This window comes from Elgaria multicarinata, chromosome 6 (genome assembly GCF_023053635.1).
Source record: "Elgaria multicarinata webbii isolate HBS135686 ecotype San Diego chromosome 6, rElgMul1.1.pri, whole genome shotgun sequence".
NCBI lineage: Eukaryota > Metazoa > Chordata > Lepidosauria > Squamata > Anguidae > Elgaria > Elgaria multicarinata.
Window position 1 is genome coordinate 20974465 of NC_086176.1, and position 144179 is coordinate 21118643.

The 144179-nt window shown below is 42.0% G+C and overlaps 3 protein-coding genes across 5 annotated transcripts; 1 reads left to right on the forward strand and 2 right to left on the reverse strand.

Annotated features, from left to right (window-relative positions):
• Positions 1-2351: 2351 nt before the first annotated feature.
• KCMF1 (potassium channel modulatory factor 1) lies at positions 2352-61499 on the reverse strand. Its single transcript, XM_063129128.1, has 7 exons — positions 61414-61499; positions 26671-26838; positions 18752-18891; positions 13774-13875; positions 11167-11341; positions 9789-10071; positions 2352-4454 (listed from the first exon to the last, which is right to left on the reverse strand). Exons 1-7 carry the CDS (start codon positions 61427-61429, stop codon positions 4193-4195), a joined length of 1146 nt encoding a protein of 381 aa, XP_062985198.1. The 5' UTR covers positions 61430-61499; the 3' UTR covers positions 2352-4192.
• Positions 61500-73895: 12396 nt separating this feature from the next.
• Positions 73896-94828, reverse strand: FNTA (farnesyltransferase, CAAX box, alpha). The gene is made up of 9 exons (XM_063129129.1): positions 94661-94828; positions 94059-94144; positions 91685-91799; positions 89621-89725; positions 88122-88248; positions 86926-87074; positions 86049-86111; positions 77592-77763; positions 73896-74623 (listed from the first exon to the last, which is right to left on the reverse strand). The coding sequence occupies exons 1-9, from the start codon at positions 94795-94797 to the stop codon at positions 74492-74494; spliced, it is 1086 nt and encodes a 361-aa protein (XP_062985199.1). The 5' UTR covers positions 94798-94828; the 3' UTR covers positions 73896-74491.
• Positions 94829-102830: 8002 nt separating this feature from the next.
• FUT10 (fucosyltransferase 10) lies at positions 102831-117080 on the forward strand. Of its 3 annotated transcripts, none has more exons than XM_063129131.1 (5): positions 102831-102893; positions 104156-104453; positions 105635-105929; positions 112245-113080; positions 115710-117080. In XM_063129131.1, exons 2-5 carry the CDS (start codon positions 104373-104375, stop codon positions 115932-115934), a joined length of 1437 nt encoding a protein of 478 aa, XP_062985201.1. In that variant the 5' UTR covers positions 102831-102893; positions 104156-104372; the 3' UTR covers positions 115935-117080. The 3 variants fall into 3 exon arrangements, with proteins under 3 accessions (XP_062985201.1, XP_062985200.1, XP_062985202.1); XM_063129130.1 differs by having other exon boundaries at positions 102831-102889; positions 104153-104453; XM_063129132.1 differs by having other exon boundaries at positions 102831-102889.
• Positions 117081-144179: the final 27099 nt, after the last annotated feature.

Below are 144179 nucleotides of genomic sequence, written 5' to 3' on the forward strand. Positions count from 1 at the left end.
AGGATTATCTGGTTGGGCACAGTCTGCCAGTGGCATATATAATTTAATTGGCCTAAGTCTGCCTTTGGAGTTCCTCCAGCCTCCAATTAATTTGAAATTAATAGATGAAAACTGGGAATCAACTTCAAACTTGCCATCAATAAAACTAAACAGGGCAATTCAGTATGGTTTACTAGGACACAAAGCAAGGATCAGGCTTGAACAAACTTCACAAAATAGTGTTGCACACTCCTATTTAAGGCATATGTAATGGTAGGTAGCAACACAATCCCAAGTTATCAACCCTGAAACATGATGGAAGAGAGAAAATCTGCACAGTAGGAAATGTACTCCAGAGGAAAGAGAATGAAATGCAAATTATATTCCTTCCTAATCATATGGCAAATCAAACTGCCTCTTCTGCAAAAAGAAACCTGTATCAGGGACGGGGGAGGATTCTTTCCCTAGTAAAATTGCAGTATCTCAGTTCACTTAGTTACATTTTTAATTCATCTTCATTGTTGAATTAGTTCTTCCTAGTTGGAAACTACCTTTTATGGTATTATCTGCAATATATTGGTCTGAATGGTTCTCAATCATCCAACTTGCTCTAAAATCTATTTTTTAAAAAACAAATCTGCCTCTAAAACAGTTCAGGGCCCAAAGTCTGCACTCAGTAGCTTCTCAATACAACCAGTCAGGTTTTGGGCTATAACTCTTTTTCCTTAGACTGACCTAAAGTAAGATTCATGGCCGAGATATTTTGATGTAACTGGCCTAGAGAAGAGTTGGGCTAGAAAATCCTCCAATTGCAGCCAGCTCCAAAAGAGTATTTGACATTTCACCACCTAGCTTCCTCCCAGGTACACCTAAAATGGTTAATAATATTTAATATCAAGTTAGTTAAGGTAATGCATGTTGTCATGATTGCATAAAATCTTTTAAATTCTAAAAATTGCATGCAAACATGTAGATTTTTGTTAAACTTTTAGTAATTTCTTTGAAGACCCTATTCTATGCAAGACTTTTAATTTTTATAGCTGTCATCAATACTTTTTTGTCGCATTGGCCAGAATTGCTAACACTGGTGAACCTATTATATTATACAGCATTCAAAATATCATGCTAGTAAGTAATCTTTAGCCACAAAACATGCAGGTAGCTCCCATGAGATGCCTTAAACTATAAAATTGCTTGTTAAACTATAAAATTGCTTGTAGCTCAAGTTGCCAACACCTAAATGATCCAAGAGCAGGCTGTTATCAACTATCCACCAGGCCAAAAGTGAGTTAAATGGCCCTTTTTCCTATCATTATTTTTATACAGGAGTTTGACGTGCCAAAATTCTGTTATTGTCAAGCTGCTGCCAAACAGCACACTAACATAGCCTCATCTGTAGCTTACAGCATTTCTAGCCTCTTATTACATGGAATGAATGGAGCTTGCCACCACAATTATGTTCTTGTGTTCAGGTGAAAATGGCACATGGCTTATTTGCAAAGAGGCACACTGGAAAAGTGGACTTGATAGCAGATGTACTCCCAGGAGTCAATTCAAATAGTCCAGAGGTACTATGGTGTTATTACTGTATTGTCTCAGCAGCTGAATCTGCACTAATGTAAGATGCATGTTTCAGGGGGGAGTGGAGTTAACACATTTAGCTGCAGATGTTTTTTGCCCCTGTTCATCAACACCAGAGGCCCTTCTCTACGTGCCCCCTTTCTGACTAGCTGAAAGCATTTCTGGCAATTGTACCACCTCTGTAGAACATTCCCCCAGGGAGATTTACTTAATGCCCACAACTTCTGGTCTTTGCTTAGCATCAAAATACAATTTTTCACAAACCATTAGGCTGAATACGATTTTATGGTGCTATGACAAGTCATCTACTTCTATTACCTCTTAATCATGTTATTGTGTTTATCGTTTGTTAGTGAAGAGCAGAATTATCTACTACTTTACAAAAATTGTAACGAAGGCGCTAAATACTGAAACCTAACCCTACCTTTGTACTCTAGCGATCTCATGACCATTCCAGCTTTTGAAGCTGGAAAACTGGTGGTAGGCAGCTGGTGTTCTCATAGTATCCTAGTTTCAGCAGTCCCAAGATGCATTGTTGCTCCATTTATTCAAGTATAACATCCTTTATCAGACAGGAAACCGGTCTCAAGAATTCCTCTAAAGCATGTGGATAGGACTGCAGTTTCTCTTTTTAAAACACATTTTACAAGCAGTAAGTAAACCTTTAAAGTAACATATATGGGTGCAAGGAATTGCCCAGTGTAAGCCTCATTATAAAACATCACTAAAGAGAATGCCTGGAATCTATTTGTCTGGAAAACACACCAACATCAAGAAAGAATCAACTGAACAACAGTCTTGAAAATGCTTTATTGAACTGTGTGTCTTACTGTAATGTGCAGGTGTGTTTGAAAAGACTACAGCTTGAAAACTGGTATTGAAAATCCTGAACAATTAAAAAAAAATCCCTATCAGGGTTAAACTTCCAAGATAACCAGAGGGCTGGCGCAGAATCCCCCCCCCTTAAAACATTTTGTTGCAGAGACTAAAAAAAACACAAATCTGTTACTGTATTTTATATAGAAATAATGAGCCAGAAACTAGAAGCTGTGGTGGGTTTTTTTTTTTTTTTTACCATTTTAGATTAGCATCCATATCAGATTTCTATTGAAAGCCCACCCTGCTGTTTGAGTCTGAAATTTTACTCTTAAGATGCTTGCAATGTGGCAGAAGTGGAAGGGTATAGAGAAAAGGGGTGAAGAAAGTGAGAGAACCAGAGAGAAACATGATTATGGTCTAAGCCTAGTTTAGATTTAATCAGAAGCTGTGTGCAATTTTGTCTTTATAGTCTAACTTTACATTCCCTTCCCCACCCCCTACCCCCAAAAACCAAAACCCCTCCTGTCCCTGCCTTGGGGCTATTATGAAAGTCTATGCACAAAAACACTGTACATTTTTATACATACAGGATTAATAGTATAGGCATGTAGGTGGCATGATTCAATTAAAAGGCTTTTTTACTTTTTATGCCAGAAAAAAATCAAGAAGAAATAATAAATAAAAAGGTGCTAGAGTTAGCATTAAGAATGCAGTTGTAATATTGACAAAAGTGGGAAGTCATCTCCTCAAGCTCTCCTGATACTGACAAGTCTCTGCAAACTAGGAAGCAAATACATAAATAACTCAAAAACATATGATTGAGACTGTGAAGCTTTTAAAACTAAGACAACATAATCCAGGTTAACTTTTGCTTTCTTTTAAGACAATGAATAAATGAATCATCTACACCTGAATAAAACATGTTTTAACAGTTTGAATTTTTTTTTTTTTTAACAACCACAAAAAAAAATCTTTAAACAAAGTTGAACAAGTATTTTGATTATAGGGCACACAAAAGCCCCCCTTTGCCAGAAAGTTTTGGCAGTAGCCTTACTTTTGTGTCTCCTAGAGATGCATAAAAAGCAGGCTGAAACTCCGTGTGGATGTGTGATGGTTAAAGAGAGCAACATAAGGGTCACACTGAACGAAACGCCACACCCTGGAAATGACAAGCTGTCCCACTGCAGAGCCTGCATGATGTGCCAACAGCACATACAAAAAGGTGGTTCAGACATAACATTATTCAAAAGCTACTTGGTGGCCGCACACTGCGAAGTGAGCACTGACGTCTTTTGTCTTGTAACCTTTGAATAATGGGAAAGCTTTTCTTTGGGGGTGGGGAGGGAGTTTTTTTTTTATAGTTTTACTCCTTGTATTTAAATTTTTTTAAATGACAAGGTCACTAAAACTCATGCACGCTGCAAAAAACCTCATGCAGTAAAGGTAAACCATCCAAGCAGTTTTTATTCATTAATATTCATAAATACACACAGCAGCTTCATTAGAGATTTCATTTTTTTTTCCTCTTCAGTTTGAATGTGGAGTATTAGGAGAGCCTTTTGCATGTCAAAAGTACAGGGCACAGAGGATTCTCCTCTGCACTGAAACCTACATTTACCTGCTAGAAGTAAAAATTATTTTTAAGTGGAAATGATTATCATATATATCTTTTTCTCTCTTCCTTTGAATGTACACAATGTAACAAGAGTGACAGACCTGAAATTACAATCACCAAAACAAACCCAAGATAGTTGTTGTCCACTTTCATTGGCAAATACAGCACAGAGGACACTGTCTGCGGAGTGGGATGTCATCAAAGAGGAGGTGGAGGAGGCTCATTTCCTTTATTACTCTCTTTTAAATTTAGGTTTTCTAAAGCAACATCTAAAGGCATAATATCTACACAGCCCATAGCACCAAAATCTGCAACCTCCCCACGCTCGTCCTCATCAGAGGAGGAGCTTTCTTCCCGCATCAAAGTGGACAGTAGGAGCTCTTGAACGAACAGGCTGCGGTCGGCCCGCTCACTCTCCATTGACTGACGCTCTACTTCAGACATCTTGGGATCGTTCAACCTGCACAAGAGGGAGAGATGGAGCAGGATACAGCTGAAAATTCAAGGGACTGATTGCACCCCAAAGGCATTCGTCTGCAGGACTAATCATTCTTTAGCCATATGTAAGGCCCTGTGGATGTCAGGATTTCATCATGAGACTTTTAAAATTGGGCTTCCGCTTGCTCACCGGCATCTGCTGGTAATGAGAAGACTGAGGAAGGTACCAGAATGCAACTATCGATCCCCAGGCCCAAGATGCACATGACTGCGACAATAGCTAACAAACATTCCCTCTTTATATCCCAACCCTCAAGAGTCCCCACTACTGATCCTGTAAGATCTCTATAGGCCGGTGCTTGTGCCCACTCCATCCCCTTCAAATAACTGCTAGAAAGTTAGCAGTCTACCACACAATAATACAATTTGAGCAAATGTGTGTATCAATAGGAGGGATCACGGCTCAGCAGATGAGGCTGAGAACATGCTATGCAAGTAGAAAATGACTGATTTAATCCCAGATCTCTCCCCATTGAAGGACCTCAGCAGAGAAGGCTAAGCTAAACCTCTCCCTGATCCATGGGGAAGCCACTGTCACTACTGAGCTAAATTAACACTACTGGCTTTAGGAAAGCGAGAATAAACAAAAATAGATGGTACTTAGCACAAAAGAAAGGAGGATTGGGACTCCCAAATATAAAATTATATTATGTAGCCAATAGGTTAAGACATGTAGCAGAAGGTATGATAGGAGTAGGAGATTTGAGTTGGATGGAGGATAAAACAAGAATGGGAAAAGATTGGAATTTGGAAAATATTTTTTTTAAAGAAGGTAATAAAAAATGGGGTGAAGAAATAGGAAACCCTCTTTTAAGGTTTCACTGGGAAGTATGGTGAATGTATAAAAAGGAGTTACTCTCGAGTATATCTCCATTAACACCTGTGATAATGTTAAGGAGTTTCCCAGGAAATTTAAAGGATAGTTTGAGTAAAATTCTAATAGAGGAAAATAGAATGAGATAAAAAAATTGGTTAAGCGAGATGAACACTCGTGAAAAATTAGAAGAGGTGTTAAAGGGGAAGAATTTAACCTGGTTAAATTATTGGCAATTGGAACAATGGACGAAGAAATGGTTAAGAGATAATGGTGAATGCAGAGAATTGACAAAATTTGAGGAGCTGATTGTAAAAAAAGAAAAGGAAAAGGGAGAAAATAAAGGGATAAAAGGTTTAACGAGTGGAATATATAGAATATTGGTTGGGAAGGGGGAGATGGAGAATATGGGAAAGATGGTTTGGGAAACAGATTTGATGGTACAGATAGGGCAAAAGAGTTGGGAGGGAATATGGAGACAAAGAGTGTTGAGAAACATGTTGGTGAGAATTAAAGAAAATTATTATAAAATTATATGGAGGTGGTATCTAACCCCATTGAGATTAAATAAAATAAATAAGCTGTATTCAGCAAATTGTTGGAGAGGTTGTGGGAAGAAAGGAACGTATTTACATATGTGGTGGGAATGCGAATATTTACAAAAATTGTGGAAAATGGTGTTTAATGAGATAAAAGAAATTGTTGGAATGGAGATTGAAGAGACACCTAGTGTGGCATTACTATCATTATATGGAGATTTAAAGTGTAATAAGGGAATTAAAGAATTGATAACAAATTTGCTGACAGCAGCGAGATTAATTATATCTAGGAACTGGAAGGTCCAAGGAGATTATCGTATTGAAGAATGGTAGAAGGAAATTTGGGATATTGCCATTAATGATAAATTGACATGTAATATTAAAGTAAGAAGAGGCATAACAAATACGAATTAATTTGAGGGAATTTGGAAACAGTTCCTGGTATATGTGTTCTCTCTAAGGGAAGTGGAAAACCACCACCACCAGGAGAAGTAATGAGATTTTGGAAGCAGGAATAGATCCCAAAGGGTGAAGGGGAGCAATTGTATTGTTTGATTATGAATATTGATAAATTACAAATGTTAACAGTCGAGCAAATTTATGTAATTTTTTTTCTTTTGATTGATTGTTTTAATGTGAAGTTGATGTATTTTAATTTGTGTTAATAAAAAACTTTTTTTTAAAAAAGAAATGTAATAAATAAATAAATCATCCATCATAAAAAAAAACTACTGGCTTGACTCAATATGAAATTGTTTATCTCTCATTCATTCAGGACATTCTGTGAAGAACTTTGGCATTATGGTCTTAAAACGTGTTTTTTGGGAAGTGTGTATACATAGGGATGTATATACAGAAGAGTCCTTTTCTTAGGGCAGTATCCAATGGGGCGCTTACATCCTCGCCTATTCTCTTGCCCTCCACAGCTTCATTTGTGCAAGCAGGACGCACCACTTACACAACAGAAATTTAATGCTTCCCAGAGGAAAAGCTGAAACAAGCAGAAACACTAGTTTATGGATCGGCCCAGTTAATTAACCCACCATTTGCTGGGCATGAGTAGGAGCAAGTGAGCTGCCTCTGCCGCACTCCTCATTGCTGCTTTTATTTTACAACCTACAATCACCCCGATAGTAGGTTTCTTTCATGACATCCTTATCTGGAAATGTTGGGTTGTTTAGAGATTAAACAACCCAGAGTTAACTCAAGAACAAATCGTATGTTAACTCTGGGTTGTTTAATCCCGCAAATAACCCAGAGTATTCAGATGCAGACACCACAAGAGCAAGCTATGCCTGGGGAAATCGTAAAATCAAGGCGGAAATGAGGAGTGCACTCATTCGCTTGCTCCTACGCTTGCCCAGCAAATTGTGCAAACCAGCCCACGGTCTAGAATCCATTTCAACACACACACAGAGGAATGGAAAGTAATACTTTACAGGGAAGAGAGGGAGATAATATTATCCTTTCTTAGTAGTTATGTTTGCAGTGGAGGGAAGGTGGCTGTTAAGAATAGCCTAAGTTTCTGAAATTCACAAAATCCAGAGGAGGGGGCGTAGCAGTAAAAATGGGGAAGAATCTTGTGGCATCTTAAAGAGCAACAAATTTGTAAGATTTTATAACAATTTCAACACACACTCTAAACAAGTGGGATCAAATGGCAATGAAAAGCAAAAAAGTATAGTCTGTGACAAAGCTGACCTGAACATTGTTATTCTTCAAGTAAAACATTTTAAAAGTAGCCATCAGCAGAAACTGCTGAATTGCAGCATGAATCCTCAGCTGCCAAGTATCATTTTGTCATCAATCATTCTAGGTCTGGTAAGTTAATTTACATCTGTAGGACAGGAAACCATTGTCTCTATTCAAACACAAAATAATAGAATGAAACTACTCAATAAGCTCTAATTCAGCAGTTTATACTGCTATCTTTATTTAAAACTTCTTTGTTGAAGAAAAGCAACTTTCAGGTCAACTTTTATTGTTATAAACTGTACTTTTTGCATTTCCTTGCAATTTTACCCCCACTGCTTGCAGTGTGTGTGTGTGTTGACATGGATTCTGATCCATGAAATCTTATGTGTTGCTCTTTAAGGTGCCAAAAGAGTCTTTCCTCCTCTTACTGAAACCCCTCCGCTTCATTAAAAGTAGCCTTCCCTCTGCTGAAATAACAAAGCATTAAAGAAGAGCAGAGCAAAGTAATTCTCTCTCTGCAGTATTACTTTCCGTGACTCTTGGGTTGTTCCCTTTGGATTTGTTTACATCCTGAATATAACCTATTGACCTTGCACTAAGTGACAAATCCTCTATTTCATTCTGAAATAAGCAGCACAATTTCATCTGTATTGTAAAAACTAAGGGTGATGGTGACAAAATAATTCAGTGTACATATATCATATTGCTCATATTAGGTATCTTTTAGGATTGGTTAGATCCAAAGCGTAAAGATACCCAGATGTCCTTTCTTGATTACAAGAGCATTTTTATGAAGGAATCACAATCAGCTGGATCCTTGGAACAATATCCCCTTTCTGGGGGATTTCAAATAAGACATTATCACCATCAACATGAAACTTATGGAAGGAAGCTTGAGGGAGAGGAATACTCGAGAGGAAGAGGTGTTTTTTTAAAAAAGAGATGAAGCTGAAGAATCTGACTTCAAAGATTTCTAAGAGTCATGATCAGTTTTATACATATAAGTGGGAAAATAACAAGAAGAATTATCTCTGAAAATATATGGCAAAATATCAAGGTCCTCTTATATATCGTGGGCGGCAAACTTGTTTTGACCTACAACACTCCCATAAGCCCTAGCCAGCATAGCCAGTGGTGAGGGACGATGACGGCCGGAGGCCAACAACATTGGGGGTGGGTGGGGTTGCCCACCTCTGATTGATATATCCTTGACCCAAGTTGTTATCCTAGTATTATAATGTACAAATGCACGCTGCTACAGAAATAGTGCAGATCGTCACCTACACTATATCATAGCCCTGCTCTACTGTTAAAGACATCCTGGCTTTTGATAACAGTTAAAGAAAAATAGATTTTGTGAGCTTCAGTTCCATATGATTCACTGGTTGTTGTATTTTCAGGCTGTCTGAAATATTTAAGAGAGTTAATAATATAAATTATGGCTGCAAAATTTATCATAGTCTGTCAATGACAAGGTTCACTGACTCTTTTACTAAATGAATGTATCAGAAACAGGAAAGTGTCAGAACTACCAACAATGTTCTAAAAATGATACATTAGACAAAACAAAGATGATCAATATACATGAAGGACTATTTTTAATTTAATTGGTCATCTTATAGGGGTTCTTTTAGACATTTTATATCCACTATAATACTCTTGTGAATATTTAGCAAATATACACGCTAAAATAGGTATGAATAATTTAATTTGGTGTAATACAAGCTGATCAACAAAACTCTCTGTGTATGTATGTATAGGATCTCTCTCTCTGTATAGGATCTTGGAATTCTTGGGTGAAACCCAAGATAAAGTGCAACCGTAGACAACTGACAGGCCTTAGAGCCAATTAGTGCTTTTGAAAACAGAATTATATGAAATCACCTACAGATTGCTCTATAATTTGGGGGATTTTCCTAAAATGTAACTGTAAATGCAATAGAACGTGTAATCTAGGTCTTGGATTACAGTTTGCGTCACTTTTAAACTCTGTTCCCTTTCCACCCTTTGGAACATAAGCCAACACACACACACACACACACACACACACACACTCTCTATCTAGTAGATACAAATATTAAGAGAAAAAGCAGTCTTGATATGCTGAGCTAGATTGCCACTACCGAAGTAGGTGGAAGAAAAGCAGATTGTGGGCAGAGAAAGGATGCCATCAGAAGACAGCTGTGTATGCCAAGAGCAAAGCAGAACCAAGAGCAGCAATTGTGACCAACCCTCTAGAATGAGTTACCTTGTAAGGAGGAACTGAGAGTTCTGGTTAGCCTGTTGACTGTTCTCTGTGTTAGATGTGTTGGTTGTTGCTGTTGATTGTGTAATAGTGGTGGTGACGCTGCTAGTGTTGGCGCGCCTTGTCGCGTTGCGTGCAGTCTCCAGTTGTTGCCGTGCCGCCTGTGCATGTTGTCGTTCTAACTGCAATTGCATCTGCAGCTGCTGTAACTGAGACGCCGAAGGGCCAGAGGAATTGAGCTGTCCTCCTGCAGAACGCCTCACACCAGACAATTGAGACAAAAGCTCTGCCAACATTAAGAAAAAAGAAAAAGAAATCAAGGGTTACAGTGAAATCTAAGATAGCAACACTGAGCCCGCTGCCAGCAGCACCTCTCATTATCACAATAAATTCCTTCTAGAATTCTGTTCCATTCACTTCTGGTTTTACTCCATCCATGTAAAATAAACATAGGTGCATTCCCCGTCCCTAAATCTCAGTCTCTCGTGAGAGTCAGTGCGGTGTAGTGGCTAGAGCAGCGGTTCTCAACCTGTGGGTCAGGACCCCTTTGGGGGTCGAATGACCCTTTCACAGGGGTCGCCTAAGACCATTGGAAAACACATATTTCCGATGGTCTTAGGAAACTGTATTGACTGAACTATCTCATGTATCATCTTCTGTATTATTAAAGCTATTGTTATGTATTATTTTCATTAGCAAACCATCCCATGACAATGGATCGTGTAGAGAAGAACGAAAATAATTTTATGGTTGGGGGTCACCACAACATGAGGAACTGTATTACAGGGTCGCGGCATTAGGAAGGTTGAGAACCACTGGGCTAGAGTGTCAGACTGGGAGTTGGGAGATCTGGGTTCTAGTCCCCACTCGGCCATGGAAACCCACTGGGTGACTTTGGGCCAGCCACAGACTCTCAGCCCAGCCCACCTCACAGGGTGGTTGTTGTGAGGGTAAAGTGGAGGAGACGAGGATTATGTATGCCGCCTTGGGATCCTTGCAGGAAAAAAGGTGGGATATAAATGCAATAATAAATAAATTAACCTAATACATTGCTGGTGCTATGAAAACTCAACATCGAATTAGCCCCCCCACCCCACCCAAAAGCATAGGACTTTCGAACAGTGTTATCTTTCAGGCTGTCAATTGCCTAAAACTTTATCAGCCCAAATTATTCAACACTGCTACAATTGACTAAAAATATAAACATACATGTATATATGCAAGCAGAAATCCATATAGCAGTGTGTTCTATAGGGAACCGAGATGCAAATAAAATTAAACTGCAAATACCCCTGCTTTTAGTAAAACAGTTTATCGTACTGGATTCATAACGTACAAGGACCCAGAAAAACAAAGGAATACAAAAGTTCTTAAATCTTACCAGCGATAGGATCCATGGCTTCCCTATTGCTTGGAGAATACGAACTCTGTGAAGATGAAAATCCACCAGTGGAACTGCTAGTAAAGTGCATGTTTGATCTACGTGCGCGAGGGCCACCCAAACCCCGGCCTGGGTGAAACATTCTACGAACATGCCGAACGCCGCTGGATTCATCATGATCAACGAGTTAAGGAAAAATGTCAGGATGCAAAGTTACCAGGTTACAAAAACAGGAAAAACTCAAATGATGGACTTGTAAGGTTCAGCAAGAAAAAGTGGTCCAAATTTATTTCCTGGGTTATACAAGCTGTACAACTAGAGCCAAGCCTGCATAACATACAACCAACAAGCAAAATACAGCCTCACTTGTAAGTGTGAGGGATTTCCTTCATCCTTCTTGTATACAAATGGCCCAATGACTTCACAGATAGCCACATGAAGTAGCCCACTGAACATTCAGACCCTATTTACAGCATTGCTGGCATCACATACAAGTTGAACTTTGTGTGCACTGTCCTGCTTTAGCTGGGGTTGTGTTCTCTGCAGTGTGATTCATGTACAGCTCCATTAACAACTAAGGGTCATTAAATGACCCTAGCATTTGTTAGAGCTGTGCATTTCTATGTCAAGATCGCTTTAGCCCCCCCCCCCCTCTCAAATTGCACTATATGAACTTAAATCATACTGTATTACAGTGGTGGCCAAAATTGTGGAGACTTTTTGAAATTTTCATGGTTTGCATCTTTGCAAGCTTATAGAAAAGGTTCTGTTTCACGAACTTCAAATGTTTATATATCAATTGAAAGAGAATGTAATGCTGAATTCAATACAAAAAACAGAATGCAAATATCTGCAGTACAAAAAAAGTTATGCTTACTTTAGTCTAAAACCAAACACAGGTGTGATTGAGTGAAGAAGCAGATTGGAATTGCAAACCCTATGGCCAATCACAGTCCTAGCTCTGGGGACCAATCACATGGCAGTAGCTGCAATACATCATGTTTCAAGTTGGGGAAAGTCAGTTTTGCTGTTTGTTCTGTAAGTGAAGCGCAAATTGAATATTTGAAGTGTTTCTCAAATTAAAAGTGTACATATGTACATCATAAATAGAGCAATAACGCCAAAGAAAAGTTGATTGGACACCCAGGAAAAGAAGCAGGATTGTTGTATTATGTGAAGCACGTCCTTCCATTGATATATAAACATTTGAATTTCGTGAAACAGAACATTTTCTATAAGCATGCAAAGATGCAAACCACTGTATAACTTAACAAGCATTGTTCAGATTATACTGTGCCCAATACAGAGAGGATATACATTTAATATAATACAAAATCTGGATAACTACAAGCAAACTGAACCAAAGCTATAGGAATTTATTTTTCTGAACGTTTCTCTATGAACAGTATTCCAGGTAGGAGAGGAGCTTAAACGTCCAAGCCTTTCTTTAAAAGAAAGGAAAATAAATTCCACCATTTTATGCTAGCCATTATTGGTATTATTATTATTATTATTATTATTTATTTATATAGCACCATCAATGTACATGGTGCTGTACAGAGTAAAACAGTAAATCGCAAGACCCTGCCGCATAGGCTTACAATCTAATAAAATCATAGTAAAGCAATGAGGAGGGGAAGAGAATGCAAACAAGCACTGGGTAGGGTAAACAGGCACAGGGTAGGGTAGAACTAACAGTATAAAGTCCAAGCAACATCAAGTTTTAAAGGCTTTAGGAAAAAGAAAAGTTTTTAGCTGAGCTTTAAAAGCTGCGATTGAACTTGTGGATCTCAGATGTTCTGGAAGAGCGTTCCAGGCGTAAGGGGCAGCAGAGGAAAATGGACGAAGCCGAACAAGGGAAGTAGAGACCCTTGGGCAGGCGAGAAACATGGCATCAGAGGAGCGAAGAGCACGAGCGGGGCAACAGTGTGAGATGAGAGAGGAGAGATAGGAAGGAGCTAGACCATGAAAAGCTTTGAAGGTCGACAGGAGAAGTTTATATTGGATTCTGAAGTGAATTGGAAGCCAATGAAGAGATTTCAGAAGTGGAGTAACATGGTCAGAGCGGCGAGCCAGGAAGATGATCTTAGCGGCAGAGTGGTGGACAGAAACCAATGGACTGATGTGAGAAGAAGGAAGGCCAGAGAGAAGAAGGTTGCAGGAGTCCAACCGAGAAATAACCAGTGCATGAACAAGCGTCTTGGCAGAAGAGACAGACAGAGATGGTCGAATCCTGGCAATATTATACAGGAAGAAACGACAGGATTTAGCTACTGCCTCAATATGAGGAATAAAGGAGAGCGATGAGTCAAATATGAAGCCAAGATTGCGAGCTTCCTTGACTGGAGTAAGCGTAACATCATTGACAGTGAGAGAGAATGAAAGATGAGGAGAAGGTTTAGGCGGAAAAGCAAGCAATTCAGTCTTTGCCATATTTAGTACAATTAATACGAAGTGTTCAAACAGAGCTTATTTGGCATATCTAGCTATTCAACCCAAACTCACTAGGACAGTGCTAAAACACTAACAGAACCACCTGTTTTGGAATCAACATAGGTAGCTATTAATATCTATCTAGTAGTTTCTTCTTGGCTTAGGAAAGGATATTAAATCTCTCGGAGCTCTATGTTCCAGTGTAAGATGAGCTGCAAAGTCATCTGTAACATGATTGGGATCTCCTCCAGGTAATGCTGCACATATTGGACAAATCTGAAATGACAGAAGTTCGAATCAAGGGTCTTCAACAATTGAGCAATGTAACAGCAAAAGGGACCAACAGCAGTCATCACATTAGAGAACACAAACTACTATCTGTAGAGTCAGGATGAGAAAATAATAGCCCTCCTTTAACTCTATCCTCCAGTTCATAAGGATGATCAAGGACAGCCTTGCAAATATTCAGGAAGTGGGCAATCTCCCATCCCTTTTCCTCCCCTCTACTTCTAAAACACAGCAAAGGAGCTGCTATAGCACACAATTCCCACTTTTATGCTCCTAAACAGGGCAAAGGAGGGGGAAACTATCATTGGCATTCCACTATTTCTTCACACCAGAGCTCTCTAGCAGCACCTGTTCTTTTTCTGACACCCAGACACAGAACTAAAAGTTTTATTCCTGGGAGGAGAAAAGATAAAAAGAGATAATTTTGAAGCCTGAGAGCATCACTCCCACCGATGGAAGGAGGAAAAGGAAAAAGATATGCTAGAATCCTGTGCAGGCTTACTCAGAAGTAACCTATTCTGAACATACAGGGACAAATCTATTCATTTGTATAAGTTAATGGCTTGTTGGCGGTTTTTTAGTGTTTTGTTCTTCAGATCATAATACGTAATCATTTTCTTTTTAATGATCAAAAAACCTGCTGGTTTAAGACCAGCGTTATGTTATCTTGTGTAGGCTCAAGCTCCAGAAAGCCAGGAAACTGGAAGTTTAGGCTGATGCCTTTCAGACATGCCCCGTGATGTTGTACAATGTAAAAAAAAATGTGCTTGCTTCCAAACAGCAGGCATGGGTCAACTCACAGGAGGATTTCTCTAGCAATACAGTAATATTCAGCTGCTTCACAAAGCAATACTGGGTCTGGACAATGTGGGACATCTTTGCTGGTCCCATGCACTCCATCCTTTGGGACTGAAAAACCCAGGAAAAGTATGGGGGCACGGATGGTAAGTTGTAAGCAAGCACAATTGTGACATTGCACAACATTGTTATTTAACACAGAGGCATGTCTGTTAAGGCATCAGCCTAAGCTTCAATTTCGTGGCTTTCTGGAGCTTGGAGCCAACATGGGATAATCTTAACTCTGGTCTTAAACCAGTTTTTTTTTAGTGTGTGTGTGTGTGTACACGTACACACATGCAGGTACATGCACACCCACACCCACTCTCTCTAGGTGTGACTTTAGTGTCCCTCATCTAACGCGCTCCTTGCACTTCAAAATTTACTACACCAATGTACATTATCCTCCTGTTCCAGGGCTAGGTAGGACAAAACCTAGCTCAGGCCTCTTAAGCCCGATGGTCATTGAGTAAGTTCTGTTTCATTATTAAACACATTTATATCCCACCTTTCTTCAATACAGCTTAAGGCAGAATACACAGGGTTCCCAAAAGATTTCCCATCCAGGCACTGACTTGACCCAGACCTGCGAAGCTTCAGCAAGGTACCTGCATTGTGTTCCTTCTGACAACAGCCCTGGTATGGCATGTAAAAAAATTGCAGGTAGGGAAACCCTAGCTAGATTTGACATTTTCCTGCTTTGCTCCAAGCAGCTGAGTTCCTTGTTCTGTGACCTCTCTGGAATTTGACTGGGTGGCATAAACTCTACAGGGGAATGAATGCCTGATGAAAGAAAGAAGCCTGACGACTAGTTTTAGTGTTGTCCTTGTTCTGATGAAGCCCAACACAGATAATGAGCAAATTTCTAGCAAGGGCTAATTATATTTCCAAAGTTGCAGGTGTCTTAACAGGTAATGTCCAAGGCAGGGGAGACTAGTTTAAGAAAACACACACATAACAAAAAAGATTTCAAATTGGGTTTTTAATTTTTTTTAATTAGGTGTCCTTTAAGAAAACAACTTGTTTTAAATTTGGAGAATTCACATATGCCACCAGGAGCACCATGGAGGAAGTAGTGGCATATACAAAAAAGCAGTAACAATAATACAAGTGTATTGTCTACACTCATAATCCCTAAAAACATAAACGTGACACCATCAAACACGCTGAGTTAAATATGATTCCTTTAGACTAGCCTTATAAATTAGCCCCCAAAAGTTATATAATATTTTCCTCCATTTTACTCATAAGAGGGGTTTGAGGAGGATGCACTCTATCCCTCCTTTGCCAGCCCCTCTTGTGAGTAAAAAGCAGACTAGTAAAATATTTTGCAAATGAGAACATAAGAAGTGCCCTGATGCTGGATCAGACCGAGGGTCCATCTAGTCCAGCACTCTGGTCACACAGTGGCCAACCAGCCATCGGCCAGGGCTGAACAAGCAAGACATGGTGCAACAACACTCACCAAACCATGTTCCCCAGCCACTGGTGTACACAGGCTTATTGCCTCAAATACTGGAGATAGCACACAACCATCAGGGCTAGTAGCCATTGACAGCCTTCCCCTCCAGGAATTTATGCAACCCCCTTTTAAAGCCATCCAAATTGGTGGCCATCACTACATCTTGCAGTAGTGACTTCCATAATTTAACTATGCGCTGTGTGAAGAAGTCCTTCCTCTTATTTGTCCTGGATCTCCCACCAATCAGCTTCATGGGCTGACCCCAGGTTCTAGTATTTTGAGAGAGGGTATTTCCCTCCCTCGTCCACCAGCCTGTTCAGTTCAGAGGCTTTGCTGCCTGTGCACCCAACACAGAAATGCAGCCAACTGGCATGGGAGGGGTGAAATGATCCAGGCCTCCTCTACTAGCCCACTCTCTATTCCTTCTCCACCAGCCACTGCGTTTGCTCCTTTCTCCACATCTAGCATAACAAACAAAGTTGGGTTGTGGTGAAGGCACAGATCACCAGGGTGCCATGTTTTTATGCTGGAGGTGCAGGAGGTTCACCTGCTGTAGGTCTATAACAGTAACATAGCAAGGGGGTGACCAAGGGAAGGAGTACTCGTATCCTTCACCATCAGCACTTGCACTGTAATATCTTGTCTTTCACGAATGGGAACAAACATGCACGCAGTTCCTATCGGACTGTGCAGAACACGCCCTGGTTCATAGAGAATTTTGCTTTCTAATAATTCAGATGTCCATTTATGCAAAGGCTGTCACGATTCCTAAACTCAAAAGATCTCTATAAAGGATGCCTTTGAGTGGGTGCTCAGGAAACAAGTGCACATAAGACCTCAGAGGTTTCACCCATCACACCACCAATTCCTTCATCAACTTCACATAAATACAACTTCTAATAACCTAGATACCAGTTCTGTTTTTGTTTTGCAGCAATCTAACCACCTTGTCCCTTCCCACTTTCTTCTTTGCCATTCTTTGAAGTGCCTTTGTCAAAACAGAGTGGATTTAGAGCAGATTTAGGAACAACACCTTGGATACAGAGAGAATAGTGCTCTTGCCTAGGTACTACACTACTATACTACCATCCTCACAACTACGTCTACTAATGCAATACCCTAGGTTTGTATAGTATTCCATCTATATGAAACACTACCGCCACCCAGTGGAGTCAATCAGAACTATGTCTGTAAACTTTAATTGGTAGATTAGTCTATTAAAGGTTTAGTTGACTAAATCAGGAGGAACGAATCTTACCTCGTGGGGCTCAAACCTAAAAGCACACATGTTATTTTTAAGGCTATTTCGGTTTTGATGCCTTTTTATTAGAATTACACACACACACAATACTTCCACACCAAATTTGTTTTTATAGAATAAGTTTTCAAAAAAAGTTATATTAAGAATAACATAAATTCCAGTGTGTAAAGAAAGACAACTTTGTCAAGGATTCATTAGAAAAGAGCTGCTCCCCAGCTCAAAGTAGTCTGGCTGTGCACTAGATATTTTGTTGATTCAAAACACAGCTGCTATTTAGAAATTATATTCTCTAGTCTGGCTAACATAGCTTCATCCTTACAGACAAGGTATGTTAGACTAAGAAGGTCCACAGCCAGCTGGCAAACTTCCTAAGCATGTTAATTGAGCCTAAATAAGATATAAAAATGCCTCAACTGTAAATACAAAGGTGTGCTTGGCAACTTTCCACCTTCATATAATTTGAATTTGATAGCAATGTAGTCGCCAATCAATTCAACAACACTTACAACCATACCCTAGGTTCTAAGTGCCAGTTAGGACTAAGTCCAGGTTCATGAGCTATTTGGTTGATTCCATGTCCAACTATTCTAGGATACATGTTTAGGATATCTAGGAATTGTATCTCTTTGCTCTGACCAGAACTTGCGTTTATCCAGTCTATGTGAGGGTAACTGAAGACACCCCATTACAGCAACCTTTTTTTCCCTTTAAATGCCTCCTTGATCTCATTCTCTATCTAAAAATCATCCTGAGCGTTTGGGTTGGGGAGATCCATGCCTCCCTCTGCACAGAGAAAGGGAGTCAGCCTTTCTGCAAGCCCTGACCATCCTTGGGAATCCCCAGCTTATTTCTGATCTCTGAACACAATAAAGCTCTCCATGGCTTAGGACCTGGAGACCTGGTGGGAGTACCTTCTCCCCTATGTGCCTGCCCTGATATTAAGAACTAGTGGGGATGCCCTCGTGAAGGTGCCACATCTGCATTGCTGCATCTTGTAAACTTACTTATCTGCATTTCTGTTCTTCCTTGTTCACTGTTTTATCGGCTGATGATGTATGATTTTGTATTTTATTGATTTTGTACCTGCTTTGGGATTATTTTATAATGAGAAGCAGGTAATACATTTGCAGGGGGAAACAAAGCAAAACTGGAAAATAGGACTGTCAAAGAAAACACAGTGGTTACTGATTTTAATATTAACTAGTAGTTAATTTCCTGAAAATTTTGGTGGACAGAATTTCAAGTCTTAAAGTTATTTCTAGTGTTATTTAGAAGCAAGAATAAGCAAGGGTGTTTACGCTTACCACTTCTGTTGATGTTTCTGCATGTTCTGAAGTAACGTGTTCTTGAAGAGATGTTTCCGTATAACCCATTTTTCCACAATAAGGACAAGTAAAAGACTGTGGCTGCTCTACTGAGAAAGCTTCACCACCATAGTACAAATCTGGAAAAAGAAAATTTGTGTGGACTCAGTTCACAAAAAAGTACTGGCTAAAAATATAGAAAACACAGAAATATTGACTCTCCAAATTGCTGTTGATTCAGACATTTGAACCAATTTACAATTCAATGAATTAATCTCTCACAATACAAAATTATTACATCCTTAAAGCATCCCTGACAGATGGTTGTCCAGCTGCCTCGTGAATGCCTTTAGTGTGGGAGAGCCCACAACCTCCCTAGATAATTGGTTCCATTGTCGTACTGCTCTAACAGTTAGGAAGTTTTTCCTCATGTCCAGACGAGCCCATTATTCCGTGTCCTGCACTCTGGGATGATCAATGCTGGCCCTCCTCTGTGTGACAACCTTTCAAGTATTTGAAGAGAGCTATCATGTCTCCCCTCAGTCTTCTCTTCTCCAGGCTAAACATGTCCAGTTCTTTCAGTCTCTCCTCATAGAGCTTTGTTTCCATACCCCTGATCATCTTCGTTGCCCTCCTCTGAACACCCCCTAGCTTGTCTGCATCCTTCTTGAAGTGTGGTGCCCAAAACTGGACTCAGTACTCAAGATGAGGCCTAACCAGTGCTGAACAGAGGGGAACCGGTACTTCACGCGATTTGGAATCTATACTTCTATTAATGCAGCCCAACTGCTGGGGAAAAGTTAATTAAAAAAACGGTGGGGTGGAGTAGAGCACCTTAGCAGCACCACGGAAGGAACCTGGGGGCACACTAGCACCTATGGCCACTGCATTGGCACCCATGGCCACCACACTGCTTACCCCTGGTGTATATCATTATTTCCTCAAATAAGAAAAGCTCATGCAACACCCAGGGCGTTTTCTTTTACTGCCTTTACACTTGTATAGTTCATACAAGTTGACCCCTGAGAAAGTGCCATAAACAACCCCAAACCAACCAACCATAAAAATACAACCAGACATAACCTCCACTGGACTGAATAGGCCAGCTGTGGGAATGTGTGCTCCTTCCCCTGCAGCAAACTCCCACCAACTCCCTACTTCTTAACTATGCAGTCTGTCAGCACCAACATGAAAGCAAGGGGAAAGCTAATCAACCATTCCCTTAACCCAGAATCTGAAATCAGGGTTAACACTGGTATCAACAAAGTGCTTAAATGCAGCCAGGGGTGTGGGGTGGGGGTGGGGGTGGGGTGGAGAGAGAATCTGCTTTAGGAAAGGGAGGCTGCAAGGAAAGAATTACGTTCCTGAGCTTGGCTCCTGATTTGCTGGTCACTGTTAGCTGTGAATAAGCATTATGTTTACATCAACCCAGAGTGCAAACCTTAAAGCTTCACAGAATGCTTTAAGTGACCCTTGAAGTGGAACAATCCTAAATTCCTGCTAGTAAAGCTGGCTCCAATGTTGGACCAACTGAGTAAACGATGCAAGTACAGCAATTCCTCCTGAAACAAAAAAGCAACCTTCCTTGAAAGCTGCTCTGCATACAGAAGTGGGGACGTTCACAAATGATGCCTCTGTTAAAGTGAGAGAGCACAAGGCCACTGAGGAATACAGACTACGAGTACGACATGGCCCCACAGAAAGCTTCGGAAGTAGGACAGAACTTAAGGAATATGTTTGCTGCTCCATATATCGCTATTAGTTAAGCAGATTTTTAATGAGGCCACTTAAGTGGCAGTAATACTGTTTCAAGGAAGTTTTAACAAAGATCCTAGATAATGATATCCATAACAGTAAGGTCATGTTCCGTCGTGTTCTCTCCATATCTACATGTACAGTATATCTATACAGAGAGACTTCTCCCCAAGAATCAACTCTACATGCAAATAACTTTCTCTAAGTGACTAATTTATATTCCACTTTTCACCCAAAATTGCGCTCAACTGAGTTTAACAATAATAAACTATATAAAAACAGAATTTTGATTAAAATATAACATAAAAGCAAATTAACAACACAATTAAATACACAACAAAAGGAAATTAACTGCAATGACTTTAATCTCTGCAAGGAGAGTGAAAGATTTTGACCGGTTCAGACGACATGCTAAACCACAGTAGTTAAGCATTTTGAGCTAAACATTATGGCTTAGCATGTCCTGTGAACCATGACTTAGTAAGTGTATCATGTGAACCATTCCTAACCCGGCTATTGGGCGGTATAGAAATGTAATAAGTAAATAAATAAATAAATAAATAAATAAACCATGGTGGCTACATTACCATGGTTTAAACACACTCACCAACCATTGACTGCAAAAGGGTAAATTTTGTATATTTGTTTTTAATGTTCAGTTTTAACTTTTGTAAACCGCCCAGAGAGCTTCAGCTAGGGGGCAGTATACGAATGTAATAAATAATAAAATAATAACAATAATAGGGGCAGGGGGTGGGACAGGACCCAAAAGCAAAATAGAATGTATAATATAATAATACGAGTATTGAAAAGGGGAGTGTGTAGGGACACACTGGTACTTTTGGACTTCTCAGCGGCTTTCGATACCATCGACCATGGTATCCCTCTGGGAATCGGGGGCACTGTGCTCCAGTGGTTCCGGTCCTACCTCTCGGGTAGGTTCCAGATGGTGATGCTTGAGGATAGTTGTTCCTCAAAAAAGGAGCTGTTGTATGGCATACCACAAGGCACCATCCTATCCCCAATGCTGTTTAACATCTACATGAAACTGCTGGGAGAGATCATCCGGAGGCATGGGGTGGGGTGCTATCAGTATGCCAATGACACCCAAATATATTTCTCTATGCCTTCGATAACAGCGTCAGCTAAGGATAGTGTGTCTCCTTTGAATGAATGGAGGCAGTAATGTGCTGGATGAGGAAAAACAAACTGAAGCTGAATCCAGACAAGATGGAGATGCTTGCTGTCAAGGGCCCCAGCCGGAGTTTGGAGGTGTGTCAACCAGTTCTGGATGGGGCTACACTCCCCCTGAAAGATTGTGTTCACAGCCTGGGGGTGCTCCTGGATCCGGCGCTCCAAATGACAGCCCAGATAGATGCGACGGCCAGGAGTGCCTACTATCAGCTTCGGCTGTTGCACCAGCTGCACCCTTTTCTAGAGTTGGAACACCTAAAGACACTGGTAACCTCAAGGCTCGACTTCTGCAATGCACTGTACATAGGGCTACCATTGTACCTAGTTTGGAAACTTTAATTAGTTCAAAATATGGCAGCCAGGTTGGTCACCGGTACATCTAGGGGTAAGCATATTACCCCAACAGTAAAATCACTCCACGGGCTGCCAATTAGTTTCCGGGCAAAGTACGAAGTGTTGGTTATCACCTTTAAAGCCCTACATGGTTTGGGTCCAGGTTACCTGTGGGATCGCCTTCTCCCATACTGTCCATCCCACACACTCAGGTCCTCTGGGGAGAACTTACTGTATTTCTTCGATTGTAAGACGCCATCGATTGTAAGACGCACACTGATTTCAGTACCACCAACAGGAAAAAAAAAACCCCTAAGACACACCCGCGATTTTAAGACGCACCCCATTTTTAGAGATGTTTATATGGGGAAAAAAGTGCATCTTAGAATCGAGGAAATAGGGTACTTCAGTCTGCCAAAACTAGGCTGACAACTGTTACCCAGAGGACCTCTTTTTCTGTCGCCCCCAGACTGTGGAATGGCCTGCGGGAGGAGGTTAGTCAACTTTAAGACAGCGTTAAAGACTAGCCTTTTCCGGCAGGCCTACCCAGATGAATTTGAAACCGAAGAATTTTTAAGAAGTGTTGATTGTTATTTTGTTATTTTGTATTGGTTTTATATGCTCTTTTAATTTATTTTATGTGTTTGATTTATATTGTATTGTTGTACTAATGTTGTTTCCCGCCTCGATCCAAAGGGAGAGGCGGGTAATAAATAAATAAATAAATAAATAATAATAATATGGAATCATCTCTCTTCTAATTTTCAAGAGCAATCTAGCTTAGTCACCTGGAGGATATACATATCTGCACAAGGAACTGAACTATTACAAGCTGGACAAAGCAATCCTATGATGAGCTATGATAGCGAAGCAGGGGATCCATTTGTGTATGTTCCCTGCTCTATCCCAGCTGCCACTGAATGTTCTGCAGAAGCTTCTCTTCTGAGGTCGCCACTGTGACCATGGAAGAGATGTCAGAGAGAAAGAAAAGAGGGCAGGATGATGGGTGGGGGAGGGAAGGTCTGGATCTGCTCAATCCAATAGTCTCCCCATCACTGTCATCACCCAGTCATCACCCAGTCCCTGGTAAGCCAGCTAGCTAAACAAAAATGAACCAGAGGACAGAGAGGCTATAAAAGCTTCTATCCTCCTCCTGTCCCAACTAGCTCTTGCCAGCGGGGCTTTGGATAGGTGGAGAGCTCTGAAATCAGAGCCCTCGGTCTACCAAACAGCAACCCCTTAGTATTGTACTCTAAGCTACTCCGATCTTTCTCAGTTGCAAAATTCGCACTGCTAACTAGACCAAGATGTTTCTCATAATAACAGTACAGCAAGGAAGAAAAAAGGAAAAGAATTCCAACTACTTTGTAAGCTACTGGTAATCCTGGTATAGTTAGTGTATAGTGCTCGTTCACAGAAACCACTTGCCTATAAAAATAGTTAACATGTTAACAAAATATACAAGGCCAACACATCCACACAAAACTGGTAACTATTCCTCTCTTGAGTTGACTTGTCCAAACTATTTTTAAAAAAAGAAATCACATTTCATCGATGTTGCTAATTATTGTTTTGAATTATTTTCACCTCATCCCTGCAACCCAGTTAAAAGCCAAAGCACATAGATTTAAGAAGATTTAGTTCCACAGGTTTCAAAAGCTTAAACTGAAGTACTTTGAATCCAGTGGGTTATAGATCAGAAAGCACAAAAAGCCAGATGCCTCTTCCATTAGACCAGCCTTACTTCTTAACCACTCGTCTTAATCAGCTACAATTCAAGTCCATATATGGGACTGTTGTCTCACTATGAACCTGCCCAAGTACTAAGATCTGCAGGAGAGGCCCTTTGGAGGATGCCATTACCTGCAGGGGGCAACTGTCAGGCACACGTAAAAAAGCTTTATCTTGTGTTGCCCCAAACTATGGAATGGGCTCCCTCAAGAACTACGATGGGCCTCCAATTTCTTGACCTTTAAAAGGGGTTTAAAGACATCTTTTCAACTTAGCTTTTTAAAAAATGTGTACTTTTTAATATTCTTGTTTTATTGTTGCAAAGTTCTATTGTTTTAAACTGTTGTACAACGCCTTGGTGGCTTTTTAAAAGATAAGGTGGTATATAAATGTTAATAACAAATAAACAAAAACCAACATTCTAAAGATAGAACTTTGAGAAAGCAACAAGGTTGTAGGTTAAAAGCTTTTATTAAAGTACTGTCAAATGTCGCACTGGGATATCAGAAAGGCTTCTAGATGCCATAATATGCCTGAAGATCCTCTGGCTGGAAAGCCAGGATCCTTCTGTATAAAATATAGAAATGCTACCTATGTATTTTGTTGTGTTTTGTACCAAGAGCTCTCTCTGCCTTATTTCATTAGCCATCCTCACTATTCCCTGATGACAGGAGGTGAAGCTGCTCCCTGAATGCCTAATTTTATAAGTTTTAGGTAAAGGCCTTTTTAAAAAATTGCCCAGGCAGTTAACGGAGTTAAACTGATTTGCCTAAATACCATCTAGTGAGTTCAGGGCTTGAACTGGTGACTTCCTGGCTTCACATTTCACCCTCTTCTTGGCCACTACTCTCTTACATTGCGCAAGTGCTGCAGTCACAGCATAGTTCTTGTCCACAAACACTTTGACATGATCAGAGGTTTATGCAGCAGCTACCTGTGTTGACTCTTCTAATAATAAAAGCTGCCACCCCCAACATTACACCTTCCTGCTATGTGGAGGCACTAGCATGTGGACTTAACATGCAGACCAGTCCATACATGTGGAGAGATAATTACAGATAATACAATAGTTGCATGGAACTGTGATACACAGCAATCACCGCACTTCCAGTATGAATCGAACAAGTTGATTAAAGTAAGACATAACCTCCCTTATTTTATTAGATTTGTATCTTAGTTTCCCCAACCCCCATTCTATCATCACAACCCCTGAGGTGGTTTAGGCTCAAAGAATCTGACTGACCCAAGATCACCTAGTGAGCTTTAAGGCTGAGTGGAGATTTAATCCTGGGTTTCCATAGTCCCTGTCTGACTCTTAAGCACCTAGCACAAACCATTTCCTACTACAAGGGGCACAGGAAGCCTGGATGAGAGATGGACAGACAGAAGGACAGGAATGAATTGAGGGAAATTAGTGACTGGATCTTCCTGCAGTATACAAACTTCTGCTTTAACAATATGGACAGGATGAGCAAAGGCAATATGCAGAATGTGGAATACAGAAGATAAACACAGTTCATAACTGGTTAGGAAAAAGCACACTGTGTGCTGATGTAGTGGCTAGGCCTGGCTTCCCATATTTGTCAAACCAAACAAGCTAAAGGGGAGGATGGGAAAACCGCATTGAATAACCCTGAACCAGACAGAAGTACACCCACTTCTGCATTGATGGTTATGCCTCTCTCAAATATAGGCTCCTGTACGTGTTCAGAGAACCAATATGCCTCCTAACTGCTGAGATTCAAATAGCACTTAACAAAATACTGCCATCAAGTCAAATCTATAGTGTCAGTATATAACATAAGCAGCCCTGTCCCTTTATGTACACACACGCACACGCAGACACAGACATCTACACATGCTCCCATCTGCATGCTATATAGCTAATTAATGAAAAGAACCTTCAACAATACTGCATAACCTTGATGTGTACCACATCTTTTACACAGCATCAATGGAAATATTATTATTATTATTTATTTATATAGCACCATCTATGTACATGATGCTGTACAGCGTAAAACAGTAAATAGCAAGATATTAAGGATGAAGTTACAGAACTACTGGGACTGGTCCTCCACACATAACCATAGTATATTAATCTATTTAACCCAGGTAACAGTGGGCCCCCAAAGACACATCAGAAATGAGAAACATATAAGTGCTAACAAATAATAAAGACAACCATTAAGCCAATCCCACAGTAACCTCTGGTTTCCTTTGGAAAGATAACTACACATTTCTGAAATGTATTGTTCTGTCACTTCGTTATTTTTGCTTTGCTCTCTCACATCTCCCTTTGAATTCTGCTTCCATTTGCCACATGTCTTCTCTTTTCTCTTTTAAAAAGCAAACGTTTAACCACCTCTCTTGTTTTTCCTTCTAACTTTTTTAAACCCTCTAAACAAACCACCACTCAAGAACAAACAAAAAGAAGACAATCAACTTGTTATTTGATTACTCATTTTTATGAAGGTGTAGTACTTTTAAAATTATTGTAAATTTTTTCCAAATCTCTCTTATTCTCTTTTCCATTTCCCCGCCTGTTTTTTATGCTCACACCCCAGTTCTATGCATGTTGTCTCAGAAGTCTCACTGAATCCGGATAGGCTTACTCTCACATAAATGTAATTTGAATGGCAGCCTTAAACCATAACCCACCTGGAAAATTGTTGTTGCAAACTTTAAAAACTTAACTTTTAAAAACATTTACAGCGCAGCACTTATTTATTTGTATAGAGCTCAATGTAAATTCAACCTCCTTTCAAAAATAAATGAAGATGAACAAATAAATAAAAGCAAACTCAGAAGTTTTACATATATCCCACTGCAACAGTGGTTAGTTGGGTAAAAGTCCGATGTTATACTCTGCAAAATTATGATACATAGACACAATAATCACTTACCAAAATCTACCCTTGTTAGTATGCACTGCATTGGATGGTCAGTTGTATGCCTTGTCGTCGTTGCACCACTTTCATAACAAGATGCACACAGATCGTAATCGTAGCAAATTAAACACTTGTATCTGCGACCTCGAAAATTTCCTTTTAAACATGCATCGCAGCTGACACCTGCAAACAAACAAAAGTTCATTAACTACAAATTAAACTACATTTATGTGAGACGCATTGCACTTGGCAATATCTATAACTTTCAAAATGAGTTTTACTACAATTTCATTGTTCTGTGCCGTTAGCTGTCTGGAGTTTCTATTGGGAAAGAAAGCTGAAATATAAACTGAATGAGCACGCAAACAAATTTGAATGTTATATTGTAAGTATGCTAAGAAAAGACACGGTTTGACTTGCTAAACCAGTACTCTGAAAACAAAAACAAAAAAGATGATTCCCTAACGATCAATTGATTTTCTTACTCAAAATATTGCAATCCACTAAATTTTGATTATTTATTAGGGAACAATCCCATGGTCCATAGACAGTTCTGAGGGGCCAAGGACTGTTCAGAGTCCCCACTCCCAAGGTCAGAAGGAGGGAGCCGGAGTTCCACACACAAACACACCAGCTTGACACGGAAAGAATCACGACAGCTGCTCACCGAGATCTGAAAAGCGACCTCAGAGAGAGAGAAAAGGGGGAATTGGTAACTGGGAAGGGAGGAGACCAGAGAGAGATCAGGATATGAGCTATCCTGAACCTATTCCATCCTCCTTCCCACCCGCCTCCGAAGGGCTCCAGTTCGACAAGCAAAAAAGCCCATCTAAATACAGGGCAGAAGGACGACTAGTCGAAGATCGCCTCCTGCGTCTTCTGTCCTGCACAGAATATGATCATTAGCCTCCAAGTTTGGAGGCTACAATCATCAAGGGTGCAGTCTATAGAATTGCACCCTTAGTGTTCTAATGTCCCAAAGCTACTGTATATCAGTATGCCCTTCCACAGCACTAGAATATTCAAAAGCAACTGCACACACACACACACAAATGGATCTGCTTCCTATGAGAAACTGTATTCTGAGTACAAAATCTACATGATGTGCATCCAACATGAAGGGTGCATCTGGATGTTTTAAAGATTTTCTAAGTGCATTGTACTCTTATTATTGCTGTTGGTGTGTGTGTTTTTAAGGAGAACAGGCTAAACGTTAAATGCACATGCACTTCATGTTAAACTTGCAAAATATGAATTTTCTACTCTGGTATTCCTATCCAAGCACAGACTGCATAAATTATCAGTAGGACATATTACTTTAATAACAGTGCCCCAAACTAGTGCTACTGTATGTTAATAAATTAACTGGGATCAAAACTTCCTAAGAAGATCCCGTACTGACAGATAAATCAGCTTTGTAAATATGTTTCTCTCAAGTTTCATTTATAGAAACATCTGAATTCAAAATTTTAAGAATCCTATTTTCTACCAATAAGAACATAAAGCTTCTACCACTCTTCTTATTTTAACAGTGTTATGTGCCTTGGTTAGATTTACAGTTAATGGGATGGGGTAATTAACAAAAGAATAAATCAATCACAACAGTCAAAGGTCAAAGAGGGCAATGTTGCAAAAATGTCAAGCAGCTAGCCATCCAGTATGTGGCTTAAGTGCATAGTATTTTGATGAGCTGCCATCCCTCAGTGTGCTTGTTCAAAGGGACACAGCTCCTGTCTTCCTGCTCAGTTCTTAACAGACTGTATACACTGGTCATATGAGGAGGCATAAACTAGAGATGGATAGACCAATAGCTACAGTAATGCAGGAGGGTGGGTTGTATGACAGGAGTCTCAGGATGCTTCGTGACAGTAGCTGTCACCAGGTAATGCTGAGGATGGTCCTGGTAGTATTGCAAAAGGGATCTGTTTCAGTATCTATGTATAGATGGTGATTGGTCCTAGCCATAACAAGAGTCTCCCTAGGGGGGTATAGGAAGGTGAGTGGTGATGGGAGTATATGAGGGGGATCTACAGTGTGGGTACCAAGACCTATCCCCGATCCTCAGTCGTAATTACTATGGCATTATTCCCTAGGTCATTAAGACCAAGCTGATGATCCCCTGGAATTTGGGAATCTCTGGGCAAAGTCAGGCAAATGAGGGCAGCATGGCAAACTTAACATCTTAGGATACAAGTGAGTCTAGACATGGAAATACTTAAAGATATGCTCCCTAACGTTTCCTTCTGATATAAAACTTTTTGGGAATCACAGACAGATCCCAAAATGTGGCCAGGACTGAACACTAGCAAATCCAAGAGGTGCTCCATCTTTTTTAATACCGGGGGGGCGGGGGATTCAGAGGTGAGGGAAGTTGTTAAATAGTGAGGGTCTTTGCAGGAGGAGATATTACTGTAACATCTGGTATCAAAGCAGCTTTTTTATCCTTCTTTTTCTTCTTAGGTGTTGTCATATCATGCACAACCGTTTCAGCCTTGTAGGAATCACCAAGACTGGGTTTGATCTCAGAAGAGCCTGAGCAACCAGGATGGTGAAAGGCCTGGGAGAGGGAATAGAGGCTGTTGGTACCAAATTTGGGATGGGCTATTGGTACTGAGGATGGTCCTGTGGCAGGGAGTTCCATGACCAAGTTAAAGACTGCTGGCTGCTCAGTGAAAACGATCCATGGCGTCTTCAATCAAAAAGGGCATGTATGGGAATGGTGTTGAGCAAAGTCATAGGAACTGCAGGACAGTGGAGGCCATGGCCTTTGCATCTGTGGGGAGCGGTGTCTCTTCCTAGAGGAGCACCCTAAGCCAAGCACTGACAGTACTGACAGGATTCCAAAACTTGGCCTTCTCCCAGGCACAAGCTTCCTCAAGCGGAGCACTTGCAAAAACACATCACCCTAAGAGCCATAAGTCCTGTATGGGGGAGTGGGGAATGTAAGGTAACTTTGAAGATGACTTTGAAGATAACTTTGAATAATGAAATAAAAATAGGAGAAAAAATAAACAAGAGTTGTTGTTTTTACAGCCTAACTCAAGCTATTTAAATGACAAGTGAAAGTCTTACAGTCTAGGTGATGCTCATACAGCAGTAATCAAAAACGATGAACTGATCAGAAAGGTAGGAGCCACACGCCCTCAAGAAAATTCTGAAACAAGTATTGAAATAAAGCATTGGCCAGTATTTTCCCTGCAATTTGCAAATGTGTGTGTGTGTGTGTGTGTGTGTGTGTGTGATGGTAAGAGAATATAGCAAATTGCTACGCAGAAAGCTGATAATGCCAACGCATCATCTTCTTTCAATCTACCTGGCTAAACAAACAGTAATTAGGACACTTTCTCCCCGACACTGTCAGACCTAGTAAATTATTGATAAGTGAAATATGAATGTGCATCAGTGACAACTCAATGTAATTGCATTCCAAACCCGAGTCACACCCACACTTTCAGCTAACATTCCTCTGCCTTAATGGCAGTTCTCAATGTGCATGAACTCTTTTTATCAGCAAATCTCTTGCCATTCCACAGCACTGAACCAATTTCTATGATTGTTCAATAACCATGTGCTAGAGTATCTGCCTATGTGCCTTCCTGCCCCCCACATACTTTCACTTGTCTAACAGATTTCAAAAACCAATAGAAATAGGAGGACAGAATCACTGAAGGTTATGCCACTGGAGGATGGATGCAAAAAGATTAAAATGACTCATCTGAATTTTAAATGATGAAAACATCACTTTCCTCAGACTTTTTCAGCGCTGTTCTATCTCTGGCAATCCATTTTTAAAAACCTGATGTTTCTTGGTAACACCCAGATAGGCGAAGATAAAATAGTTACTAATATTAAATTGAAAGAATTTGGTTTCATACCACGACAGAGGGCAAGTTTTTATTTTTATTTTAGAATCAATGAAGTTTATGACCGAACAACGATATATAAACTTTGTAATATCTAAAAATTTGTAATGAGAGGCTATACAGAAGTAGTTACTTCCCTGGATTTATTTACCAGAACCACATGTACAAGTTCTTCAGTTCCTTTTTTCATGAGTTCCATTTTCTGAAAGGAAACCTGTAAAAGCACCAGTTCTTAAGATGGCAGCAGTACTTAATCCAGGGCCCACCTTACACACATCCATACTTTTCCAGCTCAAGTCACATAACCAAATCATATGCCACAGGCTATGCTCTCAATGAACCCAACTTTACCAACACCTAGTCCAAGAAACTAAATTCTGTTTCATCAGGCTGCTATGAATCTGGATTCTAAAACGACACATCACCATTCCTTCTAATACCAACTAGAGTCTTACCATGCTTGAAGGCTGGAGCCAAAACCATAGCACCCATAAACAAAAGATTCAGAGTAAGCCCAAGGTTTGCAGATATGTAAACATGTTTCAGGGGGGTGGTAGCCAAAAATAAACACATAAAACCCCCATAATAACTGAATGGGATGGAATGTTGCCTGACTAAGAGGGAAAAAATAACTGACAACTGAGTAGGAGGGATTATACAACTGAGCATCTACAAAGGGAGGACACACATAAATATACAAAAAGTATAGAAAGAAGCCTTTTTTAAAATGCCCCCAAGAAAGGAACAGCCCATGGGGGGTGGGACAGACCCAAATGGTAGCAAAGAGCTGAGTTCCTGCTCTTTCTAAGCTAGTTTTTAGTGTAAAACACTTTAAAAAACTGTTAAAAACACTGTTAATTCCAAAGCAAATACAGTTCATTCTCCAAACTGCAAGTAAGGAGGTGCTGAAGCAGCTTATGACAACTCTGCAGCATGGTTTACACTGAATTCTGCAAGTCAAGCTCTAAGTGTTCCACCAAAACCCTGCAGTTCTGGCCAGGAATATTACATTCCACTGCATGTTGGGCTGAAGCTAAAAGATTACAACAATTCTGCAATGTTATCCATTGCAGCCTGGGCTGAAAATAGAAAAAAAAAAAACAAGCCTGCAATGTAGTTCACTATTACCTCTAAACCAGATTAGAAAGCTCCTCTTTCATCACTGAGGCTGCCCCATGACATCTAAAGTGGGAGTGGAGCACAATTTAAGAAGCAAAGGCTCAGCTCTCCACAGAATGAACCTCTTTTAACCTGAGGGTCAATTTCCATTTCAGAGATGCTCTCGGGTAGCGCAATCTAATGGTGGCCAGGGCCAAAGACCAAAGAACAGTCTCCAAAGGCAAAGGCGTTGGAGTCAAAATTCCAAAAATACCAGCATGTTTTCACTTAAAGCTCTTGTGACCAGTAACTAAACCTTAGGAGACGCATTTCAAGCTTTTACAATGGGGGAAAAAACTTCACCAAAGCCAGCGAACTACTGAATGATAGGGGGTTGGGGGAAAGGGAGAGAGCCAGGGCAAGGGAGTGTGACCTTCTGGAGAATCCCAGAGGGCCAGTTCGGGATCCCAAAAGGGCCCGATTTTGGCTCCTAGGTCTGTGGTTGTGCGTCCCTGGCTAGCACAATCCACTGAACCAATTTTTGCTATTTTAAATCTGTGTCACATGTGCTCAGAGGGGCAGTAAATTCATTTCCACCTGCAATGCCACCACAGTAAGCTACACTACTGCAATATTATTCGCATCATTGGAGTAAGCTCTCTTGCTGTACTGGAGGAACAATGAGAATTTAGTCGTTAGTCCCCGTCCCCTCATCTCATTCCAACCTAACCACCAGGGAAAAGATAGCTTTAATAGCCTAATGCTAAGCAAAGAGCACAACAGCCTTCTCCAAGCAGCCAAAAGCAGAAATCAGTCTCTGAACCTGCTTCTCGAGGTAGTGCATACATAGGACCAAGCAACACTTGCTGTCTTGGCTTGCAGGAGAAATCAGCCTGCAGGCTCCTCTCAGCAGACAAAACCAAATCCCTCTGCTAGTCATATGTCCTGACGGTGGGATGAGCTACTTTCCCCTTTTCCTGCCAGACAGAGCAAACAATGAAAGTTTAACCACACAAACATTTCCCAATCCTGACTTCCAGGGGGGTGGGGGTGGGGTGGGGATAGACATACTTCTGTCCTAGCTGCAAGGCAGGGTAGTTTTCAGGCAGGCAGTAATTTACATATATGCTCTCCCATACAAAGTGCAAATGCCACATTAGATGCTGTACCTGAAGTTAGTTTTCAATTAAGAATAAATACAAGAGTTCATTTCTATTACAAATTCAAATATCCATACGTACAGCCCTCTAATTCTATCACACAAAAGTAGAATTTTGCATCGTCAACATTTTGTTATCCAAAAAAGGACATACCTACTTATCCCAGCATCTGCTTAGCATACATGTACTGCTACAACTGTAGACAGCATTAAACGACCCAAATATTAAGGCAGGGCTTGCAGGGTTTTTGCATCCAAGTCACATTCACACCAGACATGGAAAACGCAATGCATCTTATATATTATGGCTAAAAGCTTTAGCTGGTAGATTAATTCGTTAAATGTTTTAGTTGTTCAATCAGTAGGGGTCAATTGCAATTGGTGTCACTGAGAGTTAAGGGCATGCTCATTTATTGTTTGAGGCTATATACATATATATGGTTCTAATGTGTTACTAGAATAGTAATTGAAAAAAGTAATTTTAGAATGTGGTAGCTTTTGTTTATAGAACTGAAAGTTATCTTATACTTCCTATGATATAAACAGGTTGCTTATCTGCAACTGTAGCTCTTTGAGTGGTCATCTATGCACTCACACATATATGGATGTTATGCCTGAACAGAGCTCAGTTTAATAAAATGTCTAAAGCTAGGCTTAAGTTTTGACAGGAGTCCCAGCTCCATGTGGACTTCCAAGCCATCATATTCTGAGTGGTTCCACCCTCCTCACTGCCATTGTGATTGCATCCGCCTTCCTCCGCTGCCATTTGGTGACTGGCTGTGAATGGTGAGACTCTTGCTAAAAAAAAGAAGTTGATCCTGCGAAATTCTGCTGTCCCTGAAGGTGATCATGGCCATGTTGTCTGTGACTACATCATAAACAAATTGGTCCAATGCTCTGATTATCCTCGTTTCTGCAAAATATTCAAGACCATTAAAATGCCACTCCCTCTCTGTAGGAGATCAAGAAGCATTGATATCGAGCCCATCACAATGAGCTCTCCATTCCCACACGGTGGTGCCGAAACAAATTTAGGGTCAGACACAACTGCTGCATGTCCCGGAATAGGAACAAAGTTCTGATGAGCCAACTGGAATAGTTTTATGCAAGCCAGGCAAATGGAGTTACTGCTGAGGCAGCTGCCATGAACGTCAGCAGCTTATGTCTGAGTGTGGGCAGCATCACAGTGAGAGTGATGGTTAGATACTTTAAGTGGGAGTCTTTAAAAAGATATGATGAATCAACTCTACAATGGTTTCACATCTGTAGCAATGTGAATGGGTACTGCTGCTCTGTCCTCCACCAGGAATGTTTAAACTTCCACTGATTCAAGGACTGCCCCAGTGAATTGGAGACAATGCATAGGCTGCAGACATGACTTCTTAGTGTTCATGCAGAGACCTCATAAGCTGAGACAGTGAAGCCTGGTGGCCACATAATTGAGTGCAGATATCATCAAAGGGCTATCAGAAGTCATTTGTGTATGTATGGTAAAAACGTTGCCGCTCAGATGGAGACAAATAATGAGAAAGGTCAGGCATCATGGCAAGACCAAATAGGATGACATGACACTGAAAACAAACAATCCCCACGGGTGATCCAGAGGAACAAAAAATGTAGTAGCCAAATGCTAATATGAAAGAGAGACTAATATGCAAGCCAGACTCCTCACTGCAGAATAGGTATAGTCAAGCATCACCATGCTGAATTACTTTGGCCTGACAAACAACCCTACTCCTCTTGGAAATCATAAAAATATGGAGCACCAGCTGAAGTGCCTCCTACATAGGTATTCTGATATTTCCACCTCTGAAGAAAGAGACAAAATGAAGATGTGGAAATGAAAGGCGAAATGAACTGACAAAATGGGAACTGAGAGGCAAACTCTATCACATGGCTAACCTGGATGATAGTCAGCACGCAAAGGCTGATCTTCTGCCATGTACCTGCAAAGCCTTGGAAGTGATAACACATGGGCTGGGAGGGACTAGGACCATGGATCATCCATTAAAGTCCTAATCTGTGTTAGGTACTGAGAGTAAGAATATAAGCACTCTTCAAATACTTAAAAGGTTGTCACACAGAGGAGGGCCAGGATCTCTTCTCGATCATTCCAGAGTGAAGGACACAGAATAACAGGCTCAAGTTACAGGAAGTCAGATTCCAACTGGACATCAGGAAAAACTTCCTGACTGTTAGAGCAGTACAACAATGGAAACAGTTACCTAGGGAGGTCATGGGCTCTCCCACAGTAGAGGCATTCAAGAGGCAGCTGGACAACCATCTATAAAGTATGGTGTAGGGTGGATTCCTGCATTGAGCAGGGGATTAAACTCGATGGCCTTTTAGGCCCCTTCCAACTCTACTATTCTATGATTCTATGAACTACTGTGTTGGATCAGAAGTCTATCTAGCCCAGCCTTCTGTTCCTACAACAGTGAACCAGTTGCCAATGGAGGAACCCACAAACAGAACAGGAGTACAATAGCACTCAACTACTCATGTTCTCCAGCAACTGGTATCAGAAGCAGTACGCCTCTCAATATATTATTATTATTATTATTATTATTATTATTATTATTATTATTATTCCATCTTTTTCCCAGTACTGGGACTCAAGGCAGTTTACAAAATTAAAACATGTACTACCATGACTAGTAGGCACTAATAACCTTATCTTCTGTGAATTTGTCTAGTCCACTTTCAAAGATGTTGAGGTTAGTGGCAATCACTACATCTTGCGGTAGCAAATTGCACTTTAACAAAGAACTGTGTATAGAAGTACTTTCTTTTATCTGTCCTGAATCTCCCACCATTCAACTTCATGGGATGACCTCAGGTTCTAACATTATAAGGGAGAAAATGTCTCCCTATCCACTTTCTCCACAACATGCATAATTTACCATACCTTTATCATGTCCCACCTTACTCGCCTTTTTTTGGCCGGGGGGGTGGGGGGGAATAAACATTCCCAAACATTGTAATCATTTAGGTTCCCTTTTCTGCACTTTCTCCAGCTCTACAATATTCTCTTTGAGGTGCAGTGACCACAGCTGTATACAATATTCTAAGTGTAGTCACACCATAGATTTATATAAAGGATTATGATTTGGCATTTACTTTTAATTCCATTCCTAATGATCCCCAATATGGAATTTGCCTTTTTCACAGCAGCAGCACACTGCTATGTTTTCATTGAGCTATCCACCATGACCCCAAGATCCTGTTGCTGCTGAGTCACTGCCAGCTCAGATCCCATTGAAGTATAGGTGAATTTAGGATTTTTTTGCCCTAATGTGCTTCTCTTTACATTTACTTACACTGAACCACATTTTCCATTTTAATACCTATTCCCCGAATTTGAAAAGATCCTTTCAGAACTCTTCACCTTCCCTTTTGGTTTTAACCTTGTTTTAATTTAAATAATTTATTTTCATTAGCAAACTTGGCCACCTCACTGCTCACCCCTAACTCCAATGCATTTATGAACCAGTTAAAAAGCACCAGCCCCACTATAAATCTTTGGAGAACTGCAACTGATTACAACATCTAGACGGCTCCAAACCTCTGTTGTCAGCATAAAACAGGTTTCTTACCTGTAACTGTGGTTCTTTTGAGTGGTCATCTGTGCAGAGCTACTGTTTGGGAAACTTCCATAGCTGAGATTTTTGGCGGGAACCCTCCCCCACCATCCTACTGTGCATGTCTAGGAGGGTTCCTGCCCAATCCCCCAGTTTTCCTGAGACCCCTATGGCCTCAGTACCAAAGGATAAATTAGTATAATATATTATATAGTCCAAAAATGCCAAGGCCATCAGTATCGAGGAACACTAAAACATTAGGGTATCAGCTAAGTTTCAAGGCCAAGGAAAAACAAATATCAAGTACAGAGATCACAAGGCAGGACCTTGGTTCTGAGACTGCAAATTTAGTGCTGGGTAGCAGCACCATGGCTGAATCTGAGTTCCAGAATTGTTTGAACCAAGGAAACTGTAGGTACCAAGCCCGTACATTAAAATCTATTTATTACTGTCCAATGTGTAATTGATGAGTTCCAACTGTCGACGGGGTTGATGATGAATCCATGGCATTTGCAGAAATCTAAGGTGCAATTAAGCAACTCCAACAGTAGATGGAACAGTAACCTATCTTGTAAATTAGTTAACCCTGCTTATTTCTCTGTCCCCGGATCCAAGCACTTTTCTGTCCAACTTCCTGTTTCTGTTGTATTGAAGTCATGCTGAGTAATGCTGCCTGCAGTCACTTGCTTCTGTGCCTGGTAACACAGTAAGCACTCTGTGTGCTTTCCTTAGTTCTACAGCACTCTAGTAGCAAGTAGCAAGGGAAGTTTCAAGGCTCCCTCTGCTGAGAGACACTCATGGTATGAAATGTTTACATCCCAGGGTGAAGGCCTCAGCCAGTATCATCACAATAATTTATCATTTGCAAAATGAACAGAGGTGGTTCCTTATGGCCGGTTATCTGGTCTATAAGCCAATGCTGAGACAAACAGTCCTTTAGGCCAAATGGTCAATAAGCCATGATTGAGACCAATTGGTAACCATGGCAGGTGGAGCAAAATTCCACTCCCACAGCTGAAGGCCAAGAACCATACCCAAGAAAACTATATATAAGACTCTGGGTCAGACATCTGATGCCCTGGGGCCATAACCTCATAAGTTATTACAACAGCACTAGGACAGCTCTGGGCAGATCCAGGTTCTAGTTCCCGCTCGGCTATGGAAACCCACTGGGTGACTGTGGGCCAGTCACAGACTCTCAGCCCAACCTACCTCACAGGGTTGTTGTTGTTGTGAGGATAACATGGAGGAGGATTATGTAAGCTGCCTTGGGTCCCTTGGAGGAAAAAAGGTGGGATATAAATGCAACAAATAAATATATAATCCAGCAAGTTTCCAGAGATGCTACTGCTGTGGCAGTCAAAAGAGTTCTCTTTTGAACTGAGCAGGAAGGCAGGAGCCACACCTTCTTAAGCAGATGTGTGGAAAGTGGGGCAGGGCTCCTGTCAGAACTCTAGCTTTGCTTTAGAAGTTTTTCCCAATGGAGCTCTGCACAGGCACAGAATGCGTTATGTCAGATTGCACAGCGACTGAAAAAAAAAAAAGAACTAAAAGGAATCCATACACAAGATTTTGGTAACACACACATGCTGGATATTAAAAGCAGTCTGATCTGCACCCTTCACCCTTGGAGGCAGTATTATCAATCTTTATTACAATTTAAGCTACACAGCAAGGGGGTTTTCCCTTCATGTTCTTGTTTCAGGTAAGTATGCTGATATTTAGGCAACCCAATACATCTTTTCACTTCTGGTACACAAGGAATATGAGACACAATACTGGAAGGGGAAAAAAGAGGGAGAGAGATTTCCAGTGTTTCCAGAAGAGAATGTAAAAAGATGTAAGAATTTATCAACAAAGAAAAATCTCCATGTAGACAAAACCAGCATACAGCATTCTCTGCTCTGCATTGCCAACAACTGGAACTTCGGTGTTTAAAGGTTTTTGAATTCAGCATCAGGTAGGATGCCGTGACGCAAACTAATTTTTTAAATAGTTTTTCATCATTAACACACAATGAAAGTTCCATTGTAGCTCTCTAACAGTAATTCCGTACCTCATTTGGCATTTCCTAACTAAAATCTCCATTCCAGCCTCCATTCGACTAAACGTTTTCAATAATCGTCAATATAATCTAGACTGCATTCCCTAGCCATCATAAACAAGAGGAGGCCTCATGGTATTACTCTACTAAATAAAGTTATTTTATTACATGCAGAATTTTTCTAACAAGATGAAAGATGTCCTATCTACTACCCACTCTAATTTTTATGTGCATAAGAAGTTAACAGCTTTGTCTTAAATTCTAAAAGAAAATATTTCATAATCCAAAGCTGTTCATTGGGGACGGACAGACACAAAAACAGTCCTGGGGAGAGGGACATTTCCCCCACCAAATTTTTCCAGGCCTTCACATCTCTAGTCAAATAGCAAGTTTTCTGTGAGCAATTTGTCATTTAAACGTATTCCAAATCAGGTACAAAATGCCTGAAGCACAATAACTAGACAGTCTCCCATTGAACTTAGTAGGATTTAACTTCTAATAAATATTTTCTTTAAGTGGCCAGAACCCAGTTCTGAAAGATAGTTTAAACCACAGGTTGTGACCACATGAGAGTGAAGTAGCAAGCATGCTGCCTAGCGATCACTTGCCTGCTTAACAAAAGAACCCATGAACGCCCCATTCCTGGGTTATTTCCCATAACGTCCAAACCCAGAGCTTTGGGTTGCTGAGCCAGCACACTCATGTGCTTGCGCGCAGTCACGGCTACCAATGGTTTAAAGTAAACAACCCATGGGTAGTAGTTATGTGCAAACCTGGCCAGAATGTACAATCTCCTGCTCAATTAAGAACTAGCAAGATTTATCACCATCAATTAACATTTTGACATTGCTTGAAGTTGAGCTGTACAATAATAAAATATGTTTAGAAAAGCTAAGTCACCTTCTGTTTAGTTTTTGTAGAATGTTTGTTTGGATAGTAAGCAGTAAAGAATACAACCTAAGGTACAACCCTTCTCTGTGATTTGGGCAGAGAGTTATAGCTGTAGGTAAAGTCACTGTCTGAAATAAAACAGTAACATGGGACAACAGACATCTTCAACAGGACTATTTTCCAAAACCCAGAAGGTTTCTATGACACTCAGAATTCAAAATCTTGTTCAAACTGGGTCCTAATTGGTTTTAAACAATTTATGTTCGAATTTAAAAAAACCAAATAGATTACATGCTTAATTTCAATTTTGTTCCAAATAGATTAGAATATTTCCATTTTGTTACTCTTCTGTTCTAGTTTACAACCTAAGACATATCATATCTCCTAAATTATCTCCTTACTTTTTTCTTTTTTTAAAAAAAATTACGTTACTTGATCTTTTACATATAACATATCATCGGCATAAAATATAATTTCAACTTGTCAGAAAGTTGAAATTATGATTTATGCCTTACGACCTAACTCCTTTAACTACATCTTCATTTTCTTGTAACGTGGTTTACCTGGCTTGCCATGTTCAAAAAAAGGTTTGGAAACAGGTAACAGACATTCCCTTTCAGACTGCAGGAATTAGAATAGGAATTAGAATCCATTGAGTATAATGCTTGGTTGTTTAGGTAAGATTGTTATTAGGAGTAAAAAATAATTTAACCTTAATAGCAGCAAAAACTTTAACTGCAGAAAAAAATATTTATTTATTTATTTATTTAATTAAATTCTATGTCTTATGAATTAGCCTTGATTCATCATTGAATTAACTGTCATTGGTCTTTGAAAATTAAAAGTTGTAATCTATGAACAAATTTAAAATCATTTCAAACAGCAGAACATTAAGAGATAGGTAATGGGGGAAATCAATTTAATTCAATTAGTGACAGAAGAATTTTATACTAGATCATATCACTTTTATTTTATAATTATAGCTTTTTGTAAGTAGGATTCTTGCATGTATGTGTGATATAATAGAAAACTAATAAATATATGCAAACTTGGTCAATTTCACTCAGACTGAAGTCACACTGAGATCAGTGAGACTTACCCCCAGGTAAGTGCGCATAATAACAAGGCAGCAGGGTATCCCAGCTGAACTGTTTAAAATATTGCAAGATGATGCTGTCAAGGTGATGCATGCCATATGCCAGCAAATTTGGAAAACACAAGAACGGCCATCAGACTAGAAAAAAATCAACTTATATCCCCATAACAAAAAAGGGAAATACTAAAGAATGTTCCAACTATCGTACAGTAGCACTTATTTCACATGTCAGCAAGGTAATGCTCAAGATCCTGCAAGGTAGACTCCAGCAATTCATGGAGCGAGAATTGCCAGATGTACAAAAACTGGGTTTAGAAAAGGCAGAGGAACTAGAGACCAAATTGCCAATATCCGCTGGATAATGCAGAAAACCAGGGAGTTCCAGAAAAACATCTATTTCTGTTTGATTGACTATTCTAAAGCCTTTCACTGTGTGGATCATAACAAACTGTGGCAAGTTCTTGGTGGTGTGGGGATACCAAGTCATCTTGTCTGCCTCCTGAGGAATCTGTATAACGAACAAGTAGCAACAGTAAGAACAGACCACGGAACAACGGACTGGTTTAAGATTGGGAAAGGAGTACGGCAGGGTTGTATACTCTCACCTTACCTATTCAACTTGTATGCAGAACACATCATGCGACATGCTGTGCTTGACGAATCCCAGGCTGGAGTTAAAATTGCAGGAAGAAACATTAACAATCTCAGATATGCAGATGACACCACTTTGATGGCTGAAAGCGAGGCGGAGCTGAGGAGCCTTATGACAAAGGTGAAAGAAGAAAGTGCAAAAGCTGGGTTGCAGTTAAACATCAAAAAAACCAAGGTTATGGCAACCAGCTTGATTGATAACTGGCAAATAGAGGGAGAAAACGTGGAGGCAGTGACAAACTTTGTATTTCTGGGCGCAAAGATTACTGCAGACGCTGACTGCAGCCAGGAAATCAGAAGACGTTTACTTCTTGGGAGGAGAGCAATGACAAATCTTGATAAAATAGTTAAGAGCAGAGACACCACACTGACAACAAAGGTCCGCATAGTTAAAGCAATGGTATTCCCCGTAGCAACCTATGGCTGCGAGAACTGGACCATAAGGAAAGCTAAGTGAAGGAAGATAGATGCTTTTGAACTGTGGTGTTGGAGGAAAATTCTGAGAGTCCGTGGACTGCAAGAAGATCAAACCAGTCCATACTCCAGGAAATAAAGCCAGACTGCTCACTTGAGGGAATGGTATTAAAGGCAAAACTGAAGTACTTTGGCCACATAATGAGAAGACAGGACACCCTGGAGAAGAGGCTGATGCTAGGGAAAGTGGAAGGCAAAAGGAAGAGGGGCCGACCAAGGGCAAGATGGATGGATGATATTCTGGAGGTGACAGACTTGACCTTGGGGGAGCTGGGGGTGGCGACAGCCGACAGAAAGCTCTGGCGTGGGCTGGTCCATGAAGTCACGAAGAGTCCGAAGCGACTGAACGAATAAACAACAACAACAAAGTACGCATAGGACTATGAATTGGAAAAAGTCTAAGTAGGGGATTTAAAAGTGTAGTTTAAAAATAATTTGTACCAGATCACAAAAGCCCCTTTCACTAAAGGCCAAGAACATAAAGCCACCAATTCCAGTTCATCCTGCATTTGGGCACACAAACAGTCAGCATTGCACCACCCACACACTGTTTGTAAACATAGTCATTGTATTTGTACTAGCTCACACAATCTAGTTTTACCACACAAGCCATAGTATTTTCACATTCTTACACAGCTGACCACCTAACTGGATAGCATTTGTTTCCTAGCAAATGCAGGATTATGGAGAAGACACAGAGCTTGAAATCCCCTCTACCCAGATTCTGTCATATCCAAAAGAGTATTGAGGACAGTCACCAGTTCATTGATTTTCCTCCAATTATGAACTATTTCTGCACTCAGGATTTTCCTTCAACTATTTTTCAAAGCTTAATTCTTTTCATGTAACTTGCAACTTCACCCATTTTTGAAATCAGACATTTTAAAGATAAGATCCATATACTGTACTTTCCATTACAAGCTACCAGACAAATTGATAGGTTTAGACAAATGAATAAGTCTTAATAAAAACACTTCTTCACATCTACAATGTAATGTGAAGGTGACCCTCAAGAACAATGTGTTCAAGAGCCATGGACCGCAAATGGAAAATATTTGTAATTAAGAAATCAGACTTCCTGAATTATTTATTACATTTTTATCCCACTCCTCCTCTAAAGACAGCACGTTTCCCTCTCCTTTATCCTCACAACAGTCCTTTGATGTAGATTAGCTTGCCCAAAGGTCATCTAAAAGCTTTGTGGCTCAGCAGGAATTGGAATACTCTGGTCTAGCCCTTCCCCAACTTGCTGTCCTCCAGATGTTTGCGACTACAATACCCACCATTCCTGACTATTGGCCATGCTGGCTAGGGCTAGAGATGTGAAGGCCCGGAAAAACCTTGGAAATTTTTTGGAGAAAAAAAAAAGAGGTTTTCCCCAAGGACCATTGTTGTTTCCCCCCGAAAAATTTAACAGCTTTGGATTATGAAATGTCTTCTTTCGGAATTAAAGACAATGCATTTATATATTGTTAACCAACTTTTACTCCCCACAAAATGATTTCTAAAAATTATGTAATGAGAACATTTTATAGAGAAACTAGAAATCTAAAATGTCTGGAAATAATGAAACAATGGGGGGAAATGTTTTTTTATTAAAACTCTCTGTAAGATTCCCAGCATAGTTATTTCTTTCATTCCTTATTAAAATTATTGATCTAAATCATATTTTACTGTTAGACATTTATGCTCAGTTTCCCAACACGTGGGTAGAGTCACCATTGTGCATTCCTGAAGTAAATGTGCATTCTTGATAGTCTGGGTTATGCTCTATATCAGTGGTTCTCAACCTTCCTAATGCCGCGACCCTTTAATACAGTTCCTCATGTTGTGGTGACCCCCAACCATAAAATTATTTTCGTTCTTCTCTACACGATCCATTGTCATGGGATGGTTTGCTAATGAAAATAATACATAACAATAGCTTTAATAATACAAAAGATGATACATGACATAATTCAGTCAATAGTTTCCTAAGACCATCGGAAATATGTGTTTTCCGATGGTCTTAGGCGACCCCCGTGAAAGGGTCATTCGACCCCCAAAGGGGTCCCGACCCACAGGTTGAGAACCGCTGCTCTATATGTTTCTGATGCTGTAGTAGTCAATATAGTTCTAATCTAATCAGACAATTACAAATGTATTAACCAAGTTTACTTTTAAAAGTTTTAAGTTATAATAATGTTATAAGCAAACCAAGCTTTACATAAAGTAACTTTAGCAACAGAAAGGCTGCTGTATGTTCCTAAGGCAGCCTCCTCCCAAGCCTGGTGCCCTCCAAATGTTTTGGACTATAGTGGCCAGCATTCCTGACAGCTGGCCATGCTGCCTGAGGCTGATGTGAGCTAAAATACAAGATATCTGGAGGGAACCAAATTGGGGAAAGTTGTCTTAAAGCAACAAAGTGACTTTCAATTTGTAAAGGGCCCTAAAAAAAGAAGTATTGCTCGTTTTAAATCCCCAGCCTAGATCAATGCCCATCTAGCTAAAATGCGGAGCAGGGTGAGCACGGAGGCGAAGAATGCCTCCATTACTCTTCCCATTCTGCATTGGATGGCCATTAAGTCTTTGAGCTCGGAGGCTTACAGGCATCCCCATAGGATTGCACCCTAAGTGTGATTTGATTCCCGCCCCCCCAAAAAAATATTTCAGGTCTAATATCTGTGGCGTATTGGGACAAAAAAAATTAGCACTGGAGTACTGTTTTAAGCTTTGTTGTTAACTAAATAAAAGTAAAATAAACATGCCAGTAGTCAGAAATGCTGGGAGTTGTAATCCGAAACTTCTGAAGGCACCAGGTTAGAGAAGGCTATTTTAAAGGGCTTCAGCTATTGGGCAGTACAAAAATGCAGCAAAAAAATAGATAAATAAATGGGCATCAGAAAATTTTCCAAGCAAAATAGAAAACTTTCCGATTCAAAAATTTCCAAAAATCCTACATCACTAATTCTGTGGTAGTAAGTGCAGGTTCAAAAAAACATAAGGACAGGAGAGAGAGAGAGAAGATTTATTGTTTTACTCTGTACAGCACCATGTACACTGATGGTGCAATAATAATGATGATGATGATAATAATAATAATAATAATAATAATAATAATAATAATACAAACAAAATGTTTAAAATGAAATGGAATGCCAAAAAATCTGTGCCGTAATCCAGACGAATGTCTGAGTTTTTCATGTTTTTAACTTCTCAAATCTGCACCTGCCACTAGAGAACTAATGGCGGCTCATTTTGCAAAGTTTAACAGCCATACTTACTGGCCAAAGTAAAGACCTTTTAAACATACCTCAAACTAACCCAAATGTCAATTGGACTTCTTAGCAGTCAGACACCAGTCATTTAGAGCTGAATCATACAATACAGACATTAAAAACCTGACCAGTTTAAACACTTGTTTTTAACGATAATGAGCTCTACAATTCACCCAAGGAAGGATAGGCAATTGTTAACAAGATTGTTTTCTCCTAGCCCTGTTGGCTGTGTGTGCAAACCTTTAAGTTACTAGTTTAGCGAACACCAGTCCTATACATGGTGTCTGGTGTAAATATAATATTGTTCTATCCCCAAATGAGATAGAACAATATCACAGGATCACATGTTCCATCTTCCTTTAGGCACAACCCACTCTCTTCCCTATCTTAACTGCAATTAAAGGTTAAAGTAACACTGACATTGACTGTGGTTAAGGCTAACCAGGTTTGAAATCCTAATTAAAAGGGAACCATGGTTAGGTTTAACCATGGTCATTGTCTGTGCCAGCAGAATGTTCAAAGGGGGAGGAGACCATACAAACCCCAATCTCTTAACTATGGTTGAATTATGTATCACTGTCATGTCTGCTCTGGCTGACATCAACACAGGCAACCTATACCAAATGTTAGGGAAATGTAGGTAAAAAGAAGGAAGAGCTTTTAGCTAGGGAGAATTTAACGCTGCACAGTATATAAAATAAACTTCTTATGCCAGCAAGAGTTTTTGTAGTTACATAAATAAAAAGAACAGAGATCAAGTGGAGCTACTGTATCTTAAGGATGGAAAGGAGATTAAATAACATTTGTCTCATCTGCCTCAGTTTTTAGCTCACATACAAAAAAATTATACTGAATAAGCCCATGGAGAGGCCTTTTGTCCCATTCTAGCTCAGTGATTGCATGCATCTTGAATGGAAGAATGCAGCCTTGATCCTAAACGAAGCACAACAGTGGTCAAAAACAATGTGGTCAAGTTGCTCAGCAACACTATAAAATTCAATGCAGTATCTGGGTTTTTTTTAAAAAAAATGGATCAGGGCTGGAAGTGTATATTCCCATTGCTAGACACCAGCATCCATTTTCAGAAGTTGGTTGTGTGTAGCGATAACATATTTCAAATTCCAAGGTACATCATAAGAAGTCAGCCACAGTATCATGACTTAACTAAAGCAACTCTTTAAATATAGAGAATTCTCATTAACAAAAAAAAACTTAAAGCAGTTAAAGTGCCTGCCAGCTAGGAGACTGTAAATAGTATGGGAAACTTATAACAGAAAGGACCAAAAGTATTCCAGCTTCTCAGGAAGATGAAGTGGAGGATTTGATAACTACACAAATAGAACTACCCAAAGGGAAAATTAAATTCATATATATATCTTTAAATAAAAAAGGGGGGAAGAAATGTCAACTGGTGGATAGGATCAATAACCATGTTTCCAATCACACAATATCCTTAACTTTTATACAACATAATTTAAGAGTCCGAGTGCTTCATATATGATCTCAGCAATTCCAACGTCCGCCCTGCAAGGCAGACTAGTATTATTATGCCAATATTGGTATTCAGAGAGCATCTGAAATGAGGCTACCTAAATTCATCACGTGAGTTCATAGCAATACCTTTAATCTGAACTAGAAGGACCTTGTTTCCCATTTCATCCTAACTTTGAAACTATGGTTACAAGTTTCAGAATAAACCAGTATATTAAATCATGCTTTGAAGTTGGATTAATATCCTGGCTTGTTCTGAAGTTGGTAACCATAGTTTCTCAGAATGAATGAAACAGGAAACTTTAGCCTTCCTCGACTGTTGCTGGGTATTCTGTTTGTTTGTCTGCTTTTTTGGAGATGCGAGAGCCCTGATTCTTTCCATTCTTCCCCCCAAGAAACTTCGTTTTTTGAAAAATTTTGGATTATGAAATAGCTTCTTTTACAATGAATTAAAAGTTTTAAGATGATATGTTCATATATTGCTACCTGGTCTTTACTTTTTCAAAATGATTTCTAAAACCAACATATTTTTGTAAGAAGAATAGATGTAAAAATTTCCAGAAATTGTGAAGCCATGGGGAAATTTAATTTTTAATTGTCTCAAAGATTCCCAGCATAGTTATTTCTTCTACTTATAGATCTAATTATAGATCTATAATTATAGATCTAATGCAGGGATCCCCAACCTTTTTGGATCATAGGCACATTTGAGATATTGCTGTGGGCACCATCCCAAAATGCCTAATCAGTAGATCGCTGCTTTGCTTTTTACTTGTAGGGTGCATGGATTTAAGCCTGCATCTTATTCAGCAAAAGTATTTGCTTCATGTCTATTGGACACCACATCACCTCTTTAGTAAGGGACTAATTCAGGTAATTACTGGTGGTGCAATAAACCTAATGTTTCTTTCAAACATATATTTTGGCAATGTCCAGCAATAGCTTGTTTTTGCAGGTAGCTTATTACACAGCTAAATTTGCAATGAAACAGTCTTTACTATTTACCGATGTACACACCCATTTAGGTTATTTACCTGCTTCATAGAAATGAACAAATGGCTACTATAAATAGATTCTCTATGCCTTTCTGACACCCAATAATACATTAGAATGATCAACACTCACATCCTATAATGCTATAGAATGAGGACCTTACCCTTTCAATATTTTAATGGGTTTCATACAGACACCACCTTCAAACTGATACATATTTGGATATTTGGTCTGCTTTTGATAAGCCAATGTATAATGTATAATTGCTAGAAAGTGATATGCATTTCATACAAATCCACGCACATATTAAAAATGGGGGGAAATAATTTTAAAAGATTTTGGGTGCCTGGGGATATCACATTGAGAACCACCTTCATAGATGCAGGCACCAAGTTGTAGAACCCTGATTTAAGCTTTTTTTTCCTTTTTTTTTTTACTGTTAGACATTTAGGGATGCTCCAAAACATGCTCAGTTTCCCAACATGTGACTAAAGTTAACATTTAATATATGAAGAAAATGCACATTCTTCACAGTCTGTGTTTTGTTCTATCAAGTTCTGTGATTCTGGGCTTGTTCTGGTTAGATATTATACCACTCAATAAATGTAGGTTTAGAGCCCATATGTGAGAGAAACACTCTGGGTTATCCAGCCACCACATGAATGGGATAACATGTAGGTTATCCCACTTATGTTTTGTTTTTGTTTTAAATTTTGAGTCTTGGGCCTATAAAACTTACTGTCACAATTTTTAATAAAGTTCCTAATTACACTTCACGATCAGGGAATGCTACCTCAACTATAAAATCTTTAAGCATTGGCACCAGAATGAACCCTTTACACCTAATTAAGTCCAAAATGAAACTCAGTAGATTGATTTCTGTGAAGTAGATTTGAGCCTGACAGCACTGCTAGAGACCACCTTTCAAAATGAACAAAAATACGTTATTACTGGAAACTATTTACAGAACAGGATACAATGTCACTGGTTCAAGTAATATGTCAATGGTTCAATATCATATGTTATGATTGCTTAAAGGGTTTAAAATTAAATATGTTTGGTTACCAGTCTTATTAGGTAAGATAGTCTTCCCCAGATAGATAAGTTCTCAATAGTTTTTCCTTCAGACCACATATTCCTAAACCTCACCCCAAGAACAGACGCTGTATACCCATCTTCCTCTGCCTCCAGCTCCTCCTGTTTCCTTTGACTTCTAGGATGATTCAGATGTTTCAGGAACTAGTTGAAATTCCCTCTGGTCAGACATAAAATAGAAACTTAAATGTACTGTGTGTAACTTGGGTTGCTCATAAAATTATTGTTTCTGCTATATTAAATTTAAAAGTATAGTGTATTCAGACAATAATTATGAACTAACTGATTTACTTTTAAATGTTTTTTTAATTTTAATGATACTTTTATGAGCAAACCAAGTTATATATAATGCATTTTATGTTTCTAAAGTAATGAAGTGACTTTAGATCTGTGAAGAGCTTTAAAAAGGGTATTGCATATTTTACATTTTTTCCAACATTTTTGGTTTTTCTGGGGCACACAGGAGACCGTTTCCCCATGGCTTTCAAATTTCCAGAAATGTTACATCTCTAGAAGTGAGGCAGCTGTCTGCATGTCCAAAAGTGCAATCATATCTTAGCTTAATAAGTAGACACACTGATTGTCCGAATTGGACCTATATTACTTGGTTCTGAAATTATTTTTATATAGAAAAGTTGAAGATGCTTCATGAAGACATTACACTTTAATTTTATTCATATCTATTACTAAAATAGTAGTATTTACTACTTATGTAGTAGTAAATTATGTATTCATACATTCATGTATGTCAATTATGTATTTAAGTACTACAGTACTTCAGTCATCTTGAATGTACAGAGAAGATGAGCTAGAAATGTTCAAATGAATGATATTGATTTCAAACTAATCAAGATCAGGGGTTGAAGCTGGTTTCAAGTCCTGGTTAAGAAGAAATATTTGTCAAGTGTTAAAGTGTTTACTTTAACACTTAACTACAGTAAAGCAGATAAAAGGGAGAAATTCATGCTGGAGAGAAGGATTTGCATGATCCCATAGTCAAGCGATCAACAAGAATTATATCTGATAGATCACTTGACAACACTGCATACTGATTACGTGGGTAAGGGAAAAATCTCCCACTAATGTTGAAGAATCAAGCTTCCGCTTAATTTATGACATGTGTACAATTGATTGCATAAAAGCTTATTAGTGAGATGTGGACTTTTACAGTATATTTGTTTAGTCTGGAATACCATAGTGCATGTTATAACCATTGCACAATCAAAGAAAATTTATCCTTGCAGCAACTATAAAGTCACTTGCTTATGTATCTGTCCCAACTCAAAAATCTGTCCATGGAAACTGCCTCATTAATTTCAAAGGAAGAACCTATTTGACACATTCTCACTTCTATACATGTGGATCAAGTTCCTCCACTGAAAATGATAGTTTCAAGCAGGCAGGGGAAACCAACAGATGTATAAACTTCCATGCTAGCTAGAGGTAGGCCACTGGCGCTCCTACTTAAGTTTTGGACCACAATTCTCATAAGCCCCAGCCAGCATGGCTTATGGTCAGGGCGTAAGATGTTCTCCAAGAAATCTGGAGGGCACCTGGCTATCTATCTTTACTATAAGCAAGCACTGGACACTAAACTAAATTAAAAGTCATGGTTATCTGTAGGAATTCAGGTTATGCTGTTTTCACTGATATCTCACTTTTCTTCAGCATCCAGGTACGTGACTTTTTAAAATAAATGAGATTCTTTTAAAACACAAAGCCTTTTCACTTGTTTGATATTCACATAATTGTAAACATGTTTGCCAAGTATATTGGTTGGCTTTAATATGGTCTATGAAACTTATTCTGAAACTATAGGCTGGTTGATCACCGCAGCCGACGATGGGCTGCAGCATGTCTGGGCGTGTATTTTGAATATTCAAACCCTGGCGGGAGTTGCCATGGCTTGTTGTGTCATATGAACCCTAGCAGGGGTTTTTGACAACACAACCCACTGTGGCTTGAAAAGGCAACCTGGTACTCACAGGTGATGCAGTTCATCATGGCTTAAATAAACTGTCCTGAAAACATCTTTATTCCAAGAAGCCTTTCTTTAACATGCAGCCTTGGATTTCTGCTTTTGCTTCTTTTAAATTTTGTTTTAACTGTTTTATTCTGTTTTTATTTTCATTTTACCTTGTACACCGCTCTGAAATTTTTCAATGGGGAGCGGTATATAAATATTCTAAATAAAATAAATAAATAATAAATAAATATCCCACAGTGGGCTGTGGTGATTGTAGGAACAAGTTCTGTATGATGGAGCTCATCAGCGTCCTTGACTACTAGTGTGGAGCAATCAGGGTGGATAAAAATCAATGCTTTTTTTTAAAAAAATGTAAAAAATCTGATTTTTTAATTTAAATTGGATTTTTTTAAATTTAAATTGGATTTTTTTTAATAAAATGCTTTTTGAGGAAAAATCTATCTAAAGATAGTTTTCTATTTAATACACATTATAGTCCAAAGGTTATTCATCATGAAATAAGGATTTGTTTTTAATTATGTAGCATGAGGTTGTTTCAATTTTTTGGTAAATGAATTCCATTAATCCATTCACAATGTCTTGCTCTTCCAGAGATTTCTGTAAGATTATTTTTCTCCTTCCAATAAAATACAGCAGAAAAGTTGTCCAAATCTGAATGATTAACCTATTAAACTAGAGATAGTTCACCTCGCAATAATTTCATAATTATCTATCTATGATGTGTTTCTAATAGTATAACCAAATCAGTATTTTTTTATATATAATTGTAAAACTAATCTGAAAAGTTGCTATTCTAAAAACAAAACCTTCATCTAGTTGTAAATATTAAGATTATACCAGCAAGAATGAGTCTTTGGTAACTCTGAGTTGTGTAAAATATAGTGAGGAAGAGTGCACTTTTTTGGGGGGGGGGAGTCACATGATTAAATTGAGTCTGAGTAGTGATATAAATCATGATTTAAATCAAATTATTAAGTAATAAAAGGCTGGTGTGAGCCCAAAAGTACCCTCTTCAAGAAGATTGCTCACTGTGTATCTGTAAGATGCACAAATTAATCCAATGTATAAATTACATCATAGGGCTAAAATCTTGAAGACAAATAAAATAAAACCACAACACAGAGGGTAAAGACACCTCATATGGCAAAACACACCAAACATTGTAACAGAAAAGACTCAATATCAATAAAAATGTTTGAATGATATTAAAAGGATGTTAAAATAATAAAAAGCCTGGAAGAATAAAAAGGTATTTGCCTGGCACTAAAAAGATATTAATGTGGAAACCAAGCAAGCCTCTCTAGGAACTAGGGGCCACCAACAAGAAGACCCTCTTCTGTTCTTATTGTCAGTAATAATTCTTACTTTTTGGCGACATGAATGAAGTATACTTCTAATTTTAGTTCAGACACCAATGTGCCTCAGTTATCAAGTTTTTGACTTGGAATGCAATTAGACTAGCACAAGGAAAATACGTCAGTTTAACTATGCATTATGTATACAATATAATATACAGTTCTGAAATATTATGCTTGCTGAAGTAGTAAGACTTTGAAACTTTAATTTGATGAAGGAAAAAAAATAGCCACTATAGAGAGGAAATCTTGAAAAGTGAATGCAGTATTGACTAAAAGAGCTATCAACATGTATTAAAGAAGACTAAAGCTTATACCTCAGTTCATAAAACAGCTATAATTTTATGTATTCAAGAATGCCAGTTTACAAAGATTTCAGAAAATCACAGCTGGCTGGTCATCCCACATCTAAGGTATAGGAAGCTCTTTAGAGGCAACAGAAAAAGGTCAACAAAATTAATTACTTATTACTTGTTCTGCACAGATCATTACATTTGTGGTGCTATGGTGCTCCACAGACCTTCCAGACTAGGTACTCAGCAAGTATAATAGCTCAAGCTGCTATACATCCCATCAGCTACTGATAAATAGAACTAATTAAAAGTTCAATTGCTTATTCAAATTGCATTAACAGGAAAATGTAAACACATACACAAAGCGACCTGGTTCACATATAATGACTGCATTCAGCAGCAAATCGTGGGCTAATTAATAACCCATGATTTGCAGTGATGCCCACTACATGTGAGTCACTTCTGGTTTACGGCAACAACCTACAAATGCCTCATTCGTAGGTTGTCAGCGTGATGCTTGAACCAAGAAACTTTGGGTTGTTTGTGGGTTAAACGCCCCAAAGTTGACCCGTGGTTTGTTCTTAGTTTAACTTTGGGTTGCTTAACCTACAAATAACTCAAAGTCTTGGAATTCAGACTTCATGCTAACTATCTACAAATGGGACATTCATAGATTGTTGCTGCAAAACAGAAGCAGCACATGCACAGCACGCATTCTCACAAATCATGGGGTAATTAACCCATTATTTACTGCTGAATACCACTATTACCTGCTGTCAGGATTGGGCATGGCCTGGTGTGTATCCCGAATCAGATTCGGAGCCTGAAGAAGAAGTAGACCAGCCAAGACAGGAAGCAGGGGAGGAAATTCTCCAATGCTCTCCAGGAGTCAAGGAGGAATTTTCTCAGGAGCTTATTGGACAGGAGGCCCAGGCTCAGAGATGATCCTCTCTGTCCCTAGGAACTCTTTCGAGGAGGAGAAGGGAGCATCAGAATTCACTGATCCAAGATTCTGCTAGTGGGAGATGGTCTGCTAGGCTAGCCACCCACCAGAGGTTACAACTTGAAGACCCTCCCTGAAGGAGAGGTTTGGTAAAAGCCTGTTGGGCACATAAGGAAACTGTCCATTTAGTAGATAGGCAACTGCCTTGCTGTGTTAGGCTAGCTCCTAGCATTCATACTCTTTTCTGATGTGAAGATATGTCTATTTACTGAATAAAGCTTTGTAGATTGCAGGACAGACCTCTTTGCCTCACATCTCAGCGGGAGGGCTTGGAATCACAACACTAATGGCCTCTCTGAGTGTTCCAATATATAATATGCCCACAACTTTTGTAGGATGTGTCCACACATTTTGCTCTAGTCGTCTTGCAACAAAGGATGTGAAGATTTAGTTTAATCTACCGAGGGTCACTGAATATTCCATGCCATATGCTCACTGAAAAACCAAAGCCAAGGAGGCTCTGGAACATCTAAAGAGACAATAAATCAACCCTAAACGGACTTCATAAAAACAACTTTAGTAGCAGGAAACTAGTCAAGGAGGCAGTGGAACCAACAAGTGGCAGTGGTGTATAAAAAGAAGTACTGGAAACAGGAATATTTCAGAGAAGTTAAATGAGTTGTTCTCTACATCAACCTTCACTGCAGAAGATGCTAGAAAGATGATCACACATGAAGCATGGTTTTCAAACAGTGCATCTGAAGAACTATGTCAGACAGAGGTAACAAAGGATAAGGTTTTAGAACTGGCAAACTAAGAAGTAACAAGTCACTAGGGCTAGATAACATTAATCCAAGCCAATAATTCTAAAGGAACTAAAATATGAAAAGGTTGATTTTTAACACATCGAACAAATTGATAATATCATCCTCTATAACCAAAGGACTGGAGGATATTCACTGTAAAACGAAGTACATTTTTTATTTAGGGGAGCAGATTCAGGAAGTTACATACATAACAGGTAAATTAGTTTGGGGTGGGGGGAGAATTAAAGATATGTTTATATTATATCTTTAATTTTAATTAAGAACCAGCAGGGTGTCTACAAAAAGAAGTCTTTGGACTTTCAAAAAGCCATTGACAAAATCCTTAACACCAAAGGCTGCTAAACAAACTTAGCAGTTATGGAATGAAGGAATGGGTCCCCATACAGATCAGTATGAGATTAAACAAAACTGAAAGTATGGGGGAGAACTAGATAAACTGTTTTTACACTGCCCCCACCCCCCTCAATCTATACTGGGGAATTGCAATTTAGTTTATTCATATTAAGTTAGGGTTTACAGTGAGTTGACACCTAATGATTCAGAAAGTTTCCACATAGTCTTAAGACCTTCAATAGGATCTCTACAAATTGTGTGATAGGCAGCAGAATTACAAATAAGTTTCAGTTTAGAATCATAGAATAGCAGAGTTGGAAGGGGCCTACAAAGCCATTGAGTCCAACCCCCTGCTCAATGCAGGAATCCACCCTAAAGCATCCCTGACAGATGGGTGTCCAGCTGCCTCTTGAATGCCTCTAGTGTGGGAGAGCCAACAACCTCCCTAGGTAACTGATTCCACTGTCGTACTGCTCTAACAGTCAGGAAGTTAATGCATTTAAACATTTCCTATGTTTAAATGCAAAGTGATTTATATTGGTCCCCTTACCTTCACATGTATATTAAAACGATCTAAATTAGCAGAGACTAAGCAGGAAAAAGATATTAGGATTATAGTTGAAGCACACTGAAAAATGTCAATTCAGCATGTGGCATCAATTAAAAATGGCAAATTCAATGTTACAATTCTTAGAAAAGGAGCTGAAAATAAAAGAGCAGGTACCATAGAATGTTTTAAAGGGTAATTAGAAATAAATTACACTGGATTCAAGTCCATCCAATGCAGGTGCAGCACCTGGGTACACAGAGGGATTCCCATAGCTAAGACAAAACAGAGCCTGGTTCTCTTCTCCCCAGCCCTCAGCCAATGTACACAGGTGATCAGTATGTGTTACTACGTATGGGAGGCCTATGCCCACTTCCCACACTTCTGTATTTGGTAAGAAAACTGCCTTGGCTGGCTGAGTGAATGCCCTATACTGGGAGATGCATGAATTAGATTGGGGTATGTGATCTGAAGTAGCTGTGCTCATTCTTGGAGGATCAATCTCAAAAGATGGTGCTGGTAGCCTGCTGGTCTACCCACTGGCCTTAGGCCAGTGGGACTACTCAAGGCTCCATCTGATCTCCCACGCTGGAAGAGATCATCCAGAGGTTTGGGCTGAACATCACCAATATGCAGAGGATACACAGCTATATTTCTGTCCATTTCCATCTTTCCAGGAAGGCAAAGGAAGCAAGAAACCAGTACCTGAAATCAGCTCAGAATAGGATAAATTTGAACACACTGACACTTAATCCAGATAGGATAAAGGTGCTGTTCGTCAGAAGTTCCAGCAATCTGGGTAAAAATACTCAACCTTTTTTGAACCGGACTGCACAGCCTGTGAAGCAACAGAAACACAGCTTGAATCTACTCTTCTATCCATAGCTTTACTTGGATACACAAGTTACAGCAAGGAGTGCCATTTACCAGCTTTGACTGGTTTACCAGCTGCAGTTTTTCCTGGAGAAAATGGACTTGGCATCAGTTATCTATGCCCATTACTTCCAGACTGGACTACCGCAATGTTCTCTATTATTTTTTAATTTGATTTATACCCTGACTTTTTACCAAAAAAGACTTTTTACCTCTTTTTACTCAAAAAGGTTTAGAGACATAGAGTTAAAACAATAAAATCATAACAATTACAGAATGAAAAATAAAAACAGCATCCAATCCAGAAGATCCAATTACAGGCCTTATTGAATGAAGTGTTTTTTGCCTGCCAGCAGAAGCACAGCAGAAAGGGATTGCCTTTAAAAATGTCTGGAAATTTCAACTGGTGGAAAATGTTGATGCCAGATTATTATCTGGCGCTTGAAGATCAACATATAGCTCTAATTTTAGTCCATCTATGTTGTTTGCCCATTTCTTTCTGGACCTTTAAAGCCCAGACAATATAGGACCAGGTTACCTGGGGGAAGGGGGAAGACACCTCCTCCCATAAGAACCTGCCCAGCTATTAAGACTTTTTAAAAAAATCCAACTCTGTTGGCAGTACAATCCTATAAATGTCTACTATGTAAGTCCCACTTAATTCAATGGCGCTTACTCCCAGGTAAGTGAGTGTAGTATATTATGCATAGTGTGTTTTATATTTTAAACGTTATTTGCTGGAGGTTTTAGCCCTTATTGATATGATGAAGATGTTGCTTTTAATCTTACCTTGACGTATTGTATAGTACAATTGCATCAACCAGAGCAGCTTACTACAGAAAAGTAGGATATAAATAATAAACTGGACTACTCCCATGGTCTGCATTCCCAGTCCAAGCCACATTCACTGATGAAGCAAAGGAAGGTGGCTGGACAGGGATGTGGGAGGTACACTCAGATCCTTAATCCCCAACACCGGCTGGCTGGCGGCTCCCAGATTCAGCACAAGCTTACCTTCATAGCTCGCACCTCCTTTATGTCACTGCTCTTATATACTAATAGATGATCTTTGCCACTCCAGTTCCACCATCCTCAGCCTGCACAAGATCTCCTGCTCCTTCAAGTGACTACAGACTTCTCCCCTTGCTACCCTTTATGTTTGGAACTGCCTTCCAACGAATCTTTATGGTGCTACTTCAAATCCCTCCTCAGAACCCAACATTTTCATGTCATAATACAGCTCTGTAACCAAGCCTAAATTAATATAACTTAACTTTATGATGATATAACTTAAATAACGCATATTACTTCTCTGTTTACCCCTGCCTTCTCTTCCTCGTCTTCCTCTCTCATCTCCCTTATTTTAATTTTAAGTTCTCTGTGCAGGGACCTGTACAATGTAAACCACCATGCACATTGATGGCATAATATAAATCAAAAACCTCCCATCCCCTGCAACATCCTAGTCATTGAGGGCCCATACAATGGAGAGTAGAGAAGCCAGGCTCTGTTAAGCACTGAACCCACAACGGACTGAATCAAACTTTTTCTCTCATTTAATATATCAGAACTGACATTCAGAACAGGCAAAAGCAATTCACTATTTCAAGATATTGTGACCACCAGATTAATAGCCTTAAAAGAGAACTAAAGGAATTCATGGAGCAAAATTCAGTATTGGTAGTGAGAACTAAAACGGAACCCCCCTATTCAGTAGCAATATACCTCTCTGTGTACCAAGTGTTCATTATCCCTATCATGTCCTGTTTGTGAGTTTCCCAGGGTGATCTAGTTAGGTGCTGTTGGAATACAACATGCTGAGATTAGATGGTACTTTGATCTGATCCAGTAATGCAGTTCCACACACTCCAGATACTGAGGAGAGATCAAACTAGTACAATAAAAAGAGTAATAGACAAACTAGCAATATCACAATTCATTACTTAAAACATTTACACATATAAACATGTGCACGTGTGTGTACACACACACACACACACACACACACACACACACACAAAAGCTGATATGTGCAAGTTTTCTACGCTTGTAACATGCTTATTTCTGGATATTTTCACCCTGCACTAGTTGTCAAAATAAGGCACCAGCTAAAAAGTGCTAAAAGAAAATGAGTAATCAAAGTAGGCCTAAGCATTTCCTGACACAATGCACCTACTCACACCACCACCATCACTGGAGAGCGAAGAGGACTTTCTTCAACTTACTGGCCATGCTAAAGTGCTGAAGTAGTTCATAGCCAAGGATCAGATCTTCTGCAAAACAAAGATCTCAACTAGAAGGACCTATGCACACCTCAAATGAGAATCTGTCAAAGCTACCTTCATTACCAATAGGTACTGAAGGTAGCCTCAAAAAGGGTAGCCACATTGCCTCAAAAAGGGACCTTAACCCAGTCATGAGACTACTGATTGAGCATGGGAAAGATTCCAAACAGTATAGGTAAAGCGCGCACCTGTTCACCCACCAGCTTTACTGTAAAGGGATAAAGATTCAATACAACTACCTAGTTGCACAATCAAGGCCTCTATTTACCAAGCCACAGGCAGGGATCTGAGCAGCTAGACTATATAAGTTCTCAGTATGTTTTAGCAGTCATTGGTGCAAGATCATGTATTGGACCAGCTACAAGCTAACTGGGCTGGCCTCCTAAAACTCTAGATTTTGACCCACTGGAGAATCCCAACGTTTTCATGCCTGCTAACATACCCCAACCTATTCTTGAACAATGTGACCCTAGTAACCTACAGCTTCCCAAAATATTAATTCTTAGTTCTCTGGCTCCAATTCTAAACTTCAGCTCCCAGCCTTTGCAGAGACATTTCCACCTACTTTACTACTCACTTACTGGTGAGACATGATTGTGAGAAACAAAGTTACCTACTGAAACAGCAATTACTAAGAGAATTTCACAGCTAATATAGATTCTCTGGCAGATGAGAGCACTTTTGAATATTCTGAAATAAGCACTGCACTCATGTTTGCATTATACTTTTAGTGCATTCTTATGGATTCCTCAGACAGAGAACTTCAGCCAAAATACTTACACACAAAACACTAAAACAAGATGTACCTTAGACAAATGTCCATAATTTGCAAAAGCCCCCAGAACAGACACTTTCAGATTTTCTAGAAGCATCTCAGTTTAGAGCGTCCCAGTTAATTGAAAGTAGATATTCACAGATTACAAAAGCAAGTTTACTTGGTATGTCCAGTTGATTGTATGCTTGCAATATCTCCAAGATCCCACTCTCAAGCAAATGCTTTTTAAATCAGTTATTACAGTCATTTATAGGGAAAGCTCTCAGACTTTGAAGAGCTGGCATCTACAGGATACATATAAACCTCAGAAGTACTTGGCATCGCTCCTTCATAATTTTAATCAGCACAGCTATAATGGATTTTATTCTGCTAGTATACTTTTAAGCTTGTACACAACTTGATTGTATACTTTAAGCCTGTACACAACTTGATTGCAACCCTTAAACAACAATTTAAGAACCATTCACCCTCAAAAAGACAACAGTAAAATAACTTACTGTTCACTTCACTAAGAACATAGAAACATTTCTGCTGGATCAGACCAGGAATTCAGCAGCTAAGTCTGATGCTTCCAAGAAGCCAACATGCAGGGCAACAGCCTTCCTCCTCTGTGGTTTGGCCCCTAGCAAATGCTATTCAGTAGCATATGGCTTCTGAACAGGGAGGACCCTCTTAGCTATCCTGGCTAATAATTATGATAGAACTATCCTGCATGAATTTGTCAAATCCCATTGTTAATCTATTTAAGTTCATGGGCATCGCCACATCCTGTGGCAGCAAATTCCATTAGTTAATGGAATTCCAACTATCAAAAAGACACTAACAAACAGTAAAAGACGGGAAATCTTTTTTTCATGTAAAGTAAGATTTAACACAAATTTAGTATTTTCAGCAAACTTTATTCCTTAAACACAATAGTGTTGGTTATCTGAGATTATTCATTCCTCAGGATCACCACCATATACAAATCTGCTTTCACAACAATATTTCACACCAATGAGTATTAAATCTGTAGTTAGTCTTTAGCTAATTTTGAGTTTGCCCATATTTTGTTAAAAAGTGTTACTACACAGAACTTCAGTGTGTCCTCTTTACTAAACTATCATATCACCAAAAGATGAAAACAAAACAAAAATACGGCCCATCAGTGATAAATACTTCTAGTTTGTTCTTATTATGTACACTCCTTTTCAACTTTTCAGCTTCTTTTACTGTTGATTCTTGATCATCCATTTACTTCAGCATCAGCACTAAAGAATATACAGGAAAACTGAAGTATGATTTATGATCCCTTCCGTAACGTTGTAAAATGTAAGTAAACAAAAGAATGTTAGAATTATATTCTAACTAAAAAAAGATAAAGTGTAAAGGTGTCAGCGCTGTAAATAAATACAAGGTTATTTATTGATTGATTCAATTTGTACTCCACCTTTCTACCCAAAAAGTGCCACTCAAGGTTACTAGTCATATATAGACCAACATGTTATAATTTAGCTTTAGGAGACTATAGAAAACTACCTGAATGGTTCACATTTTTACTTATTACTAAACAAGTGGCTACCTACCAGGTTAGATTTCAACTTCTTAGCCTTCCCAAAAACTGCTACAGCCCTATCAATTTTATAGGAAATCAGAAAGAAAATGTGTTTCCCAATTACCATAGCATGTCATACAACCAACAATTCTATCAACGATCAGATTCTGCATATTATTTGTCCCTTATATATTGTTCTTAATTTGAAACTATTCTCCTTTCTCTAGATACCATGTTTTTCTCTCCAATTCAAAAAAGCATGCCTTCCCTGAAGCATATGTTGAACCTCAAACCAACCCGAAAAAACTCGCCATTTCAACTTCCCCTTAAAAACTCACTTCCTCACATGTGCAAAGTCTACTTCAGCACAATTCTATTTACACCTTTCCTTACCACATTAACACGCTCACAACGTGTCCTCTGTACACTCTGCAAGCCTCTGGTCTCCGTCTATCAACCTCCCTGCCAGGTATACATCTCCACAGCTGCCAATCCTTCCCCACCCTGTACTCTACGTTTACCCCACCCATAGCTCTGACCAGCATGCATCCATTCTCCTCCAGCAACACAATGTCAAGCAGCGCAGTTGTCCCCATTCTGTATAGCCCCCACTTCTTGCACACATTCACTTTCTACGTGGCCCAGCAAACTTTTCCTTCGGTGTGGCCCACCAAACGTATACACCAAAACTGTAACTCTCCCCCCACCTTAATTCCTTAACGCTCAACGCCGTTAACCCCCATGCCTATGTACGCCATTCCCACGTGCCGCATAACCCTCAACTCTGTCCGATGTGCAAACACCCCCACCCCACCCCACCTACACACTATTCTACCCCCAAACCAAATACGTCCCTGCCATCTGGGCCTCGCTCACTCATCCAGCCTTCTTCCACTTCTTAATCACACCCGCCATAAAGGAACAGATCATCCCGGAAAGCGGGGCAGCCCTCGCCCCATAACTACCGTCCCCCCCTAGGGCGGGGCCGGGGCCAGGCCCGAAGCTGTGGCGCCCACAACGGCCTGGGCTCAGTTTTTAGGCCGCACTCAAGGCCACCCCCGGTCCCGGGCGGAGGAGCCGTAACGGACACAGGCCCCATGACAATGCAAAGCGGGTCCGGCCCGCCCTCTTTCCGCCGCCGCCGGCTCCTGCTGCCCCGGACTGGGCTCTGCTGCCGGCTTCCCTGCCTACTTACTACCATCCCTCCTAGTGCAGCGTCGGCGGCGCCATGATGATCCACCTCTCACTGCCTCCTCTTTCCCCCTCCCCGGCTCGTATCGCCCAGGCCCGGCCTGCTCCGGCCTCACACTCACCTTCATGTCGGGACATCCTAGTTCAGAGGAGAAGGCGGCGGCAGCGACCCGGCCCAACCCAGGCCCGTCCCGGGCTCCAGTTCCCCCCTCCCACCCACCCCCCGGTCTTGGCTGCTGCTCGGCGCCGGCTCCGCAGCCTGGGCCCGGCCCGTCTTGGCCTAGCCTGGGCCCTCGGCTCTCCCCTCCTTCTACACGGCTTGGGATGGTTCGCTTCGGCTCGGGCGCGCGCGAAGGAAGGCGAATCGACTCCGGTGGTGGCGGCGGCGGCGGAGGAGGAGGAGGAGGAAGAGAAGGCGGCGGGCGGCGGTAGTGATGGTGAGGCCTCTCCGGGAAAGAGGAGGAGTAGGAGGCGGCTGCAGTTTCCCTTCCCGGGCGGCAGCAGCGAGCGGGCGGGCGGGTGCCGCCGCCGTGACACGGTGACTCTGTAAGCTCGCTCAGGCCCCCGCCAGCCCCTAGCGCCGCCTCCCGCTCGACGACGACAGCGGCGGCGGCTCTCGTCGGTCTCCCTGGTCCCTATTCCCCTCCCCTCGTCGTCGTCGTCGTCCTCTCTCACACACACACGCGCAGCAGTAACAGCGCCGCCGCCGCCTCTTCCTCCTCCTCCTCCCAAGCCTACCTCCCTTTCTCTCCTCCCGCCTGGTGAGAGGAAGAGGAAATAACACAGCGGGGCAGAGGGAGAAGGAGAAAAGGATCGGCCGGTCTGGGGAGAGGAGCGCTTGGGAGAGTCTCCCCTCCCCACACACACATACACACACACACGCGCGCGCTTGGTCTCTCTCAGCCCTTATTTTTTCTCCCCCGTCGTTTTCCTCTCCTGACAGAACTGTGTCCTCCCCGCACGCACACAGGATAAAACCGTTAAAAAATAAAGCAAGAAAAACGCTGGGATTCTGGTAACCTGGAAGGACAGGCCCCACACACCCCGCCCTTTGGACCAGCGTTCAGCGTTGTAGGGCTCTGAGAAATGTACGTGTAACCTCAGTATATATAAAAGCACTGATTCTTCTCGATTACAGCTTTGCGAGCCTGGTGGTCTCACCCTGCCCGAATGCGATACTATTTACACGTACATGTGAGGAATACCCTTTGAACACAGTAAGAATGACTTCCGAGTAAACATGGAAAGAGACTCGAGTTTTTCGTTTTCCCTCTCAAACTCACTGCTCTGGTTTGTTGCTTTAAAAAAGCAAAACAAGATATATTACGCTCCCCAAATCAAATATGAGAATCCTACTTTGGGAATTGGAGTATTTACATCTGTAAAACCTTCTCTTGATGCTCTTCTTTCCTTGTCGCTAAGAGCTAAACTGAAAACATCTTGCTTCTCAGTATGATCCCCACAAGAATAGTGTTCCCCAGAGTTTTATTGAAATCCTGATGGACTACTTCAAAGTAGGTATGGAGCAATCCCACTTTCGGATATGCTTTTCCAGCTTGGCTCATTTGCTACTAGAATGTCCTTGATTTTGTAAATCAAATCCCTTTCTCTCCAGCACAGTGAGAATCCAGCTTGGATTTATCACAAAATATTGCTGGTAGAACCAAAGATATGTACAAAGTTGTCTACCTAGGGATTACAGCCTCCAAAGCCTGTTCTTGTCCTGTTTCCCTTGATGCACTTTTGCTACAAAAAGGCATAGTCCTTCTGCTCCATCGACAGGGACAGGATCAGCTTTAGTTGTTGGGAAGAGACTGATTAACCTAAAAGCCAAGTGATACATAAACACATACTACAATTTCTCTCTGTACCAGGGGAGAAATAAGAATAATGGTGTCTACTGCAGTGTCTTGCTCTTTTCATTATTATAGTTTGCGATAATTTGCAATTAATGGAGACTTCAAAAATACATTTGGAAGTACAAATAAACTGGGAAAGAACAAGATAAATACCATTTAATTATGTGGGTGGGAGGGAGAGTGAGCAACTTGTCCAAATCTGCCCCCTCTTTGCAGGTTTTAGGGGAAGGAGTCAGCAAAAGTCACCTCCCGCCCTTCTACTGGGATCCTCTGCTGGACTGAAAACACTTTTGTGAAAGGGAAATCAGCCGACTCCAAGTTTTTCTACTCTCATGAAACGATCAGCGAAAAACACTTTTATATAATATACCTGCAGACTCTAAACTAGGTAAATGTACTTACTTATTTTTTCATTACACCTGTACTTTATATCAGAATACCAGTTCATAAAAGAATGTACATGTCATTTGCCCAAAAATATCCTCATTCAGGGGTGTGCAATCTGGAGCTCTAGGCCAAACTTCAAAAGCCTTCAATTCAGACCTCTGGCAAGAGTGTTGCCCATCCCCACCCTAGTAACCCACTGGTTGGGGAGGAAGAGGGAGAGAGAAGGGGGCCAAGACAGAAAAGGGGCCCCCATCCACTTTTTGGCTGTAGCACCAACCACTGCTGGCATGCAGCCCTCAACAGATTAGCCCTGATGGAATGAGACCTTGTCCTAACAAAAGTGTATTCTGGTTTGTTAATCTGGAGAGGAAGAGAAAATTGGTCAGTGATGCAACAGAAAGCCTGTGTTTGTGTACTAGCAGTAGTAGTAGTATGCTTAGAGGCTGGAGATCAGAAATACCGGTATTTGTAAATTATAACTCCCCCCCAATCTCTCAATCTAACCATTTGCTATGAGGAAGCAAGATGTTTCTTACTAGCTAATTAAATATGTTATCAATACGATCATTCCCATGTTCCAAAATGTATTGAATATCTTGTTTTCCATCCACCACTCCCAAATTAATTAATCTTTTTTTCCCCATTGGAATGATAAAATATATGATTTAATCAGAATTAGCCTACATGATGCCATCTTCTACTTGTAACCCCCCCTGTGTTTTCCGCTGTTTATTCCATTAATGAGAAAGTGCTGAATAGCTGCTCAACGCCTTCTAATTAGTAGCACTAGGAGCCCTCCCTCTGGAAGCACCCCAGATGTACAAAGTCAAAATACTAAGTCAAATTCCATTCCATATCTATCTATCTATCTATCTTATTGCTTTTTTTCCTTTAAAGAGGCAGCAGCAAGAACAATACAAATTTATATTGTGCTCTACACCAGAGTCCATTCCAATTAACCAAAACATACACAATACAGTGTTATAAACAAAAATCAATAAATACACATTAGATAAACTGCTAACTAAAAATTAAATTAATTCACCACCAATCAATTAAAACAACAAAACAATTTAAAACTCAAAAACAAACTGATGGTTCCTCAGTCCTATGGCTGGCTCTGACTGAAACAAATATACCTAAGCAATGTTTCTTCCTTTCAGCTTTTACCTTAACCTATTCCTAATCATATTTACTTACTTGCATCCAACCATCTGTACTTGCATTCAAGTAACTATGTTTAGGGTCACATCCTTAGCAAAGTTTCATATAGCTGCCTTGAGGGGCCCTCAGGGCCAGAAGACAGCACATAAATATTTTATTGCATTTATTCATTCAGGATATGCTAAACTTAACTTATAGTGCTATACTTCCATTCTTATCCCAGATTCCCTCTAACTCTCTTACCAACCTCTGATATTTTTGTCATGCTTCTCAGATATATTACCCTTTTTCCTTTATATTCTCCTCTAATCTCCACAGTCTTTTCCATATTTCATATACAACTACATCCTGTAACCCAGCTATATATATATTTGTTCATAGCCCCATTCCCTCTCTGTCTTTTCTCCTCTCTGTTACACAGCTTACTATTTTCAGCACCACTATTTCCCTCCAGTAAGTTCCCCCACTTTCCTAACCATAGAGTACAGAAGGCAACCATCTTCTCTGAGGGCGTTTTTGCTTCAATTCCCTTGGAAGCAACACAGTAGTGGCCATCTTTACTAGTGGCAACTTGACCTCATACAAAAATACATGAAAGTGGTCACCATTTTTACTAAGGGCACTTTTGTGGCTTCATTGTCATTGACAATAATGTACAACTGTGGCCATTTCAAAATATTGAGGAAAAATCTTACAAATTTAAAGTATATTCCAAATGTACAAGTGCCATGCTCTTGCTAGTAAATTCTCCCAATGGAGGGATGTAAACAGTGGGGTCCCACAGGAATCTGTATTGGGACCAATGCTTTTCAACTTACTCATAAATGATCTAGAATTTGGAGTGACAATGAGGTGGCCAAGTTTGCTGATGACACTAAATTATCTAGGAAAGTTAAAGTAAAAAGGGATTGTGCAGCACTCCAAAGGATTCTCTCCAAACTGGGAGAACAAGCACCAAGATGGCAAATAAAGTTCAATGTACATTGGGGGGGGAAACATCCGGACTTCTAGAATAAGCTGAAAGTATCTGAGCTAGAAGTGACTGATCTCGGAAGAGATCTTGGGGTTGTGGTGGACAGCTCAATGAAAATGTCAGCCCAGTGTGAAACTGATGTTTAAAAAGGCAAATTCTATGTTAGGCATTATTAGGAAAGGAATTGAAAATAAAACTGCCAAGATCATACCCCCTTTATACAAATCTATAGTAAGACCACACTTAGAATGTTGTGTACAGTTATGGTCACCACACCTATCTATCTATCTATCTATCTATCTATCTATCTATCTATATATTGTAGAGTAGTAAAAAGTGCAGTAAAGGACAACTAAAATGATCAAGAGTTGGAGTAATTCCCCTGTAAAGAAAGGCTACAACATCTGGAATGGTTTAGCTTTGAAAAAAGGTGAGTAAAGGGAGACATGATAGAGGTGTACAAAACTATGCATGATGTGGAAAAAGTGGAAATTTCTCTCTAATAATAATAATAATAATTATTATTATTATTATTATTATTTCTTACCCACCGCTCCTTTTGGATTGAGGCAGGGAACAACATTAGTACAATAAATCAATACATCTTAAAAAGTCTTGATTTCCTCCAGGTGACTAAGCTAGATTGCTCTTGAAAATTAGAAGAGAGATGATTCCATTAATAATAATAATAATAATAATAATAATAATAATAATAATAATAATTTACAGTCATGCGAAAAAGAAAGTACACCCTCTTGGAATTGTATGATTTTACATTTCAGGACATAATAACAATCATCTGTTCCTTAGCAGGTCTAAAAATTAGGTAAATACAACCTCAGATGAACAACAGCACATGACATATTACATCGTGTCATGATTTATTTAACAGAAATAAAGCCAAAATGGAGAAGCCATGTGTGAAAAAGTAAGTACACCTTATGATTCAATAGCTTGTAGAACCACCTTTAGCAGCAATAACTTGAAGTAATCGTTTTCTGTATGACTTTATCAGTCTCTCACATCGTTGTGGAGGAATTTTGGCCCACTCTTCTTTACAACGTTGCTTCAGTTCGTTGAGGTTTGAGGGCATTTGTTTATGCACAGCTCTCTTAAGGTCCCACCACAGCATTTCAATCAGGTTGAGGTCTGGACTTTGACTGGGCCATTGCAACACCTTGATTCTTTTCTTTTTCAGCCATTCTGTTGTAGATTTGCTGGTGTGCTTGGGATCATTGTCCTGTTGCATGACCCAATTTTGTCCAAGCTTTAGCTGTCGGGACAGATGGCCTCACATTTGACTCTATTGTATGATTTTACATATCAGGACATAATAACAATCATCTGTTCCTTAGCAGGTCTAAAAATTAGGTAAATACAACCTCAGATGAACAACAACACATGACATATTACACCGTGTCATGATTTATTTAACAGAAATAAAGCCAATAAAGCCAGAAATAAAGTATTCTGCACTCAGAATACTTTAGTATACCTAGAAGTTCATGGTTGACTCAATGACTGCAAAGTTCCCAGGTCCTGTGGCTGCAAAACAAGCCCAAATCCTCCTCCTCCACCACCGTGCTTGACAATTGGTACGAGGTGTTTGTGCTGATATGCTGTGTTTGGTTTTCGCCAAACGTGGCGCTGTGTATTATGGCCAAACGTCTCTACTTTGGTCTCGTCTGTCCAAAGGACATTGTTCCATACTGTTAGTTTTACTCTACCCTGTGCCTGTTTGGTGCATTCTCTTCCCCTCCTTATTGTTTTATTATGATTTTATTAGAATGTAAGCCTATGCGGCAGGGTCTTGCTATTTTATTGTTTTACTCTGTACAGCACCATGTACATTGATGGTGCTATATAAATAAATAATAATAATAATAATAATAATAATTGTGGTTTGTTCAGATGCAACTTTGCAAACCTAAGCCGTGCTGCCACGTTCATTTTAGAGAGAAGAGGCTTCCTCCTGGCAACCCTTCCAAACAAACCATATTTGTTCAGTCTTTTTCTAATTGTACTGTCATGAACTAACATGCTCACTGATAGCACCCTGCCCAATGCCTCCAGATGATGTAGATGTTAAACAGCATTGGGGATAGGATGGCACCTTGTGGTACGCCATTCAACAGCTCCTTTTTTGAGGAGCAACTATCCCCAAGCATCACCATCTGGAACCTTACCGAGAGGTAGGACCAGAGCCACTGGAGCACAGTGCCCCCGGTTCCCAACCCCCTCAGGTGTTCCAGAAGGATACCATGGTTGATAGTATCGTAAGCCGCTGAAAGGTCCAAAAGTACCAGCAGGGAGACACTCCCCCTGTCAATACTCATGTGGAGATCATCCACTAAGGCAACCATTGCTGTCTCAACTCCATATCCCGCTCTGAAGCCAGTTTGAAATGGGTCTAGAAAATCTGTATCATTCAAGACTGCTTGGAGTTGGAAGGCAACTGCCCTCTCAATCAACTTGCCCAAAAATGGAAGATTTTATACTTGTAATTGGTGCCTGTAATTATTAAGGTCCAGGGAGGGCTTTTTTCGAAGCAGCCATACCACCGATTCACATGGTGGAAAACTCCCCTCCCTGAGACATGCATTAATAATATGTTGTAGTTGTAGTCTAACTGCATCTCCTCCCTGGGCGACCAGCCAAGAAGGACAGGGGTCGAGAGAAGTTGTCTTCCTTACTCATCCAAGCAGCTTGTCCACATCCTCGGCACTCACCAACTGAAACTGACCCAGTGTAATCCTACTTGCGGAGTTGCTGGACACTTCATTGTCAGCTTCTGTTATAATGACGGCATCTAAATTGGCTCTTATCTGAGAGATTTTATCTGTGAAATGATTGTTAAATGCATCACAGCCAACTACCGAAGGCTCTAAAACCAGGTTCAGGGGGTAAGGTGTCTGAGTTAGATCCCTCTCCACCCTAAACAGTTCTGCTGGACACAAATTCACAGATGCAATGCGTGCAGAGAAAGCTTTCTTCACTGCACGTATTGCCACCCCATAGGAACGAAGATGTTCTCTATGTTGTGTCTTGTCAGATATAAGTCAAGTTTTCTGCCATCGGCACTCCAGTCATCAACCTTCCTGCTTCAACGCCTTGAGATCTTCTGTATACCAAGGTGCCCGATTAGAAGCAGGTCAGAGAGGACATTTGGGGGCAATCGTGTCAATAGCCCTAGTTAGGATAATTGAAAATACCAGCCATAGCACCCTCTTTCTGGATTCCAAGAGGATCCATCAGCCTTCAAGGGCGTACCATCTTAATAGGTCTGCCACCCTTGCAGGGGCAGATGGTAGCCATGATACTAACCCTGGCCAGAATATAGTCTGTCCATGACAACGCAGAGGTATTATCTCCTCCGCCCACAGATCCAACTGTACGGAACTGAAAATAGCATCGAGGGTGTGACCTGCTGAATGTGTGGGTCCAGAGACCAGTTGGGATAGGTCCATGTTTGTCATGGATGCCATGAATTCCCGAGCTGCACCTGACAAACTGGTCCCAAATGGGATGTTGAAGTCGCCCAGAACCAAAAGCCGGACCACTCCAACACCAACTCCAAGACCAGTTCCGTGAGCTCTGCTAGGGAATCTGATAGGCAGCGGGGTGGCCGGTACACTAACAGAATACCGGTCTATCCCTGGTCTTCAGACTCAGGTACACACACTCAATGTGATTCAATTCTCGGACAGGAAATCTGTCCAAGAATTGAATCACATCGTTAAGATTGTCTTTGTAGACCACAGCTACTCTGCCCCCATTTAATGCTAGAACCCAGGGCCATCCAGTAAAGCTGATTGGAAGGAAATTCAGGACAGATAAAAGGAGTACTTCTTCACACAGCGCATAGTCCAACTTTAGAATTCACATCCACAAGTTGTAGTGATGGTTACTAATTTGGATGGCTTTAAAAGAAAACTGGACAAATTGGTGTAGGATAAGGCTATCAGTGACTACTAGTTCTGATGGCTATATGCTACCTCCACTATCAGTGGCAATATTCTTATGTATACCACTTGCTGGAGAACATGATTAGGAGGGTGCTTTTGCACTCATGTACCACTTGTGGGTTTCCCATGGACAGCTGGTTGGCCACAGAATGCTAGACTAGATGGACTAAGGCATTTAATTAAATTGCTGGAAATTGTCAGTAATTTTATAAAACCATTGCACATTTGGGCTGATGCAAACAAAGATACTTTTGTAGAGATTATTTAAAACTGAACGCCTTATTTCTGTACTGTTCAGCTTTGCGAAGAAGAATATACTATGCTATAATAATCAGAGATAATGGGGTAGTCCTTAGCATTCCAGTTGGGAATCTTGATAGTTGTAGGACTTTTTAAGACCGGATCCTCTGAAAAATTCAGTGAATAAGGCAGGATGAGCTTACAACAAAAGCCTCATCTGGAAGAGCTCCCCAAAGTCTACTCACTCAAGACTTTCCCTGACAGAGTGGATTTTTCATGATCACAAGCACACTATAATTACTGAAGTGATCCTGAAAAAAAAGTCTGTATAACAATATGAAGAGTGCAATATTAGAACTCTGTATATATGCTAGAGTTAGACTACCCCTTGGACTATACTTTGCTGTGCTTTTCAGTTTCAGTTGTGTTCTCTACCCAGCCAGCAATAAAATAAGTTAGTTTGCCTGCAGTAAGAAGTAAGAGTTTGTTTATTTTGAAGTTGTTATGATGTGTAGAGCCAGATTGGATGCTTATGGCTAAAGGGTGAAATAAAGAGATAACTTACAGTGATCTGAAGAAAAGGAAAAATATCAACCCTAAGTTACTCTTTTAAAGCACTCACAAACTCACAATCCTAGTGGCCCTTTGTTCCTAAACCTGTACTTTGGTATTGATGTTGCCAAGATACAAGATTAAAACTGAGTTTTTGAGAAAACAAGTTCGACACTAGTTTCTAGCTTTTTAGTTTTGGCATAAACTATTTTGTTTGTTTTACACCTTTTGGTATCCCCTTGTTCACTGGATCCTTAACATCCATATTTCTTATGAAACAAAAAATCTGCCAGTCATTAGTTCATGGTGTTCATAATAATAATAATAATAATAATAATAATAATAATAATAATAATAATAATTTTGTTGTTTTAAATCAATACTGTTTTTAAATCAATATTGTTTTTATTCTTTTGATGGTTTTAAATTTTTGTATATCTGTTTTTAATGTTCATTGTTTTTAACTTTTTTAAACCGCCCAGAGAGCTTCAGCTATGGTGTGGTTTATAAATAAAATAAAATAAAATAAAATAAAATAAAAATATGTATTACTTGCCTCTCCCTCTGATCGAGGCAGGGAACAACATCAAATATAAAAGAATACTTTTGTTGTTGTTTATTCGTTCAGTCGTTTCCGACTCTTCGTGACTTCATGGACCAGCCCACGCCAGAGCTTTCTGTCGGCTGTCGCCACCCCTAGCTCCCCCAAGGTCAAGTCTGTCACCTCCAGAATATCATCCATCCATCTTGCCCTTGGTCGGCCCCTCTTCCTTTTGCCTTCCACTTTCCCTAGCATCAGCCTCTTCTCCAGGGTATCCTGTCTTCTCATTATGTGGCCAAAGTACTTCAGTTTTGCCTTTAATACCATTCCCTCAAGTGAGCAGTCTGGCTTTATTTCCTGGAGTATGGACTGGTTTGATCTTCTTGCAGTCCACGGCACTCTCAGAATTTTCCTCCAACACCACAGTTCAAAAGCATCTATCTTCCTTCGCTCAGCTTTCCTTATGGTCCAGCTCTCGCAGCCATAAGTTACTACGGGGAATACCATTGCTTTAACTATGCAGACCTTTGTTGTCAGTGTGGTGTCTCTGCTCTTAACTATTTTATCAAGATTTGTCATTGCTCTCCTCCCAAGAAGTAAACGTCTTCTGATTTCCTGGCTGCAGTCAACATCTGCAGTAATCTTTGCACCCAGAAATACAAAGTCTGTCACTGCCTCCACGTTTTCTCCCTCTATTTGCCGGTTATCAATCAAGCTGGTTGCCATAATCTTGTTTTTTTTGAGGTTTAACTGCAACCCAGCTTTTGCACTTTCTTCTTTCACCTTCGTCATAAGGCTCCTCAGCTCCGCCTCGCTTTCAGCCATCAAAGTGGTGTCATCTCATATCTGAGATTGTTAATGTTTCTTCCTGCGATTTTAACTCCAGCCTTGGATTCGTCAAGCCCAGCACGTCGCATGATGTGTTCTGCATACAAGTTGAATAGGTAAGGTGAGAGTATACAACCCTGCCGTACTCCTTTCCCAATCTTAAACCAGTCCGTTGTTCCGTGGTCTGTTCTTACCGTTGCTACTTGTTCGTTATACAGATTCCTCAGGAGGCAGACAAGATGACTTGGTATACTATAAAATATATAAAACTGATTTAAAACATACAAAACTAATACATTATTAAAATAACAGCCAGACATTTTAAAATTCCACTGGGTAGGCCTGCCGGAAGAGATCAGTCTTTATAGCTTTTTTAAATTCAGAAAGAATGTTAAGTTGGTGAATCTCTCCCAGTAGGCCATTCCACAGTCTGGGAGAGGCAGAAGAGAAGGTCCTTTGGGTAATGGTTGTCAGCCTAGTTTTCACTAACTGAAATAAATTCTTCCCAAAGGACCTGAGTGTGCAGGGCAGATTGTACGTTTTCCCAACAGCACCACCATTCTCACTATTGACAGAACACCCATGGTGACAAGAGCATGCCCTGCCTCTTCTGGGGGACCCAGAGGGTACCTTGCACACACACCCCAAATTCTCAAGCTACCACCACTTTGCTGTGCTGCTCCTCTGATTTCTCCCTCCATCATCTGACTTGGACCACTGACCAGCATACTCAACTGTTTGTCATGCAAGCGAGGTCCTTGTTGCAGCTCTCCTTATGGGATGAAAGGGCTACATATTGTACCATGACCTAGTGCAGCCTTCCTTAACCTGGGACCCTTCAAATGTGTTGGACTGCAAGTCCCATCATTCCCAGCCAGCATGTCTCTGTTCCTGTTACAGCCGTGCAACATTAGGATAGGGGTAGACAACTGCTGGTCTATGGCCTCCATCTGGCATTCAGGTTTTCTTATCTGGCACCCATGTTAACCCTCCTGACATTTTCATGCCTTAATGGTACAATCCATGTCTTCTTAAATGAAATTATAAAACTTCTCTTGACTTTATCTGCATTCTGCATCCTTCAGGGGAAATATACCCAAGGGTAGAACAAAACTAATTAAAAAAAAACCCTGTTGGTATTGAGTCTTCTACAACTTGGTAGGTAGACTTCAGGCTTGAGGGATCTTTATTCTTTACTTGAATCCCAAGATCTTCCCACTGGAGCCAGTATGCTATCTTTTTCAGCAACCTCATGTGCATGCGTTATGTGTGTGCTGTTTGAGTTGTTGCTATTGTTAGACAATTGGCCATTAGAAACCTTTGTTGACCTATTGCAAATCCCTGAGAAATCTACCTAGGCTGGCCATGGATTCTATTTGAAGGGCTGCCAGAAGATTGTCCTCTGTTTTGAAGGTAACGTCTATTTGAAAGGTTGTCTGGTCCAAGTCAAATATACAGAACCATAAGAACTGTTGCCAATCAACAATTAGGATCAGAATAGCAGACCGAACAGGCAGGCACACAGGTCTGGTCACCACCTTCCATGTCATGGTGAGGTATACGGATTCCTGTTTAAATTATGTCTAAATTTGCATCTATACATATACATTAGCATATGGAAATCTTATGCAGATAGGTGTCCTCTTCTGTCCTCTTTTTTGATGATCCACAAATGGGCACCTTAGATCTACTGGCAGATCCCAATCTACCTTCTGCCCACACCTGCTCATGTCAGTCATACAGAATAGTGGGGAATTTACCCAAAGCCTTGATCAGAGAACATTTTGCAAAGAGCTTTACAGCAGAGTTCAACAGCCAAAAGCCTGGCTTTCTTCGCTGGTGACATCCAGCAGTTCACCAATGAGCAGCCTGCAATCTAAGTAAAGAGCAGGGAGAAAGATAACCTGGGTATTTTCTTAATGAGAAACACTGGCCATGTTTGGAAAACATGAGCCAGGATTCCTAGTTTATTGTGATCATGCAGCATACTGCTGTAGTTCAGTAATCTGTAATTCCCCGGTAGCCACAATCCCTGTTTTAACACCATTAATCTAGAATATTACCAAACAGTCCAAATATCAAAACACACTTTAAATCCTTGCACAAGTATTATACCTTTATTACAAATTATTGATGGCATTAGTTGAGTACAATGAAACACAGTCAGTGTTGCATAGCTGCTCCAATATACAACTGCATTCCCTTCCTTATAGTAACTACAAGTTACTTTATATATCTACTATACGCCAGGTCTCTGCAATCCAGCTCAAATACATTCAGAATCTTACATGCGCTTGTTTTAGGAGAACAGGTGCCACTTTGTAGAGGCCAAGGCTGGGATGTACGGCATTAAAATTGCGAATACAGCATTATTCATATACTGTTAAGAAACAATTCCTTTATTTGGTACAATTCAAGTAATTACTAAGTGTTTTTTTTAATGCACAGTGCTTTGGACCATCCCACAACTAACGAGTATAGTAGTAGTAACCACAGGTCAGTTTGTTACACAGAATGCTTTGCACTCTCAGTGTGGTTAGAAGCAATACCTCTGCAGTAATGTATAGTTACAACATATTTGGGGAAGAGAGGAAACAACACTCTATTTAATTGCCTGCCTAGCTCTTCCCGCTAAGAGTCTTTGTAATACACACAGAGCTGAACGTCGTATTCTTTCCCCCTAACATGAAGTTACTGCTGATCATTTTCAGTTGGCACATTCTGTTCCTCATTTGGGCTGTGTTTACTCTTAAGGGATCTTCCAATGTATCTCCAGTATTCTTTCCGTATTATGTCTTTTTCTTTTGCCAGGATTTCACACAACTGTAGAGAGGAAAATTATAAGTTGCTTAAAACACTATTTGCATTGTTATATTTGTATTTACTACAGAACATCCTAACACGTACATGGTATTTTACAAAGTAATATAAGCAATGAAGATAGGACCCTGCTCCAAGGAACTTACAACAGGGTGGGAGACAATGGCTTAGTTCAGACAACACATTTCTCATCAGTGGTTTTAGAACCCCACAGTGGAGGCTCCGTGGAATTTCCTGTTGCGTTGAGTGGACTTTTCCCAGTGGCTACAGAGTTCCCTGGCAAGAGCAGTGAAAGGAGCAAGTGCCGCTCTAGGAGAGCCGCTGGGATGGTTTTTTGTGGCAATGGCTGATGAGATGCCATCAAGAGTACTAGGGGAGGAGTGAGGGCAGAGGAACTGTCAAACAAACATCACGTTGCCTTTTACTCAACTCCACAGTAGCCCACAGTCACACAGTGGTTGAGTCAGAACACGTGTGGTGAGTACCTCCTACAGGCTCAACTACTGAGTGAAGTTTTCACACTGTGTAGAGAAATGTGTTGTCTGAACTGAGCCAATATTCACTAGGGCAACAGGAAGACAATTGCAGTTATATAAGCTCTTTGTTTACTTCTCAACAGTGGAATCCAAGCCAAGGCTTTTAGGGATCAATTCTACAGCTGTTTCTTAAAGTTATTTATTTATTTTTGTTTATTTTTAAAAAACATTTCTGTGCTGACTTACGGCCCTAAAAAGGATTGAACCCTGTACAGTTCTTTCTCTGGGGGAACACAGATCAGCACCTTTAGGGCTCATCTACACTAAGCAGGATATTCCACTATGAAAGCGGTATATAAAAGGCAGGAGCCACACTACTGCTTTATAGCGGTATTGAAGTGCACTGACAATTGTTGGGGCCCATTGAGACATACTATATACCTCTTTCATACTGCTATATGCTGCTTAGTGTGGCTCCTGCCTTTTATATACCGCTTTCATAGTGGAATATCCTGCTTGGTGTAGATGAGCCCTTAGAAATGCTGATGCAGGAGTCGTGCCTGGCATTACCAATACTCACAGTGATTTTATTTTAAAAGCACAGTGATTTAATTTCAACTAGAAGTCAAGGCAGTTAATGAATAGCGTCATTTTGGATTCTCCAGCAGTAAATACTTGACCACCTGATTTCTATCTTGCTCCATGTTCACTGAATGGCCATCTGCTCATATCAGCCCCTGAAACTATTACAGGTAGAGAGCAAGCACAGTGCAATGGATCGAGTGCTGGGCTCAGGGCAGGAGGAGCCTGCTCTGATGACGTGGAAGCTCAATGGGTGGCTTTGGGAAATCATTGTCTCTCAGCATAACCTCACAAAACTATGGAGAGATAAATCCCATGAATGCTGCTTTGAGCTTGGAGGAAGGACAGGATACCAATGTGATAAAAAGTTGGACCAACCAGGTACCAATATGATGTTATATGAAGGTAGCCTCTTAGCTATGTAGTCAAGGCCATTCTACACATTGCATAAGAGTGAGCTGGTAGAATTGTGGACGGTACCTCTTCAGACTGCAGTGGGGGAGAGCCATATTTCTGAATGCTCGACCCACATAAGATTCCCGGATTCCTTGCATCAGAGAGAAATGCTTGGTGCAGCCCTCTATTAAATCTGCTCGCTCAATTAAAATATGCAGGGAGTTTTTACATGGGAAGGGCATTCAAAAATATGAAATCCTATCCCATCCACTGAAGTATGAAGAGTACACCCATAGTTTTACCATGTCATTCTTCATTGACCCTTTGCCATTACCCCCTTGTCCTCATCCTCTACTATAGTTAAGCCTAAGTATGCGTGACTAAAATGATCCCATATTTCCCCTGGTTTACCCATCTCCTTTCCCTCCCCTTCATCTCCTGTCTCCCTCCATTTGTCTATTTTTAGATTGTAAACCATTGGAGCAGGGATCTGTATTTTCCTCATACGTACAAGGACAGTGTAGCAGCAGCAGAACCAGCAACAACGGTAAACCGTTTTGGAGTGCAAAGTAAGTTGTTCTGGGGTTCATCAGCACATATCAACGGTTTCCCCTTCTCGAAGTGGAATATTGTATTTAGATAATTTGGCAGCTCAGACTGGCTTTTAAGATTTGGCAAAGGAATTGAAAAACACAGAGTTCTTGCACAGCATGATAAAATACAAGCCCAATCCTCTTAATGGACACTAAATAAATACAGCTTTCCAACCTTTCTAGTCTGTTTCCTTTCTCGTCTAGAAAACAGTGCGGAACCACAATAGCCAAGGCTCAAAAATCGCCCTTTGTTACCAAAATAATAACTGGCAAATACAATGTTGAATCTAGGCAGGCGGTAAGTAGGAAGATACCTTTGCAAAGCCTGCCACTCATGTGTTAAGACAGACACCGACTGGCTGGAAGTCATTAACAGTAAGTCAACAGCTCTGAGAGTATATTATGCATGAAATGGGAATCAGATGCTACTTCCAAGTGTATGGAATGGGATATGGGGACAGGGGTAAAAAAAAGTTATAGAAAACGCACTCCCCTTGGACCAAAGTGCCAAAGATAATGCATTTTTATTGTAGCAGACATGTAACAGGCTGATAATTGGCATGCATGAAACCAATCGGGCCAGCAAATATACAATGCAGCACATTAATATTGCTGCATTTTAACAAACGTTTCCCTCAAAGTTGTATCTTCCAGCTTGCACTGCATTGCATAGAATTGGTTTTCCTGCATTTGTCTTTATTTACAGTTCTGCAAAAATGAAAAACATGGTGATATAATTTTTTTTTATAAAATGGCCTCATTCTGAATGTGTTCAATATACAAAAGTTTGATATAATCACAGTCAACTGGCAGACTGTTTCTCAATTTCTGTGATTAATTTCCGTAGGAGAATAGAGAAAGAAGTAGTTACAAGCAGACTATAAAGGATAATACAGGCCAGATAAACAACTTTTAAAAACTAACCTCTAGTGCTTTGTTAAGAGTTTCTTCCTTGTTTTCACACTGGTTTTCTAGCATGTCTTCATATATATCAACCAAGAATGCAATCAGGTAGGGGGAACTGTGACTTGGCTGTAATTCCAGCAGCTGCTCTAAGAGATTTGGATATTTTGAAAGGCCGCGATCTTGCAGAATCCTGAAATGAAGAAACAGCCGTACACATTTACTAGCCCAACATTTCCTATAAAACCTGGAGATCTTCTAAAACATAGGAAAAATGAAAGTAAGCAATTTTGAATCATCACGTGCCAGAAAGATTTCCTAGAAACCTTTCCAGAAAGATCGTATGGTGTATCCTTAACCTGCAACCCATCTCAACAGGAATCAGAAATCAGTGCTGGATATTCAGAGTGGAAAGATCATTCCCTCTTCAAATACAGCTATAAAGCAGAAACAGGACCCCACATCATTATAGTTCCTGTATAAATTTCCATTGTGTGCAACATGCATAAGCTCATGAACGTATCAGAAGTATTGTCTCATTTCACAAAGTGCTCAGCTTTGTAGAGATATCCTAGGGCATGTCTAGGATACACTATGCAGTCATCCCAGGATCAGGGATAGGTTACAATAACTGGGATTGTTTAGCTTGGAAAAAGGGAGGCTTAGGGGAGACATGATAGAGGTGTACAAAATTATGCATGGTATGGAGAATGTGGACAGGGAGACATTTTTCTCACTCTCTCAAAATACTAGAACCTGGGGTCATCCTATGAAGCTGATTGGTGGGAGATTCAGAACAAATAAAAGGAAGGACTTCTTCACACAGTGCATAGTTAAATTATGGAACTCACTACCAAAAGACGTAGTCATGGCCACCAATTTGGATGGCTTTAAAGGGGGGCTGGATAAATTCCTGGCGGCAAAGGCTATCAATGGCTACTAGCCCTGATGGTTGTGTGCTATCTCCAGTATTCGAGGCAGTAAGCCTGTGTGCCCCAGCTGCTGGGGAACATGGGCGGGAGGGTGCTGTTGCACCATGTCCTGCCTTGTTCATCCCTGGCCGATGGCTGCTTGGCCACTGTGTGAACCGAGTGCTGGACTAGATGGACCCTAGGTCTGATCCAGCATCAGGGCACTTCTTATGTTCTTATCAGCTGAGGAGTGTGCCTGTGCATCCAAATGATGCACAGGGGATCCTGGGGGCAACCAGGGACGGGCAGAGACTTTCCCCGGGATAACCAAGACCTCGGTTATCCCGATTTTTCCCATGGTTGTGGGAAGATCCCAAGCTTTGCAGGTGTGTAGATGCCCATCCTGGCTTCTTTCCGCCTCCTCCAGCTTTCAAAATGGGCACGGAGCTGTTTGGGGGTAGGGCAGCAATTTCACCATTCTTGGCATGGCAGCAGAGGTGGGGGGAGGTTTGGCTGCAGAGTTTTTTTAAAAAAATATCTTTCCCCCCAGATCGGGGACCGGGCTCCTCTTCAAAAAAAAAAAAAAAAAAAGGGGGGGGGGAGGGAAGGCACCCGTGACATCCCTCTTCCCTTCCTCCCCTCTCCCTCCCGCTATACCCTTAGGTGTAAATGAGCCCCTAGTCTCCAGCCCCTCTATTTATTTATCTAAATAGTGCCAGGGGAAGAGAGAAACAGCAACACAGGACTTAAGGAGGCATCCAAACCTAGAGAGTGAAGCAGCACTGCCTTTGCCAGGGCCAGTTCCAGAGTTGGGCCCCGGGCAAAATTCCTACTGATGGCCACCATTTGCCTCTCATAAGATGCCCTTCCCATATATAAGTTGTATGCATACAGAGGTGCAGCGGCTGCAGAGACGAGCTGGTGGGCCTGGGGTTCATTTCCCCCGCCATGTGTGGGTATCTAGGACAAAGATGGTCGTGGCTGAAAAACCTAAAGTAGTATTGGTGGCTTCCTCCTCACCACCTGCCCAGATACTCTCAGATGAGCCCCAGATTTGCTAGCTCTCTGCCATGTGTCGTGTGCACTGTGGCTCTAACTGGGATGAATTAGCTTGACACCTTGGCTCGGGAATCCATTTTGTTCTACAAGGCATGGCCTGGGTGCTGCAAGGAACAATGCTGAAGCTCTAGAACCGCCAAAAAGGCAAAGCAGCCATGAAATGTACCTGCTTCCTCCTTGGTAAAACGAAAATTGTTCCCTACATCAGGAGAAAATATGCTGCAGTGCCTGCTGTCTACCATGCTACCACTGGCCAACTAACCCACAAGAGTACTTTTGTATTGGTCAATCAAAAGCCCTGGTGTAGAAAATGTCCCAGTCCTGAAGTTTCCCTATCTCCTAGCCAGGTCAAGGTCTACCCAAGGAGCCTTAACAAAAACATCTTTTTCTTGTTTTGAAGATTGGGCCACGCTACTCTGTATTATCAAGTTAGATGACAAATTAATGAAGAAGTAAGGAACCTCCTTGCACTTTCTTCTCATTGGTCTTTTGTTTTAAGCCAGCCTGGGTACAGTCCCTGAGCTTTTCCCCTTTTCTGCAAACCCTAAAACTGCCTTGGAGCTTGGGCAGTCTGCATGCTTGTGAGTGTCAGCTCTGCTCTACGATTAACCCAGGCTTTGCTTGTTCCTTGTGACACTTTCTTAGCCCCTTCACTGCTCTGGTGCCTAGCCCACATTCCAAGTTCCCTGCTTCTTTCTTACACCGCCCATTGCCTTGTTTGCCCAGCAAAATCGGTTGCCTTGTTTACCCAGAGAGAAAGCTTTAGACCCGGTGAAACACCCATTGAGTCCGGGATCCGGTTTCAATCATAACACTGCAACACTGTAACCTCCTTTATCAACCATTTTTGGTGGTCTGTGCTTGAGTTGCCAATCCTGATGGGAGGTGGTTTGTCAGAGAACCGAAAGTATTGGGAAGTTGCTACCAAAGGGCTCTAATCATTTTTGACCTCCTTTCTAAAATTTAAAGAGAAACCCACTTCTAATGCTCTCAGCTCCAAATTCAAATTCTTCTTTTAAACAAACCGTGGTGGCTCCGAAGTGCCTAATAACAGCTGTCTCTCCATCATTACTGTGAGTACCAGGAAATCAAGAATCCAACTCTGTTTGGATCTATCCTCTTGGCTCTCTCTCTTGATAATTTGGTACTCAACAGTGCCAGAGCAACTTGAGACTATTGCCCCATTTTGATTTGCAGTTAAGAGCTGAAATCCTTAATATTCTCTGTTAATGGAATTTTTCTAACTTTTGGCAACCAACTTGGAAGTCCTTTAGCTTCCCTTCTTCTAAAATGCAATAATTACAACCACTCTAGCTCTATTTCTTTTTATTTCTTCCAAAATTAATTTCTGCCCCATGGTGCACCATTTTTGCCAGCCCTTGAGCTTGTTGGACCTATAGCCTTCCAAAACCCTGCACCGCCATTTCCAGAGCACCACCTACCCTTCCTTACTTGGTAAACGATAATTCCCCCAAACTTTATCTTTACCATTTCTTTTCTAGTTAGGCCATACTGACCTATGTTCGAAGGGGTGGGTATACTAACCAAGTCAACTTTCTCCTCTACTGAATGTGCATCCATGTGTTTTTGAAATCAAAAAGCAATAAAATAATGTTCATGTTTTTGGACTTTGAATGAGCTTTTGAGCAAATTTTCCATATGAATAGTAGATATTCCCCATTTAATAGGTCCACTGTGTGTACGCTACACCTCAGGTTAAAGACCACCTTAAGAGATACTTTGCTGTTACACATGTTTACACGTAAGTCACATGTCAATGTGAACAAGAAGACTTTGCAACTAGAGGCACAGCCTTCAACACTGTGAACAGTAATCCAAGGAGTCAGGGCAGACACCCCTGTGACTTCAGATGAAGTTTATCAGCTTAGGCTGATATACCAACTGCGCCCTTATCTGGACAGAGATAGCCTAGCTATAGTTATCCATTCTCTGATAACCTCTCATTTGGATTACTGCAATGCATTATATGTGGGGCTGCCTTTGAAAACGGTCCGGAAACTTCAACTGGTACAAAACAGGGCAGCACGGTTACTAACAAGGACTGGCTGACGAGATCATATCACGCCAGTCCTTCTACTACTTCATTGGCTGCCAGTCCAGGTCCAGGCCTCATTCAAAGTGCTGGTATTAACATTTAAAGCCCTAAACGGCTTGGGGCCAGGCTATCTGAAGGAACGCCTCCTCTCGTATGTACCTGCCCGGACCCTAAGGTCATCCTCAGGGGTCCTTCTCCATGAGCCCCTGCCAAAGGAAGTGAGGCAGGTGGCTACCAGGAGGAGGGCCTTCTCTGCTGTGGCACCCTGGCTGTGGAATGAGCTCCCTAAGGTTCGCTTGGCACCTACATTATATGCCTTTAGATGCCAGGTGAATTCTCCCAGCATTTTAACAGTCTATAAATAAATTTTAACTTGATGTTTTAAATTTGTAATTTTGCATTGCTGCTGTTTTTATCTGGTTGAGCTTTTATATTGTATTTTATATTATGGTTTTATACTTTGAATGTTTTTAATTTTTGTGAACCGTGCAGAGAGCTCCGGCTATTGGGCGTTATAGAAATGCAATCAATCAATCAATCAATCAATCCAGCTTTAAGAACCTGCAACATGTTCAGCCGTCTAATGCTCGAGACCTGCCCATCACTTCCCCACTGTAGTTGCAGTTGGTTGCATGTGCGGTTGGTTGACTTGTTTATTTAACTTGACTCAAGAGGTGCCATTTTGTCTGGAAAGGTCAGCTAGTTTGGAAAAGATCAAGAAAACTAGGACAAACTGCATTGAAAGTTCCCTTCAAAAATCCTATACTGAAATGGACAAATCTAATCAAAGAAGTACCTATCAATTGGCTATGGAGACTCCTGAGATTTCAAGTGTCCTTTGCAGGCAACACCTTAAACTCCACCTAAAGACAAGACCACCCTCTTTTGTTTAGCAGGAGACAATATTCTGTTTATGGTGCATCTGGAAATTGCCCTTCCAGACCCATCCTTTTCTTTTGTAGCTACAACTGGCTTCCTGATATGCCCAAAGAAAGCCCATGAGGTCACAGAAGCGATATGATTTCAGAAGCAGCCCATTGGCAGACACTTTGCCTGATTAGACTTTGGAACTCTCGATAGGTTGCCCGTTCCTGCAATTCACTTTCTAGCTAGTAAAGCTTTGCCATAGCAGAGGCCACTCTGCTTTTTTTTACCTTCCCTTGGATTTATCCAGATGCTATGGAGCTCCTGTGCCCACCCCTTATTTGAGCAGAAAAGAAAGGTATTTGAATTCCCATGGGTAAGTACCTGATAAAATAAATAAGTACAGGTAGAGGCAACTTTCTCCCTTTTCCCCAATTTTAAGCGAGTGTTTGTGCTAGTATGTCTACACACTGATGTGTCTACTACATGGTTTCATTAAGTAACATGGTAACATTCACGTAGAGGTACTTCACATGTATACTGTCTGTTGGTCAAGGGCTGTTCCCAGTGTAACTGGGTGCCAAAATGACTGAGTTCAGCTTGTCTTTGTAATTTACACAATGTAAAAATGGCAGCATTGTACTATGAATCCTGTAATAGTTCCTCTTTTTCTTTAGCTCATCATGCCAAAGAAACAGTTTGCCTCAATTCAAATAGCACCTCAAGGGAGGACAGGGCTCCTGAACCTCCGTGCAGAAAAGGGAATTCTGGCAGGTGCAGTTTCTATGCCTGGGGTAGAAGAGCTGTATCTGTGAAGTTTCCCCCCTTCTACACAACTATTAAGTGATACAGAAGTTATGCCTTCCTTTGCGTATTGTCATGCGAAGCATTTATTGTGTGTGTGCGTAGTTATTTCTGATTTTCCCAAGGAGGCTGAGTTTCAGTAGAGACTGGCCCTTCAGCAGAAGTCGACAAAAATATTCAGAGGTACATACATTTAGTAGATCAAGGCCTCATCTACACCAAGCAGGATATTGCACTATGAAAATGGTATATAAAAGGCAGGAGCCACACTACTGCTTTATAGTGGTATTGAAGTGCACTGACAACTGTTGGGGCCCATTGACACATACCATATACTGCTTTCATACTGCTATATCCTGCTTGGTGTGGCTTCTGCCTTTTATAAAATAATAATAATAATAATAATAATAATAATAATAATAATAATAATAATAATATATTTATTTATTTCTTACCCGCCTCTCCCTTTGGATAACACTTTCATAGTGCAATATCCTGCTTGGTGTAGATGAGGCCCAAGTTTCTATTTGGGTTGCAAAGCATTTATTTAGGATTAGTCCTACTGATTTACTTCAACATCTTCATTCAATGTTCAAATTATTGTTGTACTGTTTTATTTCTGAACATCTCTACGTGGCATGTCCCTATTGAGATTTATAACCCTTACACTCCCATCTAACTGTAAGGGCTGTGAATCACACAGATAGAAACCAAATGTAAATTGTTACAACTGCTGGCTGTTGCCAGAAACAGGAAGCTGCTTTAAATGGACCTTGCTCTGATTCAGCATAGGTGCCCGATCAACTGCTTAGAGATTTTATTATATTTAGTGATATATAAATATCACAAATAAATAATAAAATCTCTTTCCTACATGTCTCCCGCCTCCCAAAACATCTCTCTCTCTCAAGATGTACTTATTCAGGATCACGTAATGCAGATTCATTGACCCAGTTCACACAACTTGGTGGCAATTCCTGGGTTGTTTATTGTGCAGATGACCAGAGCACCCAAGTCATGTACTCATTGTTTCTGCTTTTAATAAACAACCCAGGAATGCCCCACTTCCTGGGTTGTTTTGTGACACACAAACTTGGAAATTCTGGGTTGTTTATGGGTTAAACACCCCAGTGTTAGCCCAACAACAAAACCATGGGTTAACTCTAGGTTATAACCCAGAGTTTCCAGGCTCACACATAAAGAAACAACCCAGGAAACGGGCCATTCCTGGGTTGTTAGTTAAAAAGAAATGGCTCATACGCTCTGCTCATCCCTGAAATTCCTGAGTTAAACAATCCAGGAATTGACCCTGTGATGTGCAAACCAGGTCATTATCTCTCAAACCTTGTGGTACATAAGATCTGGCTGCCCCGATCCCAAATGGCATCCGGACATCAAGTAGAAACTATTTTGATAAATCTTTGGTCTCTCAAACTGGTTTTTGGTTTCTTGTAGCCTGTTTTTAATTATGATAGTTATAAGCCTCTCTACATGCAACAGAAAGGAAGGATATACTAAGGAAGCATATATTATGTATGAAAACTATATTCAGAAGATTCAACATGATCTATTCTAGCCTTTTATCTGAGAACAAGGTCAGCCCCAATAATTACAAGAAATCTCTAAAAATGAAACTGAACACAACCAGGGGGGCAGGAGAGAATCAGTTTTTAAATGTGGTTATGTTAGCTAGGCAGCAGACCCATTTTCCTTTCCATTATCTAGATCTTCATCAGTACGTTTCTCCCTCTTCAATCTGAAATTCAGTGGTAGAGCACATGCATTGCATGTACAAGGTCTCAGGTTCAATCCCTGGCATCTCCAAGTAGGGCTAGAAAAAAATCCTGCCTGAATCCCAGGACAGCCACTGTCAGTCAGTGTTGGCAATCTTAGGCTGGATCAGGGATACGGAACCTCTCGCCCGCAGGCCTGGTAAGGCCCATGGGTGTTCCCCATCTGCCCTGGCAGCTTCCAGGATGCAATCCCCAAGAACTTCTCCGAAATGGAATCCAGCCTTCGGGCTGAGAACGGTCCATCCCAACCAGGAGTGGGGAACCTATGACCTGACCCAGTATAAGGCAGCTTCCTATGTTCCTAGGGCCTTTGAGGCAACTCACTGTCTACCTTTTTCTTTTCTAACCCTCAACACCTGGGAAGCGAAAGTGTGTTTCTGGTACGTGAACAGATAAATTCCCAAACCAACCAATTTCACTCTGCACGCACAAAAGTATCTTAATCATTAAAGGAATTTCCACCACTCTAGGTAGGCTGCAGGAAGGACACAACCTTTGCCAACTTTAAGCAGCAAACTATTTTCTGACTGCACTTCATGTTGTTGGGTGACGGAATAGCCTCCTGCTTGCTTCACCATTTGTTCCTTCTGCCAGAATTGTCAGCAGGAAATCCTTTGGAACAACTCTCCTAACAACCTTCTCTCTGGAATTGATTTCCTCAGAAATAATCGGGGGCCTGTGTACACCAAGCTAAATATATTCAAATTCTGCACCCAGACTGGAAAAAATAGATTCTGCACCTTATATTTGTTTATGAAGATTGAACAGATTTGCATAGTTTGTCATTTTTTGCATAATTTCTTTTTAGCTTTAGTAGTCATGGAGAAGGACAAGGAATTTATAGTACCACTGTCAGCCACAGGAAACCTTACTCAGCTACCATACTGACTTCAATGGTAATCCAAGATTCTCGGAAAACTGAGAACTAGAATGACATTCTGCACTTGGTAGATTTATAGCACACACACACAGCCACTAACAAATATCTCACCCTTTCAAATAGTTCCAAGCACTTTCATTATGAGGCACCATCTTGATCATTTCTAGGGTAAACCTGAAAAAGGAGAACAAAATGTCTCATAAACAAATAGGGGAAATAGAGCTGTATTCCAGATGCATCAAAGTGTTTTTGATTGCAAATGGCGGAGACAGACAGTCAGACACAGACACAAGGCAGCCATCATGGGACAGTACATTATGCCCTTAATGCCTTCTGTCCGCAGTAGATCCATTTCTACAAGGACAAAAACTCTTCCTAAATAGAGTCAAAAGACATGAAGCAGAGCTCATTGCAAGCTGGTACCAAAACATTTTACTTCAGAAGATGTAAAATGCTCGATGCATTTTGATTTTTCAAGAAATGTACAAGAGCATGAACTTTTAGGTCTGTATCCAATAGCAAAACTCTCTCAAGATACTAAAACAAAAAAGAAATAATGAAAGCACAAGTCATATCTGTAACAAAATGTTGCAGCGTGGAGCATTTCTGCTCAGGATTCTAGATGCTCCATTTCCCCCCCCTCCTGCCCCAAACTGTCAGGCTGTGTTTCATGCCCACTGAGCATGCTCAATTCACACTGGGTGGTTTGTTGTTTTTTCTCTCCTGCCCCCTGCATGGTTCTTTTTCTTAAAAGTTTTTGTTCTTCTTTGCAAACTTTGGTTTTCCCCTACTTGCCCTCTTGGAAGTAGATGGTGCCATTTTGTTTACAAAAGGAAAAAAACACTTGGAGAATTGAGATCACTATTATGTAACAGTAGCATATTTGGAATCCAATGTTAATCAGAGGGGATCAGGAGATCCATGATTCATTTCCTCCCTAAATCAAGTGTAAATGGCACTAGATGAAGCCAAGTGTGATATTACTTACTGGACTTCTCTCTCTAGAACAGCAGGATCGTTGTAACCAGTTGTGTTTGAAATTACAAAGTGTCTTTGGTTCCAGACCGAATTGTTCCTAACATCTTCCTTCAAAAGCTGTTCCACGTACTCCAGTTCATCATCCCACAGCTTAAATTCCTAAACGCTCAAAATGAAGGCAAAAGATTACAAGAGAAGTACATTAGGAAAACTGCCTCATTTTCCCATGCAATTGTAACTGAAGCAATTCTACATTTAAGGGTTCGTTCGTATAAGTTTCAAGATAAATGTAACGATGTCTGGACAAATCAGTCTTATTAAATAGGATTTGCAAATGAAAGAAGCAACCAGATGCAGATGAAGAACATCTTGGATGCCATACATTGGATAAGGCATGATGAGAGTAGATTGACAACTTGACCTGAATTAGCAATAATCTGGGTATGTAAAAGGCCGTTCCCAATATGCTGTCACGCTCTAGCATGACCAAGAAACAGAAATTAGAATTTGGGGGCCCTTTCTCAGCAGAAAGGAACAAAAGGTGGCCATTCACTTACCAGGAAAAAGTACAATTGGAGACAACTCTGCAGAACAGACAAAACCTACCCGTCACCCACTACAGCAGGCAGCCTGGAAGGGATTCTGCCAGTGGCTTGTATTCTCTACAGATCATTGCAATATATAGAATCATAGATATATAGAAACCTAGGGAGGTGGTGGGCTCTCCCACACTAGAGGCCTTCAAGAGGCAGCTGGGCAACCATCTGTCAGGGATGCTTTAGGGTGGATTCCTGCATTGAGCAGGGGGTTGGACTCGATGGCCTTGTAGGCCTCTTCCAACTCTGCTATTCTATGATTCTATGAATAGTAGAGTTGGAAGGGGTCTTTAAGGCTATTGAGTCCAGCCCCCTGCTCAATGCAGGAATCCACCCTAACGCATACCTGACAGATGGTTGTACAGCTGTCTCTTGAATGCCTCTAGTGTGGGAGAGCTCACAACTCCCTAGGTAACTGATTCCATTGTCATACTGCTCTAACAGTCAGGAAGTTTTTCCTAATGTCCAGCCGGAATCTGGCTTCCTGTAACTTGAGCCCATGGTTCCGTGTCCTGCACTCTGGGATGATCGAGAAGAGGTCCTGGCCCTCCCCTCCATCCTAGCCAGGATAATGATGAGCATTTTGCTAGTAAGAGTAACATCAAATTACCTGAATGACCCACTGTCTATGCTGCCACGCATGGTAGTTCTTGGCATCCTGGTTGAGAATGTCAGCTATAAATTCAAGTTCTTGGGATGGATCCTTCAGCCATTCTACCAACACCCGCCTGTGGTGCCTAAAAACCAAGAAGTCTTTATTTTAAGAACAGCACCCAGTTAGTGCCTGTTTTATGGATTACAAATACAATTATTACTACTACTTACCATCCTATAGAAGGTGATGGTATTTACAAGAAAGCAAATTGAGCCTGCACCAGCTAGCACAACCCAGGAGTGGATTTTTCATTTCCAAGAGAAACTAGGAAAGACCTCAGTCTGAGGAATGATTTGTGACTAAGAAGCTTCAGAGGTTCTGGGAGAGGACTTTAGATCATTAACGTAGCAAGAAATATTGCAGTTATGTGGAAAGCCAGACTCAATCCACCTTCCAGATTGAAGGGAAGCAGACTGAGAATGTGCAGTCAAAATCACCTATCAACCTGCTGATCACAGTGAAAAAGATTAAAGAATGGCAAAGGCAGGCATGAAGATAGCCACTCCCTGGTTGCCTATGGTGAGTTCAATTGCACCGAGGTGACCAAAAGGAGTTTACAAAAGTAATATTTGTTTGTTAGGCCATAAACAACTGGAATATATGTGGGCAAGCAGGCTACACTAGCATTTTTGGTGGACTTAGTTGCAAGGCTGAGTAAAAGGGCACTTTCCTCATCTGTTCAGAACAACCTTTAAAGTGAAATGAGATTCTAATTGTAGCCATTTTTATTACAAAGAATTAAGTAGAATACCAGTAATACACTGGACATTCTAAGGCTGCAATCCTATACACACTTACATAAGTCCCAAGAGTTTTCACAAACCTGTCTATTTTTAAAAAAGACTTTTCTGGGACGTTAAGTAATGAAATGTTCTGGGGATGTGTTTGCCAGCGTATGCAATATTTACCAAAGATGTCCTCTGAATTGATAATTTTATAGACAACGGCCAATAAAATCCATTACTCAAGAGAAACAGCAGAGGTGCATTAGTGAATGCGTTACAACTCAAGTACAGGAGAAACAAGGTCATTTGTATAAGAGATAAATGGGGTGGCACAAGCCTATAAAACATACAGAGGTAATTTGCATGGCAATATGTAGGAGATGGGTGATTGAACTGTTGTTTGTGGATCCTGGATGACAACATATTTTCCTGTGCTATATCTTACTATTTAGCAGAAATCACTCCTTTACTTTACAAGATGGTTTTCCGCCACTGAATAAACTTGTTTTGCACTTGATCTTGTAGTTGTAATATGTTAATACATGTCAGTGTCATCATATAAACAAATGCTCATCATTATAGCATTCTTGCCACATGTAACCCATGTGAAATTCCTGTGCAACAGTCTTCACGTGACCATTCTGCACCTCTAGTTCAGAGAAGAATAAGTAAATGGATATTTCCTTACAAGGGAAATAACTTTTGTTCTGAAAAGAAGACCGACTTTACCAGACTTGATAATTCTTTGGCTGATCTTCAATGATAGCTGTGATGTAATTGAGTTCCTCAAGCAGGTCTTTCTTCAGAGACTGCAGAAGAACTCTACGGAAATGCCTTGGGAGAAAAATAAAGGGGGTGAGATCTGATATTGGGTGGAGCTGCTTCTCCCCTTCATGTAACAGGTATAGAATAAAACCCGTTAGACCCAGTAATTCAAATCAGTTGAGCAAACAAACAATTCTGATTGGTCATTTTTCCTTGGGAACAATTGTGTAAAAGAGGAAGGTTAAAAAATCCTTTGCTAAAAAAACAAGACCTGGATTGAGAGGATTGCTCTGGCTGTTTGCGTCGCATGTCCTCTTTGTCCTGAAAAAACTGAAGCATACATGCATGCAGTCAGATAAGACGAGGCAAACCCACGCAACACAAGGCACAAAAGATAAAATCCAGAGAAGGACCTGTGTGCTTACTGATCCATTCATGTTCAGTGGAACATCAGCACATTTAAAACTTCATAGGTTTGCACCAGATGGAGAAACTGTTTTTCAGAAAACCAAGAATTTTTAGCTGGCATTCAGCGGGATGATTAGCCAAGTATTAGGTGAGATGCTACATGTAACCATTTATCTATCCAAAAATATAAATCCAATTTGAAGAGACTGTACACAGCATGTTCTGGAGGAACATCTATCTACAAGGCTCCAAAAGCACTGGTGTACTTTTCTAGCTAAGCCAATTTTGGTTCTTGCTACCAGCAACACCACCCTCCAAATCTTCTGGCACAGGCAGAGAACTTCAGAGAAAGTTTCTCAAAAATTCACTGTGATATGAAGAAGACAAGAAACAAAACTCATCCAAACAGCTTTGTGAACTGGTTAGAAACTGCCTCTCCCCATTCCCTCCAGCAGTCTTGAAAGAAAGAAAGAGCCTTCTCTCACTTGCACAAAACTTTGGCTATAAGAAAAAGCTTCACAGTAGGTGGAGACGTCACTCACTTTCATGGAGGTCTGGAGAAGCTAATAAACAGCAGGCGTGTCTCCCGAGGTTTATCACCTCACCCAAAACTTTGCACAGAGTTGACAAGACTCTGCTTCTCCCTTGAGTCCTCTGGGACAGTTCTAGCACAGAGGACTAGAAACAAAGATGGGAGTTTCTTTCACACTTGTAATGCAGCTTGGAGAAAGAAGAAACAGCAAGAGAAACTCCTGCTGCTGCGTCACGTCTTTAAACTGCAATGCAAGAGAGTCTGTTGGACGTTGCTCTTTAGCAGATCGCTAGACCCAAGGTGAAAGAACAGAAGAGCTATGCTGGATCAGACAAAAGGCCTATCTAGGCCAGCATTCTGTTCCCATAGTGGCCAACCAGATTCCTATGGGAAGCCCAAATGAACGCAGAAGCATTTTCTTGGACATGATCTCCAGCAACTGGTATTGAGAGGCAAGTTGCCTTTGATAATGGATACAGCCTTCATAATTAGGAGCTATTGATTCATTGATAGGTAGTACATCATACCCTGGAGCCAGGCTGTTTAGGGCTTTAAAGATGAACAACAGCACTCTGAATTGGGCAGAGAAACAAACTGACAACCATCAGCTATTTGAGGACAGCTGTTATATGGTCCTTCCAGATTGCTCCAGGCAAGAATCCAGTTGTTGCAATTTGGACCCTTTTCAAAAGGCAGCCAAATACACAGCACATTGCCATAATTCAACCTAGAGATTACAGCGTTTGGCAACATGATGGTCAAGTCTCATACAACAAGTACGTAATTCGCAGGGCAAGTGCTATTTGTTTATTTTGCAACAAGGCATAGAGATATAACATTTCAAGCATAGTTTGCCCACTTCTTTCTTACACTTAGCAAAGGTATTCTTATGAAGCCAGCCAGATAAATGATAAAATATTAGTCATCCCATCAAAAGCCAAATGTTAGTTTGGCTGAGGGTTGTCTGAACTGCGGTTCCTCTCGTACTGAGCAGGATTACTAGCGCAACAACACATCGTTCCTGATTTGGGAAAAACACTAATCACAACTAACAAGAGAAAAAAGAAAGGCTCAGTATTATTACGTACCACACAGTATAATTTGCAGCATTAAGCTCAATGGCATCGCCTGTTAACTTGAACGCTCTTTCACTCCTTTCATCACGTTGCAGAACAGCTCGGAAGTAATCATACACATCTTTAACTAGATAGAGAAAAATGGTCAAATCATCTTTGGCCTTCCATCTTGGTCTTCCCACTTCTTGATCCTTCCAGTAATTTCTACTGCTCAGATTACTCACATCTCTACCCATTCAGACCCTAGGATGCCTCTCAAGTCCCCATTCTGGCTCCCCATTCAGCACAAACTCTTCGGGGTGGTTCAGACAACACGCTAAACCATGCTGCTTAACCACAAAATGGTTAAGGGAATGCATTAAGGTTAATACATTCCCTTAACCATTTTGTGGTTAAGCAGCATGGTTTAGCGTGTCAACATAACAGTCTTTTAGCATTTAAGAAAGCCATAAAGACTGATCTCTTCCGGCAGGCCTATCCAGTGGAATTTTAGGATGCTTTTAGGATGTTTTAACAATGTATATTATGTTTTGATCAATATTTTATGTATTTTATACTTGCTGCTGTTCCCTGCCTCGATCAGAATGGAGAGGCGGGTTAGAAATAAATTTATTATTATGTTGTCTGAACTAGGCCTTCGTGGCATTCACTGTAGAGTTCTCCACAGCTTTGCTCCATTCTCTTTTCGCTCATATTTCCTGCTATGTTCCTGCTGTGACCTTCATATCTTTTATTCTTGCACTCTCTGCTTTCTTAAAGTCCACTGCTTTCTAGATTAGTTCCACCCATTCTCTCTTGCTGCCTCTTATGCCTGGAACTCTTTCCTATGTCATCTATAGTATTACCCCCCTCCGTTATTTTTTTTCTCCCAAAGTGGCTTTACCCTTTAATTCTCACCCTCAACTGAAATTAAGCAACTGAATTTACTCACATTTATCCTGATATTTTTGCCTCCCATTCCTTTGTCTCTTCCACTGTTAGGTCCAATCCTATGCATATTTAGACAGAAAAAAGTCCTACAATCCCCAGAATGCTGCAGCCAATATGGCTGACTTGGAGGGATGTTTGGAGTTCTAGGACTTCTTCCCCATCTAATCATGCATAGGATTGCACCCTTACACAGTAAATTCCTAGGGGCAGAGACCTGTCTCATTTTGCTTATTTTAAACCACCGTGTGTATATTGAAAGCACCATCACCATCATCATCATCATCATCCGGGAAAGTACCTGGATTTGAATTTTAAAAATAAAAGACCCTTTTGCTGCTCCTGAGTCTAAGATAATACGCTACATGGATGTAGCTGGTTTCTGCTTGATGTTCTGCTTGAGCCAAGGGCCTTCTCTGCTGTGGCACCCTGGCTGTGGAATGAGCTCCCTAAGGAGGTTCGCTTGGCACCTACATTATATGCTTTTAGACGCCAGGTGAAGACCTTTTTATTCTCCCAGTATTTTAACAGTCTATAAATACATTTTAACTTGGTGTTTTAAATTTGTAATTTTGCATTGCTGCTGTTTTTATCTGGTTGAGCATTTATATTATGGTTTTATACTGTTGTTTTATACTTTGAATGTTTTTAATTTTTGTGAACCGCCCAGAGAGCTCCGGCTATTGGGCAGTATAGAAATGTAATAAATAAACAAATAAATACAGCAGCATTAGTGCTGTTGATCTGTCAGCACCTAAATTATCTACTAGAAAAATTTCTGAATGGAGGCTTAAAACTATATCCTAACTTTTCAGACACTGAGTTTTAATACTAGTTCTCTAATAAGCATGTAGTGACACATAATCTTCAACCCCACCTTATTGCAAGGAGCCAAGTGCAGATCTAATCTCACACCTTCTTTCGTGTCCTAGATGATCTCATTTGCCTTTCAATGTCTGCTCTACCTCTGAATTCCCATAAAGGCAATAATATTGAAGAATTCCAGATTTTTGCTTAAACACACGCACCCCATAGTGAAACCAAATGCCTGTTTATTCTGAAGTAAGTCCCACTGTATTCAACGAGGCTTACTTCAGCATAAGTGTGCATAGGATTGCACCCTAAATTTATTTACAATTCTGCAAATGTAATACATTCATTAAGTGGTGAGCACAAAACAGCCAGTACAACTACTGTCTGAAAACACAACTGAGTGACAGTGCAGGACCTGGGAAAACAGGGACAGAGGCAAAGATCCCAGGAGATAAAGAGAGCATTGAAGCAGGAGCTACGGCAGAGCAAGATCAGTTGGAAAGGTAGAGCAATGTCAGCTGGGAAGGTAAGTTCAGGCTGGTCCATCTATTTCAGGTATGGCCCATTTTTATGGCCGCATTTCCATACACATCCCCACTGTTACGTGGGCATCTCAACTTGTTTACTAAAATGCCCCAAAACTTACATTTTTCACTATATATGATCTGAACCACTGGATGAGGCCCATCGTCTTGAGGAACTGGCTCAACATCAGCCCATTCCTTCCGGTCCCTGTGAAAGATATAATTTATCAACAAGAAAATGTATGAAATACTAAGGGACCTCAGAGAGGTGCTGTTGCATGTTTGAATTGCCCCTAATGAGTTCCACTAGATCAAACACAAGAACATCCAAATATCCTTGATTAGGGATAAAGGAGCTCCTGAAAAGAGGATATGGCTATATCTAAGCAGACCTGAAGTCTGGCAACTCTCAATTTAGTGCGCAAGAGCTACTGCGGAGGCACTATTTAATTTTATTAATTTGGACGTTTACACCCCACATTTCTATGATAAAATAAAGCACAATGCAACCTACAATAAACGTATAAAATCACAAGAGAATTAAAATCAAACCTAACCAATAAACAAACATGAGTAAAACAATAACAACCCAAAGCCTTCTAAGGCTGGAATCCTATACAAACTTACCAGGGAGCAAATCCTATTGAACTCAATGGGACTTACTTCCAAGAAGACCTGCACAGGATTGCACTGTAGAACTTCATAAAAACACACCTGTACGTACCTATACAGCACGTAGCCGTTGGATTCCAGGGGGATCCCAGACTCCAGCAGCTCGTTATCACCAGCGGCCTCAGGTTCCGGCTCCAGGTGAGGAGCGCAAGGCTCCGGTTCCAACCTGCCTTCCTCGTCCGCCATCATCACCACAGCTTCTCCCACCCACCCCGGAAGAAAGCTAGCTAGCGAGAGATCCTATTAGGAACAAAAGGCAAGCACTTCCCCGCATCATAGAGATATAGCATGGAGGCTAGAGCGACTCCACAGGGAACGAGCTCTCCGGCGGAAGTGGGAGAAGGCTCCAAGGCAGAGCACCCACCTCTTCACGAAGCCCCCACGCCATAGGTCTATGACGCTTTGACCATAGAGATAAAAACAGACATTCTCTGCTGAAGATCAAGAGATGGAAGAATAATTCTGTGGCACATCTTACTAGCACTTCCGGTAGGAGAGAGAGAAAGAGAGGTTCTTTATTGTGTCTTAGCAAATTGCCATTATACACAAACACAGAATAAAGCACTATATAATTTAAAACTCCACCAACAAACCATTAAGAGTCACATATAGTCATGGCACACATATTTATTCATCATGAAGAATAAAACAAGCATAAAAGTAAACACTGGCGGATTTATATAGTATAATTTATTGTTTTTCTTCCTTATAAACCACCGTGTGACCCAACTACCTACCAAAGGAGTAGGTAGTGTATAAAATAATTCCAGTGTTTTAGATTATACAGAAGCCTTTTTATTCCCCCGGTATTTTAACAGTCTATAAATTAATTTTAACTTTGCTGTTTTAAATTTGTGTTTTTGCATTGCTGCTGCGTGTTCTTTTTTTTAATCTTGGTTGTGCTTTTATATTGTATTTTATATTATGGTTTTATACTGTTGTTTTATACTTTGAATGGTCTTAATTTTGTGAACTGCCCAGAGAGCTTCTGCTATTGGGCGGTATAGAAATGCAATAAATAAATAAATAAATAAGAGTTGAATAGTAGTAGAGAAGAAGTTTCAATAAGGTTGCCAAATAAAGGCTCCAAAAGCCTTCCCCTCACAAGTATAAAGAGCATTTTTAGCATAAAAAACAGCAGAGACAGAGTGGGTCAATTATGCAATTACAGCTTCTGTTTTCTGTCATACAAAATGCGAAGGCGCCATGCTGATTTTGTGTGTGTGTTTGTGTGTCGGTCTACCTGTCAAACCTTGATTTGAGCTCTGCCCATTGGTTGGTATTATTACTTGGATTAAGAAGAGGGAAACGAAAACTTTAAAAAGAAATTATTTTCATATTGTATTTATAAAACACAACAAATAAAACTCATACCCTAAATGCCAGCGTTCAAGTTCTCTTGTGTCTTCTCCCCCCCCCCGCCCCCCGCCCCCCGCCGTACTCATCAACAGCCAACTAACCTTTGGTTTATAAAACTCCCACAATTAGTGAGGCAGCAGGTTCATCCACTGAGAAAAATAATACCAATGTGGAGGGTGCAGAGGGTATGATTATTTCACAGCATTCACAGGGAATCTGGTGGCTCCAATTTTGGTAGGGCTGTAAATTATTATTTATTTATTGCATTTGTATACTGCCCCATAGCCGAAGCTCTCTGGGCGGTTCACATAAGATAAAACACTTGACCTGGCTCCGAAAAGATGACAATGTCGGCACCAGGCGGGCCTCATCAGGGAGATTGTTCCACAGTTCTGAATTTCAATCAAAACCAGCTAGAACTCTACAGAAGCTATCCAAAGTGCTAAAACTAATTTGGGTATTGAGTTCAGAACCTTGGATAGCTCTTTTAGAGTTCTGGCTCCACCAAAATCGGAGCCACCAGCCTCCACTGCTCCCTAAGCCTGCCTACTTTATTTGTCATTTTATTTTATTTTTTGTATTCCCCCTTGCGCATGGAGGACTCTAAGAACTGTAACCTCAAAGTGGAAGTTATAACTCTCTGCTTCTGATCTGAGCTTTGACAATTAAAAGAATCTCTTTGCTGCTGTTGAAAGGAGTATGGTTTCTCTTTGTGAAGGCACTCTAAGCGTCCACCTTGTCTCTGTTGAAGTTTCATAGTAATATCAGTGCAGAGAGAGAGAGGTTTGTAAATTAAGAAATATTGTCTAACAGAGCAGGCCTTGGCCTGTGTACTCAGAAGTAAGTGCCATTCAATTCAGTGGGGCTTACTTTCAATTAAAAGATTTTGAAAGCGATGGCCGTGTTACTTTGTTGCAGCAAAAACTACGAAGAGACTTGTGGCGCCTTAAAGACTAACACATTTATTTTGGCATAAGCTTTTGTGCATCTGATGAAGTGGACAGTATCCACAAAAGCTTATGCCAGAATAAATATTTAAGGTGCCACAAGCCTCTTTGATTGCAGCCTAAGCCTTACAGCATGTTTACTCAGAAGTAAGTCCCAGTGAGTTGAATGGGTTCTACTTTCAAACATAGTATTACAGCTTTAAGACAGACACAGGAGTTTATAGGACTACCATCCCGTTTAGAAATCTTGCTTTTGTACCTTCCCTGGCATGGAGGGTAAAGCTTCATCTGCTAACAGTGCAATGCTATGCATGTTTACCCAAGGGTCAAACCCATGTCAATGGGGCTTACTCTCTAGTCATTATTATTATTATTATTATTATTATTATTATTATTATTATATCCCGCCTTTTGCCCAATACTGGGCCTCAAGGCAGCCTTACAAAATTTAAAACATATACATTTTAAAACCTATCAAAAGAAATATACAGAAGTTAAAAATATATTAAATATATTACATTATTAAAACATTAAATGTTTAAAATACATGACAATTTTAAAAGTCCTTAGCATAGATGGAGGCCCAGATTATTCACCAAAGGCCTGCTGGAACAAACAAGTTTTAGCCTGCTTCCGAAAGCCCATCAAGGAGGGAGCCAGTCTAGCTTCTCCGGGAAGAGAGTTCCAGAGCACTGGAGCAGCCACCGAGAAGGCCCTCTCCCATGTTCCCACCAGGCGTGCCTGTGAAGATGGTGGGACTAAAAGAAGGGTTTTCCCCGAAGATCTCAAAGCACGGGCAGTCTCATAAGGGAGAATATGGTCTTTCAGATAACCTGGACCCAAGCCATATAGGGCTTTATAGGTTATAACCAGCACTTTGAATTGTGCCCAGAAACAGGCTGGAGTTGTTTAAACAGGGGAGTTGTATGCTCCGTGTAACTAGCCCCGGTCAACAATCTGGCTGCAGCTCTTTGAACCAGCTGAAGTTTCCAAACACTCTTTAAAGGCAGCCCCACGTAGAGTGCATTACAGTAATCTAATCGGGATGTAACTAAGGCATGTGTCACCATGGCCAGGTCCGCCATCTCTAGGAACGGGCGCAGCTGGTACACTAGCTTTAACTGTCTAAATGCATTCCTGGACACCGCCAAAACCTGGGCATCCAGGCTCAGGGCTGAATCCAGAAGTACACCCAAGCTGTGAACTTATGTCTTCAGGGGGAGTGTAACCCATCCAGCACAAGCTGAATCCCTATTCCCTGATCTGCCTTTCGACTGACCAGGAGCACCTCTGTCTTGTCTGGATTAAGCTTCAATTTGTTCGCCCTCATCCAATCCATTACTGCCCACAGACACTGGTTTAGCACAGAAACTGGGTGAAAAGGAGTAGTAGAGTTGGGTGTCTTCAGTGTACTGGTGGCACCGCACCCCAAAACTCCGGATAACCTCTCCCAATGGTTTCATATAAACGTTAAATAGCATGGGAGACAAAACAGAGCCCTGAGGGACTCCACATGCCAATGGCCAAGGAGTTGAACAAGAGTCCCCCAGCACCACCTTCTGGGTCCACCCTTCCAGAAGGGAATGGAGCCACTGTAAAACAGTGTCTCCAAGTCCCATTCCAGCAAGGCAATTGTAGCCTCAAATCTCTGTATGTGCCGGTGCTGTAAAGGCATAGGCACTGTGGCAAAAGGAAAAAGTGGCAACCTATTTATAATCTGAACCCCACATGGTTTATTCCCAAATGATGGGAAGACACTAATCACACTTGGAAACATTTTTCATTAACATGCGGTCACATGTTCTAGGACTTAGACATGGCACTGGAATAGTTCAATCAGAAAAAAGGACCTGTGCCCAGAACATCCTCTCTAGGCTACATAGCAGCTATATTTCCAGTAGTCTCCTTAATATTTCACCATATTACATATGGCTGCCAGTCTGTTTCCAGGCACAATTCAAGGTGCTAGTACTTATCCATAAAGCCCTAAATAATTTGAGGCAAAGATATCTGAAAGACCACCTCCTTCCATATGAACCTGTCCTTACTTTAAGATCTTCTTCAGATGCCCTCCTGTGTGTCCCACTACCAAGGGAGGTTAGGTTGTGGTGGGAACATGGGACAGGGTCTTCTTTGTGGCAGCACCACAAGTGTTGATCTCTCTTCCAAAGAAAGTTAGGCTGGCCCCTTTGTTCAGTTTTAGATGGGCGGGTTTTTATTTTTTATTTTTTACTATTATTATTTTGTTCTGTATGACATTTTAAAATTTAAAATGTACTAGCTCCACACTCTGTTTTAAGATACTCTTTTGCTCTTAATTCTTGTGTTTGTGATGTTTTCAAATTGTTTTTTTAAAGTTTTCAAATTGATTTACATTTTAATTGTAAGTCGTCACCTTGGGGAACCAAAAGGTGACTCATAAATTTATAAATGAATTAAATATTTATAAATTTAATTATGTTACTTATAATTATATTAATTAACTATAAATAAATAATGGAAGTATAAATAAATATATAAATAAACAAACAGCAAAGATACTACTTAGCATTTATGTCACACTTCTCTCACCCCCACTATTGTCTGGGTCAGAACAACAAGGAGATTGCAGTGGTGAGAAGGCGCAACTCCAGGGGGCTGTTTTCAGTGGGCCCCTGCTACAGTGTGGGTCCTCAGCATTTGCCTACCCTTGACTCTGGCCCTGAATATAACTAACATTTTCCTGCCTTTCCATGACACTCAAGATCAGTTGAGTTCACAAGCTTACAACAAAGCTGACCATTGTTATCAGATGCCTGACTATTGTGTTGTGAGTTGATATGTATTTTCTTCTGCTGTACCATGGAAAAGAGCTCACAATTTGCAGTCTCAAGACTGCAGTGTTTAAGATAATGCCTTCCATATGAGTAGACATTCAATTATTTTATGTTATTTCCCCCCCCCTAATAGTGAGACTGTAATAACCACTTAATTCCTATGGATGGCAGAGCAGGTCAAGTAACTTGTATCTATGTTCCATTTGAGGATCACACCATCAACTAGGGATGTTGGAAAAATCCCCAACAGATCAAATGAGTTTTGATTTCTATGAATCCAGCCTGTGGGCTCCATAGTAGACCACCTTTTTCTGAGTTGCGCAGACTTGCAGAAGAGTTTTTCTTTTAACTTTTGAGGGAGATTTGTGTTAATGTGCACTCGTGCTAAACTGCACTTGCGCAAGTGGGACAAAATTTTCTTACAATCGTTTAAAAATCTGATTCTGTCAATGAGCAGATGACAGAATGAAAGATGCCCGATAATCTGCGAAATCTCCAATGAGGACTGATCAATTTCAATAACCACAGAACTCTGGAGGGAGGGGAATAGAAAATCAACAGGGAGAGGAAATGGAATGGAGTTTCCTGGAAGAGGGCATGACTGACTGGAACCATGGACAGGACATTGCATCATTGTGGTCTCATCTACACCAAGCTGGATATTCTACTATGAAAGCGGTATGAAAGCGGTATATAAAAGGCAGGAGCCACACTACTGCTTTATAGTGGTGTTGAAGTGCATTGACAACTGTTGGGGCCCATTGACACATACCATATACTGCTTTCATACTGCTTTCATAGTGTTATATCCTGCTTGGTGTAGATGTGTCATGGGCCCTAATAGTTGTCAGTGTACTTCAGTACCACTATAAAGCAGTAGTGTAGATCCTGTAGTGCACTTCAATACCGCTCCAAAGCAGTAGTGTGGCTCCTGCCTTTTATATACTGCTTTCATACCCCTTTCATAATGGATATCCAGCTTGGTGTAGATGAGCCCAGTTGCAGGTTGCACTTGTAAGGACTATGAAAGGCTGCCATTCTAATCTGAGAACATTCCCTATAGAACTAAGTACAAAGTGGTAGGATATGTACCATTACGAACTCAAGGAACTTTTGATGCAATTTAATGCCTTGAAGTGGGTTTTTTTTTTTTTTTTGTATTTTGTTTCTGTCACAAATGATTGTGCAATAGAATTTCAGCAGTAGGAAACCTCAGGGATGTTAGCTCATTTACTTCTCAAATGCTTTCCCATAGCTAAGTTTTTTCTGTGCGGTCATTCCCTTGGATCCACTGATGACTGTCACTTTTTCTGGTCTTCATGATCTCAAAAAATAACCCAGGTTATCACTGATGGTGGTGCTGGAATTCATAACGGAACCCAGCAACCTGTGAATGGCTCACAAAAGTCAGCAAGGAGCTGTGGCTCAAACTTGTTGAACACCCTTAGCCATAAAAATACTTCAGAGGTTGTGTGGCATATACAGTTCTGCCCTTCAATAGAGGGGAACCAGGGAGTTTAGGAGGAACTGACAGGAGGCATCTATCGCAACCACCCAGCATTTGCCGCCTGAGGTAATTGCCTCACGCTGCCTTCTAATAGGGCCAGTCCTGCAGAGGAAATAAATCAGTCATACAAGAGGCATAAAATGCAGAGATATGGAATATGTTATGGAAAAGCCTTGTGGGCAGACATTTTGAGGGGGAACATCCAGAATCCTCTTGCAGGAGTCAGGTTAGGTCTCTTTGGCTGCAGGTTTGCCTGCGGACGCCACCTTGCCAACTCCCACGGTAGTAGGGTGACTGTATGAAAAGGAGGACAGGGCTCCTGTATCTTTAACAGTTGCATAGAAAAGGGAGTATCAGTAGGTGTCATTTGTATGCATGTCGCACCTGGGGGGGATCTACACTACTGCTTTAAAGCGCTTTATAACAGTTTTGACAACTGTTGGGGCCCAGGACACACTGCATATACAGGTTTCAAAACGTTTTCAAAGCGCTTTAAAGTGCTTTAAAAGCAGTAGTGTAGATCCCCCCTGGTGAAATTTCCTCTTCATCACAACAGTTAAATCTGCAGGAGCTATACTGCAGCTATACTGTGACCAGATTTTAAAGAGGGCAGGGCACCTGCAGCTTTATCTGTTGTGATGAAGAGGAAATTTCACCAGGTTCTCCATTTATACAAAGGACACCTGCTGAAATTCCCTTTGCAATACAACTGTTAAAGATACAGGAGCCCTGTCCTCCTTTTCATATGGTCACCCTACACAGTAGAGACTTCAAGGAATGCCTAACCAGGATGCGGGGTGGGGGATGACAGGCAGAGAAATTTGGTATGAAAATAGGGAGGATGTTACATTCGCATACCTATTTTCAGTAGTGAATTCTGAGTGCTGTTTGTTGGCTGTGAATTTCTTATTTTTGTTGTTTGTCTTGCTATAAACTGCCTTCAGAAGATGGCAGACAAACCTTTTAGACAAATACATGTGAAGGGTTATGATGATATAAAATAAGGAATACATCCCTATTAAGTGATTGCATATATGTGTTCTGAGTTAGCTGGTTCCCGATTGCCCTGCTCAGTGATTTTTTTTTTTAGTGTGGTTTATAGGCGTGTGTGTGTGTGTTTTTCCTGACGCAGCTCACTCTCAAATTGGCAACTGGCTTTAGCATAATGCAGCAGTCATCCTGCAAGGCTAGAGACGCAACCGCTGGCTTCGTTAATGCATTCTTAAAACGAAAAGCCTGAAGCCATCCCAGAAACTAGATTATGTTTGTTGTTTAATTTATATAATTTGCTTCTCCCCCCCCCCCCGATCCTTCTGCTGGGGACTTCCACAAACGGATGTCTCCACTAAAACGATACTATTAGCATATTTGGACTAACTTTCCTTTACAAAAATCTAGACGGGAAAATCCCCCCCCTTCCCCCAATTCCAGCCTCCTTTTCTGCTTCCCAAAGCAGAACATGTGAAATCATGGAATGTGGATTCATGAACTGGTTCTCCCAGAGAAGTCTCCAAATGGATGATTTGGGGCACAGTAGCTCTGTGATCCGCTCCAGGTTTTTACCATAATCCTGGAAGGGGAAAATAGAGAGAGGTACAAACTGAAAGTAAATACAGTCTAGCAACAACAAGAGAGAATAACAGTTATTTGGGGTGAGTATTTTTTTATTTTTTAAAACAACCCAAAAAACAGGCACATACCAATAGATCTCCTGTTAACAGTTCCTAGGATGTTGCAATGCTGTGAAAGATGCAAAGCGACGCTTGCGGCTATTGTATGCTTTTAAAAGAATGGGAAAGAGAGAAAAAGATTCTCTGTACTCTGTGAAGTTGTCGGCTCCCCCCCCCCCTTTTCTTTTTTGGAACTGTGCTTATGAAAAGGGCCATTTAGTTCTGCAAAGGAGAAATAAATAAATAAATGGGGGAATCATGCCAGAGGTTTTGCAATTCTTTTGAATTAAGGTTATCAACTTTATTTTACTGGCCAGAAGGCTGAAGGGGAAAGCATTATCTATTATTTTATCCTTGGGTCAGGAACAGCTTCGTTGACAATTACTGCTTGTCAGTACTGTTCGAGGCAGAGAAGCAGGCTGGCGGGGGGGGGGGGGGGGAAGTTGGCCACTTTGCTTCTGGAAGTTTCCTGCAGGGAATCTTGTACATCTTAATTAACGATGGTTATCATTATTACCGATGCAGCTATTAACTGATTTTTAAAAATGCCTCTTTGATAGCGTGTAATGCTGTGCTCCAGGTTCTTAAATGTTATTACGTCTACATGGACCACAGTAACAATAAATTCGTTATTATTAGCAAGGCTGTATGTACACCACCCTGGAGACAGCCAAAATTCACCACCAATTTATTTATTTATTTTATCATTTAAATTGTTTCTTAGCCACCTTTCAAAATCAGTATTTTCAAGGTGGCTTGCAGCATAAAAATAATTCTTATTAATAAAATCATATTAACTGTAATTAATTTTAAATAACACCAATTCTAATAAAATACGATTTCATAAAGATATTTTGTTTACCCCCCGTTAACTTATGCCTTTTATATATTATGCATATTGTATTTGTCTACATTATGCAAATGGAAGGGATACTGCATATATTTCTTATGCTGCGTACTTTCTTCTCCTTTTGCTGTTCATGGGAACAAGAATATTGCCCACACACTTTGAAACCTGTCCCCATAGCCAGAAGGACTAGAAACTTGTTTTCATGATATGTAAAGAAAGCCAAGCTTCTCACATTGCTGAATTCCATTTCCAAAATAAAATTCTATTCTGCTTTTTACTTGCATGGAACCACAGAACAAACAATGCTCTTGTTGTAACAAAATATATTCGTTTTGTTTTTCTTTGATGCAGTAATGTCTCTAAAACATGCCTTTGAACTATATGTTTTGGTTTAGCAGGTGCATTCACTACTAAGAAATCCTTGTTGCAAGAAGCTTCACAGATCAGAAATCCACTCAAGTTTGGACCACTGCGCTTGATGGCGTCTCTTCCCCCATCCTTGGTGGCAATGGAGAAAGATCAGGACTTAAAAGGAAACTGCAGTAGGGCTATTTGTGGAGCATGTTAAATAATCCAGAACAAGCTATGTGTGCTTCGTATGCCTAAACGTAGGGCATGAATGCAATCAGGAAGAAGAGATTTTGGGCCTTCTGTTTCTGCGTCATGGCCATCTTTTTTCTTCTTGCCACCCTCCAGGTACCATTTATCCTCAGGGCAAGGAATTGACCAATGAATTCATTTAAAAATGGCAGGAGGAAGGGAAGGAATAGGACTAGTGTATGTAGCAGCTGGCCTTAAAGGGAGTGAGTGTTCTACTAGAAGGCTAGCGGCATGAAGTTACATCAGCAGCATACTAAAGGCCAAACTACACATGCTATTACTAATTCATTCAAACAAGTATGCTTAGCCTGGATGCCTTTTATTTTGGAGAAAAAAACACTGATTTGCTGACATACTATTTGGCAGATCCTGAAGGTGCTCTTTGCACTAAAAAAGAGTTGCATGAACTCAACCTGGCAGCCACATGAGGCCCTCCAAAGCCTTAATTATGCGGGGGGGGGGGCTTATGGGTACCCTGTCTCCAAGGCCAGTCCAAGATATTTTGCTGCCTGAGGCAAGAGACAAGATGGTGTCCCTTCCCATTCTACATACAAAAACTGACTGGACTGGTAGTTGAATCTTTCTTCAACACTGGCAGTATATACTCCACCCACTCTGAAGGCAGCTGGCTAACTTAGCGGGTGCAGAGCAGGAAATATTGCCCACAGTTTTCCAAAATCTTGCTGCCGCCTCCCAGCATCTGCTGCCTGAGGCAATTGCTTCACCCTGCCTTATGGTAGGGCCTGTCCCTCCACTCCCCACTATCACTGAATTCCATTCCCCAGCGATGCTATTTCGGATCACTCTTTCCTTGCTGGTAAACCACCAGTGAGGAAAAAGCAAAAACTATATCACAAGGTTCTCCACACCTTCTCCCAGCAATCTGTATCAGGATCACTGAGGTATGTGTGCATGTGTATATATGTGCGTGCATACAGGCATGACCCCTGAGCTAGCATCAAATGCAGCCCTTGGGGCTGAAAAGGCTGTGTATTCCTGTGGTAAAGACACAACTACAGTGAAAAATTGGCAGCCCAACTCAAAATTAATGATTAGAGCAGTAGCCCAACCAACCCAATATCATAAATCGCATAAGGCCACAATCCTAAAATAACATTCCCTAGTACAGTCCCATTGGCCAAAGTAGAACTAAATACTGGGGAGTTCAGGGCCTATTGTTTCTGCATTTTAAGCTGGTATTAGTGTGTGCTCTGTTATATAGAAAGAGGTGTTCATGCCAGGTTTAATAATGATGGGTTTTTCTTTCCCTCCAAAAGGTGGTTGTAGAGCTTGGCAGGTCTGAAGGTATGACAATGAAAAGCTCAATTTCACACAATAATGCATTCCAAGGGGAAGAGTTGCAGAAGTATGCCCACATGTTCATAAAGAAACCGGAACTTCACAGCAAAACAGAGAGAATTTTGAGCAAAGACGGACATCCTATCTTGCTGTGGTGGTCTCCACTGACGGGAGAGACTGGGCGGCTTGGCCAATGTGGACAAAACGCCTGCTTCTTTACTATCAACAGGACCTATCAGCACAATCCTATGACAAAAGCATTTCTGTTCTACGGTAAGGGACTGACTAAAGTTATTTTTTCAAGATATTGAACGACTTGTTATGACCTCTATACTGTGGCTGTTGAGCTACAGCTGAGAAAACAGGTGGGGCTTACAGCAAAAAGGCAAGAAGTTTGGAGTAGTGCCGTTCAGGATTCCAGCCTCTCCATTCCATTTCCCCTCTCTCCGGGTTTTTCATTTTTCCTCCCGACAGTCAGTCCGCATTCTGCGGACACTGAGCATGCTCATTCTTCACTGGGCTGTTTTGGGTTTGTTTATTTCCTAAATATTTTGTGTTTCTTCAACCCATTGGGTTCCCCCAAATCAGTTTATACCTCCCTCTTATGTGTGTGTAGAGGGGTGGGTGGGGCTGCCATTCTCGCTACATACACAGTGGCACTTACAGCCTGGACACTGGAAATAAAAGGAATTATGCAGATGTTCCACTTCCACAGAAGTAGCCATGTTAAATCTGCAGCAGCAAAAACGAAGAGGTTTCCAGTACTTTGAAGACAAACAGATCTATCATGGCACACGCTTCTGTTCACTAGAGTCCTCTTCATTGGATGCATAAAGTGTTATCCTGAGTTAGCAGGTGTAAACTGCCCATGAGCAGTATAAATATGTAATAAATAATAATAATAATAATAATAATAATAATAATTCTCTCTGTGTGTTTTTTACCACATAAACACACAGGAGAAGAGAAGAAAAATGGTAAACATGGATGTAAAATGCCGAAAGTATAGTTTATGACAATTCTATGGAAATACTAAGTTAAGTGAAATGTTTTAATTGGTAAGAACGCAATCATTCTAGGGTTCCTAAGTTAATTAACACCTGTAGTGGAAGAGGAAACCATTATCTCAGTTCAAGCCCAAATGGATAGAATCAAATTTCTTGATAAGTTCTAATTGAGCAGTTTTGTGCTCTAATTGAGTCTTCCGTTGAACTTCCTTAATAGAAAAATGGAAACTTACACACAGAGTTTAATGGATGGTAATAACTGTTGTGCAGTGTCAATAATAGTTTCATCTATCAGCCTGATTGATAGATGATAGATGCCCGAGTGTTGCTAATTTTTTGATTGCCTCTGTGGCTTGAACAAGGGGATAATATGCAGACATCAGCAGGCGAAGCTTTGCACAGCATGGAGATAAACAGTATCAGCCATTAATAGCAGCAGATCAAGCTGCAGTTACAGGCTCAGGATCAGAGTCTGGTTGTAAAGTTGGCATTCTAGCTGAAGATTCATGAATGAAATAGATTTCGTTCTTTGCTCCCTTCCAGACCAGAACTGTAGTTAATCTTAACTACGGATAGTTTACACAAGCTAGCTTCAGTAACTATGGCTTGAAGTTGGCTTGTTTGAAATCTTAACTATGATTACATTTCAAACAAGCCAACTTCAAGCCATAGTTACTGAAGCTAGCTTGTGTAAACTATCCGTAGTTAAGATTAACTACAGTTCCGGTCTGGAAGAGGGCAAAGAGCGAAATCTTTTTCATTCATGATGACACAGCAAGTGGTGGTTAATAAAAAATGGAAGCAAAACTTTCCAGCTCCCCCTCATGGCTACACCAAGGGAGGAGAAGGGTGGGAGAGTGCACCAGTGCACTGCTCATTCTCATAAAGCTGAAGCAGGGCCAAATCCAATTTTGGAGAAGCTCTCAGGGGGCATATTGACACGGTGGGAGAGGTAAAAGGGACAAAGTTGGAATACCAGCATAATTTAGCTTAAATTTCTTACTAGCATTAACTAAGGCATTAGCTAGACCTAAGGATTATCCCAGGCAAATGGAGGGGTCATCCCTGCCTGCTCCCAGGATCCCCTTTGTGTCATGTGATGTACAGGGATGATCCTGGGATGATCCCAGGATATAGGCCTGGTCTAGCCATGGCCTAAGTCTTAGGAGAGGCATTTCAACCTTTTAGAATGGGAACAAAACTGTGTAAAAGCTGAAAATGGGAGAAGAGAAGATTGAGGGGAGACATGATAGCACTCTTCAAATATTTGAAAGGTTGTCACACACAGGAGGGCCAGGATCTCTTCTCGATCCTCCCAGAGTGCAGGACACGGAATAATGGACTCAAGTTAAAGGAAGCCAGATTCCAGCTGGACATCAGGAAGAACTTCCTGACTGTTAGAGCAGTGCGACAATGGAGTCAGTTACCTAGGGAGGTTGTGGGCTCTCCCACACTAGAGGCCTTCAAGAGGCAGCTGGACAACCATCTGTCGGGGATGCTTTAGGGTGGATTCCTGCATTGAGCAGGGGGTTGGACTCGATGGCCTTGTAGGCCCCTTCCAACTCTGCTATTCTATGATTCTATGAAAATCACCAAATGATCAGTGGTTGGGGGAATGGAGATGTGGTTAGGGGGCGTAGCCATATGAACAACCCCAGAGGGCTGGATTAGGACCCCAGGCAAGCTCGATTCGGCCACCAACGTGAGGTTCAGCAATCAAGGGCTAAAGTTTAGCAGCTAACCTGTGATTTACTGTGATATCCAAACTAGGCCACTGGGTTACTTCCATAGCAATGTTTGCAGGATTGTGGCTTTTTCACACTCTCTGGGCCTTGCTAGACGAGGCTTTATCCCGGTGCGAGCCCCGGGCTCACCCCTGTGTGTCCAGATGACGCACAGGGTATCCCGGATTCAGGCAGGGGTGAACCCTCCCTGGGCACCGCTTCTGGCCTGGTTTTTCCTGCGGTCTCGGACTGAGCCCGAAATCACAGGTGTGTAGCCAGGTCTGCTGCTTTTCCCGGCTACCACATTTACTCCTGAGTAGCCGGGAAAAGCGGTGGACAGGCCACAGTGCTCCACAGGAGTGCTGCGGCCTTCAGGGCTACAGTGGGGACATGGGGGGGGGAATCGTAGCCTACGGGACATGGGAGGGTGGGAAACGGAGGCCAAGGGGAGATTGGGGGGTGGGAAACGGAGGCCAGGGGAGATCGTGGACCAGGGGACATCGGGGGAGGGGGGAATTGCAGCCCAGGGGCGATGGGGGGGCATCGGACATCACGGGCAGGCGGAGGGCATCGGACACTGCAGGCGGGCGGGGGGGGCATCGTGGGGGGGAATGGGGGGAGCGGGGAACCCTTTATTTTTTTTAAAAAAAGCGCCTACCTTTATCGTTGGTGCGCTCCTGCGCACATGGCCCCTTTAAATTAAAAAAAATGGCCGATGTGACGGAGCTTTCCTTTACCCTGTTGCGTGTTATGTGTAGACAGGAGCGACAGCCCACGCTACTTCTAGCGCGGGTTGGCCCCTCCACATGCCTGGATTTAAAGGTAGGTCTAGCAAGGCCCTCTGATTCTAAAAGCTCCATCACACTGGGGGTTAACATGCTCCCTACGTGTTTTCGTTCCTCAGTTACTTCCTCTTTTCAAAAGAGGAAGTACACAACGAGCATGAGGCCCGTTCAGTCCGCTGTTCTAATGGCGCTGCCTCTCCTGCACACAGCAAGAGAGAACAGCAATTCTCTGTTAAAAATATATTGGACTTAACCAGGGTTTTTTTTGTCATGCAAGGAAGGCCAGAAGGGGTGGAAAATACTGGGTCAAAATTCATAATCATAATGCCAAGTATATTCACACAAGGTCTTTTCGTACTCTTCTATGAAGAGAGACATTACACATCGACATGGGAATGCCCCAAGTGGTATGTGCTGTACCTTCTCTTACTCAGAAGGAATTCTCTGTGTATATAGGGCTGTATGCATGCACCAGAGCTCCTGGATCATAACCAATGAACTTGGTTTTCTTTTCACTGGACTCCTGGTTTCTAAAGTTTTGGCATTTTGGGTCATTACAATTTAAAACTTCTCTCTACAACAATAATGACTAGCTACTAACTTTAAAAAAGAAGCTCTTAGCAAATACCTACAGGACATACGAAAGGCAACCAGATATACTGGCAGGCAGTACGCACTCCCCATCCCAGACCCCATCATTCCTTATTTTGTCACATATGATGGATATAATCCTTAATCCATTAAAATTTGAAATGTGCTCATAATTGCAATTTTATTGTGCCTTTTCTCATCATGATCCTATTAATGCTTCTCTATCTTATTTTGGTCTGAAATATATTCATAACATCCCTTGCATTCTTAAAGACATATTGTCTATCAGCTAAGATTAATTATGTCATACCAAATCAATCAGTCATCTCAGCACTTTCACCTTGAGAGTACAGTTCTCTAGCCTTCTGTTTAGATATTCTTGATCTTCTTCATTAGTCAACTGAGGCCTCCTACTTCCTTTTCTCAGCAAGAATGGCACCTTATTTGTTTTTAATATCACCCAAATGCAGAAGTGTCCACTCTAGGGTCATTATGGTTTCCCAATTTAAAATAGTTCTCTATACTATATCCAGTATTTCTCTATACCATGTTGTTCATGTTGATGTTGATGATGTTACAGCACAATCCTATCAGGTCTCCTCACAAGTAATTTCCATTGGGTTCTTGGGTTGTATTCCAAGGTAAGTGGGTAGTTTTGTAGTTTTATAGCCAAATCCTATTCATGTCTACCCAGAAGTAAGTCCATTGAGTTCAATGGAACTTACTTCCAATTAGGTGTGTATACAACCGCATCATGACTCTCTTTAATCTTTCTGAACAGATGGTCCTCAAAAGAGTAATACAGAAGAAAAGTAGATAATAGATAATGTATTTTTGAAGCCTGAAGGCTTGGAAAGCAGTTCCTTGTTTTTCCAGGAGCTGGTAATATTTGTGATGAATTATTTGGTCTTTCAATGATGAACTGACTTTGTTATATTTCTCTTCAGATCTGTTATAAAAATATCCTTTTCATAATACCTTTCTGAAGAACATTCCCTTCATAATACAAAACCACACACACGCGCACACACACACATACACACACACTATATTCATTACTTAGGTATACCTGAACAGCAATTAAGTTTAATTGTGTTTTTCCAGAACATACAGCATCCTTTCTATATGGCAGATTAAAGGTACCTGTCACAACATTTTCTATCCTACAACATTTTATGAACTCCACAAAAATACAAAACTAGCACAGCCCTCTTAATCATATTCATAGTGTAACATGCCAGTCCCCTAGGCATGTAAGTTCAAAAGTAAGTTCATCTAAGTGCATGGGGTTTTCTCCTAAATTACTGTATATAGGATTACAGTCTTAAGCTCTAATTTTCATGTTACTGATGTGGCATAGTAGCTCATGGAAAACCAGTCCCCCCTCGATAGTATGGCCCCCTTTCTGCACCACAATTCAGCTCTGTGTCATTTCTGTAATGTATGAAACTCTGTACTTTAAGCTTTTCTACACAAAGCTCTTTATTGGCTGTTATCTGCCATATCTACTTTCAGTTTTGCCGCAGAATTGAGATTTTAGCACTACATGAGGGTCATTTCCTCTCCCACTTTTCTACTACATAACCTCTAGGTGGCACTGGTGTAGTGGAAAAGTGCAAATATGCAAGAGGAAATTGTGCTTTCTTTCACTTTCACAAATAAATGCCCCTGCTTAAAAAAAAAAAAGTCTCCAAAAGTTCTGGTTGGACACAGAAGCGAAACTGGAGGGTTATGACATCATTCCATAAACCACCGGGAGTAGAGAATGCCGAGCGCATGATAAATGCCATGTGTAGAAATGCCCTTTGTTGGAATTGCACTGATCAGTTACTTTGATCAGCATAAACCTAGTGGTTCAAGATCCTATATGCTCATGGCAAACCCATTCTCCAAGTGTTCTCCGTCACCATCCACACACAAGAAGGAGGTATCAGCAAGCCTGGGAAACTTCAAATTTTGTAGAAGTACAAAGAATCTTTAGGGGGGGGACCCTTTTGAGGTGGGGTAAAGGAGAAACCTCCAGTCAGCTTAATGAGGACTAAACAACTTGTTCAGTGACAATGGAATGCTAACTGACTGTGGGAAAAGAAAAATCAGGAGCAGGACAGAGGGAAAATGGCTAGCTGACATCCTGAACAAAAGTACTTCATGCTGCAACATTTTGCAGTGTTTCCTTATATTACGAAGTGTGCAAACCTATGCATATTTAGATAGAAAATGTCCCAGAGTTCCCAGTCAGCATGCTGGGAGTTGTAGGGCTTTTTTTTTCTGTCTAAACACGCATAAGATTGTGCCCTAAAGCTCTGAGACTAACCATGGGGAGAGTTTTGGAAGGGTGGGCACATGGTGACCGTCCCACTGCCTTGGTGATGCGCCATTCATGCCATTCAGGGAAGCACAGGCTGATTGAAATGAATTCTGCTATGTTTCCTTAACTAAAGATGTATGCTGTTTTTTTCTGTATATATTTTCAACATCTAGGTACAGACTTCAGCATAGATGGTTTACCTCTCCCTCGTAAAGACCACCATGACTGGGCCCTTTTCCACGAGGAGTCGCCCAAAAACAATTACAAGCTTTTCCAGAGACCCGCTATCACCCTGTTCAACCACACGGCCACATTCAGCCGCCACTCACACCTACCGCTCACCACCCAGTACCTTGAAAGTATTGAGGCCTTAAAGTCCCTGAGGTTCATGGTTTCTCTGCAAAAAAAGAACCGCTTGAGGAAGAGACTTGCACCACTTGTCTATGTACAGTCAGACTGTGATCCCCCCTCTGACCGGGACAGCTACATAAAGGAGCTGATGGGCCATATTGAGGTAGACTCCTATGGGGCCTGCTTGCATAACAGAGATCTTCCGGACCATCTCAAAAACCCAGCCTCCATGGACAGCGATAACTTCTACCACATACTTGCTCAGTACAAATTCGTCCTTGCTTTTGAGAATGCTGTCTGCGAAGATTACATCACAGAAAAGCTCTGGAGGCCTCTGAAACTGGGCGTGGTACCCATTTATTATGGCTCTCCTAGCATCGAAGACTGGCTTCCCAGTAATAAGAGCGCAATTCTGGTCACAGGATTTTCACGCCCCAAGGACCTGGCGCGGTACGTCAGAGCTTTGGATGCAGATGACAAGGAATACGAGGCCTACCTCGAATGGAAACTGAAAGGCGACGTCTCCAACGAGAGGCTGCTTGCTGCGATCAAGGAACGCACGTGGGGAGTGCAAGATATCATGAAGGACAACTACATCGATGCATTTGAGTGCATGGTCTGCACTAGAGTATGGGAAAACGTCAGGAGACAAGCAAAGGTAATTTTAAGTGTGTCTGTCCTGTTCCAGCCAGGCCCATAGGGTTGCTAAGCCAGAGTTGCTCTGTGGACTGACCTTCAAGCGGAGTGACTCTGTGGCACAGCTGAAGTAAAAGATCTGGTTAACAGAAACCAGGAGAGCCCCCAGGGAAGGTAAGTATTGTTTATGTCTATTCCACCTTTAGACTTCAAAAGCCCCCAGTGGTTTAAAAAGGTGAATACAAATGCAACATTCAAATAATACTATAAAAAGCAAAGGACAGATTTTAAACAGTGACATCTCAATAGCATATTTAAAAGTAAAACACTAAGGGCATAGCTAGACCAGCTGACATCCTGGGGATCGCCCCAGGATCATCCCTGTGCATCCAAATGATGCACAGGGCATCCCAGGAGCAGGGACGGATGATCCCTCCCTGCCCCGGATATCGGCAGGCCCTTCCCCCCCGCTTTTTCCACAGTGTTGGGATGATCCCGAGACTGTGTAACGTGTGGCCAGGCATCACGGGTTGTCCCGGCTCCTCGCGAGTAACCGTGAGGAGCCAGGAGCCAGGCATAGGGCACAGAGCTCCTCAGGAGCTCCGTGCCCATTGGGGTGGGGGAAGCGCAAGGTTGTTTTTTTTAAAAAAAACAACCTTACGATTTTGGTGGAGTGCTCGTGTGCTCCTGTTCCTTTAAGAAAAATAAATTCAAAATGGCAGCCATGATGTCGTGCGCCGCGTGTAGAAGAGGGTGACGATCTTGTGATCATAAAGTCGCGAGATTGTTGCCGTACAACCCTCTCGTCTAGCCATGGCCTCAGTACACTAGTGAGACAGTTCTGGTAAAAGAAAAACCGAAAAAGAAACGGGAGAAGAAGAGGCAGAGTTTTTTCTCTCTCTTTTTGATGGTAGGGGGATGGCGGGGAGATGGTTTTTGGCGTTGCGATTACCTTTCTACAGCAGAAGACGCAAATAGACTCCATATTCTGTGAGTTTAACTCCTATTCAGTTGACGTCCATGCTCAAAGGGAAATAATTCTCTAGGCCTTGCACCAAGAATTCACTACTGTTTGATTGTTCCGCTTATAGGTCATTGGACTATTTTCAGTGAAAATGGGTTGCACGCAACAAACTGCTTAAATTTAAATAAGTGGATCTGCAACAAAATGTTGCAGTGTAGAGTGCTCTTTTCATGAAATTCCATTCCATCCCCACTGCCGACTGGTTTTCCCCACCCCAACAGTCAGTCAAGAAGCATTCTGTGGTCACTGAGCATGCTCAGTCTTCGTTGGGCTTCCCCCCCCCCAAAGACTTTTTGTACTTCTACAAATCTTGGGGTTTCCCCATGCCTGTTAATGGGGCTGTCTTTATGGTGGCAGGTTGCCATCACGATGATCCAAAACCCCATGCTTTTGCTGCTGTGGGGTGGCGCCAGCTAATCTTGATGCCGCAGTGAAAATGCAGGGTTTCTGTCATCGGCCATATCCCCTGTCCTCTGTCCAGGCAGATGGCGACCAAGCAGGGATCGCCATCTGCCCAGCCACGCCTCCACTGCGACTTCAGAGCAAGGCTTAGATGGCTGATGTGCCGTCCTTGCCTTTCTCCGGAGAAAAAAGTCAGGGTAATTCTCTGACTTTATTTCTCTGCAGCTTCGGCGGAAAGCCCTGGGGTGGGTGCACAATTGCTGCTCCGTCATAACGACACTGCACCACCATGCAGCCACCCCGGGTCTTTTAGACAGCCCCGATTCCTCCCTCTTCTGTGTGGATGATACCATTTCAGCTAGATAAGGGCTGGCACTCAGAGAACTGAGATTGCCATAACGATATACTCCACATTTTATTAAATAGTAATAATATCACACAATCACTTCAGAAAAGTCTGGTGCTTTATAATAATGTTTACAGATTCACTCACTGCTGCATCAAAAGATTAAATAATGGCAGGTACCTTTTAGCCAAGTCTTTCTCAGTGGCATTACAGGCTGCCATTCATTCAGTTTGGACATAAGTGCATCTAGCATGTTTTAATCTTTAGGAGTTGCACTGAGTGAGCCTGTAAACCATATTCTACAGTGAGTGACTTGATCAAAGTGCCCTTGAGATGCCTCTCTTAGAGGTGTGGGCTGTATTTACAGTAGATGCAGTTCTAACCATGGTTGTGCTGTCTGTTTGGGCATAGATATGAGATTCAAAATGCGTTGCGCATTAAGGGAAGGAGAGGGCAGAGAAAGAGAAAGGGGAAAAATCCCAGAAATGCAAATACTATTAAAAATATATATTTATTATAATTGTATTTTACTTTTCAATGACATTGCTAGAGGTCTCCTGTCCGGGTTACTGATCAGATCTGAAAGTGCTTAGCTTCTGTTTGCCCCCCTGAGAACTTAATCATATAGGGTGGGATACAAATGTTTTAAATAAATAAATAGCTTCTGTGCTTCTATGCTGTCAGGTATTACCAGTCCATTCACTGAGCATTGAGAGAGAATAAAAGTGAATCCCATATTGTAGGTTGGGGCTAAAAGGGAGGCCTCGGGCTCAGAGGGCTGAATATTATTTTCCTGTTTTAGAGTATATTCATCCCCACATCTCAAGTACTGCATGGTGGTTGATAAAACTCAGACCATGTTCCTTTGTCTCTTGTCAGGGAATGTTACCAAGATGGTGGAACGCAGAAGCCAGCCACTTGAGCTGCCCCAAACCTCAAGCGTTTCTTTTTCCGTCCCAAAATGTGCACAGAACAGCTCTGCAGGAGATGTGGATACCCAGCTTTGAACAGTCCAAGAGAGAAGCTCACGCACTGCGGCAGCTGGTAGAAAGAAACAGAAATTTCACAGCTCAGGAGTTTTGGACTCTGGTATTTAGAGAGTGATGTTAAAAGGCAATGGGCCCTTGACTCAAGCTCAGAAAAAACAACAAGCCAGAAAACCTTCCACAAAAGACTGAGCCTGTTACAGAACCATTGACTGGATTCATACAACACAATAACCCACATTCAAGGGTTGATTATGGGTTGTCATTGAAACATGGGCTGTTGTCTTGTCTGAACCCAGCTGCGATAACAAGCTTTGGATTGTATTACAGTTGAGTTCCAACAACACAACAACTCATGTTTCGACAACAACCCACAGTTCAATGACAACCCACACTCAACCCTTGAGTGTGGGTTAACATGTTGTGTGAACCCAATAATTGTCTTTAGATTGCCTTAATAAAAGTCAGGAAACAGTTTTAACAACTGAAAAACTGAGAAAACATGGTATTCAGTGAATACTAATCAGTAAGAGGAATTACCCAGTTGGGTTATCTTGCAATTTATTTTCTACTAATATTTAGTATAAATTATTAATATAGTTTGTTCATATAATTAATGCTTGAATATTAACACCAGAATGCAGTCTATGTTTGTCTTTTCCCAGTGTCTGTGTGGTTGATTCTGCCTCCGCGGTTTCTCCCAAGCCGAGCTACCTGTGTGTTAAGCGTTTCACCCAAGTGGTTCTGCATCCTGCCGGGTTAACAAACTGCTCCAGCAACAGAACTTGCCGAAGGGACTGGGCATTGATGCTTATCCCATTTGCACCCATGCCAGAAAGCCAAGCCACATGGGAAGTTTTTATAAGAATCCCAGACCAGTGAAGGGGCAAGTGCATTGGGGAAAGGAGGTATCCTGGGCCAGAATATGGGGGTGGAAAAGAACCCCATTATTCCCCTGACCCACAGTTCTTTTCAGATGTTATCTAGCAGCATTGGAACCAGCTATGGAGAGGCAGCATCTATGCACTCCGATAATGCCTAAATGGTTCCTAGAGGAGCAAGAGCTGACAATGCAGAGGCATACACAGGTAGGATTTGTTTTTCCTGGCCTTTAAGACCTGCATGATGCCAGATGCTCGGGGACTTGAACTAGGCATCTCAGGGTCAGGGCTTTATGAGGCCTCTGGATCGACCTGTCTAGGACTGATGCATCTCAATTCTTGGAGGAGAAAGCTGCCAATGGCTACTAGTCCTAATAGCTATGTGCTACTTCCATTAGCAGAGGCTGTAAGTTGCTGGGGAACATGGGTGGGAAGGCACTGTTGTACTCATATCTTTCTTGTGGTTCCCTGGTCGACACCTGGCTGGCCACTTTGTGAACAGAACGCTGGACTAGATGGACCCTTGGTTTGATCCAGCAGGGCTCTTCTTATGTTCTTAATTGCTAGTCTCTGACCTTTTGCAATTACCTGGTCAACGGTAGAACCTCCTACCTGCTTTAGAACCTGAGTGCGGGGACTCTGGGTTGAAGAACACACCAACACACTTGCTGCCGACAGTGGCGCACATCTAGATGCTTGAGGTTAACAAGCTCCCATCGCTACATATAGTCTGTTTACCCCATTGCGGCTGCACAGTGGCGCTGCGTTGTTTATATAACTCAGCTGCCAACTCACAGCCACATCGGGCTTCTACCCCTGAAACTGCACTTTTTCACAATGTGGTTTTACTGCATTTTCGTTGTTGTTGCTCTGGGTTCAGTCAAGTGGGTGTTGTTGGGGGTGGATGCAAGTCTTGTACAGCATGTGCTAAATGCTGTTTGGATCGTTTTTGCAGACTCGCTTTATAAGTCGCTCTGCTCCGCCTTTTCTCTGCTCCCCATAATAACTGCCAGTAGATCCTCCACTGTGTATAGGGGCAGAATTTAGATGAATCCTATGTGGACTGTAAGCGCGGGGAGGCAGGGCAGGGGGCGGGCTGGACGAGCCAAACAGCCGCCGGCACTGTGATCATTCAGCAGGAAAGCCCACGCTCCCTCCTGCCATCTCATTTTATCATTCCCGCCACACCGAAGTGATGCTATGGGGTTTCGAGGGGACCAACTTCAAAGCAGAGGCATATAAACACCCCCAAGGTTAGGGACGCGGAGGAACATGCATTTTTGTAGCGAGAGCGGGTGGGCTCCCGTATCAGAAGCTGAGCAGCTCTTTAAACATCTTATTGTTCTTGGTCATGCATTTTCCCTGTGACAAGCTGTTGCCTCCTTGCCCTGACGGGCTGTTGAGCGCCATCTCCAGTTGTACCTGCTGCGGGTCTGACCTCTGTGACCAAAGACCCCCTCTGACAGGAGGATGGATCGATCTGAGCACTTCTGTGGCTCAGCATGTTTATGCATCACCAATCCCCTTGGCATCAGCAGTTTTCGCTGAAACTTGGCAGGCTGAAATTTCCTGATACTGAGGAAGAATGCAAAATGCATTAGCTCTTGGCAACCGTTTGCTGAATTCCAGAGACAGACTTAGAAGTAAAAGTCCCGGTTAAGATTTACCCACCATCCAGTGTTTAAAAATGGAACATTAAAAGGCAGGCGCCGCATCTCAAAGCCTCGGGGATGCTTCCCGCCGACAGAATTGTCTTCCAGGATTCAGTAGCATATTTACAGTGCACTCCTAGGTAGGGCCATGGCTAGACCAGGGGCTAAAAGGGCGATGATCTCGCAATTTTATGATAGCAAGATTGTCGCCCTGGTTTACATGTCACATGCAACATTGCGGCTGCCATTTTGTTTTGTTTTTTAAAGGAAACGGAGTGCACTAGCGCTCATGCGCAAAAGGGCAGGTTTTTTTAAAATAAAATAAATTTTCCTGCTCTCCCCAACCCACCCCCGATGGGCACAGAGCTCCTTGCAGTTACTCGCGAGGAGCCGGGACAAACCTACACATTCTGCGGTCTTGGGATCATCCCGAGACCACGGAAAAAGCGGGATTAAAGGGTAGGGCGATATCCCAGGGCAAGGGAGGGATCATCCCTCCCTGGTCCCAGGATGCCCTGTGTATCATGTGGACGCACAGGGACGATCCTACGGCGGTCCCCGGGTTATCGCTCTGTCTAGCTGTGGCCTAGGTCTACCCAGCATGGCAGCCTTTTCTCCCGTTAACCCAGGCTTGTACAACTTGTGACCTGTCAAGCCAAGCACAGCCCAGTAGTGTTGTGCAGCAGCCTCCTCAGGTCTTGACAAGCTTCTTGTTTTGCTGCCTGCCTGTAACTACAAAAAAAGAGGTGAGTGTGTGTGTGCGCGCACGCACTTGGCAGGCTCTAACTCATATCCGGTGGGCTGCATTCAGCTTGTGCAGAACCGCATCAATGCAAATGAAAGGACATGGGGCATTCCTTACAAACAGGAGCCTTGTTCCTTGGGTCAGCAAACTAAAGCCGTAGATTTGCTCCATGCTCCCTATCAAGTATTTAACTTCCGCAAGGCAGAATTCACAGGATACCCTTTGTGTGGGCCTGGTCACTATCTTACAAGTCCCCATAAGCCATAGCTTGGGAACTTTAATCATGACATAAGTATCTACTTCCATCTAGGAGGGAGTTCCATAAGCCACTGACTGTTTGCATTTAAATAAAAACAAAACAAAACTCTTTGGTCGTTCAGTGTTATTGGATGCCCTATTGATCAGTAACATGTGACTCTAAACAGTTTTTAAAAGAACGGTTAAAATAAACTTTTGAAAAAGAACCAAGTGAGATTTCATTCTTTATTTATAAAAGCGTATTACTTCCCATTCTGCCCGAAGTGTTTACATGAACTGCATACTGACCTGTGAAGCAATAAGCTTAATGGAGCTTACCAGTGGAAATGTTTGTAAAACAGTTGTTTGAAGTAACGCAGAGCAAGTAGGTAGTGATGCTGCCAGTCTGGGGGGAGCGCTGGGCAACCTGTCCCCCAGAGGCCTCCCCCCCCCGTCACTTTACCTTAAATCATGTTGCTTACTTGGGGTGTTTGTGCTTCCCAAGGCGGATGTATGCCGTCTTGTGTTTATTGGAGGGGGGAAAAAAGGAGGGGGGATATAAATACAATAAAAATAAATAAAACCTCTCTCTCGTCATTCATAGACTCATAGAATAGTAGTATAGGAAGGGGCCTATAAGGCCATCGAGTCCATCCCCCTGCTCAATGCATACCATGAATAATGATGGAGCAGGTGACGGCGGTGCTGGCAGCTTGGCAGAACCGAAATGGCAACAGTGCCATGGGCAGTCAATGGGCAATGTCTTGTGTGTGTTTTGGGTGAGTGGGATGTTAAAAAGAAATAAGGTGCGCAGCAGAGCAATGGTCCAGATATGACATAACATTGGTCCAGAAGCCCTCCGGGGAACGAAAAGAGCCACCATGGCATAGTGGTTATAATGTTGGACTGGGACTTGGGAGATCCGGGTTCTAGTTTTTACTCAGCCACAAAGCCCATTGGGGAACTGTGGGCCGTTCACTGACTCAGCCCAGCCTACCTCACAGGGTTGTTGTGAGGATAAAATGGAGAGGGGGAAGACCACATAAGCTGCCTTGGGTTCCATGCAAGAGGAAAAAAGTGGGATATAAATGCAATAATAAATAAAAATAAATAAAATAACATGCATGTCTGTGACTTCTCCCTGGAGGGTGCCTTGATCCTGTTTAAAAACATTGCAGTGACCAGTGCTATCATTTGGAGGCCTTCTGGGCTGGGCAGGGTGCCTGACCAGCACCCTGTAATCCAGCTCAAGCAGTTTCCATGCAAGTACATGGAGCTCTGGGAATGTGTATGTATGTATTTACAGTCCCCCACCCCACCCCAAGACTCTTAGGCCTTAGCTAGACCAGGCTATATCCCGAACCCTGGGATCGTCCCTGTGCATCCACATGACACACAGGGGATCCCGGGATCAAGGAGGGATCATCTCTCCCTTGCTCCAGGATACAGCCCTACACTTTGGGCCTGCTTTTTCCATGGTCTCGGGCTAAGCCTGAGACCGCGGAGCGTGTGGCTAGTTTCTGTGGGTTTACCCAGCTCTGCGATTATTCACATGGAGCCAGGAGCCGCACACGGGGTGTAGTGCTCCTCAGGAGTGCTGCACCTATCAGGGTTAGGGTGGGGGGAGCTGGGAAATGAAATGAAATTTTTAAAAAACAGTTACCTTTGCTCATGACCGTTCATGCGATCCTCTCCCTTTAAGAAAAAAAAATGGCGGGCGCAACGCCTCTCTTCCTGAGGTCATTGCGCCTTACATGTAAACGGGCGAGATCTCACATTAATCGCAATGCGAGGTCTCTCCTCCTCTCCCCCAGACTTTCAGGTAGGTCTAGCTAAGGCCTTAGTTAAGTTGTCAGGAATCCCAAAAGCCACATACCGGGATGTTCAGGTCCTCCCTTCTTACCACAGGCCTTTTCACCCTTCCGCCCAAAAGCCCCTTCTGAAGTTCTGGGGTGCTTTTGGATCAGCATTTGATAAGGTGTGAGGCAATGCAGCCACAAGAGAAATATGAGCGGTCTTCTCCTTGTGTGCATGCTACACAAGCGCTTCCTGTGTGGGGCCAGAAGGCCCTTTGAATCCCAGCAGTGAATTCTATCCACTTTTTGGAATTCCACATAATGTTTATCATGGTTACAGGAAGGAAATTATCCATGCAGACCAAACTATCTTCCATAGCCACGGACTTTATGTACCTGGGTATTATAATGGAGAGATGTTTCCCTTTACTCACACCCATTTTTGTCTCTATTTGCTTCTCTCTCTCTCTCTCTCTCTCTCTGTGTGTGTGTGTGTGTATCATCCTCTTGGGCTTCAATCTGACTCCTTTCCAGCATCCTACAGTTTTCATTGATCTGGTGTTTGCTGATGATCACTTCCTATTTGACCTGCACTTTGACATTTCTCAGAAACTCAAAAACAAGCTGGCACGCATAATGCTTAGCAAAGGTCTCGCCATAAATTTAATCAAAATGAATGCTGCATCCTTTGGCCAGGCTGGAATGCTTCTCATTGGAAACAATCATATTGCAATGGTAAAAAAAAAAAAGCTTTAAATCAGAGAGAGAGAGAGAGAAGTGTATAATCTTTAAAAGACAACTAGGCTGTCCAAAGAGAAGCGAGCTGTTCAACTGCAACCAAGCTCTTCTGTCCACCTCTGGCATTCCTAAACTGCCACATAGGCAACTTTCAGATTAAAAAAACAACACACAGCTGCCTAATGCTTCAGGGAAGTTGCACACTCTATTTTGCCCCCACCCCACCCCACCGTAATGTGTATGTTTGTCTACAATCAGGTTTGCTCGGCACCTGCATTTTCATTAAACACTTTTTTCACATATTGTATTTACTTTGAAACCTCTTCTGGTATTGGAAGATATTTTGGTGGCTTCATGACTGATGTAAGGCCAGCCAATCAGCACTGTGTAAATCCAGCTTTTGCTCTAAACTAGAAGAACTAAGGCCTAATCTACACCAAGCAGGATATTGCAGTATGAAAGTGGTATATAAAAGGCAGGAGCCACACTACTGCTTTATAGTGGCATTGAAGTGCACTGGCAACTGTTGGGGCCCATTGACACAGACCATATACTGCTTTCATAGTGCTATATCCTGCTTGGTGTGGCTCCTGCCTTTTATATACCGCTATCATACTGCAGTATCCTGCTTGGTGTAGATGAGGCCTATGTTAACCACAAGCCCGACCCTTGGAAGAAGATATTCTATGTGTAAAATTGATGGTGAGTCCACTTCCACAGCAGGCTTCTTGCTGAAATAACCAAAAATCCACAGGGGTCAATAACTTCATCAGGACCAACCAAAACGCTTCTTTTGTCTTCTGTACTGGGCTATAGCTACACTATTGCTTTACAGCAGTATTGAAGTGCACTGAGAACTGTTGGGGCACATTACACATTCCATATACCTCTTTCATGGTGTTATTTCCTGCTTTTTATTCCATATTATCCAAATACCACAACAAATATTGAGTGTTATTAGATGAGTGTTTTATAGCTCACTCATTACTGGCCACTCACAGATATTCACAGGTCTTTTTAACAACGCCATCCACCTTCTGCCTGTCTTTTTGTACATTTCAGAGTCACGAAACAGACCTCTTTTATTCTGACTCTTCTGAGGTTGCGCTATCAAATGCCTGCTAGAGGGTGCTGTCCCCATTGAAATCCACAGGCCATGTGGTCGCTGGTCTCTTCTCCGTGAAAAGTGCTCGGTTCGAACACAGAAGAGAACTAGAAAGAGGGCCTGTGGTGCGGAAACGCGACCCCCCCATCTGTTGACACCCATTGTGTGTCCCACAAGGTATAAATGCGCAAAAGGGGAATTCCTCCTGCGGTCTCGGGATGATCCCGAGGCGGCTGAAGGTGTGTGGCCACCCATCCCAGCTTCTTCCCTCCTCCCCGTGAGTAGCGGGGGTCATCAGAGGGAAGGAGCTGGGACAGGGGAAGTCCGGGGCCATCAGGGGTGGGGTGGGGAGCAGGATTGGGGCTTTTTTTAAACCTTATTTTTCGCTGAAGTGCGAGTGTGCTCCAGCTCCTTTTACTTCTAAAAAATGGCGCCCATAATGTGCGCAATGTCCCTCCTCCCATCCAGGACGTCATGCGGCATGTCATGCGGCATGTCTCGGCATGTCTTTCAGATATCTCAGCTTGGTTGCTTCATCGTCGTTGAAACTTAATATGGAAAAGACTGAATTGCTTGTTTTTCCTCCTAAACCTTCTCCTCATCTCTCATTCTCTCTTACTGTCAATGATGTTACGCTTACTCCGGTCAAGGAAGCTCGTAGCCTTGGCTTTATATTTGATTCCTCGCTCTCCTTTATTCCTCATATTGAGGCAGTAGCTAAATCCTGTCGTTTTTTCCTGTATAATATTGCCAGGATTCGATCATTTTTGGCTGTCTCTTCTGCCAAGACTCTTGTCCATGCATTGGTTATTTCTCGGTTGGACTACTGCAACCTTCTTCTCACTGGCCTTCCTTCTTCTCACATCAGTTCACCACTCTGCTGCTAAGATTATCTTCTTGGCTTGTCGCTCTGACCATGTTACTCCACTTCTGAAATCTCTTCATTGGCTTCCAATTCACTTCAGAATCCAATATAAACTTCTCCTGTTGACCTACAAAGCTTTTCACTGTCTAGCTCCTTCCTATCTTTCCTCTCTCATCTCACACTATTGCCCCGCTCGTGCTCTTCGCTCCTCTGATGCCATGTTTCTCACCTGCCAAAGGGTCTCTGCTTCCCTTGCTCGGCTTTGTTCATTTTCTTCAGCTGCCCCTTACGCCTGGAACGCTCTTCCAGATCATTTGAGAACTACAAGTTCAATCGCAGCTTTTAAAGCTCAGCTAAAAACTTTTCTTTTTCCTAAAGCTTTTAAAACTTGATTTTGTTCTGACTTTTATACTGTTAGTTTTACTGTACCCTGTGCCTGTTTGGTGCATTCTCTTCCCCTTCTTATTGTTTTATTATGATTTTATTAGAATGTAAGCCTATGCGGCAGGGTCTTGCTATTTTATTGTTTTACTCTGTACAGCACCATGTACATTGATGGCGCTATATAAAATAATAATAATAATAATAATAATAATAATAATAATAATAATATAGACTCAGGGCAATGATCCTGGAAGTAGGCAAGTACGGGATCGCCCCTTCTCTGGCCCTCTACACCCGTAGGTGTAGAAAGGGCCAATTTCTGCTCCCTGGGCTCAGTGAGGGAGAATGCCCTTGCTGCCCCCTCCTCCTTGTTCTGGCCCCAGACTAGAGCAGGGCAGGAAGGAGTTTACAACTGGGAATGGGCTCAAGGGTAGGCACAGATTTTATTTATTTATTTATTTATTATATTTTTATACCGCCCAATAGCCGAAGCTCTCTGGGAGGTTTACACAGATGGGCACCAGCTAAGGGTTTACACCCTAACAGGGGCCCACTGAGACGAGACACCTGGACTTGCTCCTCCTCTTCACCACTGCAACCTGCCTCTTGATCTGCCTCTTCCCCTGCCTCTTGATCTGGCCCAGACAACGGTGGTCGTGAGAAGGAGGAGCAGGAGATGCCGCTTCCTCTTTGCTCCCTGGCTCTCTGCCTGTCAAGCAAGCAAGTGGTAGCAATGGTGAGGCAGAGGAGGAGAAGGAGGACGAGGAGGAGGAGCAACAGCAGCTGGTGGCAAGGGCACTGAGAAGGTAGACTCACGGAGGGAGGGGCCCATGGAGGGTGTCTTGCCCAAGGGCACTCCAAACCTAGAATCAGCGCTGCTTACAACACTCATTCCTGACAAGAGCATCTCAGCCAAGCACTCTTCAGGGTTGTTCCAGGACCAAAAATATCCCCACCCACATTCACTGGAACATCTCCCAAGCTCCCCTCCTCTCTGGCTGTTCTCCCTGTCCTTTGCTAATCTTGTCTACACAACACCTGCAGGCTTGCTCATCCTTCCCATCCAGCAGTCCTTTCCATTCTCCCATCTGAGCCTGATTCACTACTCCGCTTAGCAGGGTGTCCAAAGCCTTCCCACTTCTTTTGGCTTGAGCTACAGCTGTAGAGATCTGCTTCACCCTCTAGCTCTTCCCTAACAGCCATGGCCAGCAACTAAAAGCTCCATCCGACGAGCGTTTTATTGCACGCTCATTACTGGGCACTCTAGGATTCCTCAGAGGTAGCTCACATGACGTCGTCTGCCTCTCGTCTCGCGCGCCTTCCGCCCCTTTTGGTCTCCCTCGCGCCGCAAGAAAAACTCAGAAATATTTTTAAAACCGAAGTTGCTGCGCTCTCCCGCTGTGTGTGGGAGAAGCAGCGTGTTCACAGTGATGGACTGAGTGGTCCTCGTGCACCTTGTTTACTTCCTGTTTGAAAACAGGAAGTAACTGAGTCTCCACGGAGAAGCGATGTTAGCCAGCGTTTCTTCCAAGGTGTGATGGAGCTTTAATTTTTAACAGGGTCCATAATTTTAACTGAGCAGGTGGAAGTTTCCAGCTCCAGGTTTCTGAGGGCAAGACATCCTTAATGGCCCCCAATCCCACAGTAAGTCTACCTTCTCGCTGCCATTAAAAAGAAAAAGGAAAAGGCAGAAGTGCTCTTAAAACACAAAAGTGAAACTGGAGGGTCAGTACATCGTCTAAAGAATCCATAAACAACTATCAGTAATTTTTTTTTTTATTATTATTTTATTTATTGCACTGGGCGGTTTACAGAAATTCTAAAATTAAAATTAAAACCAGTATACAAAATTTAAAATTCTAAAACACAGAACATACACGCATAAAGCATTAAAAATTGTTAAAAAACTAAACATGTGGGTGATTAAGATGTGCCGCCATATGCCTCGGTAAACAGGAAAGTCTTAACCTGGCGTCGGAAAGATAGCAGCGTTGGCGCCAGGCGAGCCTCGTCAGGGAGATCATGCCATAGTCTGGAGGCCGCCACCGAAAAGGCCCAGTCCCTCGTTGCCACACTCCGAGCTTCTCTCGGAGTAGGCACCCAGAGGAGGACCTTAGATGTTGAACGTAGTGACGTCGGGAGAGGCGTTCCGTCAGGTATTGTGGTCCCAAGCCGTATAAGGCTTTATTGGTCAAAACCAGCACCTTGAAGTAATGATGAGTCCACAATAAATGCCTCATTTATTTATTGAAATTGATGGGGCATACGTTAGTCATTACAATAAAAATTAAAAATACAATAAAACATCAATAAAATACAAAGTAAAAACATAAGAATAAGGCAGGTAAAACACTTCAGTTCAATAAATAAAAACATGTTGACCAGCTGCACTCTATTTACAATGACCATTACAAGTCAGTGCATAGGCCAAAGACCTGTGTGGATAAAAACATCATTGCCTCCCCAAAAGTTTGTAAGAGAAGGATCTGTATGTGCTTCTCTTAGCAAGGACTTCCAGAGCTGGGAGTAGCCACTGAGAAGGCCCTCTCCTGAATTCCCACAAAATGTACCTGTGATGTGGGTGGAACAGAAAGATTTTTATCCAGCTTTTCAGCTGGACCCCCTCAAAGTGGCTCACAACATTATAAAATGCAATGGACATATTAAAAACACACACATTTAAAACAAGCCCAGCTGGAGTAGGAACAAGCTTTTTTATGTTGTCTTTGCTTGAATGTCTCTCTCTCTTCTGGAATGTTCTCTACAGAGCAGTTGATGGCACACCTTGTTTTTCTCTACTAGAATTAGACACATGAGGACCCTTTGTCTCTGAGGAGGACTTAGGGTGAGGACACATTGGACATTCTTCATAATAGAAATTACTGCTTCCTATCACCACTGTGAAACTTGCCTCTTTCTTTGCTCTTCTGGTTTTTCGTACTATCTCCTGCTTTTTCTCGCTAAAAAAAAAATCAAACCTGGCTGTGGCCACCGATTGAGGTTTTTCAGAAGCAGTGTCAGGTCTGCAAGAACATTCCTCCCTCCCCCAAACTGAGCACCTGATAATTTGGGAGCGGGGAGTTCAACACCATCCCCAAAAGGGGACCCATCAGTTCCCAGATCACTCGGAGCTCCCAACATCAACGCCTCCATCTTATACTGATTGAGCTTCAGTTTATTCACACTCATCCATCCCATCACCGACTCCCTTGGGACATGTTTAAGACACTCATGACGTCTGCTTTTGTTGAAAAGAAGATATAAAACAACCCAAAATTTCCAAGCAGCACATGAACTTCCATTTCCAAGTATAATTTTATCACTCTGCTTGCAAAAAGGGTTCATGGAGATTAGAAATTTGAATATGAACCAAATTAAAAGGTCACCCATTCTGTTTTCTCTTTGTCATTCGAAGCCAAGAGTGCACACGTTCTCATTACTAAGAACAATGTGCTGTTCTTTATTCTGTTCAACTGGCTCTTCTCAAAGTGAATCCCTTTGGAGAACACTGAGAACTACATAACATTCGCTTTGTTGCCATCTTTCCTACAAGTGATTAGTGCTGGTGCCAGATTTTGAAATACAGAAAAGCAAAGGAACATGCAATGATGGAACCTTACTCTTTCTAAACAAGGACCTACAGAAATCCCTGCTGGGTCATCCAAAGGTCCATGTAGGCCAGTGTTGGGTTTCCAATAGTGGTCAGCTGGTTGCTTCCAGGAAGCCCACCAGCAGGGTCCAAGGGGCATGGTGGCTACAGCCCTCCATGTTTATCCCCAGCAACTGGTATTCAGAGGCACAAGTGCCACATAGCTATCATGGCTAATAACTATCGATGGACCCATCCTCCATTAATTTGGCCATCTTGTGGCAGGGAATCCTGTAAAGTTATTCGCTTGGCTTCAGGTCCTTTTCTGCTCACAGGAGCATTGCCTGAGAACAGTTCTGCTCAGAATGCTCCTACTGGTTGAAGCGGGGGGGGGATGTTTTGTTTCCTGATTCCCCTCCCTTTGCAGCCTCCAAAACTACCTCCCCACTGCTCCAGGGTGATCCCTAACCCTCTGGAGCAGATTTACAGGGGGGGGGGCTGCAGAGGGAGAGGAAACCAATGCAGATCGCCTCATCGTCCATTCCATCGACAGAAATGTCCTGCTAGTTCAGAAAACCTTCCATTGGACCAGTCTAGTTCTGATCCAGCCAGGCAATGTTCTTGGGATCCAAATTATCATGTGGGCTCTCCCTCCCACTCAGTTAGAACATATTTTTTTGGTAGCCTGACACATTGCTACAATTTTGAGTTGTATGATTCAGTCTGAACAACAGTTAAATGAATCTCTTATAGTTATAAACTGCCCGGAGAGCTTTGGCTATGGGGCGATATAGAAAAGAAATAATAATAATAATAATAATAATAATAATAATAATAATAATAATAATACAGAATCCGCATTTTATTCTATTATGCTTTTGAGTAATTTGTAAAAAAAACAAAAACAAAGAGCAGGATAAATTGAGATCTTTACTGAAGGACATCTTCAGGAATGTTAATCTGTCTCTTGGCAGGAAAATAGCTAATGTAAAAGGCTAGCTGAGTGGATTCCTTGTGGTATTTGTGGACATATTCATCAAGATGGAAGAAACATGATGTGTTTTCAGTGGCTCAATCAAAATGGCAGAGTTATTGCTCTGGGGGAGGAGAAAGGAGCAAATAGCTTAAAATGCAAATAACCACTAGGAGAACACATTAAGGCATGAATAATTTACCGCCCATGAAAAATTGAATTCTATTGGAGTAAAGGTTTCGTGACACATTTACGATTTGGAAAGCTGAGACCATCTTGTCAAAACTAAAGGAATGGGACAGGAAATAAAAGGAGAAGAAGTCTGGGAAGAGCTAGGGGAACCTGCACATATTTGACAAACTGGGTAAACTCAATGCCCAGAAGGGCAGCAAGATCATCCCTCTCCACGCTTTTAATATAATATTTATAGGTTGACTTTAAAGGAAATGTCTACAGCTCTTCCGTCCTTTTCAGTGGCTTCTCCTATTCTCCCTTGTTGGTCCTAATACCTGGAACTCTCTCCCTGCCTGCTATTTTCTTGGGCATTTTAATTCAATTTGACTTGCTTTATCATGGGCGGGAGGGGTGGCTTTATACTGACCCTATTGATTTTACTACTTTAGTACTTTTTAAAGACACATAGCTTCATCACACCAGGGTTATACTGTGCAATCACTGCAAATTGCGTGCAAAGGACTCTGAAGTTTTCCACCTTACAATCTGTTTTGACTGTGAAGTACTCCCATGCATCCTGCTTTAATTGTGCTATAAAGCCAAAAGAATCAACCTATTTTGCTACCTGTTTAGGAGCGAATCATTTGTTGTTTTCCGAGCGGCCACCGGGGGCGCAGGAGGAGAATTTGATATGTTTAAAGTTCAAATTAAAGAAATGCTTACAACTGCATAAGTTTTAAAGATAAAGACATCAAAATTGGCACAGTAATAGACATTAAGGAGAGCTTTAAGCATACCAAATTTGAATCGGATTGGGTCATCCGTTGATTTTTTAATGTTTTTTTACATTCCCCCCCCCCTTAAACCCATTTCCTGGAATGCAAAGGATCTTAGGAGTGCTTCCTCCTGGGGTGTGATTCAGCTAGCAACAACAACAACGACAGCTTTACACTGTAGGAGATAATTCGAGGGAAACAGGTACGTGGGATGAAGCCTACACAGACACACATGTATATGCTTTAAAAATGTTTTATTGTGTGGTGAAGTTTTGTAAGCCATCCCCTGGGAGATGGTGGTGATGAGTAAAATCAACATTTGTTCCTATTCATTCCTTGTTACCTTTGGCTTGCCCGTCCCCCTCTGTCTATGTAGCTTTGCTACCGTTGCCTCTTGGTTCCCTCCCTCGTCATTCTGAATGCTCATGTGCAGGGCCGGTGCCAGACTATTTTGCGCCCTAGGCAGGTGAGCTGCTTTCACCACCCACCCCCACCCCAGCGTACCTGGGCACAGGGTGCCATCTTGCCTGCCCAGCCAAAGCGAAGCCAGAACGCTGGGGTGAGGGGGTGGCTTCGGAACGCCGCGCTCGGTCGGGAGCCGCTCTGGGAGAGCGATTTCTGGGCACGCTGTTCCGAAGCTACCCACCCCAGCGTTGGGCCCGATGGTTTTGGAATGGCGCGCCCAGCCGGAAGCCACTCTGGGAGAGCGGCTTCTGGGTTCGGCGCCCCCCTTACTTTGGCGCTCTAGGCGGCCGCCTGAGTGGCCTCTAGGGTAGCACCGGCCCTGCTCATGTGTGATCAGGTTTATGCACATTGGAATACTCATGCACAGGGCCCATATGCTGCCACCAAGGTATCCTCCAACGACCAAATGTCTGGTGGGGAAAAGCAAGCAAAGTGTCTTGGCTGATGCTTCTTGAGCTCCCCATCGGCTTTACTCTGAAGCCTGAGGGCTCTGCTTCCAACCCATTGCTGGAGCAACAGGGCTGGCTAAAAGCTTCATCCCACGTACTTGTTCTGGAGTCCTCGTTGTTGTTGCTAAATCACACCCCGTGGCAGCGCTCCTAAGATCCTTTGCAAAGGGTTTAAGGGGGGAAATGTAAAAAAAAAACCCATTAAAAAATCAACGGATGACCCAATCCGATTCAAATTTGGTATGCTTAAAGCCCTCCTTAATATCTATTACTGTGCCAATTTTGATGTCTTTATCTTTAAAGCTTACACAGATGTAAGCACTTGTTTAATTTTCTTTAAACATATCAACTCCAGTGGCCACTCGGAAAACAATAAATGTTTTGCTCGAAAACTACTAGCAAATACTTCGATTATTTTTCCTTTATAGCACAATTAAAGCAGGATGCATGGGAGTACTTCACAGTCAAAGCAGATTATAAACTGGAAAACTTCAGAGTACTTCACGATAAAAGCAGATTATAAGATGGAAAACTTCAGAGTCCTTTGCACGCAATTTGCAGTGATTGCACAGTATAACGCTGGTATGATAAAGCTCTCACTTCCTCCTTCTCTCTCCCCTTCCTGCTTAGTGATGTTAGAGAAATCTGCATGACTTTGGATTTCTATGAATCCGACCTGCAGATTCTGCAGTGTACATGGTTTTTTTCTGAGTTGCACAGATTCTGTGGACTGCTGGACATTTTATTTTATTTTACTTTGGGGGGTGGGTTGCACCAATGCCCTTGCGCAAGTGGAATAAAATTTTTAAAATCCAGTTCCGTCAATGAGCAGATAATGGAATGAAAGACATCCGACAATCCGCAACACCCCCACCCCACCCCTGGTCAGAATGTATTTAACACAATCCGTACATCCCTCGGCCTGCTGTTGTTTCCTCCTTCAGCGAGTGCTGCTCTCGCTGAAGCTGAAGCTTATATTGGGAATGAGGTGACTGACAACATCAGGACATTGGATCCCTAACGCTGGCATTCCCACAGATGAACTCTGTTTCATTTTGACCAGGCTGACCACAGCATGGAGCCAATGGAGAACCCCACATGGCTCAACTTGGCCACAGCACTCTTGCATCAATGCAAATGCTATTTTGCATTGATGCAAGAGCATTAATAGAAGTATAGCTTCCAAATCGCATGAGGTATTGTTTCCCCTCTATTCGGCCCTGGTTAGGCCTCACCTTGAGTATTAAGTCCAGTTCTGGGCACCACACTTCAAGAAGGATGCAGACAAGCTGGAGCATGTTCAAAGAAGGGCAACGAGGATGATCAGGAGTCTGTAAACAAAGCCCTATGAGGAGAGACTGAAAGAACTGGGCATGTTTAGCCTGGAGAAGAGATGATTGAGGGGAGACATGATAGCACTCTTCAAATACTTGAAAGGTTGTCACACAGAGGAGGGCCAGGTTCTCTTCTTGGTCCTCCCAGAGTGCAGGACACGGAATAACAGGCTCAAGTTACAGGAAGCCAGATTCCGGCTGGACGTTAGGAAAAACTTCCTGACTGTTAGAGCAGTACAACAATGGAACCAGTTACCTAGGGAGGTTGTGGGCTCTCCCACACTGGAGGCAGCTGGACAGCCATTTATCAGGTATCCTTTAAGATGGATTCCTACACTGAGCGGGGGGTTGGCCTCAATGGCCTTATAGGCCCCTTCCAACTCTACTATAGGTGAAACTTTTATCTAATATAGACCAGGTGCTTCCCTCACCCCCCGCCCTGCACACTTTTCTTCTTTTTGCACTACAACAGAATAGCAACTTGTTTGATACTTTTTACAGGTGGTTATTATGTATGTGGTGTGATTTTCATTTTCATATTGCATTGAAAATAGCTCTGGTGCATATCTTTGTCAGTACATGGCAATCATGATGGGTGATTGTGGGGGGTTCACATAGCATAAGTGCTTCGTCAGACATTCTCCCATTTTGGGAGTCAAAATAGCACTTCGGAGTGAGCAGAAATAATCCCCTTCCCAGTTGTGTGAAGGTTCATCTTTCTTTTATCCTGTTCACTACCATTATTTCTGCAGTCGTCGTCGTCATCATCATCATCATCATCATCATCATCATCATCATCTCTTCTTATTCTAAACAGTTTTGTGGGCAATCCCAGCCAACCAGGGATCACATATCTGGTAGGGTGATGTTATGATACAAGATATCCAATCAGATCTGGCTATGTGACAATGTCGCAGAGGACAAACAAAGCCAATTAAGAGTGACCAAAGCTGGCAGATACCCTTTCACGGTAATTAGCAAAACAAGCAAGCAAGCCAACAACAACCCTGAAGGGGTGGGTGCTTTTTGCCGCTGCCAAATATGTTTGTGAAAGAACCCTTTTGACGTGCCCTGCAAGTGAAATATCGTCCTCTGCAAATTTCTGTGTAATTTTAGATGAAAACATTCCCTTCTTCAAGGAGCCATACCGCAAAGCATGCAAGTGCATCTCCTCGTGATGCCTTCATCGATAAACCCCCGGAACTTAAATAAAGTCAAAATATAGACAAACCCACGACCTATGCACAGCAATTACTTAATGCACGAGCAGCATCTCTTGCGAGCAGGAGCAAAACAACGTTTTAATCCCAGAGTTTTTATTAGCTTTTTACAATATGCTCCTCCTCGTAAAGTTTCCAACCGCATCCTAAGAATCAATATTGAAATGAAATTGCCACGACTCTCCGGCCCCTCCCAAGTGGCCTCAAAGAAAATAACTGCTCCCTCCGCCGCCCCCTCCCTGCCTCAATATCACAGATGGGACAATCTGCACTTTGATCACCAGGTGTCACTGTGGTGTAGGACATGACCACTGGATAAAACGGTACTTCATCTGAACAGATTTTCAAGAACTGTTTTGGCTTTAGCATCCATGCAGTGATTGTTATGCAGTTACAAGCATTCCTTTAGTTCAAAAGATTGTATTCAACTCTTCATAAAGGTGAAAGAATCAGAACGGTGTGTTTGAAACTGTATTTCTCTCCTTCGGCATGACATCCATCCTGATCGTGCCAATCAACCCACAATAGAAGATTCCAGAGCAATCCGAACAGTGTGTAATTGGCTCCGGCTTGTATGCAACGTTAGTAGGAAGGTCATTGACCCATGAGTTACTTTAGACTGGAATCCCTTCTCTCGCCATCAAGGAAGCCTTTCACTGGAAGTCATAAGAGCGTTAAGGAAGCTGGCAGGACTTTTGCGGTCGGCTTTTATCTCCTCTGTGAATAAACAGAGGACTTAGATTTCCTTAGCTATCAATCCAGCACCTTATGCATGGCCAAAGACTACTAGGGCTTCCACAGCGGAGAGTCTGGGGAAGCATCACTCTTTAAAATCCCATATTCAGCTGTGCTACATTGGAAAAGGTTACGATCCGTTGATCTTGGCTCTATGCTTGTTTGCAACAGAGGGCATCCTGCTGAGTTTAATGGGGTCTTACTCCCAAGTAAGCATGCACAGGATTGCAATTTCCATGGATTGTTCTGAGGAAGCGTCATATTAATTTCCAGTGCGGTGGTGGGGAAGAGGGTCAAATTAGGATTGGGAAGATCCAGGTTCATTTCCCCACTCGGCCATGAAGCTCCATGGGTGATCCTGGGCCAGTTGCCATTTCTCAGCCCAATATCATACCCCACACGTTGTTATGAGGACAAAAAGGAAGAACTTTATATGACACCTTTAGCTCTTTGGGTGAAGGGTGGGATGATATGATGATGATAGAGTTTATTGGTTGTATCCAGGATCCGCCTTCCACAAGAGGAAGGACTTGGCTCATGGAACATCCCTCCCCCAATTTTTGGGATCCCCTTTACACACCCCATTTAGCGGGGTATCCTAACTGCCTGTGTAGCATTTTCAGGGGATTGGAAAGGCTGCTGTGGGAAGGAGGGGTCGGGGAGGTCCACTTCTGCCAGTGCAGTTGACCCAGCATAAATCTGGATCCATCTCCCTGTCTATATAACTTGAATCCAAACTATCACAAAACTTATATAACATAGAAGTACTAAATAGCTACAGGTTCTCAGTCAAGGTTCCTAAACTGAACATTCTACTTGACTCCAGCTATTCATAAATGCCAAGTTATGTCTCTAAGAATCTCAATCTTGGTTTTAAAATCATGATATATAGCATTGTAGTTCATGAGTTTTTTTGGAGGAGGGCACTCTACATTTTGTAAAAAAAAACAGCAACAACAACAACGTGGAAGTTTAAAGCTAACCAAAGTATACTGCCAGATACTTAGATCCATTCTGCATGCTGTGCAAAATGAGGCTCTCATAATGCTGGGCTGTGCAATATCAGATGGCAGGGAATAGGTGGGTTGTATTTTTGAATTCTCTCTTTCACATAAAGCAAAACAAAACCCTCCCTGCATGTAGAAAAGCAGCACAACAGGATTTAAGGTTTAACATAATCCTGATGTACTAGTTTACTACATACAGGGATCTTATATGGGGGGAACATTAAAAAGAAGCCCTATGTATAGTCTGATGTACCAAATTTCCAAATTCTATCACAGTGGTCTACCACCGTACTTTGTGTAATGTGTAAAGTGGCTTTATGCAGCACAATCCTAGGCATGTTTACTCTGAAAGAAGTCCCACTGTGTCCAATGGGGCTTTTCCCCAAGTAAATTTGCACAGGATTTCAGCCTAAGAATAGCAAAATGCCAATTGTCATGCCTGCTAGGAGTGATGGGAGTTGCAGTCCAACACATCTGGAAGGGGTCAGGTGCCTAAGAAGTCCCTCGCCAGCTGTTGTTCTCAAGCTGCTGGCATTCAGATGCTGGTCCATTCTGCACTGCTGAGGCCGCATCTGATCTGCCAACAGCACCGCAAAGTTGTTCCAGACTAGGACCAATGGATGGAAACTGCAGGGAAGCAGATGTTGGCTAAATGTAAAAAGAGCTGTTGGCCAGCTGAACAGGGCTGCTTCAGGAGGTGGTGGGTCTCTTTTGCTGGAAGTATTTAAGCAGTGGCTGGATGGCCATGTCCCAGAGTTGCTGCAGCTGCACCGTGTATTGCAGGCCCCACATGAAGCAGGGAGTTGAACTAGATCAGGGGTGCAGTACGTCAGCCCCAGGAGCCAAATCTGGCCCTACAGAGTTCTCAAAAAGACCACACCTCTCCCCCTGGCCACGCCCTCTCCCCCCCCCCCCCCGCCGCTATTTGGTGGGTGCCTGGGTTTTGTGCACTTCCCCTCTCAAAGGTTGAAATGGCTCTCCTGAGGCTTAGAGCTCCATCACACCGGGGGTTAACACGCTCCCTGCTGTCGCTTCTCCACCTGTGTTTTCGTTCCTCAGTTACTTCCATTTTCAAAAGAGGTTGTATCCAACGAGCACGAGGCCCATGGAGTCTGCTGTTCTAATGGCGCTGCTTCTCCTGCACACAGCAGGAGAGAGCAGCGATTCAGAGTTTAAAAATACATCGGACTTAATGAGGTGGTTTTTTTGTCACGCAAGGAAGGCCAGAAGGGGCAGAAGGCGCACGGGAGGCAGACGACGTCATGGGAGGGACCTGAGCAAACTCTGTGAGTGCCCAGTAATGAGCGTGCAATAAAACCCTCATCGGATGGAGCTTTTAGTTACTGGCAGTAAGAGCTTAGGTTAGTATTTCTTTAAAATTTTGGCCCCGGCCTTTCTGCCTCCAGCCCCGCCCACCACTACAATGCACCCGCCCCCCCCAAGATCTTCTTCAAAATGGAATTTGGCCCTTGAGTTGAAAGAGGTTCTGCATCCCCTGCACTAGATGGGGCTTTGCTAGACCTGCCGGGATAAGCCGGCAGGGAGGCGGGGCTACGGCGCGCTAAGTTTAACGCGCGCCGCCCAGCCTCCTAGACGGCCGACCCGCAGGGACGACGGAAGCCCTGCAGCGTCGGCCATGTTTTTTTTTTTTAAAGGGGCCATGTGGGGCCCGAAGCCGCCGGAGAAGGTAAGGTTTTTTTTTATTTAATCCCCCCATCCGCCCCCCTCGTCGTCTCCTTCGTCGCCCCCGCCATCCCCTCATCGTCTCCTTCGTCGCCCCCGCCATCCCCTTATCGTCTCCTTTGTCGCCCCCCGCCATCCCCTCGCCATTTCCTTCGTCGCCCCCCGCCATCCCCTCGCCGTCTCCTTCGTTGCCCCCTGCCATCCCCTCGTCGTCTCCTTCGTTGCCCTTTGCCATCTCCCCCCCCCGATCACCCACCCCCTGGCACAATGGGCACAGCGCATCGTGCCAGGTCCGTGGCTTTTCGCGGCTCCTCGCGAGTAAGCGAGGAGCCGCGAAAAGCCGCGGAACTCTCCACACTTTCCCCAGCTCCGGCCTGAGGCTGGAGCTGGGGAAAAGGCGCGCCATAAGCGACTTCGCTTATGGCGGGTAAGACCAGGCCTCAGCGCGGCCTGTCTGCAGATTCCCCTGTGCGTCATCTGGACACACAGCAGGGAAGCTGGGTCAGAATGCGTGCTAAGGCCTCGTCTAGGAAGGCCCATGGTCTCCAAGGACGGTCTCCAATGATACTCCTACACAGAGTAGACCCATTGAAGTGAATGGGTCTAGTTTACCTTGGACTACCATTGAATACTCTCTTTCAACACCATGATTTTGTGCTGCCTCTGATCCTGCGGGTGGCATACAAGCGCCATGACTAGTGGCCACTAATTACCTTATCCTCTATGAATTTGTCTCATCCCTTTTTAATAGGCTGATGGCCATCACCGAACTTTATCACACCAGCATTATGCTGTGCAATCACTGTGAATTGTGTGCAAAGGATTTATAAGTTTTCCAGCTTATAATCTGCTTTTTTGGTGAAGTACTCCCATGCATCCTGCTTTAATTGCGCTTCTTAACCAAAAGAAGTGCAATATTTTGCTAATTTTCAAGCATATCATTTGTTGTTTTCTGAGCGGCCACTGGGGTGCAGGAGCAGGATTTGAAAAATAAAATAAACAAATGCTTACATCTGCGTAAGCTTTAAAGATAAAGACACCAAAATTGGCACAGTAATAGATATTAAGGAGGGCTTTAAGCATACCAAATTTGAATCAGATTGTTTTTTTATGATTTTTTTTTTACATTTCCCCATTTCCTGTTATGCAAAGGATCTAGCTGCCCGGTAGAAATAACAACAACAATGGCAACAGCTTAGCGCTGTAGGGGATAATTCGAGGAAAACAGGTATGAAGCTCACCGTCTCTTGTGACAGCCAAAGTTATATGTCCTGCTGCATTCACCCTGCGTTATTTGTGGGGAGTTGTGTAATCTTCTTTGTTTGAGTACCTTTGTTTAAGGCCTGGATCTGTCCCAGATTGTTTCGTTCTAGTTCATCCACTGTTAGCTGGGTAATTTGGTGATGGTTTTGTGCATGTGTGCTTTATAGGACAAGGCCGACTCCATGGCGGAGGTAAATTGGCATGACTCCATTAACTTCTGCTCTCACCAGCTGAGGGTCAAAACTCCCTTATATCATCATCGCTACAGGGGATTCATCTCTGTACTGGCAAGTTTTAACAGACAGAGACAAGCTTAAGTCCTTGGAAATAGCAGCCCGTGAAAGTCTGCATCCTGAGCCTCACTTTTCACCACCCTTTTTATGCCTACTGGCATTTACAAGGCACATGAATGGCAGTTGGAATAGTGTGAGTAATAGTGCATAAAACTGTCATCAGAACTTGCATTTCAGATCTTCAAATAAAAAGGCATTGAAAGACACACAGAGGACTCTCCTCTATAAAATAGGCCACCTGGCCACCTTAAAACTGATCCTTAAAACCGAAGTGTGCCTCCCCAACATTTCTGGCTACTTGGGAAAATGGGAAGTGCGAAATAATTGCGAAGATTATATTTCATGGGGAAAATAGATTGCAGAAAGGATTCCTAGCAAAATGAAAGCCAAGAAGTGGCCCAGCTGAACATATGCAAAGGGGAACAAAGGCTAAACTTGTATCTGCATCAGCATAGTAAGTTTTTTGATTAGCAATCTGGTTTCCATTTCATCCAAATCGTGGGACGATGCAAAAAAAGAAAAGAGAAACTGAACAAGAGAAAGAGAAAGAGAAAGAGAAAAAGAGAGAGAGGGAGGAAGGGAGAGAGAGAGAGAGAGAGAAGCCTCTAATTCAGTTTGTCTAGAAGGTCCATCCCATAAATTTAACAATATTGGCAATCAGCTTCCAGGCCAAATTTGCTATAATGCTGTTTCCAGATATGGGTTGCTTGTCTTTTTCATTACTGTTATCAAATGATGTGTTTGTCGTATGGCACAAAAACCTTTGTGTCCTATTAAGTGGATTAAAGAACCTCTGGCCTGCCCAATGTGGCTTCACCTCCCTACATATATATTCCAGATTTCTCTCCTTTTAAAAAAACATAAAGACACAATAATGGTATTCATATTCTTCAGCCACCTTAAAAGACTTGGCTAGACCTTTATCTTCAAACCTGGCAAAAAGTCAGAAAAGGCATCCAAGTGGTTGTAGGGACTGAAGAAAGCATCAAAGGGGCAGAGGCACTCAGCAAGGCAGTGGTCAGGTTGCCAAGGGGCAAATAAGGCATTAGACAATTGCGATCAGTCCATGTGATTTTTTCCCCTCCTGAAAGCAGCGAGGGACTCCCTTCATTTGGTTCAGGACATGGCATGTCTAATCCTTTCCACCTATGCTGTAGCCCCAATCCAAATTGTCTCTCCACCCTCCACCCCCGCCAGCTGCTAATCGTCACAAAGACTGTCACATAGGGGCTGTTCAGACCCCACACTAGCCATGGTTAAGCCGCTAACTCTTTTGCAGCAAATGTTAGTGAGCATGTTTAAACCATGGTTATGTAGCCACCATGGTTAGGAATGGCTCACACGACATGTTTAGCTTAAAATGCTTAACCATTGTGGCTTAGTATGTCTTCTGAACAGGGTCATCAGGTGCTTCCAGGTGAGGCTTTTATTTTGCCAACAACCTGCCTTATTCACAGAATTTTACAGGGAGTCCAGACATCGTCTTCCACCCATAACCCTCCCATGTTTTCTCCCAGTTTCTTCCATCTTTTTTCTTGCTATGGAAAATGCATTAGGATTGCGCCCTCGCTTCTCAGAAGCTTCCAGCCTTGGAGGCTTCCAAAATTCTGATGCTCTGCCAGGTGGGAGGAACAGTGGAGGTGATCTTCGCCTCTCTATCCTCTGTCTTTGGTGATTTTTTCAGCCCATTTTTCAAGGGTACTTTGGAGGAGGAGGGAAGGAGGCTGAAGGAAGCACAAGATATTTTGTATCTTGAATGGTCTGGTCTCCTCCCCTTCTGCCCACCAGAACACACCCTCTGACTTCGGAGGGCAGTTGGCACAGTTCTTTCCACCCCAGCTGAGAAGGGTCAGGTTCAGGGGTCAGATCTCTGACTCCCCCTTTTTGAGGTCAGAACACTGTCTCCAACTTTGGTTGGGTTTTTGTTAAACAGTGATCTAAGCTCACCACAATGTGAGCATTAAGAATGTAAGAGTTTCACCAACGAGCTGACTAATTAGAAAATTTGTTGGTATCACTAGTTCTAAGTACCTTATTCCAACCTCTTAATTCCTTATTCCTTCGACACAACACAATGAGCCTGATCCAATGGTGTGTGCATAGTTCTGTGGCTATGTGTACAGCGGCCTCTTTCAGTAATCATGTTGATTGGCTGTTTAGTGAGGTTGGAGGAGGGATGGCTAAGAACATAAGAAGAGCTATGCTGCTTCAGACCAAGGGGCCATCTAGTCCAGCACTCTGTTCACACAGTGGCCCACCAGCCATTGGCCAGGAACCCACAAGCAGGACACAAGTGCAAGAGCACCCTCCCACCCATGCTCGCTAGGAAAGTGGTGCACACAGGCTCACTACCTCTGACACTGGAGGTAGCACATAGCCATCAGGACTAGTAGCCATTGATAGCCTTCTCCTCCAGGAATTTATCCAACCCCTCTTTTAAAGCCATCCAAACTGGTGGCCATCACCACATCGGGTGGTAGTGAATCCCATTGTTCACGCGCAACTCCAGCAGCTGGAGAGGCACCGTGTGTATAATACCCATTTGCCCATGTGGTTCCACGTCCAGCTAGGGAAATAGATGCAGTGGCCAGCTTCCACATGGGTATGATGAGTCCGAACTGTAATGGGGATAACAGAGCAAGCGGAACTACTACTGTTAAAAGTGATGAATGAAGGCTTTGAAGTTATACAGAGTTCTTCATCAGGCTGGACATTTAGGAAAAAGGAAAGTGTGTGTGTGTGTGTGTGTGTGTGTGTGTGTGTGTGTAATACATGTTTATCAATTGGGAATAGAGATGTTCAGGCAAAGTGTGTGTGTGTGTGTGTGTGTGTTGGTAGTAGATATTTCTAAAGTTTTCACAGCTCAGTTGTGAAAATTTCTAAAGTTTTCACAACTATTTTTTCCTTCTTTGTTTTTGTTTTCCTGTACTTTTAGCCCCAGAGTGGCCATGAACAGCTCCCATCACTCCCAACCAGCACGACCAGTAGCCAAGGATTATGGGGGGCTGTAGTCCAACAACATCTCGGGGTGGTCTCAGGTTTCCCACCCCTGATTTCCCCTTCACGTTTCCACCTTGGCACAAGTTTATGTCCTCTTAAAAATCCATTGTGGCTAAGATTTTTGGTCAATCCCACATTAGTTTCTTCAATCTTGTTCTTTATTGTAATTGCCTTCCTTCTTCCTTTCCTGGCACAGCTCCAGAGTAATCTGATGAAAATCGCTAATGCCATACAATCTCTTCCTTTGTCATGCTCTTAAAAGCCTGATTCCGTCACTCTCTTGCACAGTGGTGGAGTGGGAAATTTGGAAGTGCAGCTGTGTTGATCTCTCTCTCTCTCTCTCTTTGTATTACATACATCTTTTTTAGATCTTTTGTAAAGCTGATGGGTCTTAATTGCTCATTTAACATAAAACCACCCCAAAACACTTTGCACTGAAACAGGGAGAGCTCACAACAATATGTTGTTATTGGGAAAATCACCCCCCCCAATAGGTACTCTAAGGATTGCAGCTAAAATCAAAGGTAATAGGGAAGTGTGAATTGTGGGTGGGGGTTGGGGGGGTTGGGGGGGTGCCAGATGATGTCACCATGAGTTCACTACAACCACTGCTCTTGCAGCACACAAAGAAACAAACCCTGAAGGGCTATGGCTCATTTTTTAAAAGTTCCCATTGGTTGCCATGGGGCAAAGTAAATGGATTATAATCTGGCTCACAGGTAAGGATGGGGCAGTGCCTGTAAATTCACCCCAAACACTGGGTTCATCAGGGACACACAGGGATGATGCCATTCATGAAAGCACCCATTTAATTTGTCCCATTTGGCTGCCATTTACTCTTATAGGAGAAAATAAATAAATTAAGCACTGCACTTGAGGACAACATAGAGCTGTTGTGGTGTAGAGATTAGTGTTGGAGAGACCCAGGTTCAAATCTCCAGTCAGCTATGAAGCATACTCAATGACCTTGGCCAGTTACTATATATTTCAGCCCGAACTACCTTGCAGTTTTGTGGTGATGATAAAATGGATGGCACAGCTGTGGGAGGAGAACCTTGTATGATGCATTGAGCTCTTCGGAAGAAAGGCAGGACAAAACATTAATAACAACAGCCAGGGCCAGCCTAAGATAGAATCATAGAATAGTACAGTTGGAAGGGGCCTATAAGGCCATTGAGTCCAACCCCCTGCTCAATGCAGGAATCCACCCTAAAACATCCCTGACAGATGGTTGTCCAGCTGCCTTTTGAATGCCTCTAGTGTGGGAGAGCCCACAACCTCCCTAAGTAACTGGTTCCATTATCGTACTGCTCTAACAGACAGGATTTTTTTCCTGATTTCCAGCCAGAATCTGGCTTCCTGTAACTTGAGCCCATTATTCCATGTCCTGCACTCTGGGAAGATCGAGAAGAGATCCTGGCCCTCCTCTGTGTGACAACCTTTCAAGTTTTTGAAGAGTGCTATCATGTCTACCCTCAATCTTCTCTTCTCCAAGCTAAACATGCCCAGTTGTTTCCATCTCTTTTCATAGGACTTTGTTTCCAGTCCCCTGGTCATCCTGGTTGCCCTCCTCTGAACACTATTTTGCTGCCCGTAAGGAAGGACAAGATGCCCGCTCCCATTCCACCTGCAGAAGCTTAACCAGATTGGCAGTTGAATCTTACTTTAACACTGGAGATGGGAAAACATCCTTCACTAGGCTAGCTTAGAGCATGCAGGCTAGCCATGTGGAATAGTGTCCCCAAAGGAGTAGACGCTAAGGAGTAGCAGCTGTTCTCCTCATCACAGCACCCATCACCTGCTGCCTGAAGCAATTGCCTCTGTCTCATAGTAGGGCCAGCCCTGACAACAACATAAAGAAGCATTGAAATGGAGTGGGGGCGTACACCTGCCTGTCCCAGCAGTGGGTAGCTCAGCCTCCACCAAGAGGGACAGAGACACTTTACATACTTCCCATGTCAACGCTGTAAGGTATAGGCCTTCACCAGATTTATTTATTTACTTATTTATTTATTGCATTTATATCCCGCCTTTTCCCCTCCAAGGACCCCAAGGTGGCATACATAATCCTCCTCCTCTCCATTTTATCCTCACAACAACAACCCTGTGAGGTAAGTTGGGCTGAGAGCCTGTGACTGGCTCAAAGTGACCCAGTGGGTTCCCATGGCCGAGTGGGGACTAGAACTCGGATCTCCTGACTCCCAGTCCAACACTTTAGCCACTATACCCCACTGGCTCTCATGGCACCTTTACTCAAAATGGGCGTTTCACTAGGCTAAAATAAACATTCTCTTCTCGTGACCCTTTAAGCCTGCTGTAGCTGCTATTGCTAGTCAGCCTGGGATGACTTTTCTCAGTTCTTTGCAAAATATTTCCTTCTTTTACTTCCCTGGCACCACACCATAAACAGATAGATGAAGACAGCAGCCGTTACGACCTGAAATTGAATACCTGTTCTCGCAGCCATTGGGGGCCTCTTATAGCCATTGGGGTGAGGTGGGGGGTGATTTTTCTTGACACTGCCATGAACTCAAAAGGTCGTGTAAAACTGAAACAGCTGCTGCTGCTGGGCACACACCGAGCACAGCCCAGATGAGCCATTAACACTCTTATCACAATCGCAGTTTCTCAGTGCTGTTGCTCGCAATTCATCATCGACATGTTCAGAATTGGGAGTTGTTGACGGTGCAGATCACCTCGGATCTCCCAGCTAGGCGAACACCTAGAACCGACATCCTGTTTCTGAACTTGGTCCTTCACATGTGGACACCCAAGGGCATAAATTAGAGGCTCAGACAGGGCAGGGTAAGGACTAAGCTTGTGATAGACCCTGTGACTTTGCAGAAAAATAGTGGGAAGTCCAACTGCCGCATGCTGCTGGATACCTAGACAACACTCTTCTGCGAGGGCTGAGGTGCGGGAAATGGGATTGGCAGCTTAACACATGTAGCCAGTACCTGCCCTTGAGGCAATCCTTGGCAGCTCCACGTAGCTTGGGA

What these genes read in the sequence shown, in the direction of transcription:
- KCMF1 (XM_063129128.1), bottom strand. An exon ending in CAGAAACATCAACAGAAGTG is followed by an intron (nt 13,876 to 18,751) that starts GTAAGCGTAAAC and finishes CTGTCATTTCAG; the next exon opens with ATTTGTCCAATATGTGCAGC. An exon ending in TCTCAGTTCCTCCTTACAAG is followed by an intron (nt 4,455 to 9,788) that starts GTAACTCATTCT and finishes CCTCTTGTGCAG; the next exon opens with GTTGAACGATCCCAAGATGT.
- FNTA (XM_063129129.1), bottom strand. Translation starts at nt 94,797, where the DNA reads ATGATGGCGGACGAGGAAGGCAGGTTGGAACCGGAGCCTTGCGCTCCT. An exon ending in AACGGCTACGTGCTGTATAG is followed by an intron (nt 94,145 to 94,660) that starts GTACGTACAGGT and finishes TATCTTTCACAG; the next exon opens with GGACCGGAAGGAATGGGCTG. An exon ending in CCAAAGAATTATCAAGTCTG is followed by an intron (nt 88,249 to 89,620) that starts GTAAAGTCGGTC and finishes CTTGGTTTTTAG; the next exon opens with GCACCACAGGCGGGTGTTGG.
- FUT10 (XM_063129131.1), top strand. Translation starts at nt 104,373, where the DNA reads ATGAATGCAATCAGGAAGAAGAGATTTTGGGCCTTCTGTTTCTGCGTC. An exon ending in TTCTTCTTGCCACCCTCCAG is followed by an intron (nt 104,454 to 105,634) that starts GTACCATTTATC and finishes TCCCTCCAAAAG; the next exon opens with GTGGTTGTAGAGCTTGGCAG. An exon ending in ACGTCAGGAGACAAGCAAAG is followed by an intron (nt 113,081 to 115,709) that starts GTAATTTTAAGT and finishes GTCTCTTGTCAG; the next exon opens with GGAATGTTACCAAGATGGTG.